Source organism: Oncorhynchus mykiss, chromosome 27, assembly GCF_013265735.2.
Source record: "Oncorhynchus mykiss isolate Arlee chromosome 27, USDA_OmykA_1.1, whole genome shotgun sequence".
Taxonomy (NCBI): domain Eukaryota; kingdom Metazoa; phylum Chordata; class Actinopteri; order Salmoniformes; family Salmonidae; genus Oncorhynchus; species Oncorhynchus mykiss.
The window spans coordinates 17,785,734-17,902,500 of record NC_048591.1 but is presented as its reverse complement, the minus strand read 5'-3'; the positions used below and the strand labels follow the sequence as shown (position 1 = coordinate 17,902,500).

At 43.7% G+C, this 116,767-nt stretch overlaps 4 protein-coding genes across 16 annotated transcripts; 3 read left to right on the top strand and 1 right to left on the bottom strand.

Annotated features, from left to right (window-relative positions):
• Nucleotides 1–20,027: 20,027 nt before the first annotated feature.
• Nucleotides 20,028–28,717, top strand: LOC110507670 (arfaptin-2). 9 transcript variants are annotated; one of them, XM_021587803.2, is made up of 11 exons: nt 20,028–20,273; nt 20,806–20,919; nt 21,067–21,099; nt 21,517–21,625; nt 22,072–22,167; nt 23,065–23,166; nt 23,744–23,859; nt 24,145–24,366; nt 24,587–24,744; nt 26,393–26,567; nt 26,668–28,717. In XM_021587803.2, the coding sequence occupies exons 2-11, from the start codon at nt 20,815–20,817 to the stop codon at nt 26,821–26,823; spliced, it is 1,272 nt and encodes a 423-aa protein (XP_021443478.1). In that variant the 5' UTR covers nt 20,028–20,273; nt 20,806–20,814; the 3' UTR covers nt 26,824–28,717. The 9 variants fall into 9 exon arrangements, with proteins under 9 accessions (XP_021443478.1, XP_021443480.1, XP_021443479.1 ...); XM_021587804.2 differs by having other exon boundaries at nt 20,030–20,273; nt 20,806–20,907; XM_021587805.2 differs by lacking the exon at nt 21,067–21,099 and having other exon boundaries at nt 20,029–20,273; nt 20,806–20,907.
• Nucleotides 28,718–33,146: 4,429 nt separating this feature from the next.
• On the top strand, nt 33,147–42,875 carry LOC110507669 (inverted formin-2). Of its 3 annotated transcripts, none has more exons than XM_036965362.1 (13): nt 33,147–33,733; nt 34,152–34,689; nt 36,653–36,714; nt 37,848–37,950; nt 38,223–38,308; nt 38,440–38,540; nt 38,643–38,713; nt 38,914–39,021; nt 39,112–39,182; nt 39,318–39,435; nt 39,835–39,999; nt 40,260–40,405; nt 40,589–42,875. In XM_036965362.1, exons 2-13 carry the CDS (start codon nt 34,240–34,242, stop codon nt 42,018–42,020), a joined length of 2,913 nt encoding a protein of 970 aa, XP_036821257.1. In that variant the 5' UTR covers nt 33,147–33,733; nt 34,152–34,239; the 3' UTR covers nt 42,021–42,875. The 3 variants fall into 3 exon arrangements, with proteins under 3 accessions (XP_036821257.1, XP_036821255.1, XP_036821256.1); XM_036965360.1 differs by having other exon boundaries at nt 34,062–34,689; XM_036965361.1 differs by having other exon boundaries at nt 33,147–33,738; nt 34,062–34,689.
• A 2,507-nt stretch (nt 42,876–45,382) lies between these two features.
• Nucleotides 45,383–88,139, top strand: LOC110507668 (tripartite motif-containing protein 3). 3 transcript variants are annotated; one of them, XM_021587798.2, is made up of 15 exons: nt 45,383–45,555; nt 72,902–73,080; nt 76,447–76,687; nt 77,181–77,332; nt 77,633–77,813; nt 78,152–78,322; nt 78,502–78,798; nt 80,515–80,779; nt 81,619–81,722; nt 82,769–82,936; nt 83,153–83,321; nt 83,869–83,928; nt 84,185–84,255; nt 85,707–85,847; nt 85,986–88,139. In XM_021587798.2, the coding sequence occupies exons 2-15, from the start codon at nt 72,935–72,937 to the stop codon at nt 86,136–86,138; spliced, it is 2,319 nt and encodes a 772-aa protein (XP_021443473.1). In that variant the 5' UTR covers nt 45,383–45,555; nt 72,902–72,934; the 3' UTR covers nt 86,139–88,139. The 3 variants fall into 3 exon arrangements, with proteins under 3 accessions (XP_021443473.1, XP_021443474.1, XP_036821425.1); XM_021587799.2 differs by lacking the exon at nt 45,383–45,555 and adding an exon at nt 65,659–66,097; XM_036965530.1 differs by lacking the exons at nt 45,383–45,555; nt 72,902–73,080 and adding an exon at nt 74,482–74,528.
• Nucleotides 88,006–116,226, bottom strand: LOC110507666 (complement C4-B). The gene is given in 41 exon segments (XM_036965529.1): nt 88,006–88,534; nt 89,490–89,631; nt 89,829–89,912; nt 90,000–90,092; nt 90,193–90,282; nt 90,472–90,574; nt 90,738–90,812; nt 92,257–92,344; nt 93,696–93,879; nt 94,004–94,097; nt 94,206–94,265; nt 94,345–94,500; nt 100,351–100,565; nt 103,810–103,978; nt 104,151–104,255; nt 105,476–105,708; nt 105,808–106,011; nt 106,243–106,326; nt 106,442–106,493; nt 106,958–107,161; nt 107,346–107,485; nt 107,716–107,786; nt 108,035–108,152; nt 108,391–108,597; nt 109,870–109,935; nt 110,094–110,226; nt 110,876–111,022; nt 111,217–111,411; nt 111,639–111,836; nt 111,973–112,149; nt 112,372–112,487; nt 112,611–112,737; nt 112,873–112,978; nt 113,062–113,149; nt 113,230–113,312; nt 113,392–113,477; nt 113,573–113,643; nt 113,716–113,798; nt 113,800–113,903; nt 113,997–114,192; nt 115,952–116,226. Coding segments are annotated over 41 exon segments (5,151 nt in total). The 5' UTR covers nt 116,014–116,226; the 3' UTR covers nt 88,006–88,392.
• Between the last annotated feature and the right edge of the window lie 541 nt (nt 116,227–116,767).

Here is a 116,767-nt window from a genome sequence, read left to right as displayed (position 1 = left end):
AACATGGTCCAAGCACACCAAGACAGTTGCGAAGAGGGCACGACAAAACCTATTCCCCCTCAAGAGACTGAAAATATTTGCCATGGGTCCTCAGATCCTCAAAATGTTCTACAGCTGCACCATTGAGAGCATCCTAACTGGTTGCATCACTGCCTGGTATGGCAACTGCTCAGCCTCGGACCGCAAGGCACTACAGAGGGTAGTGTGTACGGCCCAGTATATCACTGGGGCCAAGCTTCCTGCCATCCAGAGCCTCTATACCAGGCGGAGTCAGAGGAAGGCCCATAAAAATTGTCAAAGACTCCAGCCACCTTAGTCATAGACTGTTCTCTCTGCTATCGCATGGTAAGCAGGACCGTAGCGCCAAGTCTAGGTCCAAGAGGCTTCTTAACAGCTTCTACCCCCAAGTCATAAGACTCCTGAACATCTAATCAAATGGCTACCCAGACTATTTGCATTGCAACCCCCCTCTTTACGCCGCTGCTGCTCTCTGTTATTATCCATGCATAGTCACTTTAATAACTCTACCTACATGTACATATTACCTCAATTACCTCGACTAACCGGTGCCCCCTGACATTGGCTCTGTACCGGTACCTCCTGTATATAGTCTTGCTATTGTTATTTTACTACTGCTCTTTAATTATTTGTTACGTTTATTTCTTATTCTTATTCGTACTTTTTCAATTGCATTGTTGGTTAGGGACTTGTCAGTAAGCATTTCACTGTAAGGTCTACACCTGTGGTATTCAGCATTTCACTGTAAGGTCCACACCTGTGGTATTCGGCACGTGTGACTAATACGATTTGATTTGATACGACTGAACCTCTTTAGCTGTACTCTTGATCATTTAAAAATAACTCCTCTCCTGTCTGTGAGTTCTCTCAATATTCATCAAGGGGAGAGGGACTTAGGGCTTAGGGGGAGAGGAGGACTGGGGGTCTGGGCAAGAGGGGGACTAGGGGTTGGATGAGGCTTGAGATGGGGAGGGTTCCGGGCCTGGGAGAATATGGGGGACTGGATGGCCTGGTGCAGTCGAGGGGCTTATGGGGAGAGGGGGTCTGGGGGTGCGGATTGGGATGGGGCTTGGGATGTGGTTTAGGATGAGAGGGCCATGGCAGTAAATCACAGTGTGGTAAGGCCTGGACATGTGACAGGATCTACACTCTTAGAAAAATGGGTTCCAAAAGGGGTTTTCGGCTGTCCCCATAGGATAATCCTTTTTGGCTCCAGGTATAATTATTTTGGGTTCCATGTAGAACCCTCTGGGGAAGGGATTCTAAGAGTAACCCAATAGGGTTCTACCTGGAGCCAAAAAGGTTTCTCCTATAGGGGACTCTGTGTGAGGGGAGGTCTGGAGGCTTATAGGTGGTTCTGAGAGGGAAAAGGGTCCTAGATGTGTGACATGATTTGGTAATTAACTGGTTGGACTGATGCTTGGTCTTAATGTGACAGGGGGACTCCGGCTAGGGCCTGGGGTTTACTGGGAGAGGGGACTGGAGGCTGGGGGAGGGCAGGGAGGGATGGACTGGAAGGTGGGAATGGGACTGATAGAGAGACTACTTGGGTAGATAGGCCTGTGTCTTAATGTAAGTGTATGAGAGGGTCTGGTGGTTGGATGGGGCTGTATGGGTCTAAGTGTGAGAGAGTGTTTAAAGAGTTTATAGCTGAGGAGAAAAAAATAGCACTCTTTCCCCAAATAGCACCTAACCAAAGCTTCATGTCCACATCCTGGTTAAACTCTAACCCTCTATCACAACCCTTATCCTAACTTTAATCCTTACCATAGCTTCATGTCCACATTCTAGTTCAACCCAAACCTTTAATCACAATAACAGCACTAACCCTATCCTTAGCCTGAATCTTCTACAACCACAGCACTAACCCTATCCTTAGCCTGAATCTTCTGCAACCACAGCACTAACCCTATCCTTAGCCTGAATCTTCTACAACCACACAGCACTAACCCTATCCTTAGCCTGAATCTTCTACAACCACAGCACCAGCCCTATCCTTAGCCTGAATCTTCTACAACCACAGCACTAACCCTAACATTAGCCTGAATCTCCTACAACCACAGCACTAACCCTATCCTTAGCCTGAATCTTCTACAACCACAGCACTAACACTATCCTTAGCCTGAATCTTCTACAACAACAGCACTAACTCTAACCTTAGCCTGAATCTTCTACAACCACAACACTAACACTAACCTTAGCCTGAATCTTCTACAACCTCAGCAACAACCCTAACCTTAGCCTGAATCTTCTACAACCACAGCACTAACCCTAAACTTAGCCTGAATCTTCTACAACCACAGCACTAACCCTAACCTTAGCCTGAATCTCCTACAACCACAGCACTAACCCTATCCTTAGCCTGAATCTTCTACAACCACAGCACTAACACTAACCTTAGCCTGAATCTTCAACAACCACAGCACTAACCCTATCCTTAGCCTGAATCTCCTACAACCACAGCACTAACCCTAACCTTAGCCTGAATCTTCTACAACCACAGCACTAACACTAACCTTAGCCTGAATCTTCAACAACCACAGCACTAACCCTATCCTTAGCCTGAATCTTCAACAACCACAGCACTAACCCTATCCTTAGCCTGAATCTTCAACAACTACAGCACTAACCCTAACCTTAGCCTGAATCTTCTACAACCACAGCAATAACACTAACCTTAGCCTGGATCTTCTACAACCACAGCAATAACCCTATCCTTAGCCTGAATCTTCAACAACCACAGCACTAACACTAACCTTAGCCTGAATCTTCTACAACCACAGCAATAACCCTAACCTTAGCCTGAATCTTCTACAGCCACAGCACTAACCCTAACTTGAGCCTGAATTGTCTACAACCACCGCACTAACCCTAACCTTAGCCTGAATCTTCAACAACCACAGCACTAACACTAACCTTAGCCTGAATCTTCTACAACCACAGCAATAACCCTAACCTTAGCCTGAATCTTCTACAACCACAGCACTAACACTAACCTTAGCCTGAATCTTCTACAACCACAGCTATAACCCTAACCGTAGCCTGAATATTCTACAACCACAGCACTAACCCTAACCATAGCCTGAATATTCTACAGCCACAGCACTAACCCTAACCTTAGCCTGAATCTTCTACAACCACAGCACTAACCCTAACCTTAGCCTGAATATTCTACAGCCACAGCACTAACCCTATCCTTAGCCTGAATATTCTACAACCACAGCACTAACCCTAACCTTAGCCTGAATCTTCTACAACCACAGCACTAACACTAACCTTAGCCTGAATCTTCTACAACCCCAGCACTAACCCTAACCTTAGCCTGAATCTTCTACAACCACAGAAATAACCCTAACATTAGCCTGAATCTTCTACAACCACAGCAATAACCCTAACCTTAGCCTGAATATTCTACAACCACAGCACTAACCCTAACCTTAGCCTGAATCTTCTACAACCACAGAAATAACCCTAACCTCTACAACCACAGCACTAACCCTAACTTGAGCCTGAATCTTCTACAACCACAGCACTAACCCTGTCCTTAGCCTGAATCTTCTACAACCACAGCACTAACCCTAACCTTAGCCTGAATCTTCGACAACCACAGCACTAACCCTAACCTTAGCCTGAATCTTCTACAACAACAGCACTAACCCTAACCTTAGCCTGAATCTTCTACAACCACACAGCACTAACCCTAACCTTAGCCTGAATCTTCTACAACCACAGCAATAACCCTAACCTTAGCCTGAATATTCTACAACCACAGCACTAACCCTAACCTTAGCCTGAATCTTCTACAACCACAGCACTAACCCTAACCTTAGCCTGAATCTCCTACAACCACAGCACTAAACCTAACCTTAGCCTGAATCTTCTACAACCACAGCACTAACCCTATCCTTAGCCTGAATCTCCTACAACCACAGCACCAGCCCTATCCTTAGCCTGAATCTTCTACAACAACAGCACTAACCCTAACCTTAGCCTGAATCTTCTACAACCACACAGCACTAACCCTAACCTTAGCCTGAATATTCTACAACCACAGCACTAACCCTAACCTTAGCCTGAATCTTCTACAGCCACAGCACTAACCCTAACCTTAGTCTGAATCTTCTACAACCATAGCAATAACCCTATCCTTAGCCTGAATCTTCAACAACCACAGCACTAACACTAACCTTAGCCTGAATCTTCTACAACCACAGCAATAACCCTAACCTTAGCCTGAATCTTCTACAGCCACAGCACTAACCCTAACCTTAGCCTGAATCTTCTACAACCACAGCAATAACCCTAACCTTAGCCGGAATCTTCTACAACCGCAGCACTAACCCTAACTTTACCCTGAATCGTCATCAACCACAGCACTAACCCTAACATTAGCCTGAATCTTCTACAACCACAGCAATAACCCTAACCTTAGCCTGAATATTCTACAACCACAGCACTAACCCTAACCTTAGCCTGAATATTTTACAGCCACAGCACTAACCCTATCCTTAGCCTGAATCTTCTACAACCACAGCACTAACCCTAACCTTAGCCTGAATCTTCTACAACCACAGCACTAACCCTATCCTTAGCCTGAATATTCTACAGCCACAGCACTAACCCTATCCTTAGCCTGAATCTTCTACAACCACAGCACTAACCCTAACCTTAGCCTGAATCTTCTACAACCACAGCACTAACACTAACCTTAGCCTGGATCTTCTACAACCCCAGCACTAACCCTAACCTTAGCCTGAATATCCTACAACCACAGCATTAACCCTAACCTTAGCCTGAATATCCTACAACCACAGCATTAACCCTAACCTTAGCCTGAATATTCTACAGCCACAGCACTAACCCTAACCTTAGCCTGAATCTTCTACAACCACAGCACTAACCCTAACCTTAGCCTGAATATTCTACAGCCACAGCACTAACCCTAACCTTAGCCTGAATCTTCTACAACCACAGCAATAACCCTAACCTTAGCCTGAATCTTCTACAACCACAGCACTAACACTATCCTTAGCCTGAATCTTCTACAACAACAGCAATAACCCTAACCTTAGCCTGAATATTCTACAGCCACAGCACTAACCCTAACCTTAGCCTGAATATTCTACAACCACAGCACTAACCCTAACCTTAGCCTGGATCTTCTACAACCACAGCACTAACCCTAACCTTTGCCTGAATCTCCTACAACCACAGCACTAACCCTATCCTTAGCCTGAATCTTCAACAACCACAGCACTAACACTAACCTTAGCCTGAATCTCCTACAACCACAGCACTAACCCTAACCTTAGCCTGGATCTTCTACAACCACAGCACTAACCCTAACCTTTGCCTGAATCTCCTACAACCACAGCACTAACCCTATCCTTAGCCTGAATCTTCAACAACCACAGCACTAACACTAACCTTAGCCTGGATCTTCTACAACCACAGCAATAACCCTAACCTTAGCCTGAATCTTCTACAGCCACAGCACTAACACTAACCTTAGCCTGAATCTTCTACAACCACAGCACTAACCCTAACTTTACCCTGAATCTTCTACAACCACAGCAATAACCCTATCCTTAGCCTGAATCTTCAACAACCACAGTATTAACCCTAACCTTAGCCTGGATCTTCTACAACCACAGCACTAACCCTATCCTTAGCCTGAATCTTCTACAACCACAGCAATAACCCTATCCTTAGCCTGAATCTCCTACAACCACAGCACTAACCCTATCCTTAGCCTGAATCTTCAACAACCACAGCAATAACCCTATCCTTAGCCTGAATCTCCTACAACCACAGCACTAACCCTATCCTTAGCCTGAATCTTCAACAACCACAGCACTAACCCTAACCTTAGCCTGGATCTTCTACAACCACAGCAATAACCCTAACCTTAGCCTGAATCTTCTACAACCACAACACTAACCCTAACCTTAGCCTGAATCTTCTACAACCACAGCACTAACCCTAACCTTAGCCTGAATCTTCTACAACCACAGCACTAACCCTATCCTTAGCCTGAATCTTCAACAACCACAGCACTAACACTAACCTTAGCCTGGATCTTCTACAACCACAGCAATAACCCTAACCTTAGCCTGAATCTTCTACAGCCACAGCACTAACCCTAACCTTAGCCTGAATCTTCTACAACCACAGCACTAACCCTAACCTTAGCCTGAATCTTCTACAACCACAACACTAACCTTAACCTTAGCCTGAATCTTCTACAACCACAGAACTAACCATATCTTCATGTCTACATTATGGTTCAACCTTAATCCTTGCTTCAAAAGTAGTGCACTATACAGGGAATATAGAGTGCCATTTGGGACGTAAACGAAGAGGGAAATATTAATCAGCAAATGCTATGTCTGTTGGCTCTGTGGATGCTTCATCGCATCTGGCCTGCTGCAGTGATTTACAGGAACACCTGCAGGTGCTGTTCTGCTTCACTCTGCTCCTCACAACATTCTGGGGAAGAGGGAGAGAGGAGGAGAGAGAAGGCAGGCCCTCCATTCTGTGGCAGACAAAGGTTACATCCTAAGTGGCACCCTGTTCCCTATTTAGTGCACTACTTTTGACTAGAGCCCTATGGGACCTGGTCAAAAGTAATGCACTATATAGGGAATAGGGTGCTATTTGGGATGCAAACGAGAGAGGCAGTCCCCTTCTACAGTAAAGTGTGCCATATTTTTCCACATGATAAGGAAGTGAAAGAGGGAAAGGGAGGTCAGACACAGTGCTGGAGTCAACAGGCCCCTCTCTTCCTCTCTTTCCTCATCCCCCTCTCCTCCATGTAGATTTATGTGGGTATCTAAAGGGAGCAGAGGGGGTCTGAGGGGGACTCTGTCTGGGAACTGTGTCTGGGAACTGTGTCTGGGAACTGTGTCTGGGGACTGTGTCTGGGGACTGTGTCTGGGGACTGTGTCTGGGGACTGGGGTGCCTGGTCCAGGAGGATGTTATTCTAAACAGTATCTCAGGGAACTAGAGAAATAATGAACAGGACATCACATAGAAACAACTTCCTCTTTGGCTTTGTCCCAAATGGCACCCCATTTATTATTTACACAGTGCTCTACTTATGACCAGAACTCTATGGGCCCTGGTCAAAAGTAATGCACTATACTGGGAATAGGGTGCCATTTTGGATACAGTGTGAGTGTTTCAGCAGCACAGTATAAATGAGTCTGCTGATTGCAATCTACAAGGCAGTATATGTATAGTATACTGTGTGTTAGAGTAACATTACAGGAATCATCATCTCCCACAGGGTGCTCAGGGACTAGGGAGTGTGAATGTTGGGATTCCCCAGTAGAGTCATTAGCAGTGATGTAGTATTTAGGCTGCTGTTAAGAAGGGCAAGGCCACTGGTTAGGAGCCTACCTGATATCATCTCTCTGATATGACAGTTATTTCCTACTGTACACTATGCATCCAAAATGGCACCCTATTCCCTATATTGTACACTACTTTTGACCAAAGCTCATAGGGAATGAAGGGGAAAGGGTGCCATTAGAGACGCAGTGTATCACTGAATCTGTGGGCTCTCCATTGGAAAGTCTCCAAACTTGGTGTCAAAATAGCCACAAGTGTTAAGCACCAATGTACTCAACTGCAACACAACTCTACTTACCAAAACAGTGATGACTGAATTCCAAACTGCAATGTAAATGTTAATGTACAGTAGGACCATATTGTATGTTGTACATAAAAACATGTGATGTACAAAAGTTTTTACTTGCCTCTGAGAAGTTGTTAAAAAGAACATGAGAAAACCTACTCAGAGTTCTGCACATTCTATAAGAAATCAACTGGAAATCGACTGATTTATCCAAAATTCCCAGCTTGAATTGTTCAAAAAGTTTTGTTTTAATTCCATCAAATGAGATTCCAGGGTCTTTCATTTTTTGTTTCCCATTGGCAGTCCAAAGCTTCTATGGTTTAATCCACACTACTTTTATTGCATTCCTCAGTCCAAGCAACACTACTACAGTATCAGTGGCTCGCAGTAAACACATTGCCATTGCTTCACTTCATTGAGATCCGTCTGTCAAAATACTTAAATTAACAGCGAGGTTTAGGTCTGTATTTGAACTCAGGAGAGGTTTGAGTGGGTTGTTTGTTATCCTCCTGAGGCCAGTAGCAATGCACAGTACAGCTGGTTCAATATTACTACTGGTACAATCCCTCTGACAGCTACTGTCTAATTGTAAGACCTCTGTCATGTTCTCGATCTCGGTTCCCAAACCAACTGCATGTCATATTGCTCTCCTTAACCACCTTTTGAAACATGTATGTTCTCTGAGGAGCAGAACACCAGAAACAGAGCATATTTTTTTCCCAGACATTTCTATCAGAAGGATTTCAAGGAGAGTCTATCACTCCAGGTGGATCCTCATAGCTCAGATCTGTCTAAGGGGGTTCTGTCTAGTTTTCAATGAATATTCCACTGACAGTATTTCATAATAACTATCTTTCTTACAGGGATTTATGGAGAAGACAAAAAAAAAATACAATAATAGTCAAATGAATGTATTTTACCCAAATAGGATAGCATACACTCTAGCGTCCTTAGTTGGGCTAAATGAAACATGCATGGTCCTTAAAGACTACGTTTGTAGCTTACACAGCACTGTGAAATAAGAATATCTGGGGGATCAGAGAGTGAAAACAGTGATAAACTTAACGTTAGAAAACACATAAAACAACTACAAGATCTACCTCTGCTGCTGCTGCTACGTGCATGCAGGGCCCCTGTTCACAACCCTCTGTGTGCCAACCACTGGTAGCTAGCTAGAGCTCACAAAAAAAAAACAAATTAAAAAGGGTTTTAACGCTTCAGTGAAAATGCCAACAGGCCCCTTGTGGGATTTACGACATCTAAATTGCTCAGTGTGTTTACTTGCGGCCGGCTTCTGACTAGTCATGGATCTGATGGTCTATTGCTGCAGGTGAATTTAATGGGTGTATCAAGGGGGGAGGGGGGATGCTGGGGCAGCTGCTCTCCTACTGGTTGGTGAATTTCCTGGTTGGGTTTTATAGGCAGCAGGCTCGCACGGCATCCACAAGGTCAGACTGGTAGACTGACACAGAAAGCAGCCTGTAAACCACAGCAACACTCCTGTGAATGAGGAGGAACGGAGAGGAATTACATCATATACCCTATATAGTGCTCTAATTTTGCCCTGGTCAAAACTAGTGCACTACATAGGGAATAGGGTGCCATTAGGGACGCATATAAAGTCTATGTATCCATAAGCTATTTTTGTCCTCCTAAGAGAATGGGTTAATAAAACATACTAAATAAATGTAAAATAGTCTTTATGCCCATTCTCTTTGGACCCACTCTCCAGCTAAGGCCTTCTCTGAGGTCCCAAAGAGGCCTGAAAAGATTCTGATGGTAAGAAGGAAGAAAAAAAATAGACTGTGAAAAAGAGTGTGAAAGGCAGCACTCGGATTCCAACACTTTGGAGAGAGAAGATTTTTGCTTTTCATCCATATGATCTGTTTTCTGATTTTCTCACTTGTCAGGGAACTTAGAAAAGTGAAAACTCCCAGTTCCTCTTAACAGTTTTTTAATGGTTATGGGCCTACACTGGAAAGAAGAAACCTTGAGAGAGGAGAGGATGAAAGGGAGAGAGAGAGAGAGAGAGAGAGCGAGAGAGAGCGAGAGAGAGAGAGCAAGAGAGAGACAGAGAGAGAGAGAGAGGATAAACAAACTTGAGTAAATACTGTTTCATATTTTCTCCTCTGCCAAAAGCAATTTTATTGCAATCTAAATAAACCAAAACAAAAACACCATATATTCCTTAAGGATGAGGTCTAGATTAACGAGTGCCCCACGTTGATATGCAAAGTACTAATACATTGGGTAAAATATGTTAAAATCTGTTCCCCTATCCAGTTTCTACTGGAGAGGATAAACGATGATGACAGATCAGAAGTATTTCCGTTCTGTTGATGGCTTCTGTCCATATAGCTAAACTACTACCAATGGGAACAGCTGATGTATTTCATTGCTAAAAGGAATACTTGAGTAGTACATCTGCAATCTAAAACAAACATCTTAGCATATGTTAACAGCCTATCAATCTCTCAACACTTTGAGATAAACATATATATTAAGCTTGATATCTCGCTCTATACTCTATATATCAACTATACTCACTACTACTCAATCTATGCAGTGTGGTCTCATTGCTCTATTTTCAACCAGGTCAAGCTACAGGACTGTTTTGTAGCACAGATTGGAATATGTTCCGGGATTTATCCGGCAACATTGAGTGCATTGACGACGCCGTCCTCACAGTGACCGTACATACATACCCCAACCAGAAGTCATGGATTACAGGCAGCATCCAGTCTGAGCTAAGGGCAAGAGCTGCCACTTTCAAGAAGTGGGACACTATTCTGGATGCTTATAAGAAATCCCACTAAGACCTCCGACGAGCCATCAAACAGGAAAAGCAACAATACTATCTTATAAGATATAGATATAATAATCTTATAAGATCTAATCCTAGTACGCCAGCTCTGACGCTCGACAGATGTGGCATGGCTTGCAAACGATGAGCTGCACAGCAACACAAACCTACCAAACCTACCAAATGCCTTCTATGCTCGCTTTGAGGCAAGCAACACTGAACCATGCATGACAGCACCAGCTGTTCCGGATTACTGTGTGATCTCACTATCTGTAGCCGATGTGAGTAAGCTGCACAGCAACACAAACCTACCAAATGAGCCAAATGCCTTCTATGCTCGCTTTGAGGCAAGCAACACTGAACCATGCATGACAGCACCAGCTGTTCCGGATTACTGTGTGATCTCACTATCTGTAGCCGATGTGAGTAATACCTTTAAACAGGTTAACATTCGTAAGGTCGCGCACCAGATACCAGGATACGTACTCAGAGCATACGCTGACCAGCTGGCAAGCATCTTCACTGACATTTTCAGCCTGACCCGGTCTGTAATACCAACTTGTTTCAAGCAGATCACCATATAGTCCCGGTGCCCAAGAACGCCAAGGTAACCTGCCTAAATGACTATCGCCCTGTAGCACTCACATCTATGGCCATGAAATGCTTTGAAAGGCTGATCATGGTCCACATCAACACATCCCAGAAAACCTGGACCCACTGTAATTCGCATACCACCCCAACAGATCCACAGATGATGCAATCTCTATTGCGCTCCACACTGCCCTCACTGACCTGAACGAAAGGAATACCTACAGCATTTAACACCATAGTCCCCTCCAAGCTCATCATCAAGCTTGGGACCCTGGGACTAAACACCTCCTTCTGCAACTGGATCCTGGACTTCCTGACGGGCAGCCTATAGGGAGGAGGTCAGAGACATGGCAGTGTGGTGCCATGACAACAACCTCTCCCTCTATGTCAGCAAGACAAAGGAGCTGATCGTGGACAGCAGGAAACGGGCAGGCGAGCCCCCATCCACATCGATTGGGCTGTAGTGGAGCGGGTCGAGAGTCCACATCACCAAGGACTTTAGATGGTCCACACAGTTGTGAAGATGGCCCGACAGCTCCTCTTCCCCCATAGGATGCTGAAAAGATTTGGCATTGGCTCTCAGATCCTTAAAAAGTTCCACAGCTGCACCATTGAGAGCATATTGACTGGCTTGATCACCGCTTGGCACGGCAACTGCAAGGCACCCGACCACAAAGCGATACAGAGTGGGATGAGTACGGCAGAGTACATGCATTGGGTGGAGCTCCCTGCCATCCAGGACCTCTATACCAGAGGAAGGCCCCAAAAATTATCAGACTCCTGCCACCTAGCAACAAGGCTGATGAATAGCTAATTAAATGACTACCCGGACAATCTGCATTGACCTTTTTTTTTTAAAGTAACTCTCTTGCACTGACTCTATGCGCACACACTAGACTCTACACACACACTTGCATATACTTACAGTGACACCCCAACACACACATACTTATACTTTCATACCCACTATGTGTGCTGCTGCTACAGCTCAGTCTACTATCTATCCTGTTGCCTAGTCACTTTACCCCTACCTATGTGTACATAGCTACCTCAATTACGTCGTACCCCTGCACATTGACTCGGTACTGGTATAGCCATGTTATTTTTCCTCGTTATTTTGTTTCACTGTGTATTTCTTCCTTGCGTCTATTTCTATTTTAGATATTTTTATCTTTATCTTTAACTCTGCATTGTTGGAAAATGACCCATAATGAAGCATTTCACTGTTAGTCTACACCTGTTGTTTACAAAGCATGTGACAAACACAATTTGATTGATTGAGTGAGGTCAACCAGTCTTTGGTATTAAAGCAACCCAGCACAGCAGAAGCAAACTGAGTGCAATTTGCATGCCAGCCAGCAGTGGAGTGGACTGCAGCCCCAGAGGCAGATAGTGTGAAAATAGCAGCAGGCAGCAGCATGAGTATTTGATTTGATTTGATTTGAGTAAATGAAAGCGGTGTGGGCTCACTGCCGCTACACCCCTCTTCCTGTAATTGTTGTCCTGACTGGAACCTCAGGAATCCAGAGTGATTACTATGGAACGGAACGCTCTGCATCTTGTTGCCATGGCAACACCCACATCTTCTGTCCAGCAGCCTGGACCTCACCTCTCACACCAGTGATCCATTAGTTTAACCACTACCACAACCCTGAACCAGGTCAAGAATGGGTTGTGTTGCAGACATGAGTCGGGCTCCTTTTGGTCTAACCATCAACACGTTGTTTTTTCCCCATGGGAGACCCAGATTCAGGTTCCGTCGTGACAGTTGCGTCCCAAATGGTTCCCTTTTCCCTTTATAGTGCAGTACTTTTGACCTGGTCCCATATGGCTCTGGGTGCAATTCAAGATGCACACATGGTCAATGCAACTGTGGGCAATAGTTAACAAAGCATAAAGATCAAAGAAACCAAATGTACAGTCTACAGTAAGAATTTGCAGGCTAAAGTTTGAGGGAGTGTTGTCATTCTGTTCAGGTAGCAGGAAGTGGATGATTGAAAAGCTTTTGTATTGACTCTGCATGTCACGTCTGCCTTGCTCCATCCTCTCTTTCCTTCATCTGCTGTTTTCAAACCCTTGAGAAAACCACAAGGCTTTGATGGATATAAACGAAAATGAAAGAGAATAAATAATTGTCATTCATTCTATTCCTATCGTTGTCTTTTCAGGGTTTTTAAAGCTGGATGTCTACTACAGTCACGCAGAATATAGATCCATGATGATGATGTACTTCTCCCTCCCAGATACAACACTGATTAAACCACTGGGTGGAAAAACCCTTGACAGCTTGTTTGAAATGGCACATTATAGATACTATAAAAGGATCATCTCCATATGCTATATACTATAAACACCGTGCAGTGTTTGTAATTGTTTTCCCAGAGAATAATGACATAGCAGGCAAGACATCCACAGTGTGGTGTATTGCCATGTTTTTCTAAGGTTCTCCCTCCCTCGCTTGCTCTCTCTCTCTCTCTCTCTCTCTCTCTCTCTTCTCTCTTCTCTCTCTCTCTCTCTTCTCTCTCTCTTCTCTCTCTCCGGTGCTCTGATTGCTGCAGTAGGAACACACACTTTCTCTCTCTCTCTCTCTCTCTCTCTCTCTCTCTCTCTCTCTCTCTCTCTCTCTCTCTCTCTCTCTCTCTGGTGCTGATTGCTGCAGTAGGAACATAGAGGTCTGTGTCAGGACGGGTCACCTGCCAACATCTGGAAGCGCGCTTAATGACCATTAAAACACGAGACGAACCCTTCACTAAAATGTCAGGAGGTAGGAGGACAGGGGGGGGCGGTGGTCGAGGAAGTCTCACGCTCCCCTCACATGCACTCAGGCAGCGGCTCCGTCAGCTCTGTGACATTGGCCTTCGCCAGGGCTCCATACATGAAGCATTTAAATTTAATAGGACCTTGTTCTCTGTTAATGGCTGCCAGTGAAATTGCTTTTCTCCTGTGTGTGGCTTTTTGTGTACAAGGTTAGCCTCAGAGCCATAGAGCCTGATACTGTATTTACAATGGAGATCATTGAGGTGTTCTGACTGTTGACTTTTACATTGAGATTGTGTTCTCAGCCTGGCAATATATGCATTAGATAAATTCAACTAATAAATCATTTAACAACCAGGACTGTACATTATATTACTCATAATAACCACCATCATGCAATGTGATAAAAGGACAATTGGGACTATATCAACAATGGACTAATGAAACAAATACCAAAATATACTTTTGGGGTGGAGTTTTCCTTTAACACAGCAATTGCACTGAAACACACAGGATGAAATTAACATGATCATAACAGAAAGGCATTTTGCTCTGCAGTTCTGGGTTTTACAGTGACATGCCAGTACAGCTGAGCATTTCTAGTTTCCTCTGGTCTTGTGCAACTCAGGCCAGGAAGGTAGCTCCTGTCCTGATCTCCTCTCTTCCGCTTGGAGAAAGCAAAACAACTGGTTTATCAATTCAGAGCAGCGAGTCCTTGAGAAGACGACCGGCGAGCGCACCTCTTTGTGGACCGTGAATAATGCTGGAGGTCAAGGGTGAGGTTAGAGGATGTTGAGTCTGTCACTCTCTTCAAACACTAAGTAAAAACATTCTACATGCATTTTTCACTGGCTAACACGGACGGAACTACTGGCTCGCAGGCAGTCGAACCTTCCAAACTCTTCCAAACACTCAACACGTGAAATGGTTTTAACATCCAGGTTCAAAACAGCTAGAAAAGAGACATTGTTTCATAGGCTTTTATTTCAGACACTCCCCTCAGGCTCCTGGGTATCTGTTTGTAGGAGCATTGTATACTGTATACTGTAAATCAGGGGTGTCAGATGATCCGGCACAAGGGTGGTTTTTATTAAAAACAATATATATATAGAGTAATTCCTTGGGGGGAGAACAAACTCAAGATACTTTAAAATAACTAAAACCAAATCGAAACTGTGAAGAAATTATAATGGATCTACATTTATTCAATTTGATTGTCCAGCTCGCTAATAATCACTAAACAGTCAGGGAGCATCGAAGATTCCAAAATCGATGGATAGAGAACTATTTTTTGCTCATTTTGACAGCAAGGAAATATCACACATTTTCAGGGTGGCCCTCCGGACCTCGTTGAAGACCAAATGCGGCCCCCGGGGCAAAAAGATTTCGACACTCCTGCTGTAAATGCATAGGCCTACTTCTAACTATGCTCTACATATCGAAACACATGATTGCTGATGAGTAGTGTATTTATTAAATGTAAAGTCTATGGCGTCTCTAGGTCCTTTGCTTATCTGCTTCATGTTTTCTCCAATGATAAACATCCTGGACCTGGTATGTAAGGGTTTGTATTCTCTCTCAATCAGCATCTCAGTTTAAAGTCTCTGCTGGGTGTTTGCCTTGAAAGATGAGCTTCAGAGAGAGAGAATATGAACAAAGGAGACCTAGTTTTGAGTCCCAAATGGCACCCTATTCCCTTTATTGGATATTCCCCTATAGGTCCTGGTCAAAAGTAGTGCACTATATAGGGAATAGGTTGCCGTTTGGGCCGCATACCCAGCTTCTCTCCTCAATTGATATTAATGCATTTCAGTTCTGTAGCTTGTTGCTTTATGATGTTATAGAGATGATAAGAGGTCATGTTCCGGAGGAAGGCACCAGCACCAGCCAACTGTATCATCTACATTCATGAACAGACTGACTCACAGCGCAAAGCATGTATGTCCCAAATGGCACCCTATTCCCTATGTAGTGCACTTCTTTTGACCAGGTTGATGGGACTCCGGGCAATAGTAGTGCACTATGCATGGAATAGAGTGCCATTTGGGACGCACCCCTGATAAGTCTCACCGACTGGGACTGGGGTTTATTCTGGGGTCGTTGAGGTGCTCTTGTTTTGTGTACTTTTTTAGGGTCGCTCCGATTTCTCGTCTGCTTAAACAGAATATTTATATCTTCAGGTCATACTGTTAAGGGGATGTATCAACGATTTATCAAAGACAAGCGGATCTGTCCCTTGACAGCAACTAGGCACTTTCTCTATAGTACAGTCTTTTTTTACTATACTTCCAGCATAAACTCCCTTCTACTTGGTCTGTCCTAAATGGCACCTTGTTCCCTTTTGACAAGAGTCCTATGAGCCCTGGTCAAAATAAGTGCACTATATATGGAATAGGGTGCCATTTGGGATGCGTCCTTGCTTTCTTCTCTGTGATAAAAGTAGTTTGTCAAGGTTTTGACACGTTTTGAACAGCTTCTCTCCTGACAAAAAGGTAGTCTTCGAGACCACTAGAAGACAGATTATTCAGTCTTAACACCAGCAGCCATACAGCCATTTCCTGTTATGGGAAGTTCTTGAATTTCTACTGGAATATCTTTGGGTTGGCTAACCCTCAGTCTTGCGTGTGGTGTAGGGCCTGCAGTATTACAAAGCTCCTGACCTGTCCTGTGTCACTTAGTTGGTAGAGCATGGCACTTACGATGCCAATGCTAGGATTGTGAGTTTGATTCTCGCTGGGGACACACTTAAAAAAATATATGCTCATAAGACTGGATAAAAGCATCTGCTAAATGGTATATATTATTCAGATTCTTACACAGTTGAAAACTTGGTTACCTCCATGTACCTTTCCAAGTCGTGCAACGGTAGCCAGAGGCTTCTTCAAACCTCTCTGCTTCTTCTGTTCACATCTGTAAACTTCATGAACTAGAACATTCAACAATAGGCTATGCCAAAGATGGTTCTGTGGCTATACTCCAGTCCAGTCATGTAAACCTCACATCCGTGACGGTATCAGATTTAAAAAGACACATTTTCACTGTATTCCCCGTGCTTACAGTGACACCCTCTGGCAAAGTTTGGTACCTTACTTACTACATTATTATTATTTTAAAAATATGACAGAGAATGAGACAACATAGAGTTTAAAAAATAATAATGATAATTTAACCTTTACTTAACTAGGCAAGTCAGTTAAGAACAAATTCTTATTTACAATGACGGCCTACTAAAAGGCAAAAGGCCTCCTGCGGGGACGGGGGGCAGGGATTAACAATTGAAAATAAAATTAAAATATAGGACAAAACACACATCAAGAATTGACAAGAACATAAAACAAAAACAAAACAAAAACAGAAACATTAGTTATGACAGTATAAGATCATGTGACAATGACGCTTATTCCGAAAATAATTTGTTATAATTTTGGACTGTAGACAAGCTTTTCTTATTATTTTGTAATTTTAGAGACTCAATTAAAAACCTAAAGTCTATCAAAAACCCTTTAAAGCAGGGATGTTGATTTAAAAAAGTTGGTTTTGTGGATATAAGATTTACCAACCAACCAAAATCATAACATTAGTTACACATTTCAAAGAGTTCAGAGTACTGTTAAACAAGGATATAAACATCATTGCATTTAATATCAATAGAATGACAGGTTTTCCTTCATTTCTATCCAAAATCGAATCATGTACAAACAACTGTAAAACAAATGTGTCAGCATTTCAGGTTCATCATTGCAGAAGGTAAACTTGTTGTCAATGTCTGTAAACCTTGACACCATCGTGTTGTAGGGATAAATGTTGTGTAAAATCTATAGGTCCACCTCTCTAATCTTATTAGAAATACATTTAAAAGGACAAAGCCAAAAGGATTTCCATCTTGGTGTGATATTTATTTTGCTATAAAAGATATTATCTTATGTGTTTATTTGTACACTTGGGACTTTTGATATCAAAACCATTAATAAATAGATTAGGTTCTATTCGAAGTGTATCTTGAAAGCACATGACTTTTCATTAGCTGGGAAATACCAGAGGGAAAATCATTCACCACCAGGGTTGGGGAGTAACAAATTACATGTCATCCGTTACATGTAAGGGATTACAAAAATGGTAACTGTAATCTGTTACATTACCAGCAAAAATATTGCAATCAGATTACAGATACTTTTGAAAAACTAGATGATTACTTTGAGCATTACTTTTAAATGACGAAAGGAGGTTTGTGAAAAAAATATTTGACACTTCTCTGTTTCTCAATTACATTCAAATCAGCATTGAAAAAAGGCGCAAGTTTAAGTTTGTTCCACCTGTGCGAGTCTGAACACAAGTCAGAGACTTAAGACGCAGAGTAGGTGAACGAATGATCTCCGCATGTGTGGTTCACACCGTGAAGCATGGAGGAGGAGGTGTGATGGTGTGGGGGTGCTTTGCTGGTGACACTGTTGGTGGTTTATTTAAAGTTCAAGGCACACTTAACCAGCATGGCTACCACAGCATTCTGCAGCGATAAGCCACCCCATCTGGTTTGTGGAACTATCATTTGTTTTTCAGCAGGACATTGACCCAACACACCTCCAGGCTGTGTAAGGGCTATTTGACCAAGGAGAGTGATGGAGTGCTGCATCAGATGACCTGGCCTCCACAATCACCCAACCTCAACACAATTGAGATGGTTTGGGATGAGTTGGATCACAGAGTGAAGGAAGCAGCCAACAAGTGCTCAGCATATGTGGGAACTCCTTCGAGACTGTTGGAAAAGCATTCCTCGTGAAGCTGGTTGAGAGAATGCCAAGAGTGGGCAAAGCTGCCATCAAGGCAAAGGGTGTTTTTATATATATATTTTTGTATTATTTAACATTTATTTAACTAGACAAGTCAGTTAAGAACAAATTATTATTTACAATGACGGCTTACCCCCGCCAAACCCGGTACTTTGAATAATCTAAAATATATTTATATTTGTTTAACACTTTTTTGGTTACTACATGATTCCATATGTGTTATTTCATAGTTTTGATGTCTTTGCTAATATTCTACAATGTAGAAAATTGTAAAAATAAGAAAAACCCTTGGATGAGTAGGTGTGTCCAAACTTTTGACTGGTACTGTAGATATATAATTTTTAAGTCCAAAAATGGGTGTACTGTAGCAACTACAGATTGCCCCTTTAAGTCTATCCATAGTGTGTGAGTTTGAGCATGTGTCAATTAGGCCTATGGATTTAAAAATAATAATCAGCATGAATTAGATTGAGCAATAAAAGCCTCCCTTTTATTTCATAGGCTGGGACCCGCACTATGCAGCTGTTGCAAGAGCTCATTTTTCACTGGCTGTCCACTGGTTTCAAAAACAATGATTGATAGGCAGTCTAAACTTCTTGAATTGAACCATTATTGTGTTCAAATACACATTTAGATTTGTGAACATCCATCCACAACAACCACAATCCGTAAGGCGCAAATAGCTAAATGAGAGAGTAGCAGTGTGATTCACATCAATGCGCTATGTAGATATCAATAATAAGCGATATCCGTATCGACGTAGATACTGCTGTCATCCTTACCTCCAAGCTTTATTTAAATTGCATTATATTTGGATGCAGCAGTCGCACCATTGGAATACATAGCTTGGACTGTAGCCTACAAAAGCGTATTCCTGCTCTTTTTCCTCGATCCATCAAACACATTTGCTGTGTCATCATATTTGTCTCTGATTTATGGTCAGACTCGCTCACGTTGAACAAATTTAAAATAGCGAATGTTTTCAATGCTGATTTGAATGTCATTGAGAAAACAGAGACGTGTCAAACATTTTGTTTTCGCAAACATCCTTTCTGAATTTAAAAATAACCCTCGAAATAATAATTTCGTTTTTCAAAAGTATCTGTTATCTGATTACAATATTGTAGCTGGTAATGTAACAGATTACAGTTACAGTTTTTGTAATCCTTTACATGTAACGGATTACTCCCCAACCCTGCTGAGAACCATAAAGATGCTGGAGTTCAACCATTTAATCGTAAAACTATTATTCATATCCACAAAATCCAATAACTCAAAACCTCCTCCTGCCCTAGTTGCAGAGAGAACTTCATTTTTAAGGTGGTGATGTTTGTTTTTCCACACAAACCAAACAATCCAAATCACTAAATGGTTGAGGGCAGTAGGGAGTTGATGTCGTCAGCTGTTCGACGTGGCGACTTGACGTAGTTTTACGCGTAGCGCCAGAGGAAGGAAGGAGGGACTGGGCTTCAGGGATTTTATCTGCATACTGTGTCAGGTTCTACCGGGGGATGCTAACGGAATAACGACCACAGTCATGCGTTCATCAACATACGAAAAATAAACATTGCAACGGTGTCATTCCGTTCATAATAGTAATATTTGATGAAATACCGTGTGGAATAAGCAGCTATATTTTACATTTTGGGAGATTTGACTACTGCACCTACACAGCAGGTAACGTTAGCTAGCTAACTGTGATCATCATCATTTTCAGCAGCACCACCAGTTTAGCCAGCTGGCTAGGGACGCAAGGTTGGAGCTAGCTAGCTATGTGTTGTATTGCTGGGACTAACAAGCTAACTAGATACAATACGAATGATGATCACGAATAGCTAGCTATGGCTGCTATAATGTGTTGTGAAATGTGATTGCTTGTTGTGAGAGCAGGTTATCGTTGCTTTCAGCACTGTAACTGTACCAGTGGACAGATCAGCCAGCTGGCTAAGGAATATGGACACTGCATATTTACATATCACAGCTGGCTAAGGAATATTGACACTGCATATTTACATATCACAGCTGGCTAGGCTGGATATTATCCTGAATTAGGCAGATTTTACTCATATTTACATTGAAACCATTCCTATCATTAATGTGAAAAGCTCAGTGTGTGATGACTGTGCTCTCTCTTTCTTCATCACCTCTCTTTCTCCATCTCTCCATCTCCCATCTCTTTGTCTCTCTCCCAATGCTCTCTCTCCTGCAGACGACCACCATGGCAGACAGTTTTATGGGCAAGGCGGCTACCATGGAGATTCCTATCAACAGCAACGGAGAGACCCTGGCTGAGGATGACAGTTTGGAGCAGGTGGGTCATATGGTCTGTGTCCCATGGGAATAGGGTGCCATTTGGGATACAGTTACTATGTACAGTATTTATATGTATACTGTGTGTGGTGACCTCTCATTACATCAACTATTTGTTTGTGTATTTTATTGTACTGTATTATGTCTCACTTCTGTGCAGGCTGCAAAGATTCAGTGGACCTTAGATGAGAAGGTAGGGATATGCAGTAGAAGGGATGAGAGAGAGTGTGTCACGTCGTGGTTGGGGAACTGTAGATTTAGATGTAGTGTACGTGTTAACATGGACGACTTTCAGACTAACCACAATAAACCTTCATCAATAGGTTTACTCCTAATTGTTTTTCACTTAATCTACTGAACCATTTTCATGTGTGTGAGTGTCTGTGTACAACAAAGATTAGGCCTATATGGAAGGTCTTCGTCAGATTGACAATATACTCTACAGCAGCGTTACGCATTAGTCAGTCCCTCCAGGATTCGCATTTGTTTTTTGGCGCAGCAAAATCAAGTGTTTTTGGCCGCAAATATCATAAATCTCTGCAAAATCTGTGAGGTACTGATTAGAGTTAGGCTATATCTATTTCATTGATGTGTTGTGGCTTCACCTTAGGACCTGCAGCAGGTGATGGTGTCTGGTCCCAACCTGAATGAGACCAGCATCGTGTCTGGAGGCTACGGAGGACCTGCAGGGGGCATCATACCCACCTCCTCCATCAAAGGTACACACAGCTCTACTGCTTTCACTAGCTCCATTAAAGGTACAGACAGCTCTCTCTCGCTCCGTACTGCTCTCATTGCTTTGCATTACTGGAATGCCCACTTAATTATGTCCACTTAGGCCTTATTAAATCAATGAATTGCCTAGTCCCTTAAGCAATGTCTGTGCTGCTTGCTTGGTTTGTTAGCATTAAGAATGGTGAAGACTACATTTTCAACTGCCCCAATGTGGTTTGTCCTGATGGAATTAAATTCAGTTTTTTGTTTATTTTAGGAGGTTGCCTGCATGCTGTTCTGCATCAGTGACTCTATTTTGACCTAACTTTCTTTCTGATCTTTCAGGAGTCTATGAGTAGCAAACAGTCTCTCTACTGTATTGGCTATTTTGATTTTAAGATCAACTTCCTACTCTCTCTTACTGACTATCTTAACCAACCCTGTCCTCCAGGCCCTGCTATCCACTTCAACCCTCAGTATGTGGACAGGAGACGTCCCCCTGCCCTTAACTGTGCCCTTGTCCCTGGAGCCGAACCTCAGCCCACAGGTGGCTTTACACTGAGCTCAATTGTTTTTTGTGAAGTCACACAAAGTATCTGCGCATGTGTACAGGTTTGTTTCATGCTGTTCACAGCGTGGAGGCCAGGGCACCAAGACAGCGGAGAAGTTGAGCCTCTAGCTTCAACGCTCTTAGTTGTTGTGGAAATCGACCCTCTGTGCTGTTTACTCTCTGCATCTACGTCATATTGCTGAGTCTGCCTGTTTACAATTTCAAGGGTGTTTTCATTAGTTACTCTTTCATTCTGTGGGAGAATGAGCCCTGCCTGTAGCCTGGGTTGCTGTTTAACCCCAGACACTGTTGAAGTCCCTCACTTCAAGAACACGGTGTACCTGTTGTCTACAGATGTCATGGGAAAGAAGGGCATGCTGCTGTACTGTCTAATGCATACTGAATGCATGTCGGTGGATGTTAACTAAAAAACTGGATATGTTTACTAACCTGATTGACTTCATTGCAGAGCTGTTTGATTTACTGTGTTATGTTTGCGTGAATGTTTCTAATGATGACAACTGCATCCCGAATGGATAGGGCACTACTTTTGACCAGAGCCCTATGGCTCCCCCATAGGGAATAGGGTGCCATTTTGGATGCATACTATGTATGCAAATGTCACATGAAGTGGTTAACGAATGAAATATTGAGGTTCATTAAATCATGACATGTGCATAATTTCATACTCTACTGCTACTTATGTTCTCCACATGTTCATATTTAATATTTTTCTCCATCTGCTTTTTTATTCTGTTGTTTTTTTGACATGGAAAACCTGTGTGACTCACTATCACATCCTCTCTAACACCTTCACCAACCTTCATCTATTCTCTCCATCTCATATATCACATCTCTTCTCCCCATCCCCCCCCCCCCCCATGTCCATTCCAGACCTGCGAATGAAGTCCAGGGCACAGGGTGTAGGTCTGGTCCCCAGCCAGTCAGCAGCCAGCAGGATAGCCAACCAGAACCAGACTGACCAGCCATTCACAGGTACCAGAGAAGTAGGGTTGCAAAATTCCAGGTTCACCAAAATTCTAGATAGATTTCTAGGTTTTCTAGAAATCCTGGCCGGAAGATTTCCAGAATTGGAAGGTAAATTCTAGAATTACTATAAGCACTACATTTTGAATTCTGCAACCAGGGTTTCTGGAAAAAGTGGACATTTTACCTGGGAATGCTACTGGATCTTTCCAGCCCTACACTGGACCCATACAGCACCACCCTCCTTTACTCCACTTCACCTTGTTCACTCATTCATTTCATTCACTCTCAACCGATCACTCAATCACTGTCATACTATTTGTCTCGAAGACATACTTGGTACATGAAATGAATATTTCAGGTCTTTGCTTTGAGGAGTAGTGATGAGGAGAGTGCCCAAGGAAGCACTGATCTTTCTGTGTATCGCAGCGCTACTGACTGAAGCTGGTTTTGTGACGGCGGTCATAGTAAATGAGATGAAAGGTCCATCTTATTTACTATATACTTTATCAACTAGGTCTCAGCATCTAACCACTTTAAGGAATCCTCTAAGAGTGAGAAGGTTATTTATTATCCTTTGTGTCAGGGTCGGGGATGCACCACAGTAACAGCAACCAGAACATGTCAGTGGAGGAGGCTAATCGTGGTGTGGCTGTGGAGAAACTAGACAGCGTTAAGAAGTGGGGCATCAACACCTACAAGGTACAGAACAGAACCTTTCTCCTGGAGAAAATGTGTTGAAGCCATCCTTCATTGAATCCTCACTGTGTTCTATGGGTGTGATTGCGACAGCACTGGTATGATCAGTTGTCTTCATACAAGACTGGGAATAATTTCCTCCTTGGAAAGCAAGTAACTCTTCTATTCAGTTCTATTCTGATCACATCTCTCCATGTCGTCTTTATCCCAGTGTGCCAAGCAGATGTTCTCATCTCCTGTTCTCTCCTTTATCCTAATCACATCTCTTCCTCTCCATCTTTACACCAGTGTACCAAGCAGATGTTCTCTGAGCGGTTCGGCCGTGGTTCTCGGACGGTGGACCTGGAGCTGGAGGCCCAGATAGACGTGCTCAGGGACACCAAGAGGAAGTACGAGTCTGTCCTGAGACTGACCAGCGCCCTGACCAGCCACTTCTACAACCTGGTCCAGACCCAGCAGGCCCTGGGGGACACCTTCGCGGACCTCAGCCAGAAATCACCTGAACTACGGGTAAGAAAGACCTCTAACTCCTGACCCCTGACCTTAACCCGTAGACCTCAGCCCAGCCAGAAATCAGCTGCAGATGGCACACTGTGTGAAATTGGCCTCCAGAAATGTAGCCTGAAAATCCAGCCTGTCAGTTTCACTTTGGAATCCACGCTACCTTACTGACTGTTCCTCTAAACGAGATATTTATTGAGGTTGTAAACGCAAGTGTTTGTGTCCACAGGATGAGTTTGGCTACAACGCGGAGACCCAGAAGTTGTTGTGTAGGAATGGGGAGGCTCTTCTTGGAGCCATCAACTTTTTTGTGTCCAGCATCAATACACTGGTCAACAAGACAATGGAGGACACACTGATGACCATCAAACTGTACGAGGCTGCAAGGTAACAACGAAGATGGGGAAGGTTAAAAAGATGCAGGGCGGCCGCCCCACTGCATCGCAGTCCTAGCTGTGCCACTAGAGAATCTGAGTTTGAGTCCAGGCTCTGTCGCAACCGGCCGCGACCGGGAGACCCATGGGGCGGTGCACGATTGGCCCAGCGTCGCTCGGGTTAGGGGAGGGTTTGGCCGGCAGGGATATCCTTGTCCCATCGCACGTTAGCGACTCCTGTGGCGGGCCGGGCGTAAGGCACGCTGACACAGTCGCCAGGTGTACGGTGTTTCCTCCGACACATTGGTGCGGCTGGCTTCCGGGTCAAGTGGGCATTGTGTTAAGAAGCAGTGCGGCTTGGTTGGGTTGTGTTTCGGAGGACGCACGGCTCTCGTCCTTTGCCTCTCCCGAGTCCGTACAGGAGTTGTAGCGATGAGACAAGACTGTCACTACCAATTGGATACTACGAAATTGGGGAGAAAAAAGGGTAAAACATAATAAAAAATAAAGGTGCAGGGCCTGGAGATTCTGTAGTAGTTTCCTCCTTATAACAGTTTCAAATGATCATACTGACAAATTATGAGGTTTTACAGTCTTTTTTTACAGAGATCTGTGCTCCTTAACACCATGAAAATGTGGCCCTATATCTATGATTGCCAGAGACATTATATAGAGTGTGTTTGACATGACATCATAGTTCTGTGTGTCAGGCTGGAGTGTGATGTGTACCATGCATACCTGGAGGAGTTGAACCTGGGTTTGAGGGTTATACGTTGTTACAGGGTGTTATGTGGGTGTTTTATAGGATTGGGTGGTATACCGTATACTCTGAGGTATTTTTTTTTGTTGAATATTTCTAGCTACTTTTTAAGTACATACCTGCAGTCAACTTGTGCAATATGTTAGGAGATGAAACAGATCGTGTTCTTCATTTCACCTGTCAAATTATTTTACATTATGAAGCTGCAGTTACTTACTGCAGTTCCCCAGAACAGTTAAGCCAGTCACGTGTCGGTTTATAAATAGCACAACGGGAGACAGCAGGAGCTGGTGAGTTGATAGCGTTCTTTATCTATCGGAGAGTCTCTGTTATGCGGTGCACATGAGGTGATGAAGTTACACTTGAATGCAATTCACTATTAAATGTTTGCCATCAGTCATCGTATAACGGCTTTCTGCCGTGTTTGAGAAGTCAAAGAGCTCTGGATGGGTTGTCTGTACAGCTGCCGTTTGATCCCTGTGCTTCCTACTAGTGTTTTTCCCCTCCATTCTTCTCCCCTCTGCTCCATTTACACATGCTGCTCTTCCTTCAGAAAAGCATGCATCACAACTTTCGTAATTTGCACAATTTCTCTCGTTCACCTTTACTTGTAAATGTCCACACTCACTGAAAATGACATTCGGTAGCAACTAAGTATACTTGTATAACTTTATGAGCGGGATTTGCCTCTCTTCAATTAGTTTGTTTTTGCTCATTAGCATTTAGCTAACAGCATCTGTGTGATTTTTGTTTTTTTGTTTGTTTTGTTGTGTTTTTAGTTCCCCCCTGTGTACTATGCTGGTAATACCATAAACCCGGGATGGCAGAAGAACTAACGGTATGACTGGATACCGCCCAAGCCTATTTCTTTACGCTGCCTCTCCTCCCCTCTCTCTCCCAGGCTGGAGTTTGATGCGTACAGGGCCGACCTGGAGGAGTTGAGTCTGGGTCCTCGTGATGCTGCCACCATGGTGCGTATAGAGGTGTCCCAGCAGCAGTACCAGGTGCAGAGAGACAAGTACGAACGGCTGCGCTCAGACGTCACCATCAAACTCAAGTTCCTGGAAGAGAACAAGGTAGGTTAGTTAGTTATGGGTTAGTTAGTTAGTTAGTTATTTGGTTAGTTAGTTTACAATAATGCTACATCACACTCTCTCTCTTTTTCTGTGTGTGTAGGTGAAGGTGATGCACAAGCAGCTGCTGCTCTTCCATAATGCTATCTCAGCCTACTTCGCTGGGAACCAGCAGCAGTTGGAACAGACACTGAGACAGTTCAACGTCAAGTTAAAGCCCCCAGGGTCAGACAAGCCCTCCTGGCTGGAGGAGAGCTAGAGTGATCAGCTCCCAGTCTCCTGGGCTTGTATGTATCAAGCATCTCAGAGTACTAGTACTGATCTAGGATCAGTTTTGCCTTTTAGATAATTATGAATCAGATTATGTGGATAGGCAGGACTTGATCCTAGATCAGCACTCCTACTCTGAGATGCTTGATACATTTGGCCCCAGGTCTCAGTCAGGTCTCTGGTATATTAGGGACACAGATGGAGAGACACACTGGGGTTGGAAGAAACAAGAGGAATGGATGGATGAGTAGACGGAAGAACAGATATATGAAACCAACACAAACTGTATATACAAACCAGAGATGGGACAAGTAGAGACTAGTGATGATCATACTAAGGGGAAAAGAACGCAGTTCTTACATTTAGTTTTGCCAATACATTGCTCATTCGTTTATAGAATGTCTATTTTATGTTGATTTGTTGTGTTAATAATTATTCTCAACAGAGCGTCATTATGTTGTTGCTATGTAGCATAACTTTTAATTTATCATACTTTGACAAGTTATTCTAAGATTATAGTTTACACATAAATGTTATCATTATTTTCAAATAGTTTTCACTCTTTTGTAAAGCGTACTGTAAAGCATTCCAGAGGTCATCATTTGAAAGGTCAGTAAACTAGAAGATATTAAGAATAGGCTATGTATCTGGACCAGTTACATTGTTTGTACCTGGTGACGATTAGAGGTATATTTATTGATGAGCAAAGGGAGAAAGAAGCCTACAGTCTGTGGTATACTATTGATGACAGAAGTTATGGGATAAAGGGGCAATCTTGGATTTGTAAAAACAAAAAGCAGTCAACAATCAATGGCTATATATCATGAATTTAAAAGTCAAAAAATGAATTTGTACCAATCCCAGATTGCCCCTTTGTCTACCAATAATTTTGAGGACAGGAAATACAACTTTTGCATTTACAATAATCTCTCTCTGATTAATCCTGCATATAATTACACATGTATTGTCTTTAACATATCTAATATCTCAATAATCAAATAGAGTTAACATTTGTTCAGAAAAATACCTAGACTTGGGCCTCCCGAGTGGCACTGCATCGCAGTGCTTGAGGTGTCACTACAGACCCTGGTTCGTTCCCAGGCTGTGTCACAACCGGCCGTGACCAGGAGACCCATAGAGCGGCGCGCAATTGTCCTAACGTCGTCCGGGTTAAAGGAGGGTTTGGCCCAGCGTCGTCCGGGTTAGAGGAGGGTTTGGCCCAGCGTCGTCCGGGTTAGAGGAGGGTTTGGACCAGCGTCGTCCGGGTTAGAGGAGGGTTTGGCCCAGCGTCGTCCGGGTTAGAGGAGGGTTTGGCCGGCACGAATGTCTGTCTCATCTCTCATTAGCGACTCCTGTGGTGGACCGGGCGCAGTGCACGCTGACACGGTTGCCAGGTGCACAGTGTTTCCTCCGACACTTTGGTGCGGCTGGGTTCCGGGTTAAGTGGGCATTGGGTCAAGAAGCAGTGCGGCTTGGTTGGGTTGTGTTTCGGCAGACGCACGGCTCTCGATCCTTCGCCTCTCCCGAGTCCGTTGGGGAGTTGCAGCGATGAGACAAGATCGCAATTGGATGTCACGAAACTGATTCCATTTAAATGTATATGTTCTTGTTAGGTTTTTATTTTGTTTTCTCTCACATTTCCACATCAATGTTGTGTCTTGTTTTAAAACAGATATGGACCTGGTGTACAGTATATTAAATGGTGGTTTACAGTATATGGTTTGATATTTCCATAGAGACTTGATGTTTCCCCACAGAAGCTGTACAGTAATAACAATCCGTCCACTGAATATGTTGTTGTAGTCATCATCTGTATAAGTACTGTACCATATTGTGTTCATACATTACATGGCAATACAATCCAAAACATGTCTGAAAAGTGATTGGTTCTTCCATCTGTGATTGTCTTCTTTACTGTTAATCAGGCAACGGTCCAGGCGTGTGTCCCGAGTGGCACCTTATTGCCTAAGAAACACACTATGTTTAAGTAGTGCACTATATAGGGAATAGGCAAGTTCTGCCAACCCTGCTGTAAGGGTCAAGCTGAGTTTTATCTGATTTGCATTTGGTGAAGTCAGAGTGAGAGCTGATAACTGTCTGGTCTATTAAACAGCTTGTGAAGTTATAGATCTTTCATCGGTCTGTGGACAAACCTACTGTAACTCTTCCACCAGGTAGATGAGGACAGTAGACAATATTTGACACACAGAAAAACCCAAGATTCAAAATGTAAATGACGTTTTAATTGCAAGAATCCCAATCCAACCGCTACAATGGTCAATTTCCCTATAAATACGTAGTTTTTCATTATATTCATGCTCACTGTGATTCAGGAATGTTTCCTTTAGAAAACAAAAGTTTGGAGTATGTGACGTTCTTTGTCTGAACCTTGCTGTGTCTTGTGATTCACCTCTATGACATATTACTGTGTGACAGTGGATAGAGTGGTCTGATTAGCAAACGGTATGAGGACTCAATTGTTTGTCCCAAATGGCGCCCTATTCCCTACATAGAGCACTACTTTTGACCAGAGCCCTATAGGCCCTGTTCAAAAGTAGTGCACCAATGGAATAGTGTGCAATTTGGGATGTGCGCCATGTTTAATCACACAATATTGCTATTTAATCATGTCATACATGTCAACACCATGATCAGTGATGTGATGAATTCCACTGTCTTTATGTTGACATGTTTCACCTAAAAGTCTAGGGTGCCTGAAATGTAATATCCCAACAGGTGGTGGTCAGGCCCTGAACCCCTGAATGTGTTCAGTTAATGATACTGAAAATGTCGTATAAAAACTCTGTATTAACACAAACTAGAAAAGGACATTTCATATAAAAGAAAATGTGTGCTTGCTAGTCTTGAAGTATTATGGTTGGGAAATAGTAGCAGTAATGGTAGTGACTGCAGTAGTAATAGGGTTGTCATACGCTACGAGTTAGTTAAAGTGAGTTGTTTTGGGGTGGTTTGTACGTGTGGTGATATTATAGTGGCTTATAGTAGGCACTATAGAGCATAATGTCGCTGTCTGATGAAAGCCTCTCCAAAACAGAAACTTTTCAGGAAGTTGAAAAATAGCCATGTTTTCCCATTAACGAACATACAGTTATTAAACTTCAGAGGCTATTTGTAATACATTCTCTTAGTCCTAGAGGCATGAAATGTTCAGAGTACATTGAGGGGAGTTACAGCTTTCAAAAAACTTGGCAAAAATGGAGATGAGGTTTTCATCAGACAGCGACGATGGAGTAATATGGCACCATACTCTATCAAATGTGTTTGTTTGAACATTCTGAAAGTTCTGTGGCGGTTGTTCTGCCATTGAAATGAATGAGGATACAACAAGCTTTATAGTTTATACAATAGCCTATGAATGGTATCAAAAAGATGTGTTGAAGCAATCTAAGTTGAGTCTGACTGCACATGTCAATGTTGGCTTGGTGTTTGTAGCATAAACGGTTCAAGAGCAGCGCGGATCCAACATCGAAGGTTAAATGGCTGTATGAGCATTTGTGGTGGTGGTTATGGGTCTGTTATCGGAAATACAAAGCTTTGTTAGTGTGTTTGAAGCTTTTGGAGGTAGAAAGAAACGCTATGCTATTATGCTAGGTGGATACAGTGAAGCAGCTCAGGTGGAATGTATGGACAAAACAAATGTTTCTATTTGCATTACCAGTTTCACAGCTCCGGGCAAGAACACACTCTAGGCCAGGTATGGAGATCGCTTTAGTCAGGTTTCTCCACTCCACAATGTACAAATACAATGGAGTTGAGTGGTGATGAGTGTGGGAGGACTGCACTTCCGACTCATCGAGTTGCCTTCCTTGTACGTATGTTTGTCCTGTGTAAATGCAAGCTTTTATTTGGTTGCTGAAATCTGTCGTTTTTGATAAATGTAGCATTTTACGTGACCTCTGCCAAGGGAACCATTATTTGTTAACGGAGAAGGAGCAGCCTGTCATTGCACACCATATTTTTTTGTTTTTGGCAGGGACGCATAAAATGCCAAAACGATGGATTCCAAATATAACAATCAGGACAAGCACAGGTACACAGTAAGCCTTAAAGAATGGATATTAATAAAATGATGAAGTGGTAGTGCATGCTTAAAGTCGAAACTCTCACCTGGACTAGAGGGGAAATAACTATGTGAGAATGCTGTTCATAGACTACAGCTCAGCGTTCAACACCGTAGTCCCCTCCAAACGTATCACCAAGCTCGGGACCCTGTGACTGAACACCTCCCTCTGCAACTGGATCCTGGATTTCCTGACGGGTTGTCGCCAGGTGGTGAGGGAAGGCAACAACACCTCTGCCACGCTGACCCTCAACACGGGGGCCCCTCATAGATCTATGCTTAGTCCACTTCTGTACTCCCTGTTCACCTACGACAGTGTGGACACGCACGACTCCTACACCAACGTCAAGTTTGCTGACCAACAGCGATGACACAACCGACAGGGAGGTCAGAGACTTAGAAGTGTGTTTCCAGGATAAGAACCTCTCCCTCAACGTCAGTAAGACCAAGGAGCTGATTGTGGACTATAGGAGAAAGAGAGGAGAGCAAGCCCCCATACACATTGACGGGGCTGTAGTGGAGCGGTTTGAGTGCTTTAGTTCCTTGGCGTCCACATCACTAAGGACTTAACATGGTCCACACACTCGTTCAGCCCCTCTTCCCCCCTCAGGAGGCTTAAAAGTTTTGGCATGGGCCCTCGGATACTCCGAAAGTTCTACAGCTGCACCATTAAGAGCATCTTGACTGGCTGCATCACCCTCGGAATGGCGCACATACACAATCCATGTCTCAATTGTCTCAAGAAATATTGAGACAAAAATATTATTTAACCTGTCTCCTCCCCTTCATCTAAACTGAATGAAGTGCATTTAACATAGCTTTCACCTGGATTCAACTCGTCAGTTTATGTCATGGAAAGAGCAGGTGTTCCTAATGTTTGTACACTCAGTAGCTTAATTATTGTGTATTTTATTCCTGTTGTGTTACTATTTGTATTTTATATATATATATATATATATATATATATATATATTTAACTCTGCATTATTGGGAAGGGCTCTTAAGCAAGCATTTCAAAGTCTACAGCTTTGCATTTAGCACATGTAACAAATACAATTAGATTTGATTTGAACTTCCTACTCCATTGGAAAACAGTGGATTACGTGGCACAGTACTAGTCTGACAGACATCACATAAATTCCTACTTTTATCAAAAACTACCAATTTCAGAACCCAAAGAAAAAATTGCATTTACACAGGACAAACGTAGGTACAAGGAAAGTATTAACAAATTACATTTTTACATGTATCAGCTGACAGTGACAAGATGAAGTCGGAGGTGCACTCCGCCCACACTGGTTTCCACTCAACTCCATTGCAGCCTACTTGTACATCGCATATGACCAGTTTTACACTGTTTACATCTCACTGGATTATATCAAGTAAAACTTAATTCAGTAAGAACACTAGGCCTACTGTAAACTGACACATTTGGGTGGCCAGACACAGTGCAGATTTTACAGTACTGCTGTCAAAATGGAACATGGCACTGGCAGTTAGGGTTAACAGGGCATCTGGCTCAGTCATTAATGTATATATACACTAGATGACTAAGAGTGGGCACTGTGTTGAAGCCACCGTACCTCGATGGCTTCTGGCACTCCAATATTTTCGAAGGTATAGAAATGCATTTATTAATGTTTACATTAGTTTTTGCCACACACACAGACACCTTAATGCATGCTTTTAATTTATATTATATTAGCTAAACATATATATATATATATTTTAAGGAAATGTGAAATTAATGTAGGAGAATATAACACATTTCATCTGGTAAAAGATAAAACAAATAACACCCCCCCCCCCCCCTCCCATCTTCTTTCAAATGCAAGAGAAGTGCCACAATTTAGATTCTGGCCACTAGATGGCAGCAGTGTATGTGCAACGTTTTAGACTGATCCAAATGTGCCTAATTGATTTAAGTACATAACTGTGCACTCTCCTCAAACAATAGCATGGTATTCTTTAACTGTCATAGCTACTGTAAATTGGAGTTAGATTAACAAGAATTTAAGCTTTCTGCCCATATGTCTATGTCCTGGGAAATGTTCTTGTTGCTTACACGTTAGCTCAACCGTCCTGTGTGTTTAAAAAAAAAAATGTTTACCTTTATTTAACTAGGTAAGTCAGTTAAGAACACAGAGAACAGATTTACCGCTTCTTAGACAATGAGAATGACAGACCTATAACACACATTTCTACGTGAATTTGGTGGGGTCGCCCAAAAAGTGACATAGTGCAGCTTTTATTGAAAAACTGTATAATTTCGATCATTCCTATGGAGGACTGCTCCTACATGGAAGTGCCAATATGGCCGACCGGTCTCTCAATGGCCAAAATGTTGTACCAGCAATTCAGGGTTTATATACATCTTTAGGCACGTAAAGTTGCGACATACTTTTACGTCTCCTCTAACACCTCGGTCGTCACTAGTTAACACAGCCACAAAGTCATAATTATCGCTAAACCCCGCCCATTTCTACAATTGATCTTCTTCAAATCTGATTTTAAACCTTAATCCTAACCTGAACTACACTGCTAAACGTATTCCTAACCCTAACCGTAAATGAAGACCAAAAAGCATCTTATATATGTTTTGGAAATGTTGACTATGTGGCTGTGAAACCTGACCTTGTGGCTGAGTTATCTAGTGGAAACCTGACAGCACTGGTAGCAGACCAACTCAATTCACACGTCCGATGTTGAAGTTTGAAGAGGAAGGCGGCGGACTAATAACTCATGGATTCAATTGAATTGTAGTTTTTGGTGTTTCAAAATTGTTTTCACTCTTGGTGGAACGTTGCATATCGAGCAGGTAAGGTAGGCTACAGAATCCTCTTCCCTTACTTTGAATGTTATAACATATTAGTAGCTTAAAGAGAAAACCTGATCAAAATAGGTAGCTTACTGTATTCAGTTTTTCTGGTGAATGTATTGTTTTGATTTGTAAATTCATACACGTATTTTATCATTAGGCTGCTTTCAATGTCTTTCGAATTAAGCATTTGTTGATACGTTGTCTCATTTGAGCACTTCAGCAACAATTGTCATGAGGCTTGTTCGGTGCCTGGCAATACAGTAAGTTCTGCTGCATGCCTACCATTCTCTGTTAAAAGTTCACCAATACCATTATTTCTTTACAGGAGGGATCAATCAAGGAAAAGGATTATATCACCCTCTTCAATAACTGATTTTAAACACTAATCAAAGAACATTTCCGTGACACCTTGCAGGTACAAAATGGAGGTAATGATGAAGCAATAATGATGAGACCATGATCAGTTCCTGATCCTTGGTCCATCTAATTCTTTTCCACTAAAGATGGAATCAGCAGTCACTCCACCACCTCCTCCTCCACCACCACCACCTCCCCTCGCCCCCCCACCTCCTCCTCCTCCACCACCACCTCCCCTTGCCCCCCCACCTCCTCCCCCTGGTCCCCCACCTCCCCCTGGTCCCCCACCTCCCCCTGGCCCCCCTCCCCCTGGCCCCCCTCCTCCCCCTGACATGGACTTTGGGCTATCTAGAGGCCTCCAGCGCAGCGGCTCCAAGATGCGTAACTTCAACTGGGATGCGATCCCCAAACACGTGGTGGTGGGCAAACACAACATCTGGACGGAAGAGAAGACCCTGGGAGAGTATGAGCTGGACACTCAGAGGATTGAGGAGCTGTTCAGTCACAGCCGACATCAGGGACAGGGACAGGTGCAGAAGGCTCTGAACAGACAGAGTCTCAGAGGCAAGCCAACCAACGGTCAGGGCACAGAAGTGGTGAGTTGACCTAACCTACTGTACCAGGAAGCACTTCTCTAGTTTTATACTGGCAGCTGGAGTTGAATAGGATAAGTCAAGAGGTACCACCACATCAGCTATTTTGCTCCTCGATCAGATACAGTATAGAAGTCTGCAAGGCATACATATCCAATCTGGTCCCAGCCAAGGCCTCTCCAATGTCATGCAAATTCTGTCATTATTTTCTTGCTCATGATTTCTCACCTGAGAGTTTGTTTTGAGCAGCTCTACTTTCTGGGGGTAGACGAGAGACCGAAACAGTGTATTGAATATGAACATTTGTTCTGTTTATGACCAGAGATATTGGATATGTTGACATGTGTTCTTTAGACCCTAATTGATTTTGTTAGGGAGTGTGTGTAGTGTAGTTGTGGTGTACATCATATCATCACATGTGTTGTTTTCCTACAGCCTTTCTGTTGTAACAGGCTCGGTCATGTAGTCATAGTGGCCAGGGTTAGGGTTACGGTTAAGGTGGCTCGGTGGAGGTTGGGAAATATATCAATTCCAGCAGCCCATGACTCTTGTTTATCTCCATGATGATACTGTTTTTTGGTCTGGGCCCTGGTCAAAAGTAGTGCACTCTTAAGGGAATAGGGTGCCATTTGGGAAGCTGTCTCTCTATTGGTGTGGCTCCATCATGATTCTATGTGCGCCTCACTGGGATCAAACTCAAGTACATCAGGAAGCAACGATGTATTAGTGAAAATGTTGAGTTCAAAACAAACCAATCAGTATGAGCAACAGTTGGAGACGATTCTACCCTAATCTTTTTTTATATAATTCATTATCATGCTGTGATTGGAAGGCTGTGTTTCCTTTCTGTCCACATACCTATGAAGTCTATAACATCATCTGAATGCCAGCCGCCAGAGTGCTTGATTTAACTATACTCTCAGAGAATAGATTGATAATAAATATTTGCCCTCTACAAGAAGCATTAGTTCACCAGCAGAGGCTATCTAATCAGATTTATAGATAAGCACTAGTTCCCCATGCAAAACTACTGTGAATAAGCAACACAATTGGACTAAATGAATGACCATCATTTTACTATGAAACCATTTCCCTTTTTCATGTGTGATATTGTGTGACTTATTGGAACTATGACATGTTCCTCTTAATACTCCTCTGCTTAACAAACATAGGATGTTTATGGAGTGGGGTTTCATTTAGGAATGCTTTGATGTATAAACTGAAGGGTGGAGTCAATATAGCCTAACTATTCTTCATCAGTTTACCCAGGGAGAGTCAATTAAGCACTAATATTTGCTAATTGTTTCCATACAGTTGATACTTTTATGTATTGCCTAATGCTACCTCTATAACAAAGAACTGGGCTGTGGGTTCAGTTAAGATACAGTACTTCCCTTTCTGTAGGTGTCGGTTGGGATTTTACAGAACTGTTGTGAATCATTGTCCTGGTTTACAATGCTATTGTCATATTGACAAAGCTATTTCTGATCCTCTACTTGTTGTTTGCTAGTGAAACCACCCTGCTATCACATTTAGGCTACCTTGGCAGTACAATAAAGGTCAAATGTGGAGCTATTGAAACTGACCTTTAGTCTCTTACCTGTCCTTGTTCCTAACTCAGTATAGAGGAGCAAGACTTAGGAATGTCAGTATGTTGACAGCTGTTGCAATGGCTTATCATGGGCTCTCAAAAACAAGTCAATCAAACCAGTAAAACCTTAACCGTCAGAATCAGTTGTTTTTGGGGGAATGAGGATGTATTTGTGATAAAGAAGAAGACTGTGTTTAAGGAAAACGCTAAGCACCTGATAAACTCAACGCCTGTTATTGACCTACTGATATCTTCACGTGTGTGTCTGTGTGAATGTGTGTGTTCTGGAATGATCGACTGATGTTGGTGCGTTTGTGTGTTCTATTTTTACTGACTAACTCATGTCTTCATGGCTATGTGTCCCACCACCACCAGGTCTCCATTCTGAACTCCAAGAGGAGCATGAACGTTGGGATCTTCCTGAAACAGTTCAAGAGGTGTGTCAGAGAGAGGCAAAGATATCCTGAATTCCAAATGGCACCCAATTCTCTAATTGTGCACTACTTTTGACCAGAGTCTGATCTAAAGTAGTGCACTAAATAGGGAATAGGGTGCCATTTGGGACGTAATATAAACTGGAAGTGTGCTAAAGGTGTGGAGCTGTGGGTTTGTCAGAGCCACGTGTTTCAGGATAAAGATCACACAGTGGTTGAGTCTCAAATTGCACTGTCTTGCTATAGTGCACTCCTTTTGACCACATCGGGCTCTGGTCAAAGGTAGTCCATTATATAGGAAATAGGGTGTAATTTGGGACAGCAAGGCTTGGTAGTCCTGAGGCTAGGCTGCTTGACATTCCCAGCTCTGTGTTTCTGAGGTACAGCAGCCTGTCCCAACAGGTCGACTCGACATGATAACTACTGCAGGAACAGTGCAAACAGGTCATTCCACAGATTAACTCTTGAAACATGGCATTAATGTGTTTCTAAATGGTTTTCTCTGTAGGCCCACAGTATTACTGTGTTATATATTACAAAATTACTACATGCCATGGGCTACAGTGTCTAATTTTCTGAAGATTCTCGCAGTACAGAAAACTCAAAAAGCAATAAGTATAAAGCAATAAGACATAGAAGTATTATTATCCAAATGTTTTGTCATTACATTTATTTTTCATGTCCATGTATGGATGCACTTTTCAATTTTCTGTTAAATGTATTTTTGTGTCAAGGTTTTTGTCCTTGTGCTTCTGAGGAAAGAAAACATTGTTCCAGTTCAGCTGTAGTAGGTGTATACACTATGTGTAGCAGGTAAGGGCTTGTCTATGGTTGGTTAGGTGGAAAAATGCCGTAAGAGGGTGTTCAACCAATGAGGTAAGAAGGAGCCTTGCTTACCAGGCTTAAAGAAACATGGCAACGAGGAAATGAGCAACACCTTTAGAGACCCAACCCTAGAACATGAGTAATTCAGGAAAATAACCACATTGTGTAGTTGGAGATGAATGAATCACAGCTATTCTCCTTGACTAGTCCCCTAGGAGATTGAAAGAATATTGAATGAATCAGTCGATGAAGTTTCCAAAGTCACGTTGGTTTTAATACAGTAACTGATCAGTGTCTGTGTCTCTCCCCAGGCCAGTGGGAGACATGATCAACGACATCAGTTCAGGAAACGGCCTGAAATTTGGGACAGGTAAACTGAAGGAGCTGTGTAAGCTTCTGCCAGAGAAAGAAGAGGTACAGTACTTCACACAGCCTTTCCCAGTAGACAAGCATAGATCAGGCCGCTGTCGCTTTGGCACCTGTGTTCTGCATAGGGCAAACTCCAGTTCGACCACCATTGTGGGAGCTGAGGCTTGCCGCCAGCTTGCCGCCATTGTTGATGCTAACTACCACAGTGAACTGATCATATTTAGCTTGAGAGACGGTTATAACAGTGTGCTCCCAAGTTACAACCCTTACCGTAATGCTGTGTCTTCCTAAGATTGTTCCCTGTTGCGTGTGTGCAGGTGAAGCAGCTAGTTGGGTTCAAAGGGGACCAGTCAGGTCTTCCTGAAGCAGACCTGTTTATGATGCTACTTATCAAGGTTCCCAGGTGAGTGAGTGTGTGTGTGTTGAACCATCTACAAACGTCTATTCACAGTTTTGTACAATTTTGTGTTTTCTGTGTCTTGAATGCCAGTTGTGTTCCAGAATGTGAATCATTATTCGTGCCCTTTCTTTTAGTTATGAGGAGCGCCTCAACAGTTTGGTTCTCAAAGAAGAGTTTTTCCCATTCATGGATGAAATGAAACGATCCATCGCCACCATGATCACAGCTGGAAAAGGTGACCTGCATGTGACCTGCATGTGATCGGGATCGTAATAAGGTAAATATGTATCTGTACTAAGCTCAACTGTCTCATTTGTCTGTCTGTCTGTCTCTCCAGAGCTGTTAGAGTGTGACGACCTACACTCTGTGATCCGCCTGGTGCTGAAGACTGGAAACTACATGAACGCTGTGAGTGGGGGGAAAAATGATATCATAGATGATATTATATACTGTATACCTTTATCTATGGTGTAAACTAAGTTGTTGGCATCCGACGCTTTGAGTAAGCCCAAGAAAAATAAGAACTCATTCTACAAGTTTTGAATAATCCTCAGGTTAATTTGTCAGCCTATCTGACTGTCTCTCACTTGTCCTCTGTGTGTCCATAGGGTGGCTATGCTGGCAGTGCCATTGGCTTCAGAATGGCATCGCTACTGAAACTAGTGGACACAAGGGCCAACAAACCAGGCATGAACCTCATGCACTATGTAGTCATGGTAATTATAACCCTTATTTGAAGCTCATCCTTTATCTAGAATCTTGTTTGTCTCCGATGCAGTAGTTGTTCATGTGTATGTCGATTGTAGCAAGCTCAGAAGGTTGATGTGGCCATGCTGAAGTTCCCAGACAAACTCACACACATCGCCGATGCTGCAAGGTACAGATACACAATGTCTTACGCACTTCAACAAAATTTGTAATATTGCTGTTTGCCCCACAATAAGGCATTCTATTGTAGTGATTGTGCTTTTCTGTATTGAGTGATTGATATTGGTGTTCTGCCCCCCTGTAGGATCCATAAGGAGGACATAGAGAGTGAGTTTCAGAGAGAGGTGAAGAAAGTAAAGGAGGCGAAGGAGGAGGTGCAGAAACAGGAGGAGCTACGGGCTCAGATGGAGAACTTTCTCAAGGTGAGGTAGCCTGCCTGTGTATTCTCTATGCCTTCAGATCTTCTATCGCTACCTTCCCCTATACTGTATACCTATGTCATGTTTCCAGGGCCACAGGTTTTGCCTGACCACTTAACCTGAACAGGAAAAACTCTGGGCCCTTTTTATAGCCTTAATAATCTTTGGTGGTGAATCTACATCTCTAGGGCCAGTGATGAGGTTGTTGATGTTTGTGGTCCCCTGTAGTTTCAGAAATGTAGTCCGAGACCCTAATGGCACCCTTTACCTTTTTACGTATAGTGCACTACTTTTGACAAGGGCCCATAGGGGTTTATTCAAAAGTACTGCACTATATGGGGAATAGGGTGCCATTTGGGACACAGCCTTAGTTATTTCTGTTCTGTGTGTGGTCCCCTGTAGGAAGCAGAGTGTCGTCTGGCTGAGACTGAGCTCTCTCTGCAGTCGCTGGGTTCAGTCAGTGACTCAGTGGCTGAGTACTTCTGTGAAGACCCCAGCAAGTTCAGACTGGAGGAATGCTGCTCCATCTTCAGCTCTTTCTGTGCAAAGTTCCTGAGGGCCATCCAGGTAAAAAACGGTTTAGAAAGTAGTCTACATGCTCCTTTTACATACTATTATTTATGCTCTCTGTATTACGGACTTTCATCTTGGCCCCCTTGGGAGCATAGCTTTCCATGTCACTCTTTTCTGTGTGAGGACTTTTGGCTGGCTTTTGTCTTCATTGAGTTACTCTTTTCTCTTTAGCCTTCCCTGCTTTTTTGTTGGACTGTTGCACACTGTCTCTGGCGTGTGTTATTGTGTTATTGTGTTATTGTATCTGTGTGTAGGAGAACCGTGATCGTGAGGTGGCGGAGGTGAAGAGGAGAACCAGAGACAGACTGCTGAGTGATGCTGCTAAACGCCGTTCCACCGCCACCTGCTCCATACAGGACAAGGATCTGGAGGGTGTGGCCCTGGAGTCCGTACTACAGAAGTTAGACATACTTTAATGAACATCACTCTTTTGAACCTGTCTTTTGGAAATATAATCTGTTATCTAGCGATTTTCCTTTTGTATTGTATTTTTGTGTTTTTCATTTATTCTGTAAAAGTGTTGTGACATTCGTGTTTACTTTGAATGTTTACTTTGAATAAAGTTTGATTTGATTTGATTTAGGTTCCTGACTAGTCATGGGTCCCAAAGGAGAAAAGGCAAGGGCACACCTTCCTGCACCAGTAGCAGCCTATCGAAGGCCCCCATTCAAGTAAACCTCCCCTCGGCAGAACAGGGAAACCAAGGTTCTGTTAAGGCCACAGAGGTGTGTAAGGAGAATGAGTGGAACTCTGCCAGAGACCTGACTGGGACCTCTCAGAGCGACCAGAAGGACCAGTCCCACAGCAAAAATAACTGGAAAGAGAACATGGTTCCAAATCCAGAGGAGACACAGCAAAACCCTAAGAAACCAGAGCAGAACCACAGAGGTTCTTGTTCTGGTTCTACACAGCCAACCAGGAGAACCGGTAGCAGCAGCTCCTCCTCTTGCTCCTCCACAGGTAGACCCATCTCAGTGATGAAGGACAAGGAGGAAGAGGAGGAGGAGGGAAATGAGGAAGAAGCCCAGACGTTGCGTGAAGTGTCCAGGAAGGTTCTGAGGTATCAGAGCAGCCGTGGTAGTCTTTCGTCTGGAGAGTACGGCCTGGAGCAGCAGAAGGCTCCTAATGCCACCGATAATACTAACACCTCCACAAGATCACCCAACGCTACGACCACTAATGCTACATCCTCCACCATCTCCACCATCACCTCCACCTCCCCTCACCAGAAGACCTTCCAAGAGGACAGACAGCGGCTGCTGGGAGATGCATGTAGAGGCAGCGAGAGTCTGGCTAGATACCTCCTCAACCCTCACCTCTCCCCCAAGGGAATACTCACCCGCAGACACACCTTCACCCTCCTCCCTAAAGCCCCTCCTACTGAGGAAGAGGAGGAGGATGATCTGTTCATTTTTCCTACTACTCCTACTCTGGGGGTCATAGGGAGGATGAAGTCAGTAGACACTGGTCTGATGTCCCCAAAACACAAAGCCTCTGGAGGACCTAACCTCACCAAACTCCCTGGCCACTCTGAGAAGTCTTGTGTCCGAGACCTGGTGTCTAAGAGTCCCTTGTCAAAACACAACGTCTTGACAACAAGTCTCAACATCCCCAGGGACTCTGAAAACAGAGGCTTGGTGGTACCCACCACCCCTCGCCACTGTGAGACATCTGGTGTCCAGCAGGACACGGTGTCCAACAGCTTGTCAGCAGCAGAGAGACCTACACATGTAGAGCTAAGAGAGCTGAATCAAGACAAGAGCTCCTCTATAGTCAAGACAAAACCTCCCCCCTTACACCTAGAGCTCAACCACAACCAGGATGAGGAGATAAAGGAGTTTTCTCCCACCCCTCTCCAGACACTCGTCTCCCAGAAACCCAAGCAGGCTGACCCTCCTCAGAGCCCCAAACACAATATGGATAACCCTTCTAAGAGCCCGAAGCCCAAACCTTCAGAGACCAATGGATTCATGTCTTTCTTTAAACGCCTGAGAGAGAAGAGCAGGCCAATGTGAGGAATCTGGTGTCCAAGACCAGGTGTCCAAGAGTGTTAGCAGAGAGACCTACACACATAGAGCTGAACCAGGAGAAATGGACAAAGGAGTCTGTCCTGGACAAGCCCTGAGCCCAAACCAGATGGCTATGGATTCATGTCTTTCTTTGAACAACTGGGAAAGAAGAGCAAGCTTTGCTAACAACAAGGATATAGACTCTAGAGGTGCCCTAGACTCGTGATTCATCTATTTATTCAGATTCAGACTACTCAGACAGATGTTACATTGCCCTATGGACTATTGAATATATTTATATCCATCCATTGATTTTATAAAGGCTTAATTCAAGGGAACTGTTGAAGTGGATTTTTAGTGGTAAATAATGATCAGTTGAGACTTGGAGAATGTGTCCAAAAGACAAATGTAACTTTATTCCACTAGGTGGCAGAGTGAGACAACAACGCCACATGTAGTGTGCTGTAGGCCACCAACAAATCACTGTTTATTCATTCTACCACCTCATATTCCCCCACAGAAGAGCATGACACTTACTGTAATATGTTTACCAATGTCTTTAATAATAGTGATATATTTACATCAGTATTCTTCTGACTAAATAAAACCACTGTTGATCTTTACCTTGGAAAATACTGGAACTATCTTTGCCATATCCAGTACTATTAAATTATATTTGCCGGAAGATATACTTACAGAGCTGTAGAAATGACATTAAATTACAGGCGAGGGCCTGTAAAGAGAAATACACAGTATTAAGATCAAATCATTTCATAGACAAACCTGTTAAATAATAAAAGTGTTTTGCATTACATTTATCACGTCATTTCAAATTTGTATTAAAGTGCTCCTCTTCTTAAAGTGCTCCTCTTCTTTTACTCATTTCATATGTATACAGTGTATTCTATTCTACTGTATTTTGCCAATGCCACTCCGACATTGCTCGTCCTAATATTTATATATTTCTTAATTCCATTATTTTACTTTTAGATTTGTGTGTGTTGTTGTGAATTGTTAGATACTACCGCACTGTTGGAGCTAGGAACACAAGCATTTTGCTACACCCGCAATAACTGCTAAATATGTGTATGGGACCAATAACATTTAATTTGATTTGATTTGACAAACAACCAAACATTATTGTATTGCTCTTATTGGGGTCAGTGTTACAAAGACAGCCAGTCTCTTAGCCAGGCTGAATGGCAGGCAGCTCCATGGTGGGGAGGACGTCACTAATCCCAAACCAAGTTGTTGAGGTCTCAGTCTCAGAAATGAAGAGAGCCAGGCCATGGGCCCTTGTCAAAAGTACTATATAGGGAATAGGGTGCCATTTGGGATGCAGCCCAAGCTACCAGCACCTGGTGGCATAGCACAATGGAGGGAGAGAGCCATGGACCCAGCAAGTACTCCCCAAACTGCTTCAGTGTGTGGCCCCCAGCATCCCAGCCTCCACCTGCCTCCCCAAGGATGTACCCCCTGCACTCCAGCCAGCCTACCGCTCTGCCAGTCCCAGGGACCACCCTGCCTCTCCTGGCAGCCAGGGCCTCAGCATGAAGCCCCAGAATGTACACCATGCATCCCCCTCTGCACCATGTGCCCCCCTGCCCACTCATGCACCCCAGTCTGCCATTCTACCAGGCATAGGGGCCCCCTGCCTACCCCCAGCTAGGTCAGGCAGGCCTGATCCCAGGGGGTGGGTGAGGGATTAACTTGTTGTGTTGCAGAGATCTCTGGGAGAGAGGAGTGAACGTGGCACTGTTTGTGACTTGAGTCGTGATGTATTATTTTGATAAACCTTTGTGATGGTCCTCATGAAAAAACACCAAACGATACCAAAAACCACTATATTAAATCTTTAGCTTTCCAGAAAGACATTATATATTGAAAGCTGTCCTCCTGCTCTAAATCCTGTGCTTGATAAGCATACAAATAGACAGACAGATGCGTGGATAAGAGCTTCCATTATGTAAAATTATCAGAGACAGTTATTGCTTGAACATTATATGCTTGCATTCTAAATGGGATCATATTTCCTATATAGTGTACTACTTTTGACCAGAGGTAGTACACTATATAGGAAATAGGGTGCCATTTGGGACACAGATGTTATGTATGTGTAGCGGTAGTCTGTCTCTGTTATCTACTGTACAGTCTGGTTTCTGCTATCTGCGGCTGCTGTTGAGTCTGCCTGTCTGTCTGGCTGCCATCTGGGCTGGATGCAGTCTCCATAGCAACCCCATCTCTTACAATGCAACCCTGACAGGGCCGTCTATGCCCACCCCCACCCCTCCTCCACCCCCTCCAACCCTGTGTCAGCATAAACACAACACCTCCTATTACCACCATGTACATTATCTCCCTCCTCTCTCTCTTTCTATCTCCTCCACCTAGATGCACCAGTTTTCTAAACCCATTAATGAAGAACTTTATGGCTGTGGAGGAGAACAAAATAATCGTGAGGATCACAAAGCCTTTGTTGTTGAAACACTGGAGACGATCCTGGTCTGAGTCCCAAATGGCACTCTTTCCCTTAATAGGGTATCACTGTATAGTGAGTTACAGTACTTACCCTATGGGCCCTAGTCAGACGTAGTGCACCATATAGGGAACAGGATGCCATTTGGGATGCCACCTCTGGTCTTATTGGGTGTGTATATTACAGTGTGTGGATTGAGGTATTTTTAAACACCTCTTCTGAAAGCATCGCCTTGCATGTTCCACTGCACCCCACAAGTACCCCCATCCCTACCCCCAAACCCTAGCACCACCCTGTCCTCTTGCCTTTCACCCTTCAGGATACAGAAGTCCCAGCTGGTCTGCTCTACTGTTTTCACATCCCTCCATCACTCCCTCCACTTCTCTTCTCATCCTGTACTAACTTTGCATAAAGATAAGCCATTTCTACTGTGGGTTTATCCAACCCCTAGATCTATTATTTGGAATCTTGTTTGGAATCCTAGTCCGAGTTCTTTTCTATAAAAATCACCCCTCATCAGTTGCTCAATGGGTAGGCTACATTTATTAATGGTAAATACAGTTATTAGGGCTTGGCCATTGTCTTCTCTACAGCTTCTCTATGTGTTCCTTATGTCTTAAATAGCATCCTGATTCAGACCAGAGGAAGCAGTGAAAAGCGACCTTTGTCCTTTTATGGGCAGGGGGCGTGGTTAAAAGAGGTCACACCCTATTGCAGTAGACAGTCTGTATCCCTCCATCACATTCTGAGGATGCTCTACATCATTTATATCTCATTTACATACGATATATATCATTGGACAACTAAACTCCTCCCACTGCTCTCTAGCCAATCCTCAAACAGTCTTTGTATGGGTCCCGCCTCTCCCCCCCTTCCTTTCTCTTCTCCTTCGTCTCCGGTCTCTCTCTCCTTCTCTTCCCAAACACAGCAGACCCTGCCCTTTTATTCCTTTCTCACCGTTCTCTCTGTGGAGTCTGTTTTAACAAAGTAGGACTTAGACAATGGACAGCTCTCTGTGTGGACTTGGATGCTGACACTTCTCTCTAAGGCTGCCTGGAAATTCATGTGAGTACAATCCTCCCATTCAGCCTCTCTCTCTCGCTGTCTGTCTTTCTGGGCTTTCTCCCCAGCCAACCGTAGTGCAGTGCAGTGCCATGTCCAGGATTTTTCGCTACATATGGATGCAAGGAAGCGTTTGAATAATTGATTACAGTATCTCGTCTGGCATCTGCCTCAGTTCAATGAATCTCAGAACAGGAACAGCAGTGGTTACTGACCACTAGGCTTCTCCGGCTCTTCTATTCATAACAGGGACACACACACACACACACACACACACACACACACTTCACCATTTTGGGTCCTGGCTGCTTGCTCTTCTTGGTGGCAGGTGGGCATCAATACTGCAGTCTATGGGCAGGGCTTGTGGCTGGAAGAGGTTACAGTATTTTGGAGAATTTATCATATATGTGAACCCTTTAGGGTTCCATGTAGAACCCCCTTACACAGAGGGTTCTACATGGAACCCTAAAGGGTTCTTCTATGGGGACAGCCCAATAACCCTTTTTTCTAAGGGTGTATGTTAGGTAATGTTATGTTTCAGTGTTATGTAATATAATAATGTTATGTTTCAGTGTTAGGTAATAATGTTATGTTGTGTTTTGGTGTTATGTAAGGTAATGATGTTTTGTTGTTTCAGTGTTAGGTAATGTTAGGTAATGGTACTGTAAGCTCATACTGTCAGACAGGAACATGCGAATCAGCAGGTTAGATCTATGTTCAAGTCATTCTATGGCTCATCATTTGGCATTGTATTGTCACAGGGTTGGATGTCTAGGTACCTCCCCTATCCTGCATCCAACATTATAGATGTCCAGTAGTGTTCTACAATGTTGATTGCCTTTCTTAGTGAGATGTGTTTAAGTTTGTTGCAGTGCTGGGTTATGTTGGGTTGTAGAAGACTACTTTGGATGCCGTGAATGTTTGACTACTGGGTAGACTGTGTTTGATGCTGTTCCTACTGCCTAAGGGTTGCATGTCTGACTGAGGGTTGCAGTCAGGTCTTATTAACGGTGGGAGCTGACTACAGCGAACAGCGGTTCCCAGATCTGTTAATATATTACAGTGTGCACTATTAGGGCACTGAACACAGCTAACAACTGATCTCAGGTCAGTGTGTAGGGGAGCTGCCCACAGCCCTGGTCTTGCTCAGAGTAAGCAGCCCTGCATGCGTAAGATCAGACAGACATCAGCAGCCATGACACAGGCTGTTCGCTGTAGTCAGCGCCCACCGTTAATAAGACCTGACTGCAACCTTCAGTCAGACATGCAACCCTTAGGCATGGTCTGAAGCTAAGCATGGTCTGCTGTCACTACTACTACTACTACTACACTATTAATATTACACTATTACTGTAGTTTTATAATGTAATGCTGTGTACTAATACATAATTGTGCTGTGCTGTATTAATAATGTCATTAGTATGAGTCTTTGCTGTAATTCCATGCTGCTTTATGGGAGATTAATAGACAATAGTGCATTGTGACTGTGAATGCTGTGGGTTTGTAGAATAGAGAGAGAGAGAGAGTCTGGAATCTTGTTTGGAATCCTAGTTCAACCCCCGTCCCCCCCAGTGGCCCCCATCATTCTTAAATGGAAGAAGTTTGGAACCACCAAGACTCTTCCTAGAGCTGGTCGCCCGGCCAAACTGAGCAATCAGGGGAGAAGGGCCTTGGTCAGGGAGGTGACCAAGAAATGATAGAGTTCCTCTGTGGAGATGGGAGAACATTCCAGAAGGACAACCATCTCTGCAGCACTCCACCAATCAGGCCTTTATGGTAGTGTAGCCAGACGGAAGCCACTCTTCAGTAAAAGGCACATGACAGCCCGCTTGGAGTTTGCCAAAAGGCGCCTAAGGACGCTCAGACCATGAGAAACAAGATTCTCTGGTCTGATGAAACCAAGATTGATCCCTTTGGCCTAAATGCCAAGCGTCACATCTGGAGGAAACCTGGCAAAATCCCTATGGTGAAGCATGGTGGCAATATCGGAATCGGCCCGATGTCTAGTTTAACGCCGATGTCAAAGCTGACGTGCGTACCTATTTAATGTAGGTAGATGACGTGCGTACCTATATATATCCTTCTGTTCACCTGATTTAGAATTCCTCACAATCAAATGTAGACCGCATTATCTACCAAGAGAATTCTCTTCGATTATAATCACAGCCGTATATATCCCCCCCCCAAGCAGACACATCGATGGCTCTGAATTAACTTTATTTGACTCTTTGCAAACTGGAAACCATTTATCCGGAGGCTGCATTCATTGTAGCTGGGGATTTTAACAAAGCTAATCTGAAAACAAGACTCCCTAAATTTTATCAGCATATCGATTGCGCAACCAGGGGTGGAAAGATCTTGGATCATTGTTACTCTAACTTCCGCGACGCATATAAGGCCCTGCCCCGCCCCCCTTTCGGAAAAGCTGACCACGACTCCATTTTGTTGATCCCTGCCTACAGACAGAAACTAAAACAAGAGGCTCCCACGCTGAGGTCTGTCCAACGCTGGTCCGACCAAGCTGACTCCACACTCCAAGACTGCTTCCATCACGTGGACTGGGACATGTTTCGTATTGCGTCAGACAACAACATTGACGAATACGCTGATTCGGTGTGCGAGTTCATTAGAACATGTGTTGAAGATGTCGTTCCCATAGCAACGATTAAAACATTCCCTAACCAGAAACCGTGGATTGATGGCAGCATTCGCGTGAAACTGAAAGCGCGAACCACTGCTTTTAATCAGGGCAAGGTGTCTGGTAACATGACCGAATACAAACAGTGCAGCTATTCCCTCCGCAAGGCTATCAAACAAGCTAAGCGTCAGTACAGAGACAAAGTAGAATCTCAATTCAACGGCTCAGACACAAGAGTCATGTGGCAGGGTCTACAATCAATCACGGACTACAGGAAGAAATCCAGCCCAGTCACGGACCAGGATGTCCTGCTCCCAGGCAGACTAAATAACTTTTTTGCCCGCTTTGAGGACAATACAGTGCCACTGACACGGCCTGCAACGAAAACATGCGGTCTCTCCTTCACTGCAGCCGAGGTGAGTAAGACATTTAAACGTGTTAACCGTCGCAAGGCTGCAGGCCCAGACGGCATCCCCAGCCGTGCCCTCAGAGCATGCGCAGACCAGCTGGCCGGTGTGTTTACGGACAAATTCAATCAATCCCTATACCAGTCTGCTGTTCCCACATGCTTCAAGAGGGCCACCATTGTTCCTGTTCCCAAGAAAGCTAAGGTAACTGAGCTAAACGACTACCGCCCCGTAGCACTCACTTCCGTCATCATGAAGTGCTTTGAGAGACTAGTCAAGGACCATATCACCTCCACCCTACCTGACACCCTAGACCCACTCCAATTTGCTTACCGCCCAAATAGGTCCACAGACGATGCAATCTCAACCACACTGCACACTGCCCTAACCCATCTGGACAAGAGGAATACCTATGTGAGAATGCTGTTCATCGACTACAGCTCGGCATTCAACACCATAGTACCCTCCAAGCTCGTCATCAAGCTCGAGACCCTGGGTCTCGACCCCGCCCTGTGCAACTGGGTACTGGACTTCCTGTTGGGCCGCCCCCAGGTGGTGAGGGTAGGCAACAACATCTCCTCCCCGCTGATCCTCAACACTGGGGCCCCACAAGGGTGCGTTCTGAGCCCTCTCCTGTACTCCCTGTTCACCCACGACTGCGTGGCCACGCACGCCTCCAACTCAATCATCAAGTTTGCGGACGACACAACAGTGGTAGGCTTGATTACCAACAACGACGAGACGGCCTACAGGGAGGAGGTGAGGGCCCTCGGAGTGTGGTGTCAGGAAAATAACCTCACACTCAACGTCAACAAAACTAAGGAGATGATTGTGGACTTCAGGAAACAGCAGAGGGAACACCTCCCTATCCACATCGATGGAACAGTAGTGGAGAGGGTAGCAAGTTTTAAGTTCCTCAGCATACGCATCACAGACAAACTGAATTGGTCCACTCACACAGACAGCATTGTGAAGAAGGCGCAGCAGCGCCTCTTCAACCTCAGGAGGCTGAAGAAATTCGGCTTGTCACCAAAAGTACTCACAAACTTCTACAGATGCACAATCGAGAGCATCCTGTCGGGCTGTATCACCGCCTGGTACGGCAACTGCTCTGCCCTCAACCGTAAGGCTCTCCAGAGGGTAGTGAGGTCTGCACAACGCATCACCGGGGGCAAACTACCTGCCCTCCAGGACACCTACACCACCCGATGTCACAGGAAGGCCATAAAGATCATCAAGGACATCAACCACCCGAGCCACTGCCTGTTCACCCCGCTATCATCCAGAAGGCGAGGTCAGTACAGGTGCATCAAAGCTGGGACCGAGAGACTGAAAAACAGCTTCTATCTCAAGGCCATCAGACTGTTAAACAGCCACCACTAACATTGAGTGGCTGCTGCCAACACACTGACACTGACTCAACTCCAGCCACTTTAATAATGGAAATTGATGGGAAATGATGTAAATATATCACTAGCCACTTTAAACAATGCTACCTTATATAATGTTACTTACCCTACATTATTCTTCTCATATGCATACGTATATACTGTACTCTATATGATCGACTCTATTCTTATGTAATACATGTATCACTAGCCACTTTAACTATGCCACTTTGTTTACATACTCATCTCATATGTATATACTGTACTCGATACCATCTACTGTATCTTGCCTATGCTGCTCTGTACCATCACTCATTCATATATCCTTATGTACATATTCTTTATCCCCTTACACTGTGTACAAGACAGTAGTTTTGGAATTGTTAGTTAGATTACTTGTTATTACTGCATTGTCGGAACTAGAAGCACAAGCATTTCGCTACACTCGCATTAACATCTGCTAACCATGGGTATGTGACAAATAAAATTTGATTTGAAATTTGATTTGATTTGGATGACGTGCGTACCTATATAACGTAGGTAGATGACGTGCGTACCTATAGTAGGTAGATGACGTGCGTACCTATATAATGTAGGTAGATGACGTGCGTACCTATATAACGTAGGTAGATGACGTGCGTACCTATATAACGTAGGTAGATGACGTGCGTACCTATATAACGTAGGTAGATGACGTGCGTACCTATATAATGTAGGTAGATGACGTGCGTACCTATATAATGTAGGTAGATGACGTGCATACCTATATAACGTAGGTAGATGACATGCGTACCTATATAACGTAGGTAGATGCCACGAAAAATACAGTGCTACACAGAACAAAAGCAGAAAAATGCTAAGAGCACACTTCCAACAACTAAACAAGTTCAAGTCCAGCAGTCATCTGAGAGAGTAAGAGAATTTCAGCGAGACAACTCAAAGGCGAAATCCATTAACTCCAAGATAATGGAATTAATTGCCCTCTCATACGGCTGCTGCCATTTCAATGACATTTAAGGACATGTTTGAAACTTGGAAACATTAACACACTCCTAGCGCCATTTGAACAACTGACTGGAGAAATAAACTAATCAACTGCGCCTGCAGCAGACGTGATACCCTCTGTCATAGCATTGAAACGCCTGCTCAACAAAACTGACGACAGACCGTGGGGTTAAAACTTGCAAAGCACTCGAGGCTGTGAACAAGTGAATCGGTGGAATTCTCTCTGAGCCGCTTTACTGTGTCGCCACCATGCTCGATGCTAGGTACAATAACCGCTACTTCGATGCAGACAAGAAACAGGGTTTACGTGAAATGTTACAGACACAGCTGGACAAGATGGAAACAGACACAGTGACAGTGCGCACCGAGGAAGAGAGGCCACGGACAGACAGAGCTGAAACTTCACTGCTTGACATGTATGATGAAATCCTGGTTGAGACTGAACAAATGAACGAACCAACACAGCAAGTAAGTGAAATAAATATATATTGATTATGTTTTACTGGTAATGGGGACATATGTAAATGCCAACAAAATAACATTTTGTGTGTCTGTTTCAACTATTTAACTGTACTAGAGTGCTTAAAATTCCGCTAAAATTGTATTGGGTTTTTTGCAAGGAAAATATCGGATATCGGTATTGGCCAAAAGTGTCATATCGGTGCATCCCTAAATTTTACCACTACAAACTGGGAAGAATAGCATTGTTCCCCTTGTCAGCTGTGTTCATTTTACTGTGAAGTGAGTTGATTGGTTTACAATACACTAAAACATATGGTTTGACTTGATGTGATTTGTTGGAATGTTATTAGATTGAGTCTTAAACACTCTGAGGGCAGCCAGTAGGACTCATTCTTCCTAACTGTATTTGACCCTTACCACTATTAGTATCAACACATCACAGTCCTCTTTCTCTAGTCTCCAAACAGGAAGGCACAGGCATAACGTTCCCATTAATGAGATGTAACAATAGTTTTCTGATGTAGGTTTGTGATCATCCACAGTAGAATAGTCCTGCAATGCATAACATTATGAATGGCAGTTCTCAGAATCAGTATCTACAGTGGTTCAGCATTGGTCTGATTGGGTGAGTCTCAGTGAAAAGCAGCATTTAACCTCGTCATCTGACCACCTTGGAGCGATTTTGCGCCTATGTTGGCCATGCATTCAGCATTGGTGTAGTCTTAGAAATCCCAGACCTAGGGCAACAGTTTTATGTATGTCAGAACATTGTTAATGTGGGAGGCAACCAGTATGCCTAGGGAAACTAGCATTGGTCTGATTGGGTGAGTCTCAGTGAAAAGCAGCATTTAATAGGCTGTTTCCGAGAGAGTGATTTTAATTTCCTGTAGCGTCATAGCTGGCTGGTTAGTGAGGTACTTTGTGCTCCTCCTGACCCCTGGCTCTGAGATAATGGACTATGTTCGCATCCCAAAAGGTACCGTATCCACTACATAGTGCAATTATTTTGAGTAGAGCCCTGGTCAATAGTAGTGCACTATGGAATTAGATGCCATTTTGGACACAGACATGGCCTTTATTAGCGTTCTGAATTCATATAGACAGAGACACTGAGCACCAGGTTCACTATCTATCTGTCTATGACTGTGCCTGTGTTGTATACCAGAATGTTTCTTTGTGTATGGAGAGGAGAGATGAGTCTTTTCCATTTGAATGTGTTGAGGCTGATTTGCATCTAGCCTCTTTTATCCCACATGAATCAATAAACTCGAGTCAGGACTACAGTGTGGGCTATTTCAAATGGCACCCTATTCACTATGTATTAAACTACCTGTGGCCAGAGCTATACAACATATTGTTTATCATTTGAGACAAAGTGGGCCTCCTATGGGCCCTGGTCAAAAGTAGTCCACTATATAGGGAATAGGGTGTCATTTGGGATGCTGACAGGGCCTATGTGAGTGACAGTAGTTAGCAGCAGATTGCAGCCTGGCTTGACAGGAGTGTGTGTTTGTGGGGGCCTTTTTGAGATCTGCAGTGCAAGGTATGTGTGTTTATGGATGCTTGCGGTGTGTGTGCAGGCGGTAGCCTCTTTTTAATATGCCACATACATAGGTGTATGTATCCTAATGAGCTGCTATTGTGCTGAGTACTGTGTTTTGATGCTGAGTAGGATAGCATATTTTGGGAATATTCAGAGGTGGAAACTTTCTGTGGGAATTAACGGAAATAGATGCAAATGAATATGAATACCATTTTAAAATGTAGATGTTTTTTGCATTGGATATATTTACCATATCATATGGAGACAGAAACATAAACCTTTTACCTTATCATAAGTAGACATAATTGCAAATGATTAAATTCTTCCAATAGAAATAAAAAAAAAACTATTTAGTTACAAATTGAACTTTAATTAAATTAGTTGACTCTTCACATCGGATGATTTTACTGAACAACAAAAGAAAGGGAACATTGAATGATTCCCCAAAAATGTTTTCAACATACATAAAATTATAGTCTAGAAACTAAAGCTTTGGTTGTCTTCCTCTCAGGCTTCCATGTCTTCTCCCTGGACCTCCTCAATGTCCTCCTCTAGAACATCAGACTCTGAGGCCTCATCTTCACTGTTACTTTCCAACATTGTTGAGGATGGCTCATTGTCAGGCTCAAAAGCCTCAAATTTGCCCAGATGGCCACCAATTTTTCAACCCTTGTATTGGTCAGCCTGTTGCGTGCTTTGGTGTGTGTGTTCCCAAACAAGGACCAGTTGCGCTCTGAGGTGGCTGATGTTGGTGGAACTTGGAAGATGATGGAGGAAACAGTGGAAAGAGCCTCAGATCCACAAAGCCCCTTCCACCAGGTGGCTGATGAGATATGTTGGCATGACTGCCATATTGCATCTCCATCCCAAAGCCCTTGCTTGGAAGTGTACTTCGCCAGACTGCCAAGAACCTTGCCCTCATCCACGCCAAGGTGGCGAGACACAGTAGTGATTACATCATAGGCCTTGTTGATCTCTGCACCAGACAGGATGCTCTTGCCAGCATACTTGGGGTCCAACATGTATGCTGCGGCGTGTATGGGCTTCAGGCAGAAGTCTTCACGCTTTTTGATGTATTTCAGAACTGCAGTTTCCTCTACTTGGAGCAACAGTGAAGTGGGCAGGGCAGTACAGATTTCTTCTCTTGCATCTGCAAGCAGAGTCTGAACATCAGACAGGATGGCATTGTCTCCCTTAATCAGTGCAATGGCTACAGCTATAGGTTTCAGGCTGCTTACCACCCTCTCCCACAAATACATCATCCAGGAGGATCCTCTTGATGGGGCTATCCATATCGGCAGACTGTGATATGGCCATTTCTTGGAGAGACTCCTTCCCCTCCAGGAGACTGTCAAACATGATGACAACAACACCCCAACAGGTGTTGCTGTACAGCTTCAATGTGGTGCTCTTATTCTTCTCACTTTTCTTGGTGAGGTAGATTGCTGCTTAACTTGATGACCCTTCACATACCTAACCATTTCCTTGGCTCTCTTGTAGTGAATCCATTGTTTTCAGTGCCATGATGTCCTTGAGGAGCAGATTCAGCGCATGAGCTGCACTGGCAATGGGTGTGATGTGAGGGTAGGACTCTTTAGACCAAGCATTGTATGTCACCAGTGCAAATACCTTCTGTGGTCCAAGGTCATTGACTGCCTTCAGCTCATCTGCAATGTAGAGAATGGTGTGTCTGTTGTCTCTTGTCTGTGCTGTTGTAGAATACTGGTTGAGGGGTGGAGATGATATAGTTAATTATTCCTTGCCCATGAACATTCGACAACCCATTAGAGCTGATTGCAATACAGTCTGCTTTCTCTATGATTTGCTTGACCTTCACTTGATCTCTGCATCCAGCAAATTAGTAGATAAAGCATGTCTGGTTGGAGGGGTGTATGTTGGGCGAAGAACATTCAGAAATCTCTTCCAATACACTTTGCCTGTGAGCATCAGAAGTGAACGAGTTGCATATATATATATATATATATATATATATATATATATATATATATATATATTTTGTAATAAGGACAATTACAGCAATACTGAATGAACACTTTTTTTTTATTTTAACTAAATATAATACATAAATAAAAATCAATTTAGTCTCAAATAAATAATTAAACGTGCAATTTGGTTTAAATAATGCAAAAACACAGTGGTGGAGAAGAAAGTAAAAGTGCAATATGTACCATTTAAAAAAAGCTAACGTTTAAATTCCTTGCTCAGAACATGAGAAAAGTTTTAGGTTGTAGTTATTATAGGACTATTTCTCTCTTTTGTATTTGTATTTCATATATCTTTGACAATTGGATGTTCTTATAGGCACTATAGTATTGCCAGCCTAATCCTGGGAGTTGATAGGCTTGAAGTCATAAACAGCGCTGTGCTTCAAGCATTGTGAAGAGCTGCTGGCAAACGCAGGAAAGTACTGTTTGAATGAATGCTTACGAGCCTGCTGCTGCCTACCACCGCTCAGTCAGACTGCTCTATCAAATCAAAGACTTAATTCTAATTTAATAAACTCACAGAAATATGAGCCTTAGGTCATTAATATGGTCAAAACAATAATTTTGAAAACAAAACGTTTATTCTTTCAGTGAAATACAGAACCGTTCCATATTTTATCGAATGGGTGGCATCCATAAGTCTAAATGTTGCTGTTACATTGCACAACCTTAAATTATGACATAACATTGATGTAAAATTCTGGCAAATTAATTACTGTCTTTGTTAGGAAGAAATGGTCTTCACACAGTTTGCAACGAGCTAGATGACCCAAACGGCTGCATATACCCTGACTCTGCTTGCACTGAAAGCAAGAGAAGTGGCGCAATTTCCCAAGTTAATATTGCCAGCTAACATGAATTTCTTTTAACTAAATATGCAGGTTTAAAAAAATATACTTGTGTATTGATTTTAAGAAAGGCATTGATGTTCATGGTTAGGTACATTGATGCAACGAAAGTGATTTTTTTTCCGCGAAGGCGCTTGTTAAATCATCACCCATTTGGCGAAGTAGGCTGTGATTCGATGATAAATTAACAGGCACCGCATTGATTATTTGCAGGACAAGCTAGTTAAACTAGTAATATCATAAACCATGTGTAGTTAACAAGTGATTATGTTAAGACTGATTGTTTTTATAAGACAAGTTTAATGCTAGCTAGCAACTTACCTTGGCTCCTTGCTGCACTCTCGTAACAGGTGGTCAGCCTGCCACACAGTCTCCTCGTGGAGTGAAATGTAATCGGCATCCAAAAATGCAGATTCTTATGAAAACTTGAAATCGGCCCTAATTAATTGGCCATGCCGATGTCAACCTCTAGTTGCTTGTGAGCGCTGAGGGAACTTTATGCACTTGGCCAGAATATTCTGCATCTTTGTTGCATTCTTCACATATGATTTGGCATAGTATTTGCAAATGTACACAGCCTTCCTTCAATTTTGGCCACTAAATGACAGCAGTGTGTGTGCAAAGTTTGATTGATCCAGTGAAGCATTGCAATACTGGACAATATTTTGTATCAAATGTGCCGAATTGGTCAATTGATACATTTTCAAGTACATGACTATAGAGAACATATTACGTATTACCATATCATTTTTGTAAGTTTACACTCTCCCAGGAATGTCATACATGATGGATCATTAGCTTGTACACTAACTTTTACACATCTAGATGGCCGGGCAGAGTGGGTGGGGAGCCAGAGACAGCAGGGATTCAAACTGTAGAACCCAGTTCCTAAATTTGAATCTAAAAAGGAATTTTATCAAACAAAACTGTGCTACATTTTATCTCTGGGACCCTCAGGATGACAAATCAGAGCAAGATCTAAGTACATTATTTACCTTCAGAGGTGAATGTATCAAATCAGTTGCGGTGATAGAATTGTTTTGTTGTTGTGCACTCTCCTCAAACAATAGAATGGTATTTTTCACTGTAGTAGCTACTGTAAATTCTGCCCATATAAGACATGTCTATATCCTGGAAAGTTTGCTGTTACTTATAACGTCATGCTATTCACATTCGCGCACGTTAGCTCAACCGTCCTGGTATAGGGACACCAATCCCGTAGAGGTTAAAGTACAAACAATCTCTTTTTTTTAATACATTTAAAAAAAATAATTATCTCACTAAACAGGAATGGCTGGTGTATCCTTGTCTCTTAGCTTTAATAAGACTCAATTCCTCTTTTATTGTCATTTCTTCACCATAACTGGAGAGAGGACACTGGCTTTTGGAGTTTTATCTCTAAAAAGTATTTCAGTAAAATGCTATAGTCATACACATTTTTGAAGTGCAAAAATAAAAGTCCCAGATTGTTTTGGTAAAGCTCTTATTCCAGGTCTGTGTCCGTTGCACTTACAGTATAGTGCACTACTTTTGACCAGGGCTTTTGGGCTCTGGTCAAAGTAGTGCATTATATAGGGAATAGGGTGCCATTGGGGACTCCGCTTTGGTGCTGTGCCGGTCTGCTACAGTATGTCTGCTGTATGAATGATGATCAATGGGTCGACTGAGAGCCAAGGCCTTTTCTCTACGGTGAAATATGAATGGCCACCATGCTTGAGTTACTCTTGGCTATCAGCTGTACCTTCCAATGACTCTTTAACATGAGCATCCATGTACTTTAAACTTGGGGTCAGCTGTGTTGACGTATTTTCAGCCTCTACATTGGACTATAGAACAGTCCTCCAGCTCTGTAAACTAGGGCCGATTTTAAATAATACGGGAATCCAAATACTCAATTAGTGTTCAGCCATGCATGACCCAAGTACTGTAGAATATGGTCTTGCATATGTGTTCCCTGTGTATTTCCTGTAGCCTGTACAATACACCAATTCTGTCCACTAATGTGACTGATGACCATATGTTGGATATTCTATATGCTTGATGTGCTCTCTATGTATCCCCATTCCACAACCTTGACCTGGGTCAGGGTACGACCCCAAGGCACTGGGTGGGGAGTGGAGAGTTCAAATGTATGGCTAGTTGTTTTGGCTTTTTACAGTATATCGCTTTTCAGGAGACAGACAAAGTTAGTTTAAAAGATTGTGGTTAAGGTGAAATATCTGTGTCTTGCCAAATTGATGCATTGTTGTTTTTTTTTTTACAAATGAGGGGGGTGTCCTGATTTCTACCATAACTTGTACATGGTTAGCTATCTCTACTCTTTAGCAAATGTAGCCCACCTACTGTTATTCAAGTCTCTCTGCTGTCATTCTTCCTTTTGATGACACCGACATATCACTCCCAGTGACAAATAGGAGAAACCGACGGCCTTGCTGTCTTTCTTACAGTGTTGTGATCTAGATTACTGGATGATGACATGCCCACAGCAACAGATGTAGCTGGAAACATAAACCAGCGTCTATATTTAAACACACTTAGAGAGAGCACTGTAGACCTACAGTACACATCCCACATTAGGTCACTCAGACTGTCATCTGCAGCCCACCTCCCAGCTGACTGCTCTGTCAGACCTATGATGTACAGACAGTATAGAAACTATACAGTATCTTTACTGTATGGCTACGTAGTGCGCTGGGGCTTTGGTAGAATGTAGTGCATGAGATGGGGAATGTGGTGTTATTTGAGCCCCACACCAGGAGTTGTGACTCCCCTAGAGGAAAGAGAGAGAGAGACTAAGTGGAGTCTTCTGCTCTGTGAAAATGTCTGTCTACGGATAACATAATTTGCTATGCATTAGTCAGGCAAACAGCAGTAGGCCTATATTCACTTCTTCATCCTGAAATATTTACACAGTGGTGAGTCACTCGGATGATGAAAAAACTAAATGTAATATCACAAATGGACATTTTTGCCATCAGGGTAGATCTTCCTAACCCTGTGGTTACAGGGCAGTGGTGGTGTGCGTTAGGGCTGATGTGAATGCACAGATAGAAATTAAACTAGCCTATGGCTAGTACTTTTAAGACCGGGCTAGTAGAACATTTGCAAAATTAGCCTGCCAGGGAGATTTTGTCTTTTCAAATATCACATATTTTGGACACGCATATGCTACCTGTGCTAGTGAAAATCACTTTCTACTGGCAAAGCTGGTCAGTCCCCAAAATCCTTCAATTCCATCCCTGTACGTGTTGTGGAGTAAATCCCTGCAGGCAGATTAAACAGAATGGATGTTTTGTGTGAATCTAAGGCTGCAGCTTGAGGTAGCAGATTAAACAACGTCCTGCAGAGGACGGTCTGATGATGACGGGACATTAGAGAGGAATGAGAATCCAACCAGACAACTAGTATTCACAACGCCTTCTAAATGTTGCAGCATTTAGAATAGGGATTTTACTGTATATATTTACAGGAGGTTAGTAACATCTTATAGGTTATTCACACACCAACTCAGTGGCCCTGTGGTTTCCGTCCTGTGATAGGAAGGTTGGGAGTTTGGTCCCGGGTCGAGTTACCAAAGACTCTAAAAATGCATCTCTGCATTAAGGAGATGGGTTGGAGGTAAGGCCCTGTCTCTAGACTAGCTTTCTATCCAAGGGGTGGTACTTGTACAGTACATGCTTCACGCTACAGAAACAGCAGTTGGGCTCCTGCCCATTGGGCCAGTCTGGCTTGGACAAGATGCTAAAGCCTTTACCAATGCCCATGTCCTGGCCAGCTAGGGTGTGGATGTGGGGCCTCTATGGTGCAGCTTTAATTTACTGTAGATGAGAGGTGACTAGACGTGTTAGTTACTGAGCGTCTGGGATTGTGTCAGTGGAGTCTGAGAGGCTGCGATCCAGACGGTGGACATAGCCCAGCACTGCAGGAGTCCGTTAAGCCACTTAGTGGAGAAAGAGAGAGAGAGTGGGTGAGATACCATACATAGAAAGTATGTCTGGGTCTCAAAAATCATTTGGGGCTCCCCTCCCGCTCCAAAGCATAACTAGAACCCCTCACACACAAATCTATACTGACATCATGCTGACATTAAGGGAAGTATGACAGGGTTCTTAAGTGAGAATTACTGTAGACATGCATCACTCCTCACTGGATCAATCAGAATTAAGAATCAGATCTGACTGTGGTTATTATCTGATATGGTACTGTGTCCCTAATGGCTCCCTATTCCCTTCATAGTGCAATGCATGACAGGGAATAGGGCGCCATAGGGCGCCATCATAGAAGAACAAAATCACTTTCTGTTGTTTTTCCTTTTCTTTCCATGTATCATCTGTCAATCACATGTTGGTATTTTTATTATATGAGTGAGGGTTACACACTGTACAGTGTTTGAAAAACCCCTTTCATGCTGAAACGGATTCACCTTTCTGTGTGAGGTTACAATTCTGTGTAAACCTTGGCTTAAGAATCTCCTTTTCACACCCACCGTTATATCTGCCATTCAACCCTTCTCCACGGACTTGTCAGAGTGCATTAGTGCACAAAGCTGCTGTCTGGTGAACACACTGTTTTTTAAAGACAGATCCTCTTTCTGTGGCGAAGCGAGTGGGAGGAACTGGGAGGGGGCTGCCGGGTGAGTGTATGTGGAGGGAGGGGAGGTGAGGGGAGGGGAGGACTGCCGCAGGACTAGCGTTTCGACTAGTGAACATACAGAGAGATGGAGGAGGGAAGGCTGCTGCAGGTTTAGTGTAGCAACTAGCCAGCACACACACAGAGCAAAGAGGGAGAGAGAGGAGGGAAGGCTGCTGCAGGCTTAGTGTAGCAACTAGCCAGCACACACACAGAGCAAAGAGGGAGAGAGAGGAGGGAAGGCTGCTGCAGGCTTAGTGTATCAACTAGCCAGCACACACACAGAGCGAGGAGGGAAGGCTGCTGCAGGCTTAGTGTAGCAACTAGCCAGCACACACACAGAGCAAAGAGGGAGAGAGAGGAGGGAAGGCTGCTGCAGGCTTAGTGTATCAACTAGCCAGCACACACACAGAGCGAGGAGGGAAGGCTGCTGCAGGCTTAGTGTAGCAACTAGCCAGCACACACAGAGCAAAGAGGGAGAGAGAGGGGAGGAGCCTGAAGCGTTTGTCTTGGCATGCTCCCTTTTGATGTCACCGTTCAGCTGCTATCATTCAGCTGCTGAGAAGAGAGGGAGAGGGCTACAGAGGGAGAGAGGGAGGGGGCTATGGCACGAGAGAGGCAGAGGGAGGAAGGGAGAGAGGGGGTGTGGGGGAAGAGGGAAAGGGATCTGCAGAGATTCTGTCACAGGGTCTTGTAATCACTGGGCAGGAAAAAACAATGGACCCTATAGCCTAGCCTGCTGCTTCTTCTGCTGCTGGCTGAGAACAACTCCAACTGTATGGTTGTGTACCAAATGCACCCTATTCCCTACATAGTGCACTACTTTTGACAAAAGTGGTTATTATCTAATATGGTTTGTGTCCCTAATGGCTCCCTATTCCCTCTATAGTGCTAGGCAAGTTGCTGAGATCCGACTGCTACTGTTTCTGCTGCTGGGATGGTTTAGATGGGAGAGGGAGGGAGGGAGAGCTCAGTGCTCTCATTGTATATGTGCTGAAAGCAGAAGGAATGTGATTGTTTTGAGCTGCTCCCTGCAGCAGAGACAGATGCCTCTGGATGCGCTGCCTATTGGTCTGAGGGAGACTACAGTAGGCTAGCTCACCCTACACCCTATCTCTCTGTATAAAAGCGAGCTCCCTGTGTATTTCTGTGTCTAGAGCTAGTTCATCTACTACTCTCCAAGAGTGTATAGGCTAGAGGTTGACCGATTATGATTTTTCAACACCGATACCGATTATTGGAGGACCACAAAAAGACTATACCGAATAATCGACCGATTTCTAAATGTGTATAGAAGCTAGCTCCCTGCTTCTCTCTCTCTCCCTCTCTCTGTGTATAGAAGCTAGCTCCCTGCTTCTCTCTCTCTCGCCCTCTCTCTGTGTATAGAAGCTAGCTCCCTGCTTCTCTCTCTCTCTGTGTATAGAAGCTAGCTCCCTGCTTCTCTCTCTGTGTGTATAGAAGCTTGCTCCCTGCTTCTCTCTCTCTGTGTATAGAAGCTAGCTCCCTGCTTCTCTCTCTCTCCCTCTCTCTGTGTATAGAAGCTAGCTCCCTGCTTCTCTCTCTCTCGCCCTCTCTCTGTGTATAGAAGCTAGCTCCCTGCTTCTCTCTCTCTCTGTGTATAGAAGCTAGCTCCCTGCTTCTCTCTCTCTCTGTGTATAGAAGCTAGCTCCCTGCTTCTCTCTCTCTCTCGCCCTCTCTCTGTGTATAGAAGCTAGCTCCCTGCTTCTCTCTCTCTCTCTGTGTATAGAAGCTAGCTCCCTGCTTCTCTCTCTGTGTGTATAGAAGCTTGCTCCCTGCTTCTCTCTCTCTCTGTGTGTATAGAAGCTAGCTCCCTGCTTCTCTCTCTCTCTGTGTATAGAAGCTAGCTCCCTGCTTCTCTCTCTGTGTGTATAGAAGCTAGCTCCCTGCTTCTCTCTCTCTCTCTGTGTATAGAATCTTGCTCCCTGCTTCTCTCTCTGTGTATAGAAGCTTGCTCCCTGCTTCTCTCTCTCTCTCTCTCTCTGTGTATAGAAGCTTGCTCCCTACTTCTCTCTCTCTCTCTCTCTCTCGCCCTCTCTCTGTGTATAGAAGCTAGCTCCCTGCTTCTCTCTCTCTCTGTGTATAGAAGCTAGCTCCCTGCTTCTCTCTCTGTGTGTATAGAAGCTAGCTCCCTGCTTCTCTCTCTCTCTCTCTCTGTGTATAGAAGCTTGCTCCCTGCTTCTCTCTCTGTGTATAGAAGCTTGCTCCCTGCTTCTCTCTCTCTCTCTCTCTCTCTCTCTCTCTGTGTATAGAAGCTTGCTCCCTGTTTCTCTCCCTCTCTTTGTGCATAGAAGCTAGCTCCCTGCTTCTCTCTCTCTCTCTGTGTGTATAGAAGCTTGCTCCCTGTTTCTCTCTCTCTCTCTCTGTGTATAGAAGCTTGCTCCCTGCTTCTCTCTCTCTCTCTCTCTCTCTCTCTGTGTATAGAAGCTTGCTCCCTGTTTCTCTCCCTCTCTTTGTGCATAGAAGCTAGCTCCCTGCTTCTCTCTCTCTCTCTGTGTATAGAAGCTTGCTCCCTGTTTCTCTCTCTCTCCCTCTCTTTGTGTATAGAAGCTTGCTCCCTGATTCTCTCTCTCTCTCTGTGTATATAAAAGCTAGCTTCCTGCTTCGTTCTGTGTGTATAGATGCTAACTCCCTCTCTCTTTCTCTGTGTGTGTATATAGAGGTCGACCGATTATGATTTTTCAACGCCAATACTGATTATTGGAGGACCAAAAAAGCCGATACTGATTAATCAGGCAATTTAAAAAATAAAAGTTTTGTATTTGTAATAATGACAATTGCAACAATACTGAATGAACAGTTATTTTAACTTAATATAATACATCAATAAAATCTATTTAGCCTCAAATAAATAATGAAACATGTTCAATTTGGTTTAAATAATGCAAAAACAGTGTTGGAGAAGAAAGTAAAAGTGCAATATGTGCCATGTAAGAAAGCTAACGTTTAAGTCCCTTGCTCAGAACATGAGAACATATGAAAGCTGGTGGTTCCTTTTAACATGAGTCTTCAATATTCCCAGGTAAGAAGTTTTAGGTTGTAGTTATTATAGGAATTATAGGACTATTTCTCTCTATACGATTTGTATTTCATATACCTTTGACTATTGGATGTTCTTATAGGCACTTTAGTATTGCCAGTGTAACAGTATAGCTTCCGTCCCTCTCCTCGCTCTTACCTGGGCTCGAACCAGGAACACATCGACAACAGCCACCCTCAAAGCAGCGTTACCCATCGCTCCACAAAAGCTGCAGCCCTTGCAGAGCAAGGGGAACAACTACTCCAAGTCTCAGAGCGTTTGAAACGCTATTAGCGCGCACCCCGCTAACTAGCAAGCCATTTCACATCGGTTACACAGCCATTTTCCAGCCAAAGAGAGGAGTCACAAAAAGCAGAAAGAGAGAGAAAATGAATCACTAACCTTTGATCTTCATCAGATGACACTCATAGGACTTCATGTTACACAATACATGTACGTTTTGTTCGATAAAGTTCATATTTATATCCAAAAATCTCAGTTTACATTGGCGCGTTATGTTCAGTAATGTTTTGCTTCCAAAACATCCGGTGATTTTGCAGAGAGCCACATCAATTTACAGAAATACTCATAATAAACATTGATAAAAGATACAAGTGTTATGCATGGAATTATAGATAAACTTCTCCTTAATGCAACCGCTGTGTCCAATTTCATAAAAGCTTTACGGAAAAAGCACACCATGCAATAATATGAGTACAGCGCTCAGGCACCAAAACAAGCCATACAGATACCCGCCATGTTGTGGAGTCAACACAAGTCAGAAATAGCATTATAAATATTCACTTACCTTTGATGATCTTCATCAGAATGCACTCCCAGGAATCCCAGTTCCACAATAAATGTTTGTTTTGTTCGATAAAGTCCATAATTTATGTCCTTTTTGTTTGCACGTTTACTTCACAAATCCAAATTCATGAGGCGCGAGCACCAGACGAAAAGTCAAAAAGTTCCGTTACAGTTCGTAGAAACATGTCAAACAATGTATAGAATCAATCTTTAGGATGTTTTTAACATAAATCTTCAAAAATGTTCCAACTGGACAATTCCTTTGTCTTTAGAAATGCAATGGAACGCAGGTCGCTCTCATGGCCACGCGCGTGACCAGCTCATGGCCTTCTGCCAGACACCTGATTGAAACAGCTCTCAAGCCTGAAACAAGGTTCTAAAGACTGTTGACATCTAGTGGAAGCCGTAGCAAGTGCAATCGGACCAAATGTACACTATCTTGGATAGGCAAAGAGTTACAAACTAGAGGTCGACCGATTAATCGTAATGGCCGATTTAATTAGGGCCGATTTTCAAGTTTTCATAACAATCGGAAATTGTTTTTTAATAAGATAAATTTAATGCTAGCTAGCAACTTACCTTGGCTTACTGCATTCGCGTAACAGGCAGTCTCCTTCGTGGAGTGCAATGTAAGGTAGGTGGTTAGAGCGTTGGACTAGTTAATTGTAAGGTTGCAAGATTGAATCCCCGAGCTGACAAGGTAAAAATCTGTCGTTCTGCCCCTGAACAGGCAGTTAACCCACCGTTCCTAGGCCGTCATTGAAAATAAGAATGTGTTATTAATTGACTTGCCTAGTTAAATAAAGAAAAAAGAAAAAACAATCGGCCAAATTGGTGTCTAAAAATACAGATTTCCAATTGTTATGAAAACTTGAAATCGGCCATTCCGATGAATTGGTCGACCTCTAGTATAGAAGCTAGCTCCCTCTTTCTCTGTGTGTGTGTGTGTGTGTATAGAAGCTAGCTCCCTGCTTCTCTCTCTCTCTGTGTATAGAAGCTATATCCCTACCACCATACTACTGTTATGTACCTACTACTGCTCCCAGACAGACAGATGGACAGACAGGCATGCAGAGAGAGACAGACAGACAGACAGATATACAGACAGGCATGCAGAGAGAGAGAGACAGACAGACAGATATACAGACAGGCATGCAGAGAGAGAGAGAGAGACAGATATACAGACAGGTGGTCCTCTCAGAGCTACTGTTATTCAGCTCTCTAGGCCAGCTGGAAGTCAGGCAGGAGGAGGTACAGGGGAAGGAACCAGGGAGGAATTTGGGGAGTGACATTTTAAGGCTTCCTCTTTTTACTCCTTCCTCTTTCAGCACCAGAACAACACAACAGAGAAAGGAGCTAACTGCCTGGAGAGCTACACAGAGAAGAGCTCTTTGCTTTGTCTACTGTGCCAAGCGACTAATCTCACAGTCTGGTGTGTAAATAAATAACCACCAGAGAGAGAAAATGACAGCCAGGAGGGAGAACAGAAAGATGGGGTAAAGAAGGAGGGAATCACAGCATTCATTGTGGTCTGTTTGTGAGCAGAGCAGGAGAGCTTTAAGAAAGCCCCAAGGCCCAGCGGTCTGCGGGTCCTCTGCTCCAACAGAACAGAACAGAACTGGACAGAGCAGAGAAGTCAGACTGAGAGATCAGTTGAATTGACTTGTCTCTGCGGAGAGATTACTGACCGAGCCTCAGTCAAGCCCAGCACATGAAAGATGAGTCCAGACTACAGTCCTACACTACAGGCTGTGGTGGTGGTGAAGATGTGAAAGGTGAGTGGACGTTTCTCTCTAAGGGAAGACTTGCGTTAGCTCAGCAGACTAACACAGTCTTGTATTCACGTTCATTCTCTGGATTAGTTGCATCAGGGCAGTGGTGGTAAAGATGTGACGGGTGAGCCACTGGACATTTCTGTAGAAACAAGGTTGAAGCATAGAGATTAGCGATTGTATAATTCATTAGAGTGGAAATTGGCGTCTTAGCAACCTGACTAAAAATGCAGGTCTATGACATCATCCACTCTAGTGAATTGTAGGATGTCTATGTGTGTATGTTTCTCACATATCAGGGAGTTCCCCCCTGTCCCTGTATTCCATTCCCTGGATTAGTTTCTATCTAGGTCACTCACAGGCATGGCCTGAAACTGTATAGCATAATATTACCTGTCCTTACATGTCCTTTTTTAACACAACATTTTCTCCAAAATTGGCTGTTTGTGATACAGTATTTCCTGCACTCAGTGAATACGTTATTTTAGACAGTGTGGCCATTGTTCTCTTATCACGCCTGATTTAAGGCCCACAGATTTAAGGCCAGTTTGTTCTTTTGTAGCATACCGCTTTCTATCCCTGCTAACCTTCCATGTTGTATCACCCAGTAATGCTGAGTCCCAAATGACACTCTATTCCCTATATAGTGCACTACTCGTGACTGGAGCCCTATGGGCCTTGGTCAAAATGAGTGCACTGTATATGGAATGGGGTGCCATTTGAGATGCAGACTATGAATACCTGCTTTGAGATCTTTGCAACACAAATATAATTTCAAAAGTCATTTCAACCTGCTCGTTTTAAACATGATCTATACATAATCCTAGGTGTTACTGACAAAAATGGATTTGTGTTCGTACTTTGCAGAGCAGACAACCATCACTACATAACAGGTTGTCGTATAAGAGAGTACAGACTTAGAAAAAAAGGTTCCAAAAGCGTTCTTCAGCTGTCCCCATAGGAGAACAGTTTTGGTTCCAGGTGGAACCCTTTTCGGTTCTAGGTAAAGAGAAAGGGCTGCAGAAAGGGTGCGACATGGAAGGGGAATGAAGGGTTCTACTTGCATCTAAAAAGGGTCCTCTTATGGGGACAGCTGAAGAACTCTTCGAGTGGCACCTTTTTTTCCTAAGAGTGTAGTGAGTCATAAAAGGACTGGCTATTTCATTTTAAAGTAGAATGTCCTTTCTTTTTTTAATCAATGCTGTCTGAGACTAGGACCTAAACGGGGATGACTGCTTATGACTGCTTCTGCATAAGGACATACTTATTACCAAGCCTAATATAGAAGAATAATAAAATAAATGTAGAAGAATAAGACAAGCTTTTACATATGAAGCTAAAATAAAGCGTCAAGGTTATGGAACGGTTGCAGCAAGTGGGCGGATGTGTTGGGGTAGGCGTGTGGCTTGTGGGAACACTGGGCTGTATCAATGGGCTGATATGTGGTATACTATTACTGTACAGTAGCACTGGGTCTGATATGTGGTATACTATTACTGTACAGTAGCACTGGGTCTGATATGTGGTATAATAGTACTGTACAGTAGCACTGGGTCTGATATGTGGTATACTATTACTGTACAGTAGCACTGGGTCTGATATGTGGTATAATAGTACTGTACAGTAGCAATGGGTCTGATATGTGGTATAATAGTACTGTACAGTAGCACTGGGTCTGATATGTGGTATACTATTACTGTACAGTAGCACTGGGTCTGATATGTGGTATAATAGTACTGTACAGTAGCAATGGGTCTGATATGTGGTATAATAGTACTGTACAGTAGCACTGGGTCTGATATGTGGTATAATAGTACTGTACAGTAGCACTGGGTCTGATATGTGGTATACTATTACTGTACAGTAGCACTGGGTCTGATATGTGGTATAATAGTACTGTACAGTAGCAATGGGTCTGATATGTGGTATAATAGTACTGTACAGTAGCACTGGGTCTGATTAAGCTGTGGGTAGGACTGTGGGTAGGACTGTGGGTGGTTGTACTAGTGTGGTGTAGCAGTGGTCTGATACTAGTAGACCTTCGTCTCTCATCTCCACAGCGTCTATAATAAGGCCTGTCTGTATCAGGACATCAGAGTGGCATGTGGCTGGTGTCACAGTGATCTGCTCCAGGCCATGCTGTGGTTGTGGCTCAGGCTCTGCTCTGTCCTGCTGTGACAATACAATAGGCCTACCCCATAATGTCTTTATGACCTGGCTCTCAGAAGACAAAGACCATACAGCATCTATCAAGTAGTCAACCCAAAACATGTTTTTATATATATATATATATATATATATATATATATATATATATATATATATATGCTAATATGGTATATTTACAGATTGTGAGAGAAACTGCTGCTTGATTCGTGAATGTGAATTGACCATGTTAGAGCAGTATGTCTATGTACAGTTGTCACTAATAGTTACCACTTCATGGTAGTATGTTGTTGGTGATGTAGGGGTTAATCTGTGTTGTACAGCATGTCATCATCATGGCATCTCCACACTGTTAATCTGTGTTCATATAGACAGTACAGCATGGCCTCTCTACACTGTTAATCTGTGTTCATATAGACAGTACAGCATGGCATCTCTACACTGTTAATCTGTGTTCATATAGACAGTACAGCATGGCATCTCTACACTGTTAATCTGTGATCATATAGACAGTACAGCATGGCATCTCTACACTGTTAATCTGTGTTCATATAGACAGTACAGCATGGCATCTCTACACTGTTAATCTGTGATCATATAGACAGTACAGCATGGCATCTCTACACTGTTAATCTGTGTTCATATAGACAGTACAGCATGGCATCTCTACACTGTTAATCTGTGATCATATAGACAGTACAGCATGGCATCTCTACACTGTTAATCTGTGTTCATATAGACAGTACAGCATGGCATCTCTACACTGTTAATCTGTGTTCATATAGACAGTACAGCATGGCATATCTACACTGTTAATCTGTGTTCATATAGACAGTACAGCATGGCATCTCTACACTGTTAATCTGTGTTCATATAGACAGTACAGCATGGCATCTCTACACTGTTAATCTGTGTTCATATAGACAGTACAGCATGGCATCTCCACACTGTTAATCTGTGTTCATATAGACAGTACTGCATGGCATCTCTACACTGTTAATCTGTGTTCATATAGACAGTACAGCATGGCATCTCTACACTGTTAATCTGTGTTCATATAGACAGTAATCTGGAGTTGACCCACTGATAAAAATCATTGTAATGCCAGCTCTGGCTTTATGTGCAGATATCCTATCAACATCATTACTGTCTCTAGGCCTACTTCAAACCGCTGATTTGTCATTTTACTATATCCTAAAAACGTAATATATAAATCAGAGAAACAAATCCCAAAAATGTGTTGATGGGTTGCGTCCGAAATAGTACCATATTCCTTACATAGGGCAATAGAACCTGATCAAAAGTAGTGCACTATAAAGGAAATAGGGTACCATTTTGGGCTCAGCCATGTTCTCTTGTTACCTCTGACAGCGATCATCAGTCCAGACTTCTATGTCTGTGGGTTTGAGTGAAATGGTTCATTTCCTCACACTGGGTGATGAATGTATGACTGCTGCTGGTGGTGTAGATAATTAGATTGCCTTTGAGCTGAGCCCTCTGGCCCTGTGGCCCTCTCTGGCCCTGTGGCCCTCTGGCCCTCTCTGGGCCTCTGGGCCTCTCTGGGCCTCTGGCCCTCTCTGGCCCTCTCTGGCCCTCTGGCCCTCTGTCCCTCTCTGGCCTCTGGCCCTCTCTGGCCCTGTAATCGTAATCACATGGATCCATTTGTCTCCCCAGTCATTAAGTCATGAAGCAGTTCAGTAATATTACCTTAGTTATTGCCTCAGTCCCCCTGAAGGAGCTAGAGTCTGTTAGTGAAGACAAAGAGACTGCCTGGGTTATACCAGAGAGGAAGAGGTGACGCGAGAGGGATAATCTGTCTTCCCCAGCAGTTGCCGTTTTTGTGTGTGTGTGTGTGTGTAGGGGGAGGGGGGATTGCACACCAAGCGAGGATTTTTTGTTGCGTGTGGGTTATTTGATCGATTAGAAGTTTCATAATGATTACGTTATGAGTGTACGGAAATAATATGGACACGTGGCATCCTGGCAACTTTGAGAAAAAAGTAGAAAGTGTTACTGTATATCGAAGTTGTGCCTGATCATCACTAGTTACCACAGTCACAAAGTCTCAAATCAAATTTTATTGGTCACATACACATATATAGCAGATGTTATTGTGGGTTTAGTGAAATGCTTGTGTTCCTAGCTTCAACAGTGCAGTAGTATCTAACAGCTCACAACGATACACACTAATATAAAAGTAAAATAATGGAATTAAGAAATATATAAATATTAGATTGAGCAATGTTGGAGTGTCATAGACTAGAATACAGTAGAATAGAATACAGTATGTGTTCTGTTATTAAAGTGATTCCAAGTCTCTATGTATATAGGGCAGCAGCCTCTAAGGTGCAGGGTTGCGTAACCGGGTGGAAGCCGGCTAGTGATGGCTATTTAACAATCTGATGGCCTTGAAATTGAGATTGAAAAACAGCTTCTATCTCTCAAATCCAGTTTTGATGCACCTGTACTGACCTCACCTTCTGGATGATAACGGGGTGAACAGGTAGTGGCTCGGGTGGTTGTTGTCATTGATGATCTTTTTGGCCTTTCTGTGACACCGGGTGCTGTAGGTGTCCTGGAGGGCAGGTAGTTTGCCCCCGGTGATGCGTTGGTCAGATCGCACCACCCCCTGGAGAACCCTGTGGTTGTGGGCGGCGTGGTTGCCGTACCAGGCGGTGATACAGCTTGACATCTGTAAAAGTTTGTGGGTTTTAGGGGCCAAGCCAAATTTCTTCAGCCTCCTGAGGTTGAAGAGGCGCTGTTCCACCTTCTTCATCCTGTCAGTGATGTGTACGCCGAGGAACTTGAAGCTTTCCACCTTCTTCACCCTGTCAGTGATGTGTACGCCAAGGAACTTGAAGCTTTCCACCTTCTTCAATTGTCAGTGATGTGTACGCCGAGGAACTTGAAGCTTTCCACCTTCTTCACCCTGTCAGTGATCTGTACGCCGAGGAACTTGAAGCTTTCCACCTTCTTCACTTGTCAGTGATGTGTACGCCGAGGAACTTGAAGCTTTCCACCTTCTTCACCCTGTCAGTGATGTGTACGCCGAGGAACTTGAAGCTTTCCACCTTCTTCACTTGTCAGTGATGTGTACGCCGAGGAACTTGAAGCTTTCCACCTTCTTCATCCTGTCAGTGATGTGTACGCCGAGGAATTTGAAGCTTTCCACCTTCTTCACTTGTCAGTGATGTGTACGCCGAGGAACTTGAAGCTTTCCACCTTCTTCACCCTGTCAGTGATGTGTACGCCGAGGAACTTGAAGCTTTTCACCTTCTCCACTGCGGTCCCTTCGATGTGGTTAGGGACGTGCTCCCTCTGCTGTTTCCTGAAGTTCACAATCAGCTCCTTTGTTTTGTTTACGTTGAGGGAGAGGTCATTTACTTGCCACCACTCCACCAGGGCCCTCACCTCCTCCCTGTAGGCTGTCTCATCATTGTTGATAATCAAGCCTACCACTGTTGTGTCGTCTGCAAACTTGATGATTGAGTTGGAGGCATGCATTGCAACGTAGTCATCGGTGAACAGGGAGTACAGGAGGGGGCTGAGCACGCACCCTTGTGGGGCCCCTGTTTTGAGGATCAGCGAAGTGGAGGTGTTGTTTCCTACCTTCACCACATGGGGGGCGACCCGTTAGGAAGTCCAGGACCCAGTTGCACAGGGCTGGGTTCAGACCCAGGGCCCAGAGCTTAAGGATGAGCTTGGAGGGCACTATGGTGTTGAATGCTGAGCTAAAGTCAATGAGCAGCGTTTTTACGTAGGAATTCCTCTTGTCCAGATGGGATAGGACAGTGTGCAGTGTGATGGCGATTGCATCGTCTGTGGACCTATTGGGGCGGTAAGTAAATTGCAGTGGGTCTAGAGTGTCAGGTAGGGTAGAGGTGATATGATCCTTAACTAGTCTCTCAAAGCACATGATGATAGAAGTTAGTGCTACTGAGCGATAAGTCATTTAGTTCAATTACCTTTACCCACCCTCCTATTTCTACAATTTATCTTCTTAAAATGTGATTTTAAACCTAACCACACTGCTAACCTTATGCCTATCCATACCCTTAAAATTACATTTAAATCAAGAGCAAATGTTTATTTTCAGGAATACGATATAGACAATTTTGACTTTGTGGCTGGGGTAACCGTTCTGCATGTTCACACACGTATATGCCCTGTCAATGGCTAGAATAGTCCCACCTGATCTTGCCTCCTCCCTACTGCCTTCCTGCCATTTGTTAACATTTATTTACATTGTAAGAGTGGCCAATAGAGAATCTGGTCAATATAATGGATCGATCATCTGTGTTTATAGGGATATGGTTGGATAAACTAGGAGAGTACCCTTGACTTTATCTCCTAATGATGATGATGATACTGTTTCTGGTCATCAAGTAATTATTCTATACAATGACATCTTACTCCTGTAAAGCCTTGAACAGATTGTGATCCTGTCCTCCCTTCGTATGGTCAGGTGGGGCCTCCTCTTTCTCCATAGTTACACTATGATTTTCTATTAATTCACACCAATCCAATGCTTCGACAATCTATGAAGAAAAGTAAGCATGGATACCCTCCAGGGAAAAGAGTCGGTATTCGTAATGCAGCTTGTTTAACAGTGTTCTCACCTGCTCATCTCTCTTTCTTCAGGTGAAAAGGTGCTTGTGCTCCTTCTCCCTGTGAATGTCTGTCGCCATGGCGAAGCGTGAGACGGGCAGCACCAGCCCAGTGGTTCGGCAGATAGACAAACAGTTCCTGGTCTGCAGCATCTGTCTGGACCACTACCACAACCCTAAAGTCCTGCCCTGCCTACACACCTTCTGTGAGAAGTAAGTCTCTACCATACACCCACACCTAACCACTACCACAACCCTAAAGTCCTGCCCTGCCTACACACCTTCTGTGAGAAGTAAGTCTCTACCATACACCATACACCCACACCTAACCACTACCACAACCCTAAAGTCCTGCCCTGCCTACACACCTTCTGTGAGAAGTAAGTCTCTACCATACAACCACACCTAACCACTAACACAACCCTAAAGTCCTGCCCTGCCTACACACCTTCTGTGAGAAGTAAGTCTCTACCATACACCCACACCTAACCACTACCACAACCCTGAAGTCCTGCCCTGCCTACACACCTTCTGTGAGAAGTAAGTCTCTACCATACACCATACACCCACACCTAACCACTACCACAACCCCGAAGTCCTGCCCTGCCTACACACCTTCTGTGAGAAGTAAGTCTCTACCATACACCCACACCTAACCACTACCACAACCCTGAAGTCCTGCCCTGCTTACACACCTTCTGTGAGAAGTAAGTCTCTACCATACACCCACACCTAACCACTACCACAACCCTGAAGTCCTGCCCTGCCTACACACCTTCTGTGAGAAGTAAGTCTCTACCATACACCCTACACCTAACCACTACCACAACCCTGAAGTCCTGCCCTGCCTACACACCTTCTGTGAGAAGTAAGTCTCTACCATACACCATACACCTAACCACTACCACAACCCTGAAGTTCTGCCCTGCCTACACACCTTCTGTGAGACGTAAATCTATACCATACACCCACACCTAACCACTACCACAACCCTGAAGTCCTGCCCTGCCTACACACCTTCTGTGAGAAGTAAGTCTCTACCATACACCCTACACCTAACCACTACCACAACCCTGAAGTCCTGCCCTGCCTACACACCTTCTGTGAGAAGTAAGTCTCTACCATACACCCACACCTAACCACTACCACAACCCTAAAGTCCTGCCCTGCTACACACCTTCTGTGAGAAGTAGGTCTCTACCATACACCTAACCACTACCACAACCCTAAAGTCCTGCCCTGCCTACACACCTTCTGTGAGAAGTAAGTCTCTACCATACACCCACACCTAACCACTACCACAACCCTAAAGTCCTGCCCTGCTACACACCTTCTGTGAGAAGTAAGTCTCTACCATACACCCACGTAACCACTACCACAACCCTGAAGTCCTGCCCTGCCTACACACCTTCTGTGAGAAGTAAGTCTCTACCATACACCCACACCTAACCACTACCACAAACCTAAAGTCCTGCCCTGCCTACACACCTTCTGTGAGAAGTAAGTCTCTACCATACACCCACACCTAACCACTACCACAACCCTAAAGTCCTGCCCTGCCTACACACCTTCTGTGAGAAGTAAGTCTCTACCATACACCATACACCTAACCACTACCACAACCCTAAAGTCCTGCCCTGCCTACACACCTTCTGTGAGAAGTAAGTCTCTACCATACACCATACACCAGGGATCATCAAGTAAATTCAGCCGCAGGCCGATTTGTTCTTGAGCAGATGATCAGGGGGCCGGAACATAATGACAAATAATCTGTAGACTGCTGATTGACCGCTAGAAGCCCAAACAGATATAATATTTGACTAAAACATCATAATTTCAAAACTTGCTTACATTTGTATATGATCACATATATCTCTATCATGCGTGGGAATACTTTGGAACAGATGTCCAAAATTAAAATCACTTGGAGCTGATTTGCTGGTGTTTTTACAGTCTTTTATGTCCAACAATTACATTATTTTTTTTTATTTGATTTTTGGCTCGTGGGGGGGGCAAATACAATCACAGCCAGTTGGGGAACCCTACCCTACACCCTAACCACTACCGCAACACTGAAATCCTGCTCTGACTACACACCTTCTGTGAGAAGAGATTTGAACCCTACCTCTCCCTAACCTTAACTACTGGCACAATCCCAAGGTTCTGCTGGGGTCTGGTAGATCCTGCTGTGTGTAGGAGGAAATTAACTCAAATGAATGGTCTTTGCAAAACTACTTTACCAGATGTATTTCTCACTTATTTTAATCTAAGGAAAATGTATTTCCTGCCCTGCAATAGTGAGTTGTTGAACTAGGTCAGGGCATGAGGTCATGTTTGCGAGAGAGGGTAAGTTCTTGCGGCATAAAGTCATGAGAGTCATGTGTTATGGCATTAAGTTATTAGAGTCATGTGTTATGGCATTAAGTTATTAGAGTCATGTGTTATGGCATTAAGTCATGAAAGTTATGTATGTGTTATGGCATTAAGTCATGAAAGTCATGTATGTGTTATGGCATTAAGTCATGAGAGTCATGTATGTGTTATGGCATAAAGTCATGAGAGTCATGTGTTATGGCATAAAGTCATGAGAGTCATGTATGTGTTATGGCATAAAGTCATGAGAGTCATGTGTTATGGCATAAAGTCATGTGTTATGGCATTAAGTCATGAGAGTCCTGTGTTATGGCATTAAGTCATGAGAGTCATGTGTTATGGCATAAAGTCATGAGAGTCATGTATGTGTTATGGCATAAAGTCATGAGAGTCATGTATGTGTTATGGCATTAAGTCATGAGAGTCATGTGTTATGGCATTAAGTCATGATAGTCATGTGTTATGGCATAGAGTCATGTGTTATGGCATAGTCATGAGAGTCATGTGTTATGGCATAGAGTCATGTATGTGTTATGGCATAAAGTCATGAGAGTCATGTATGTGTTATGGCATAAAGTCATGAGAGTCATGTATGTGTTATGGCATAAAGTCATGAGAGTCATGTACAGTATGTGTATGCCAGAGATTTCCTTATCAGCTTGGCTTCCCAGTGACTTAAGGTGACAGGCAGTCTCCCCAGGCCTGGTGGAGGGAGAGCAGGGTGCATTCTCCTGAGGGTGCCAGGCTACTTCTGCTTCACCCATCCCACCACATATTCACATGAAGAGGGGTCACAAGCACCTTTCAGCTAGAGATGGAGAGCATGAGAGAGATGGAGGAAGAGAAAGGAGAACACAGAGGAACAGTGAGCATTCTCCTGATGGTGGCACAGTCCTCAGTGGAGCTGCCAGCTAGCAGCTCTTTCCACCCCTGCTACTCTCACTTGACAGGAATGCTCTCATCAGCACTCTCTGCTCTCCATATTGCCAGACACAGCTCACTGACATCTGCTCTGTCCTCTGCCCTGTCTGTTCTGTTCACATCATCTTCTGGAGAGGGCTGCAGCAATGTTGTAACCTCCTTGACTTGACCCTTTGTATTGGTGCCAATTGGTGAAAGGGTTGACATTTGTCTAAATGTGATGAGCACCATTAACTTGACATGGTTTATAACAAGCCATCCCTGTTGTTCTCCTGTCTTTTCCAGATGCCTACAGAACTACATCCCCCCTCAGTCCCTGACACTATCGTGTCCCGTGTGTCGTCAGACGTCCATCCTGCCAGAGAAGGGCGTGGCCGCGCTGCAGAACAACTTCTTCATAACCAACCTGATGGAGGTGCTGCAGAGGGACCCAGAGTGTTCTCCTCCAGAGGCCTGCAGTGTGCTGGAGTCAGTCAGTGCTGCTGCCGCCTGCCAGCCGCTCTCCTGCCCCAACCACGAGGGCAAGGTAGGCTTCTATTATCCCTCTGCTGCCCCAACAAAGTGGGAAAGGTCTGGCATCTAATTGATGACACATTGGCGTCGCTGACTGTTAGTGAACACAACTGATTTTAGATCAGTACCTGTATCCACAAAACATTTCAGAGCTGGAGGGCTGATCTAGAATCTGTCCATATAATCTGATTCATTATGATCTAAAAGGCCAAACTGATCCTAGGTCATCACTCCTACTATGAGACGCTTAGTCGATATGCGCCATGGACTAGCTAAATCAGTACGTATCTGAGTTGAAGGAAGAATGTCTGAGGGCCGACCTTGCCAGTTTTTTATTGAAGTGAGCGTATTGTTCACAATTGTGGATTCACACCAATTACAAGCCCCTAAACATTGAGTAAATGTATCCATGTTTGACCTTGTCACTGTATGAACCTGCCTGGTCTGTAGTGAGTCATCATGTGTGTTGAGCTGTGCTGTGTGTTGCTCCCCTCCACCCCCTGCAGGTGATGGAGTTCTACTGCGAGTCGTGTGAGACTGCCATGTGTTTGGAGTGTACTGAAGGAGAGCACAGGGAACATGTGACTGTCCCTCTGAGAGATGTCTTGGAGCAACAGAAAGGAGCCCTGAAGACCCAGCTGGATGCCATACGCAACAGGTACTGGATGGTAAACCGGTCTATACTGCTCTGACTGTAATGATGGACGGTTTTAGGGTTGTTAAAGCCCTATTCTGAGTTCATTGACCACTGTGTGTGTACACACTGGATAAGTCTGGTAAGTGCAATGACAAAGTACCAGAGTGCAGTTTTCCAGTCTCTACGTTTCAGTTTCTAATGGAGGACTGAAGATCGATGGAAATTGCACACACATTTAGTCAGTTCCTCTATTCATGCCCGTTGGTTACTTGATCTGACTGTGAAGTTGTGACAGTATACTGTTTCCTCTTCCTGTCCCAGGCTGCCCCAGCTGAGGGCTGCTATAGAGCTGGTAGGGGAGATCTCCAAGCAGCTGACTGACAGGAAGAACGAGGCGGTGACAGAGATCAGCAGTACCTTTGAGGAACTAGAGAGGGCGCTACACCTCAGAAAGACCACCCTCATCACTGACCTGGAGAACATCTGCTGCACCAAGCAGAAGGTACCTGCAACCGGATTAGGTCTGCTGTTCCAAATGACACCCTATTTCCTATTTAGTGCACTACTTTTGACCAGGACCTGATCAAAGGTAGGGCACTGTATAAGGAATAGGGGGTCATTTGGGACACATTGATGGTCTGTCTCTCTCTTGCTTCTGTGAATGACTATCTCTCGACTCTCTTTCTCTCACGGTCTTACCTCTTTTTCTCCCTTTCTCTTCACTCTGTTTCTGACTACCTACCTACCATTCTCTCTCTCTTTCCTCTCCTCCCTGTCTTCAACTATCCCTCCTTCCTCTCCTCCCTCTCTTAGCATCTCTCCTCTTCTCTCTGTCTGTAGGTGCTCCAGGCCCAGCTCTCCTCTCTCCTGCAGGGTAAGGACAACATCCAGAGCTGCAGTAGTTTTACGGAACAGGCTCTGAGCCATGGCAGTGCTACAGAGGTTCTGCTGGTCCAGAAACAGATGGGAGAGAGGGTCAGCGCCCTGGCCCGACACACCTACCCAGAACAGGTTTGTGGACACGTTTGTTTGTTTGTTTCACATATATACATAGCCTATATCATCATTGTATATGTCCCAAATGGGCCCCGGTCAAATGTAGTGCACTATATAGGGAATAGGTTGCCATTCGGGACGAAGCCATAGGGATGCTGGTTAAACCTAACAAGCCTTCCCTTGCCCCCTCCCAGCCCCATGAGAACAGCCATCTTGACTGCCAGGTGGAGACAGAGGGTCTTCGTCGTTCCATCCAGAATCTGGGTGTGCTCATCACCACAGGAGCCGTAGGCCACACCTCCGTCGCCACGGGAGAGGGACTACGCCACGCCCTGGTTAGCCAGCACACCACCGTCACCGTGACGACCAAGGACAAGGACAGTGAGCTGGTGAAGACGGGCAACGCGGCGCTGCGGGCCGAGATAGTGTCGATGGACGGGGCGGTAACCACGGAGACAGAGGTGGTGGATAATAAGAATGGAACGTATGAGGTGAGGATAATTGTACTTTGTATGACATCTAACTTGCAATATATGTATTGTGTTAATGTATGTAACGTACAGTTGAAGTCGGAAGTTTACATACACTTAGGTTGGAGTCATTAACTTATTTTTCAACCACTCCACAAATGTCTAGTTTTGGCAAGTCATTTAGGACATCTACTTTCTGCATGACACAAGTCATTTTTCCAACAATTGTTTACAGACAGATTATTTCATTTATAATTCACTGTATCACAACAAAAAAAAATTAAAAATGATGTCATGGCTTTAGAAGCTTCTGATAGACTAATTGACATCATTTGAGTCAATTGGAGGTGTACCTGTGGATGTATTTCAAGGCCTACCTTCAAACTCAGTGCGTATTTGCTTGACATCATGGGAAAATCAAAATAAATCAGCCAAGACCTCAGAAAAACAATTGTAGACCTCCACAAGTCTGGTTCATCCTTGGGAGCAATTTCCAAATGCCTGAAAGTACCACGTTAATCTGTACAAACAATAGTACGCAAGTATAAACACCATGGGACCACACAGTCGTCATACATTTCAGGAAGGAGGGCAAAAGTTAAAAGTGCACATCGATCCCAGAACAACAGCAAAGGACCTTGTGAAGATGCTGGAGGAAACAGGTACAGAAGTATCTATATCCACAGTAAAACAAGTCCTATATCGAAATAACCTGAAACGCCACTCAGCAAGGAAGAAGCCACTGCTCCAAAATCACCATAACAAAGCCAGACTACGGTTTGCAACTGCACATGGGGACAAAGATTGTACTTTTTGGAGAAATATCCTCTGGTCTGATGAAACAAAAATAGAACTGTTTGGTCATAATGACCATCGTTATGTTTGGAGGAAAAAGGGGGATGCTTGCGAGCCGAAGAACACCATCCCAACCGTGAAGCACGGGGTGGCAGCATCATGTTGTGGAGGTGCTTTGCTGCAGGAGGGACTGGTGCACTTCACAAAATAGATGTCATCATGAGGAAGGACAATTATGTGGATATATTGAATCTCAAGACATCATTCAGGAAGTTAAAGCTTGGTCGCAAATGGGTCCTCCAAATGGACAATGACCCCAAGCATACTTCCAAAGTTGTGGCAAAATGGCTTAAGGACAACAAAGTCAAGGTATTGCAGTGGCCATCACAAAGCCCTGACCTCAATCCCATAGAACATTTGTGGGCAGAACTGAAAAAGCGTGTGTGAGCAAGGAGGCCTACAAACCTGACTCAGTTACACCAGCTCTGTCAGGAGGAATGGGCCAAAATTCACCCAAATTATTGTGGGAAGCTTGTGGAAGACTACCTGAAACGTTTAACCCAAGTTAAACAATTTAAAGGCAATGCTACAAAATACTAATTGAGTGTATGTAAACTTCTGACCCACTGGGAATGTGATGAAGGAAATAAAAGCTGAAATAAATCATTCTCTCTACTATTATTCTGACATTTCACATTCTTAAAATAAAGTGGTGATCGTAACTGACCTAAAACAGGGATTTTTACTAGGATTAAATGTCAGGAATTGTGAAAAATTGAGTTTAAATGTATTTGGCTAAGGTGTATGTAAACTTCCGACTTCAACTGTATGTATTGTGTCAATTGTTTAATGTACAGTGTTTACTTTGTATACAGCAGGACTGTCTAGGACTATATTCCCCTGGAGGTGCCTGATAAGGTTCTGTTCCATAATATTCTGCAGGTGGGCTATACCATGCGCTCTGAGGGGGAGTTCTCCTTCTCTCTCCTCCTGTACGACCAGCCGGTGAGGGGCAGTCCGTTCCGGCTGCGTGCGGTCAAGCCCTCGGACGTCCTGCAGTCTCCAGACGATGTGAAGAGGAGGGTGAAGAGTCCTAGTGGGACAGGGGGCCACATCAGACAGAAGGCTGTGAGGAGACCCTCCAGTATGTACAGCACCACCAAGAAGAAGGAGAACCCCATCGAGGATGAACTCATCTACAGAGTCGGTAGGTGCAGATCATAGGGACGTGTAATCCCTGTTTTAATATTAGTCTAACTGTGGTACAGATGCTCATATTAACTTTTTAGTCATTTAGGTGATTATCTTTTGACTTAAAAGAAGTGGATTTAACTAAAGTCGGTAAGACAATAACAAGTCATATTGCAAGTAAACACATTTTAAAAACAGCTTTCTTTGCTACGCTCTTTGATAATGAGTTAAAAAACAGGCCATGGGGAAAGAAGGGAATACAACACATTGGTTCAATGCTCCTATCATTTTTTTTAAAGCACTATTACTGATGAATACATTCACATTTGACTTGTTATTTTACTCTTGTATCCAGAGGCAGTGCATGCAACTGAAGTTGGTACAGTAAGACTAAAGTAAGACCACCACATATCACGATCAAGTTGGATAATAGCTCTCTTAGTTATCTCAAAGTGCAGGCTGCAGGGTACAGACAATGCTGTGGGAAATACTCACACTTTGTTTCACTGCTCCCAGCAATCTTACTGATGAAGATCTTTTGAGGTCTCTGTGATAACTCGTGACTCTGCTATTTAGCCCTTGGGCCCATGGACACAGACTGTGTTCTTATTTTATGTGTGATGGTTTGACTCAGTCTTCTTACTGGATGAGGGATGATTTGACTCAGTCTTACTGGATGTGTGATGATTTGACTCAGTCTTCTTACTGGATGTGTGATGATTTGACTCAGTCTTCTTACTGGATGTGTGATGATTTGACTCAGTCTTCTTACTGGATGTGTGATGATTTGACTCAGTCTTCTTACTGGATGTGTGATGATTTGACTCAGTCTTACTGGATGTGTGTATTTGACAGGAACCAGAGGGAGAGATAAAGCAGAGTTTACAAACCTCCAGGGAATCTCCACCTCCAACAACGGACGTATCGTAGTGGCTGACAGCAACAACCAGTGTATACAGGTGAGACTACAACCAGTGTATACAGGTGAGACTACAGCCATACAACTAGTGTATACAGGTGAGACTACAGCCATACAACCAGTGCATACAGGTGAGACTACAGCCATACAACCAGTGCATACAGGTGAGACTACAGCCATACAACCAGTGTATACAGGTGAGACTACAGCCATACAACCAGTGTATACAGGTGAGACTACAACCAGTGTATACAGGTGAGACTACAACCAGTGTATACAGGTGAGACTACAACCAGTGTATACAGGTGAGACTACAACCAGTGTATACAGGTGAGACTACAACCAGTGTATACAGGTGAGACTACAGCCATACAACCAGTGTATACAGGTGAGACTACAGCCATACAACCAGTGCATACAGGTGAGACTACAGCCATACAACCAGTGCATACAGGTGAGACTACAGCCATACAACCAGTGTATACAGGTGAGACTACAGCCATACAACCAGTGTATACAGGTGAGACTACAGCCATACAACTAGTGTATACAGGTGAGACTACAGCCATACAACCAGTGCATACAGGTGAGACTACAGCCATACAACCAGTGCATACAGGTGAGACTACAGCCATACAACCAGTGTATACAGGTGAGACTACAGCCATACAACCAGTGTATACAGGTGAGACTACAGCCATACAACCAGTGCATACAGGTGAGACTACAGCCATACAACTAGTGTATACAGGTGAGACTACAGCCATACAACCAGTGCATACAGGTGAGACTACAGCCATACAACCAGTGTATACAGGTGAGACTACAGCAATACAACCAGTGATAGAAAGGTAACCATGTGTATAAGTGACAGTGTGCAGAGTGGAATGAGTGTAAACATGAATGGATGCAAAGCAGAAAATGTATTAAGTTAAGTCTAAACTTTCAATCATAGTATCACAGGTCAAACACATATTTCAGGGCAAATCTCAAATGCCACATTGTTCCTTAATGTCCCTTTTAGAAAAAGATTATCTCAAATCCAAATCTGTTTCTGAGTGTTGTTGTTGCGCTATTCTTATCCAGGTGTTCTCAAACGATGGGGCATTCAAGCTGAGGTTTGGGGTCAGGGGTCGGTCGCCGGGGCAACTGCAGCGCCCCACTGGGGTCACAGTGGATATGAACGGTGACATCATCGTGGCCGACTACGACAACCGCTGGGTCAGCATCTTCTCCTCCGACGGAAAGTTCAAGGTGAGAGGTCATCAGGTCACTCTAGGAGACTGGTCTTAAGAAAGACCTTGAGCTGAAACCTCAACATTAAACAGTCTCTACTATATCCCCTCTCCTTGTATGTTCTATACATAACGATGCACTGAGCTTTCCCATAGCTGCTCCTCAGATCAGACTCCTCACATCTCTCCCTGTCCATCCCTCTGACCTTCCGTTTTCTCCCTCGCTCCCTGACAGAGTAAGATCGGTGCGGGTCGTCTGATGGGCCCTAAGGGCGTGGCGGTGGACAGGAACGGACACATCATCACCGTGGACAACAAGGCCTGCTGCGTGTTCATCTTCCAGGCCAATGGGAAGCTGGTCACCAAGTTTGGAGCCAGGGGGACGTCAGACAGACAGTTCACAGGTAGGGGAGACACTCCTTGATCCTTGATCTGTCTGTGGGTTTGCAGTTTTGGAACAATTCCTGTGCAAGTATTTGACATGTACAGTATACTGTATTTGCACCAGGTCTGGGCACAGCTAGCACTGAGCAACGACACAAACCAATGTACTATACATTATATGCACTGAGCAATGACACAAACCAATGTACTATACATTATATGCACTGAGCAACGACACAAACCAATGTACTATACATTATATGCACTGAGCAACGACACAAACCAATGTACTATACATTATATGCACTGAGCAACGACACAAACCAATGTACTATACATTATATGCACTGAGCTTTCCCATAGCTGTCTCTTTGATTTGCACCTCAGACATTTTGCAGGTACTTGGGGGAAAATCTTGTATTCTCCTTGTTTTCACTCTTTGGTCAATGTGATTCTCTTCCATTTCTATACTCTTCCAATGATATGGCTCCACTAGCTACATGGAGAAACCTGTCACTCATTTCAATCTCATCTCTGACTTTGACCTTTTTATTGTTTATTTTTTAGAAAAAAGTGGTACAAACATTTCACTGGAACCAAAGCTGAGTAAATCTGGCCCTGCGTTCAGTAAGTATTGATGTATTCTATAGCAGTCTCTTCATGATACAACTGCCCATTGCCATGTCTTACGTTGTACATTGCTTGGTGTTTCCCTTTGTGGCTAGTGTTTCCACAGTCCTGTTGTGTACAATGTCCTAAAATAGTCTGGAACTTCCTCTACTGCACTGTTATGTTGATGACTCATCTTCTCTCCGCCTCCTCTCTTCCCTCTCCCTATCGCTTCCTCTCTCCCTCCCTTCCTCCCTCCCCTACCTTACCCTAGGTCCCCACTTTGTGGCGATCAACAACAAAAATGAGATTGTGGTAACAGACTTCCACAATCATTCGGTGAAGGTACATCTCACTATTCTCTCTTTCTGTGTGTGTGTGTTACTGTAGTCGTATCAGGTTGGTTTAAACTGCTTTGACTTCAGGCCTTGAGTGTTCTGTTGTGGCAGCTTTGTGTCACTCCCTCACTGCCATCCTGTAGTTACTGTACGTCACTGTGCCACAGGAAAATGTCCCACTTCCACTGTTGGCTATCTGATGTCAGTTTGAATCATTTCAAATGAAAGGAGTAGAAATCCACAAACTCTGTTATAGTCAATGTTGGATGTGCGTAGTAGACTACCTCTGAACTGTTTAGGTTAGGGTTAGGGTTGTGGTTTAAGGTTGTGCTTGAGGCTAGGGTTAGTGGATGTGGACATGACGCTAGGGATTTGGACATGAAGCTAGGGATGTGGACGAGGTTAGAGTTAGGATTGAACATGGATTTGGACATGAGCTAGGGTTGAGGTTAGAGTTGAACCTGGCTGTGGACTGTCGTGGAATAATCAGAATTTGTTGGTAACATATGTAAGATGTTTTATTTTCATCATATGTTTGTAAATTACTTCTCATCAAGAATGTTATTTTTGTATAATACTGTGGCAGGGTTGCAGTTATCTGTTCTATGTCAAGACTAAGTTGCATGGTCCGCAGAGAGGGGAGAGGTCAAGGGGTCATCATGTGTAAACATATCTTTTGCTCCACTGTGTTTGTGTGCCGGTTCACTCCCTACTTTTCCCATCGGGGAAAGGAGGATGGCAGTGTCTGGAATCATTCTATCCTCTCCGTGAGTTTGTCCAGGATTGGTTGTATTTAGAGTTGGTTGTATCTAAATGACAATTTGATATATGCCTGTTGATATGGAGGATTGGTTTATGGTTCTGAGTTTGAGAAAGGAGACAAAGCTGAACGATGAATTATGCCGATGCTGTCTTATCCTGTGTGTCTTTGCTATAAAGGACCTCATTTGAAATGTAGAAGGGGCTCTCAGAGAATTCATGGTTAGACACTGAATTGCCTGAGAGTCACAGGATTGTGATAGAGCTGATATAATTAAAGATGGACTTTGATAACTAACTCTGACTTGTGTGTGGTTTGCTCTCAGGATTTGGTAAAAAGAGGAAATTTCCACGACAGGACATGAGCTAGGGTTGAGGTTAGAGTTGAATCTGCCTGTGGACATGAGCTCGGGTTGAGGTTAGAGTTAGGGTTGAACCTGCCTGTGGACATGAGCTAGGGTTGAGGTTAGAGTTAGGGTTGATCCTGCCTGTGGACATGAGCTAGGGTTGAGGTTGGAGTTAGGGTTGAACCTGCCTGTGGACATGAGCTAGGGTTGAGGTTGGAGTTAGGGTTGAACCTGCCTGTGGACATGAGCTAGGGTTGAGGTTGGAGTTAGGGTTGAACCTGCCTGTGGACATGAGCTAGGGTTGAGGTTCGGACACACTACTTCTGAACAGTTTGAATTCCTTCCCTAATAGGTGTACAGTGCAGACGGGGAGTTCCTGTTTAAGTTTGGTTCCCATGGCGAGGGGAACGGACAGTTCAACGCCCCGACGGGCGTTGCTGTGGACGCCAACGGGAACATCATTGTTGCCGACTGGGGGAACAGCAGAATACAGGTCAGTTATTGATGATCTTGATGACAAGATCAACAAGCAGCCTGTCATTATTTTTTGTTTGCCCTTTTGCGTTAGATCAAAAGTAATGTAACTTATGAGTACAGCTGACCCTGACCCTGACCTTGTATTATCTTGCAGGTGTTTGATAGTTCCGGGTCGTTCCTATCCTACATCAACACCACAGCAGACCCTCTCTATGGTCCACAGGGCCTGTCTCTCACCTCTGATGGACACGTGGCTGTGGCTGATTCTGGCAACCACTGCTTCAAGGTTTACCGCTACTTGCAGTAGCCATTGCTTTAGGGACGGTCTGTTGCAGGCCTACCACTACCAGGGTACGTCCCAAATGGCCCCCTATTCCCTTCATAGTGCACTACTTATTACAATAAACCCACAGGGCTCTGGTCAAAAGTAGTGCACTATGTAGGGAATAAGTTGCCATTTGGGATGTGCCCCAGATCCAGGCCAGACAGACAAACCAACCACAGCCTGACTTGGGTCCCAAAAATAGGTCAAATACTTGAAAGTATTTGAGATGTGCTTGATTTATCTATTTATTTGAGTTTGCACTTTTGGGACTGTTTCAGGCAAACGAAATCAAGTGCAGCACTTGAAGTATTGGAAAGCATTTGATCTAATGTATGTATTTTTGCCCCCAGGTCAGAGCACATGTGCTATCACTGAGCAACGACACAAACCAATGTACTATACATAATATACAGGTGCAATGATCTTTCCCATAGCTGTCCCTTTGATTTCCACATCATCCAGTTAGTGTTCTCTGAACCCCCCCAACATCATGAAGTAACCATATAACCCCCGTTTACTCCTCCATGTGGTGTGTTATGGAGTTTACTTTGTCCCAAATGGCACCCTATTCCTTATGTAGTGCACTACTTTTGACCAGTGCACTATGTAGGGAATAGGGTGCCATTTGGGATGCATCCTATGTGTGTAGAGTCTATTTACCTCTTTGTTCGGTCATTGATGTAAAACTGAGGTATGAAGTGTGTATATACTGTAACTGATATGAGACCTACACGACGTTCAGATCAGTGATAGATTGACGTATAATAGAGCCATGTTGTGAAGGAGCTGGTCCCAATGCATGAAGTTGTATCTTTACCTTGTCAGCTCAGACAGGATGACATAACAGTGGAGTTTATGAACTCATCAGTTGTTTCTTCTCCATAAGTGCAATGAACGATGTGCTTACAGTGAAACCAACCAACGCAAAAGCTTTTCGAACAATTTATTTCTCAGTTATCTAAGAACAAACTGACTTAATCTAAAGCCATCTCACATATAAAAAGTCATCATCTGTGCATTGATTTGCTGTATGTACTGGGTATGCATAACTATGCAGCTTTATCTGTGCATTGATTTTAAAACATATCTTTTGGTTATTCCGAGAACAGCAGTCTAGCATTCCAGCGTTTCTAACTAAGTATGGCAGCTGTCCTAAAGTGCTTTTTAAAACAGGAGTTCAGCCGGAGAAGAGATGTCATGATTATGGCATATGTGAGCAGCACAATTATAATAAGTACAAAAATGAAAAATGGAATTGCTAATTTATTTTATACACTAGCTCAGCATTTACAAATTATTTTTCTAATTTGTTTTATTTGTATTTTTTTGAAATTCACACCTTTGTCATTTGTCTCAATATACAGAAAAAAAACCTAACCACTTGAGGGGACTTTTCAGAGTCGAACAAACAGTGCAGATTTAGAATTTGTAAGATTTGATGTGACAAAAGTTGGAGTACATATTGAAAACCAGTACCCATGATTATATTACTTAGTGTTATTGAACATGCAAAACTACATTAGATTTGACTAACTTATGGTTTTCAATCTTAAATAAACACAGTCAACAGAATTACCGTTTATATAGTTGGTCTTCAGAAGCTGAAACCACAGTGTGAATGTTTCACAACTTCAGTGTGTGTTAAAGGACTAGAGCTATGTTTCATTGCCTTATCACAGTTCATTACCAGGTTATAGCATTTCATTACCGGGTTATAAAAGTTCATTACCAACTTATAACTATTGTCCTGAGGGAAACATTAGCATTTGACGAGCTACAGTGGAACACCCCCTGGTTTTCATCACTGTAACAACACAACAGAGTCCCTCTGACGTCATGCAGCCAGACAGATTGTAGCCAATCACAGGCTATTTTATTAAGGAGTATTAGGCACATCACAGTCTAACTTTGTTTCAACAATATGTCTCTCAATCTTCTTTCTCTGTGAATATGCACGGGTAATAAAAGCACATGGTTTATGGAGATACTGAGTGTGCTTTCTGCTTTCCTCTATACAAAAACATATATCCTTCTCTGAATCACAGTCTCTCTCTGTTGATTCCCAGGACTGTTATCCTAGGTCAGGTGACATTCAGGAGGCACAACTTTCTGAAACGTTTCAGATAGAAATGTATTGCATAGAGCCAACATATTTCCCTATTCTCAATGGCAGAAAAACATGTCTGTTCTATATAATTTATTTATATCTGGACGTTCACTGAAGGGAAGCCGTGGTTTAGATTGAACACTGGTTGAGCTCGTAATATACCATGAAGTCCTTGAGCATGTTGCAGGCTTTACGGTTCTTAGTAGCTTTACACTTCCTCTCCTCTGGAATCTCTTCCAACCACATCTTATTATCCAGGACATAGACAGGCCTATGGAAGACAGCATTTAGTTATACAGGCCTGGGTAGGATAACAGTTATAGGGACCTGAGGTGGACAACATTTAGTTATAGGGGCCTGAGGTGGACAACATTTAGTTATAGGGGCCTGAGGTGGACAACATTTAGTTATAGGGGCCTGGGTATGACAACATTTAGTTATAGGGGCCTGAGGTGGGCAACATTTGGTTATAGGGGACTGGGGTGGACAACATTTAATTATAGGGGCCTGGGGTGGACAACATTTGGTTATAGGGGCGTGAGGTGGACAACATTGGAGTCTCTCACTCAAACTGCACTGGAATAGTCAGTCTCCTATTCTACACTGTACATATACTTTACATTTCCCAAAAGAGAAATCACAATCTATGGCCCAAATAGTTTATTTTTTACAGAATCTCAATTCAAAGATATCCTCTCTGCTGTCTTTCTTACCTGGTGATTCCATGTATTATATCAACACCGTCTTACTATATATTGACACACATAGTTAGTTGAAAAGGAAGTCTGTGTCCCAAATGGCACCCTATCAGTGGAAGCTGCTGAGGGGAGGACGGCTCATAATAATGGCTGGAAAGAAACCATATGTTTGATACCATTCCATTAATTCCGCTCCAGCCATTACCACGAGACCGTCCTCCCAATTAAGGTGCCACCAACTTCCTGTGCACCCTATTCCATAAATAGTTCACTCCTTTTGACCCTGGCTGTGACCCCACTCTTCGAGGGTGTCTCAGGGGGAGTTGAGATATGCAAGAAACTAATTTCCAAACAAATTTCTTACACACACGTGTACATGTGAAAGATCACAAATATAATAACACCTCAACTAATTTATTATTTTTATAACATGGTGCACTACTTTGACCAGAGCCCTATGAACCCTGGTTAAAAGTAGTGCACTATATAGGGAATAGGGTGCCATTTGGAACACATCCCATCACTTACTTCCCACTGTGGTCAGTGGTGTGAGAGATGGTTCCATCTCTCCCCATGATCAGGTAGTTACTGTCAGTCTTCATGTCAAACTCATCACAGGCTTTACGCTTGATCATGTCTCTCACTGCTCCAGTCTGCATCACGTCTTTACCTGGCATAGCAGAGAACCAGCACAAGAATAATGTAAAGGAAATTATACTTCCAAGAGAATGTGTGCGTGCCAAATGGCACTCTTTTCTCTATAAAGTGTACTACTTTTGACCAGGGCCCTTCCAAAGTAGTGCACCATAGGAAATAGGGTGCCATTTGGGACGCACATTGTAAGGACCTGTAGAGCAGAGCACTCACCTGTCTGTAGGATTTTGGTCAGTATTGTGGTATAATGTTTAAAAACTCCGTCGTCGGATGAGTTGACAATCTTGACGATGTAAACTGTCAGAAGGACAACAGGATGGTGTTAGTACCGGCTACAGCACATTAGATTTATTTTGACTATTTGGGTTAGAGGTATAAACTCACCATAATTCGCAACAGGAAAGAAACAAGCAAAGGTTCTGCGAGTCTCTTTCTCCATTTGTTTACTGTAAGTGACTCTCTTCTTTGGGCAGTCACCTGAGACAAAGCAAATAAAAATACATACACAACATAACTGATATTGTGAACTAAATATATATTCTGTCCAGACAATACAAGCTGTATGGAGTGCACATACCCTCTGCACAGGAGCACACATTGTCCTGACAGATCTTGGAGATCATGTTGCTCTTCTGCGGTGCGCTGTAGAACACAGTGCATCTCCTCTCTGTCGGGACATAGTTCAGCATTAGTCACTCAGACGATGGCTGTGTCCCATACGGCATCCTATTCTCTTTATTGTACACTACATTTGACCAGGGCCTAAACCCTCACCAGGCTGCACCCGCCCCATGGACCTTCCAGATACCTTACAACAATAGACATAACATACCCTAAACTAAAGATGGTGGTATACCTGGGTTGTAGTAGTCATAGACCACAGCAGCAGCGGGCTGCACCAGGCCCATGGGACTGATCTGTTTGGCCCGGAACGCTACACACTGGGGTTCCTCTGTGATCTGGAATACATAGCGACAATACAACGTCAGAGGCAAGAGAGGACAGCATTGGCGAGAACACGAGGTCTCAAGATATAACTTTTGTGATTCAATTTATATGAGTGGTACAGTAGTCATAGCTGATACTCATTGACGTCATGGCTTTGGATACAAGAGGTCTTACCTTAGCGAAGTAGAGGAACACTTTATTTGGGGCGACGTCATAATGGTCAATGTACTTCTCAGTACCCTTCACATTCTAGAGGAGAGGAAAATAAAAAAGATGTCAAATTCCATAGTCTGACTGACAACATGTCACTAGACAGGTTTCCATTGGCCTAGGTTGTCGCGCCCGATATGTTTAATGGAAACAGCAGATATGAGAAATGTTCTAAAGATGGAAAACATATTTATCTGTTCGACAGGGGTGGATTTCTTTTGTCAAACTTTCTTTATTGCGACAAATGATGATGGAAACTGTGTTTTTAGAAGAAATGACATTTGCCAAATCATTTTGATGGTGCACGGGACATGTGATTTCACCGTGTAAATGTAAAGCTATTTGTATACAAATATTCTTTCTTTGCAGGACAAGGAGGGTCCTGACTTTCAAGAATGCCTGAATTGCTTTTCCGATTGGCTGGCAAGTTTCACCATCCAATTATGTCAGATCTACAGGAGTGCAAGGTTCACCATGTCACGGACCGTGGCGATACGTTGGAACAGGAGAATTATTAGAATATGGCAAATATTTCTTCATTATTGCATTATATCCATACTGGCTTTCGCAGGCTACCTGAGACATGAAACAGAGAGGTGGGAGGGCAGACAGGCTACCTGAGACATGAAACAGAGAGGTGGGAGGGCTACCTGAGACATGCAACAGAGAGGTGGGAGGGCAGACAGGCTACCTGAGACATGAAACAGAGGAGGTGGGAGGGCAGACGGGCTACCTGAGACATGAAACAGAGAGGTGGGAGGACAGACAGGCTACCTGAGACATGAAACAGAGGAGGTGGGAGGGCAGACGGGCTACCTGAGACATGACAGATAGGTGGGAGGGCAGACAGGCTACCTGAGACATGACAGATAGGTGGGAGGGCAGACAGGCTACCTGAGACATGACAGATAGGTGGGAGGGCAGACAGGCTATTGCCATATTTATTATTGTGCAATTTGCCTAAATGGGTAATAGAAACACTTCAACCACTACATTTAATTAGTTTAGCTGTGGCGTCATTAAGTCACGCTGTTTTAGCTTCACAATAAATGCACCCTAGCAGGCAATTGTCTGATATATTTTATTGTTAGTTAAGTTAATGGAAACAGCTAGTGTGAATGGCTAAAATGTGTTTTCTTCCCGGAACCAATTCTGCCATTTCAAAGGAGGGTCGCGATAACTGTGGTATATGGTTGTTTTTTCCTTTTGGAATCAATCCATAATGTTGAAGATCCGCACTACAGCGCCACTGAAATGTAAAGGCAATTTCCAATTGAGCAGTCAAATGCAGCATTTACCATGAATGCAGTCTCAGTGAACACGGAAACATGGACTTTAAATTTAAATTGTGCTGTAGTGCGGATCTTCAGCACTACGGATTGAATCGAGCCCATAGATGAAAGCACTGACTGTGGATAAAAGTGCCTGCTAAATAACAAAAAAAAAAGAATGTAAATCAATGTCAAATGTAGGCCTACTGTACCTCCTCCAGATCCTGCATGTTAGGTTTGAGTCCACTGAGAAGGGAGATGTCCACGATGACCATGCCTGTAGAATTACCACTGGTCAGTCTGTAGGAGAGGAGAGGAGAGATAGAACCATGTCTCCACTCATCCCACCCCATGCATGCACACACACACACACACACACACACACACACACAATATACAGTGGGGCAAAAAAGTATTTAGTCAGCCACCAATTGTGCAAGTTCTCCCACTTAAAAAGATGAGAGAGGCCTTTAATTTTCATCATAGGTACACTTCAACTATGACAGACAAAATGAGAAGAAAAAAAAAATCCAGAAAATCACATTGTAGGATTTTTTATGAATTTATTTGCAAATTATGGTGGAAAATAAGTATTTGGTCACCTACAAACAAGCAAGATTTCTGGCTCTCACAGACCTGTAACTTCTTCTTTAAGAGGCTCCTCTGTCCTCCACTCGTTACCTGTATTAATGGCACCTGTTTGAACTTGTTATCAGTATAAAAGACACCTGTCCACAACCTCAAACAGTCACACTCCAAACTCCACTATGGCCAAGACCAAAGAGCTGTCAAAGGACACCAGAAACAAAATTGTAGACCTGCACCAAGCTGGGAAGACTGAATCTGCAATAGGTAAGCAGCTTGGTTTGAAGAAATCAATTGTGGGAGCAATTATTAGGAAATGGAAGACATACAAGACCACTGATAATCTCCCTCGATCTGGGGCTCCACGCAAGATCTCACCCCGTGAGGTCAAAATGATCACAAGAACGGTGAGCAAAAATCCCAGAACCAGAACCTAGTGAATGACTTGCAGAGAGCTGGGACCAAACTAACAAAGCCTACCATCAGCAAGGGCATTGAAGATGAAACGTGGCTGGGTCTTTCAGCATGACAATAATCCCAAACACACCGCCCGGGCAACGAAGGAGTGGCTTCGTAAGAAGCATTTCAAGGTCCTGGAGTGGCCTAGCCAGTCTCCAGATCTCAACACCATAGAAAATCTTTGGAGGGAGTTGAAAGTCCGTGTTGCCCAGCAACAGCCCCAAAACATCACTGCTCTAGAGGAGATCTGCATGGAGGAATGGGCCAAAATACCAGCAACAGTGTGTGAAAACCTTGTGAAGACTTACAGAAAACGTTTGACCTCTGTCATTGCCAACAAAGGGTATATAACAAAGTATTGAGATAAACTTTTATTATTGACCAAATACTTATTTTCCACCATAATTTGCAAATAAATTCATTAAAAATCCTACAATGTGATTTTCTGGAATTTTTTTTCTCATTTTGTCTGTAATAGTTTAAGTGTACCTATGATGACAATTACAGGCCTCTCATCTTTTTAAGTGGGAGAACTTGCGCACTTGGTGGCTGACTAAATATTTTTTTGCCCCACTGTATACGCACAGACACACATCGCTGTACTCACCCCACACACACAGTGTAGACTAGGGACTTCTCCCTCTCCTCATCCTCCTGTGGGGCATGTCTCTTCCTGCGTGTGCGCAGGTCAAACCATTCTACCCTGCTCATAGGCTCATCACTAGGGTTCCCGTCCCCTTCAGACTCATAGTTATAATAGTCGTCTAGCTCAGGACCATCGTCCGCGGTCTCTGTAACATTGCACATTATTCACCGTTACACATTTATACTGACAATGAATAGTGGTTTATACTTTCAAGCAGCACTCCAGCAAATGTGTTTCGTGTTTATAGATGCATTCTGACTGAAACTTACTTCTGTACTTAACCTCTCCCTCCACCGAGACTTTGAGACTGTAGAAATCACAGAACAAGTCCTTCTTCTCCAGAGTTCTGTAGGTCTGGACCACCTGATGACATATAACACGCACTGTGGACACTTCCACAGATTCAGACAGCCTTACAATGTTAGAATCATCATCACTTACTTTTCAAATTCATTTACTGAATTTACTTACGGATAAGGTCCCGTTTCCCTTCCCTATTGTGTTAATAGTGATCGGGCTTCCTGGGTTCACCTGACCAGACAACAGAGATGTAAAACAGCATTTGAGAAAGGAAATCAGAGTACTGCTGGAATTCTAAACTCAATCTCACCTGGAAGGCTGATAGGGTCAGGGCATTATGTTTCGTAAGATGAACTCCCTGCTTTCGGCCATTTTGGTGACACATCTCAACATTAAGATCCAAGTCTTCAACATCATTTTCCAGGATGCTGTACTTAGCTAGAGCCTCAAGAGCTACAACTGTATCCTGTTGGAAAGAGGGAGAGAGATAGAAAGTGGAATCTGTGGAAAGAACTGAAAACTGCTGTTCACAAATGCTCTCCATCCAACCTCACTGAGCTCGAGCTGTTTTGCAAGGAGGAATGGGAACAAATTTCAGTCTCTCGATGTGCAAAACTGATAGAGACATACCCCAAGCGACTTACAGCTGTAATCGCAGCAAAAGGTGGCGCTACAAAGTATTAACTTAAGGGGGCTGAATAATCTTGCACGCCCAATTTTTCCGTTTTTGATTTGTTAAAAAAGTTTGAAATATCCAATAAATGTCGTTCCACTTCATGATTGTGTCCCACTTGTTGTTGATTCTTCACAAAAAAATACAGTTTTATATCTTTATGTTTGAAGCCTGAAATGTGGCAAAAGGTCGCAAAGTTCAAGGGGGCCGAATACTTTCGCAAGGCACTGTACCTTGGCCTAAACATCAGCGCCACAGGTAACTTCCACAAAGCTGTGAACGATCTGAGAGACAAGGCAAGAAGGGCATTCTATGCCATTCAACATACAAATTAGGATCTGGCTAAAGTTAAAGAATTAGGAGGGGGCAAAGAGAGAGAGAAAAAGAGAATAGTATAACTAGGGCCTGGAGTTTTTCCAAGTCACTTCAGGTGGTCAGTGATAACTCCTAGCTCCAGATCATAATGCCCTGATGGTCTACTGGTGTCTTGTCCTACAGTACCTACCCGTCTGTCTACTGGTGGCTTGACTTACAGTACCTACCCGTCTGTCTACTGGTGGCTTGTCCTACAGTACCTACCCGCCTGTCTACTGGTGGCGTGTCCTACAGTACCTACCCGTCTATCTACTGGTGGCTTGTTCTACAGTACCTACCCGTCTGTCTACTGGTGGCTTGTTCTACAGTACCTACCCGTCTGTCTACTGGTGGCTTGTCCCACAGTACCTACCCGTCTGTCTACTGGTGGCTTGTCCTACAGTACCTACCCGTCTGTCTACTGGTGGCTTGTCCTACAGTACATACCCGTCTGTCTACTGGTGGCTTGTCCTACAGTACATACCCGTCTGTCTACTGGTGGCTTGTCCTACAGTACCTACCCGTCTGTCTACTGGTGGCTTGTCCTACAGTACCTACCCGTCTGTCTACTGGTGGCTTGTTCTACAGTACCTACCCGTCTGTCTACTGGTGGCTTGTCCTACAGTACCTACCCGTCTGTCTACTGGTGGCTACAGTACCTACCCATCTGTCTACTGGTGGCTTGTTCTACAGTACCTACCCGTCTGTCTACTGGTGGCTTGTCCCACAGTACCTACCCGTCTGTCTACTGGTGGCTTGTTCTACAGTACCTACCCGTCTGTCTACTGGTGGCTTGTCCTACAGTACCTACCCGTCTGTCTACTGGTGGCTAGTCCTACAGTACCTACCCATCTGTCTACTGGTGGCTACAGTACCTACCCATCGTCTACTGGTGGCTTGTCCTACAGTACCTATCCGTCTGTCTACTGGTGGCTTGTCCTACAGTACCTACCCGTCTGTCTACTGGTGGCTTGTCCTACAGTACCTACCCATCTGTCTACTGGTGGCTTGTCCTAAAGAACTTACTCATCTGTCTACTGGTGGCTACAGTACCTACCCATCTGTCTACTGGTGGCTACAGTACCTACCCATCTGTCTACTGGTGGCTTGTCCTACAGTACCTACCCATCTGTCTACTGGTGGCTAGAGTACCTACCCATCTGTCTACTGGTGGCTTGTCCTACAGTACCTACCCGTCTGTCTACTGGTGGCTTGTCCTACAGTACCTACCCGTCTGTCTACTGGTGGCTTGTCCTACAGTACATACCCGTCTGTCTACTGGTGGCTTGTCCTACAGTACCTACCCGTCTGTCTACTGGTGGCTTGTCCTACAGTACCTACCCGTCTGTCTACTAGTGGCTTGTCCTACAGTACCTACCCGTCTGTCTACTGGTGGCTTGTTCTACAGTACCTACCCGTCTGTCTACTGGTGGCTTGTCCTACAGTACCTACCCGTCTGTCTACTGGTGGCTACAGTACCTACCCATCTGTCTACTGGTGGCTTGTTCTACAGTACCTACCCGTCTGTCTACTGGTGGCTTGTCCCACAGTACCTACCCGTCTGTCTACTGGTGGCTTGTTCTACAGTACCTACCCGTCTGTCTACTGGTGGCTTGTCCTGAAGTACCTACCCGTCTGTCTACTGGTGGCTTGTCCTACAGTACCTACCCATCTGTCTACTGGTGGCTACAGTACCTACCCATCGTCTACTGGTGGCTTGTCCTACAGTACCTACCCATATGTCTACTGGTGGCTTGTCCTACAGTACCTATCCGTCTGTCTACTGGTGGCTTGTCCTACAGTACCTACCCGTCTGTCTACTGGTGGCTTGTCCTACAGTACCTACCCATCTGTCTACTGGTGGCTTGTCCTAAAGTACTTACTCATCTGTCTACTGGTGGCTACAGTACCTACCCATCTGTCTACTGGTGGCTACAGTACCTACCCATCTGTCTACTGGTGGCTTGTCCTACAGTACCTACCCATCTGTCTACTGGTGGCTAGAGTACCTACCCATCTGTCTACTGGTGGCTTGTCCTACAGTACCTACCCATCTGTCTACTGGTGGCTTGTCCTACAGTGCCTACCCGTCTCTCTACTGGTGGCTTGTCCTACAGTACCTACCCGTCTGTCAGCTGGTGGCTTGTCCTACAGTACCTACCCGTCTGTCTACTGGTGGCTTGTCCTAAAGTACCTACCCATCTGTCTACTGGTGGCTTGTCCTAAAGTACCTACCCATCTGTCTACTGGTGGCTTGTCCTACAGTACCTACCCATCTGTCTACTGGTGGCTTGTCCTGAAGTACCTACCCATCTGTCTACTGGTGGCTACAGCACCTACCCATCTGTCTACTGGTGGCTACAGTACCTACCCATCTGTCTACTGGTGGCTTGTCCTACAGTACCTACCCATCTGTCTACTGGTGGCTTGTCCTACAGTACCTACCCATCTGTCTACTGGTGGCTTGTCCTACAGTACCTACCCATCTGTCTACTGGTGGCTTGTCCTACAGTACCTACCCATATGTCTACTGGTGGCTACAGTACCTACCCATCTGTCTACTGGTGGCTTGTCCTACAGTACCTACCCGTCTGTCTACTGGTGGCTTGTCCTACAGTACCTACCCGTCTGTCTACTGGTGGCTTATCCTACAGTACCTACCCGTCTGTCTACTGGTGGCTACAGTACCTACCCGTCTGTCTGCTGGTGGCTTGTCCTACAGTACCTACCCATCTGTCTACTGGCGGCTACAGACCTACCCGTCTGTCTACTGGTGGCTTGTCCTACAGTACCTACCCGTCTGTCTACTAGTGGCTTGTCCTACAGTACCTATCCGTCTGTCTACTGGTGGCTTGTCCTACAGTACCTACCCGTCTGTCTACTGATGGCTTGTCCTACAGTACCTACCCATCTGTCTACTGGTGGCTTGTCCTAAAGTACTTACTCATCTGTCTACTGGTGGCTACAGTACCTACCCATCTGTCTACTGGTGGCTACAGTACCTACCCATCTGTCTACTGGTGGCTTGTCCTACAGTACCTACCCATCTGTCTACTGGTGGCTAGATTACCTACCCATCTGTCTACTGGTGGCTTGTCCTACAGTACCTACCCGTCTGTCTACTGGTGGCTTGTCCTACAGTACCTACCCGTCTGTCTACTGGTGGCTTGTCCTACAGTACCTACCCGTCTGTCTACTGGTGGCTTGTTCTACAGTATCTACCCGTCTGTCTACTGGTGGCTTGTCCTACAGTACCTACCCGTCTGTCTACTGGTGGCTACAGTACCTACCCATCTGTCTACTGGTGGCTTGTTCTACAGTACCTACCCGTCTGTCTACTGGTGGCTTGTCCCACAGTACCTACTCGTCTGTCTACTGGTGGCTTGTTCTACAGTACCTACCCGTCTGTCTACTGGTGGCTTGTCCTACAGTACCTACCCGTCTGTCTACTGGTGGCTTGTCCTACAGTACCTACCCATCTGTCTACTGGTGGCTACAGTACCTACCCATCGTCTACTGGTGGCTTGTCCTACAGTACCTACCCATCTGTCTACTGGTGGCTTGTCCTACAGTACCTATCCGTCTGTCTACTGGTGGCTTGTCCTACAGTACCTACCCGTCTGTCTACTGGTGGCTTGTCCTACAGTACCTACCCATCTGTCTACTGGTGGCTTGTCCTAAAGTACTTACTCATCTGTCTACTGGTGGCTACAGTACCTACCCATCTGTCTACTGGTGGCTACAGTACCTACCCATCTGTCTACTGGTGGCTTGTCCTACAGTACCTACCCATCTGTCTACTGGTGGCTAGAGTACCTACCCATCTGTCTACTGGTGGCTTGTCCTACAGTACCTACCCGTCTGTCTACTGGTGGCTTGTCCTACAGTGCCTACCCGTCTCTCTACTGGTGGCTTGTCCTACAGTACCTACCCGTCTGTCAGCTGGTGGCTTGTCCTACAGTACCTACCCGTCTGTCTACTGGTGGCTTGTCCTAAAGTACCTACCCATCTGTCTACTGGTGGCTTGTCCTAAAGTACCTACCCATCTGTCTACTGGTGGCTTGTCCTGAAGTACCTACCCATCTGTCTACTGGTGGCTACAGCACCTACCCATCTGTCTACTGGTGGCTACAGTACCTACCCATCTGTCTACTGGTGGCTTGTCCTACAGTACCTACCCATCTGTCTACTGGTGGCTTGTCCTACAGTACCTACCCGTCTGTCTACTGGTGGCTTGTCCTACAGTACCTACCCATCTGTCTACTGGTGGCTTGTCCTACAGTACCTACCCATATGTCTACTGGTGGCTACAGTACCTACCCATCTGTCTACTGGTGGCTTGTCCTACAGTACCTACCCGTCTGTCTACTGGTGGCTTGTCCTACAGTACCTACCCGTCTGTCTACTGGTGGCTTATCCTACAGTACCTACCCGTCTGTCTACTGGTGGCTACAGTACCTACCCGTCTGTCTGCTGGTGGCTTGTCCTACAGTACCTACCCATCTGTCTACTGGCGGCTACAGACCTACCCGTCTGTCTACTGGTGGCTTGTCCTACAGTACCTACCCGTCTGTCTACTAGTGGCTTGTCCTACAGTACCTACCCATCTGTCTACTGGTGGCTACAGTACCTACCCATCTGTCTACTGGTGGCTACAGTACCTATCCGTCTGTCTACTGGTGGCTTGTCCTACAGTACCTACCCGTCTGTCTACTGGTGGCTACAGTACCTACCCGTCTGTCTACTGGTGGCTTGTCCTACAGTACCTACCCATCTGTCTACTGGTGGCTACAGTACCTACCCGTCTGTCTACTGGTGGCTTGTCCTACAGTACCTACCCGTCTGTCTACTGGTGGCTACAGTACATACCCGTCTGTCTACTGGTGGCTTGTCCTACAGTACCTACCCGTCTGTCTACTGGTGGCTTGTCCTACAGTACCTACCCGTCTGTCTACTGGTGGCTACAGTACCTACCCATCTGTCTACTGGTGGCTTGTCCTACAGTACCTACCCATCTGTCTACTGGTGGCTACAGTACCTACCCATCTGTCTACTGGTGGCTACAGTACCTACCCGTCTGTCTACTGGTGGCTTATCCTACAGTACCTACCCGTCTGTCTACTGGTGGCTTGTCCTACAGTACCTACCCGTCTGTCTGCTGGTGGCTACAGTACCTACCCATCTGTCTACTGGTGGCTTGTCCTACAGTACCTACCCGTCTGTCTACTGGTGGCTTGTCCTACAGTACCTACCCATCTGTCTACTGGTGGCTTGTCCTAAAGTACCTACCTGTGTAGAGCGGAACCCTCCTCCATACTGCCTCTGCTCAGTGAGCCAGCGGGCAATGTGCGTCGCATACGTCACGTCTTCCTCCGCCACCGTCTGGAGCAGGGCGTAGGCCGTGGTCTCCACAGAGATGGCCTTTGCCTGGGGAACCCGATTGGCCCTCTTCTCCCCACTCAGCCTTAGAGCATCACTGGCCTCCCAGTGACATGTAGCTTCCTCTACAGGAGAGAGATAGCACCTTTTATCTAAGATTGTATCTAGACGGTCCCCATAGGATAACTTTTTGAATAACTTTTTGGGGTTGCAAGTAGAACCTTTTTTTGTTTCCAGTTAGAACCTTTTTTGTTCCAGGTAGAACCCTTTTGGGTAAGGTGGCAAAAAGAACCACCATTGGGACAGCGCACAGATTATTTCTGTGAGCGCTGGTGTGCCATCCTGAACAAATGCTCTATTGATTTAATTACATTAATTGTTGACCAGTTGAAAAAGTATTTTATTGAAATGGGATAACACAATTGAAGAGAAACGCACAGCTCTGCAAGGAGCTGGTCCCAGAACCCGCGGGACTGAATGTCTTTAATTTATCAAGCAAGATATTGAGCCCTGCCCATGTCTCCTTACTTAATAAAGGGTTATATTTTGTGCTATATTTTGATGTTAAGGTAGACACGTTTAAGTTTTTTAGAAACATCCATTTAAGGGAATACTTTAGCTTCTCTAATCGTAATATTTCTACTGAACCAGTAGTTTACTCACCTGCACATACTCCGACTCCTTTTAGACGTAAGAGTTATTTTATACCTCCAGCCAATCGCAATCATTCTATCGAGACATCGCAAACTCGACCAGCAGTATGATCTCTATTATTGAATCTCTCGATCCTTTCCCTGATAATACGTTGTTAGTTACTTTTGATGTTGAGTCGTTATACACAAATATTCCACACGAGGGCGGTATTGAAGCTCTGTAAAATGTTATTCTGCAACGTGACCCTAATGAACTACCTTCCAGTGCATGCATTATAACATTGGCTGAAATACTACTCACACAACTATTTCATGTTTCTAAATGACTTCTTTATTCAGACGAAGGGTACTGCTATGGGATCCCCCATGGTTCCTAACTATGCTAATGTGTATGTGGGCTACATGGAGAAACAGTCCATTTTCAATCCTCTCAAAAATATTTTCTTGCCTAACATTATTATGTGGAAACGGTATATTGATGATATTTTTGTAATATGGAGGGGTGATGCAAAACAGCTCCAGGCGTTCCATGCTTTTCTTAAATTCTGAGCATCTGAGATTTACTATACAATCTGACACATTTCAAATAAATGTCCTTGATCTTCTGATCTTGTGTGAAGATAAAGTTCTATACACTGATCTTTACAGGAAACCTATTGATCGTAACAGTTTGTTGAGGGCTGATAGTTGTCACCCGCTTCCCTTGGAAAAAAGTTTGCCCTACAGCCAATTCTGTCGAATCAAAAGAATTAGCAAATAATATGAAATAATATGCAAAGAAAAGTCAAGGAGAAGATGTACAAAAATGGTCAGACTAATACTGCCATTGAGAAAATTTAAAACAAAACGCGACATGATCTTTTTCAAGGTCAATCTCACAAAAATAAGCATTCTTGCGTTCTAACTACCCGCTATTCAAAGTGCTCTAAACAAATTAAGGGAATCTTCCACAAACATTGGCACATTCTAAGATCCGATGACAGTATCGGTAACGTTATTGTGTTTTCGGACCATCCTGTGGTCGTGTTCTCTCGGGGCAGAAATCTCAGAGACCAATTGGTACACTCTGATTTACCACCCCAAGATATTCCTGAACAACCTCTATTTGCGCCCCTACTGGATGGAAATTACAAGTGTAATGGCTGGGAAACAGATCCCATTCAAAGGTGTTATCACGTGCTCCGCTAAGGCAGTTATTTATCTTATAACTTGTCCTTGTGGTAAAAAGGATGTGGGTTAACAAAGCGCGAATTAAAAGTACGTACCTCAGAGCATCGTAGCACCATTAGGTGCAAAAACTTGACTTACCCAGTTCCGGTCTACTTTTTGGAAGCAAACCACTCGATTTCATCCCTATGTTATATTGGCACCGAACATGTCACTCTCCCTAGGAGAGGGGGTGACCTCGACAATTTATTGTTAAAACAAGAGGCTGCCTGGATCTTTAATTTAAAGACCCTTGCTCACTTCGGTCTCAACGTAGACGTTGATCTGAAGTCATTATTGTGATTGTTCTGATGTAAATGTCTGTAGGCCTATGTAGCCAAATTGTATCTATGATCGTATGCTATCCATTCATGTTTTTGGTATGTTATTTTAATATATGAGAATTAACCAACGATATCAGGCCACACCCGGCCATGATTACAGACACCTGTGTGTGTCCTTTGACACTATATAAACTAGTCACCCGCAGTGTTCGTCATTATACCCTGATGAAGACGAGCTGTCTGTCGAGATGTTGGATATGAGGTTATTGAAGTATTGCATCTGAGCTCCTAGAGTGTGCGGCTCCCCTTTAATTGTTCAAGTGTTCTACTTCGCGAGCCAGCACCTCGCCAAAATAGATGTGGGTTTCTTTCGCTTCTAGAACCCTTTTGGGTTCCAATTCGAACCTTTTCTAAGAGTGTACAGTAACTTTAAAGAGCGAGTAAGTTCTCCTTTTGAAAACGGCATATGTGCCATCGATGAGTCAAACATGTATTCTAGTGTCAAAATTGACCTGAATTTATAAATAGGATAATTTGGTCAGTGTTGTTCGAAACGGTCATTTGCGAGATGATAGGAAGAAAATGTTATGTCATGGAAAGCAGGGTACCGAAACAGTTTATTGGGTTTGGTCAAACATGCCCACAGCTGGCCTAACCCAAGTAATCAATTCGGAGTGCAGCTTCTCGCGACACGATCGTAATGCCCATGGTCAATTTGGTTTGACATTCGATATCCCTATGGGATTAGAATGTCAATGGCTCAACACAAACAAGACACCCACATTAAACCACCACCCCAAGACACGGCCGCTGTATTTCCTAATGACCAAGACGGAAAACAAGGCCAAATCAGGAAGTTCAGCCCCCACTTTAACAGCGGCATACTTTTGCAGGGGAGACAATCAGTAATCTGTCGCCCTCGGCTGTTTAAATATTGTCATTGTGTATATCTGCGTACTTCACTCAATATTCATACAGCCAAGGAAATCGTTGTCTACGCAGAAAACCATATGTAGACTTTCTCCAGCCACTACCTGTAATACTTTACAGGAGCTATTTATCAAATCAGGTTTATGTCCAAAAGGAATTAATTAACAGTATTTATGTAAACACTTGTGGTAGACGAATATAGCCCTCTGATCTAGAGGACTACTGAAGTAATATGACAATTAGCTAACCCATAGTCCCTCTTATCCAGATGACTAGTAAAGTTACAAGGTACTGACCGTTGTCGCAGTGTGCCAAAGCCCTGAGTTTGGTCTGAGCCGTGGAAGCAGCATCTCCACCAGGGGACGTTAGAGAGAGGGCATAGGAGGTGATGGATACAGCGAAGGGCCTCTCAAGGGAGTCCAGCTTCGACCCCAGGTAGACCTTAGCCTGCTCCATAGCATACCTCTAACATGGAAATGGTGGGTAGATTTAGCATTATAATTAGCAATATGCATGAGCTTCATTCTGGTGTATACTGTTGCAAAACCTATTTGCCCATTTAGGATAATTCCACAACTTTTAGTCAGGTTAAGTCAGTGATGTTAAGGTTAAGTCCATGACTTGAATGATGTATTACCACTTCTGAGTCTTGTCCTTCAGTGTACAGCGGCACAGCGTGGTGCATGGCTATCAGAACGAACGCTGTCAGGGACACCTCTCCCTCAAACCCTCCCACTCCACCCTGATGGGAATAGAGAGATAGCAGACAGGTAAAGACACAGTAATGTATTGTATGTTATGGTAGTGTACCTGCATGGTCCGGTCATGGAGAACATTTGGGTCATACATAGAGGTTAGAGGCGTGGGATTGCTACCGGAAATTTGCCAGTTCGAATCCCTGACGGGCTGAAAAAAATTGGACGAGACGACTAGAGGGTTGTTAGGTGACAAATCCTAGAAAGATGACATCTCCAGCTGCTGTGCCCTTGAGCAAGGCACTTAACCAATAAACTGCTCACCATGCGGCGCACTGTGGCTGCCCACTGCTCCAGCTACTCCAACCGAATGTGTTTTTGTGTATGTGTGTCTATATTGAAGTGATTGGGTACAGCAGAAAACACATTTTCACACAGATGAATACAGAGCCCCAGGACAATTAGACCCAACCAAATCATGAGAAAACAAAAAGATAATTACTTGACACATTGGAAAGAATTTACAAAAAAACAGAGCAAACTAGAATGCTATTTGGCCCTACACAGAGAGTACACAGCGGCAGAATACCTGACCACTGTGACTGACCCAAAATTAAGGAAAGCTTTGACTATGTACAGACTCAGTGAGCATAGCCTTGCTATTGAGAAAGGCCGCCGTAGGCAGACATGGCTCTCGAGAAGACAGGCTATGTGCTCACTGCCCACAAAATGAGGTGGAAACTGAGCTGCACTTCCTAACCTCCTGCCCAATGTATGACCATATTAGAGAGACATATTTCCCTCAGATTACACAGATCCACAAAGAATTCGAAAACAAATCCAATTTTGATAAACTCCCATATCTACTGGGTGAAATTCCACAGTGTGCCATCACAGCAGCAAGATTTGTCACCTGTTGCCACGAGAAAAGGGCAACCAGTGAAGAACAAACACCATTGTAAATACAACCCATATTTATGCCAATTTATTTTCCATTGTATACCTTAACCATTTGTACATTGTTAAAACACTGTATATATATATATATATATATATATATATATATATATATAATATGACATTTGTAATGTCTTTATTGTTTTGAAATGTCTGTATGTGTAATGTTTACTGTTCATTTGTATTATTTATTTCACTTTATATATTTACTTTATATATTATCTACCTCACTTGCTTTGGCAATGTTAACACATGTTTCCCATGCCAATAAAGCCCTTGAATTGAATTGAATTGAATAAAGTATTCTTACCTGCATGGTGCGGTCATAGAGTGGGTTAGGGTCAGTGAAGCCTCCACTGGACAGCTGTTTAGACACCAGGTAGGAGATGGACTGTTGGATGTAGGAGTCCTCCACTGAAATCACGTCCCTGCACTGGGACAACTCCTTGGCTATAAAGGCTGTCAACCAAACACTGCTTGGGGTTGACAGGAAAGCTCCATAGGATCCGTCTGTCTTCTTGAAGGTCAGGATTCTGCCGTATCCTTGGAAAGAGAAAGAATCAATTCATTTCAACTGTTTGATTCCCACAAGGGTAGATGTCTCAAAGTGATTAACTTAAGATGTCCCCGGTGTCCCCTCACCAGCCTGTATCATGGCCTGAGCTTCGTCTCTGCGTTCAGCCTTCAGGTCGATCCACTGTCCCGTGGTGTCCAGGTATCTCATGGCGTGGATGGCTGGAGACATGGTGACCATTGTCTGCTCCGCACACCCCATGGGTAGGGAGATGAGCCGGTCCACTCCATCCAGGTTCAGACAGTTCTCCACGGACTCTCCCATCACGCCACCTACATGGGGGGTACATGGGCACAGAGCTTATACATGGGACCAGGAGGTTTCCCCCTTATAGTAGTTAACTAGACCTGGAGATTGGTCAGGGAAGACTCCTAGTCTGAAATAATATCTCCTGGAACAATATATATATATTTTTAAATGTAAACATTCAGTACTACAGACCCCACATGAACAGAAAGTCTGTCTAAAAGTGTGGGTAGAGCGAGTCTGTGGACCCTACTTACCTTTGACACTGATGTAGGCGTCAGATTCCAGTCCAGGTACAGCACTAGGAGGAGGTGGGATTTTAAGTTCGATTGACTTGGCAGCTGTGCAACATAGATAAGAAGTCGAGAACCTGTTTTAACTCAATGTCTGATTTGGCTTGTTTGCATCAATGTCCCTTTAACTACCGAGGTCTGATGTTCTGATAAACAACATTACCATTCCCATCAATGTTGTATTCATGTTGTATTGAGACCAGTTCCCCTTCCCCCTGTATAACAGAACAAAAGGTGAGAGTCTCATTCAGAATGGTTATACAGACTTATACAGATGTAGGATCTGAATTTGAGCCAGTTCGCTACAGCAGGAAAATAATCCTTTGAATAAATTTGAATTATGACATTTTTGTAAGGGTTGCTCATTTTTTTACATAAGGGAAAATCAAGTCTGAAATGTCAAACTGGAAATTACAAACTCCAGACCCTTTTAAACCTCAAAAACACTACACGTTTTAAATGTCATGCCTGCAACAGGGTGATCAAATTAATTTTGTAAAATGGGAGAAAAATGGTAAAAAGAGATTAAAATCCACATGTTGCCAGTTGTGTTCAGCACAATAAAGAAGTGAGAACAACATGTAGCCTAATGTACTATAGAGACATAGAGTAGAACTACTGCGTATTAGAAGGAGAAAAGTGATAGAAGTTGAAACATTTGTCAGTGGTGTGTTCATACCGTGACTTTGAGGTCCTTCTTGATCTGGTCGCGAGCGGTCTTAGTGTAGGCCTCTACCTGGATAGGGATGTTTCCTATGACCAGAGGAACCACGGTGAAGTAGACAGGGACAGCAGACTTACCAGGTACTGTCACCACCTCCTTGTCCCCTCTGTCTCCCCCTGCACTGCACAGACCCTCCACCCACGCCAGCTCTACTGTCACCTTCACAGAGAGAAACACATACAGTAGACATGGCAGTAGATGTAAGTATAGTCAAAATGTCTATCAAAGGAATCTACAGATGATAATGTCTGCAACTGCTGTTTATTTGAATAAATGGCTGTTGGGGGCATTTTGGATTTGAATATATTGTTTTGACATATACTGTTTTAAGAAAACAAGTTACCTCCATACTGTCGGTTCTGTAGTTGTACACAACAGCTTTCACCTGCAGCTGTTCGTTTCTCTTCACAGAATAGGGCAGTCTGAGCGAGACAAAGAAGTCCTGGAACACCACCAGAGGCTTGGGCTCAGCTATACAAAACCCTGAAGGGAAAGCCATCACTAACATTAACCACTTGATGAATGTCCTCTGAAAGTCTAATGGCGTAATGATAACCTGAGCGCCAGTCTCTTTGTGTTATCATGACAACTTCTTGTCACTCGTTGTCATGGTTGGCTTGACAATCAATGTCAAACTGAGTTGGCAAGAGCACAAACAGATTTGGGACCAGGATAATGTAATGGTCTTAGGTTAGAAAGAAGAGTTGATCTGCCTTTTGTTTTAGAGATTCCCACTGCTTGAACCTCCCAGGTAGTGATGGAGTCAGGGACAGCAATACTGTGTCTGAAAATAATAACATACAACATGATTTAACTACTAGTTACACTACAGTATATTGGCTTCCAGGTTTGACCCAGTCTGTTCACATGGTCAGGGAAAACTCTGGGCCCCAGTCATGACAGTCCTGGCTTGTGTCCCAAATGGCACCTTATTCCCTAGTCTACTAGTCAAAAGTACTGCACTATATAGGGAATAGAGTGTCGTTTGGGACGTGGCCCTGAAGTCCACGATGTTGCAGATTACCAGGTTACCTTACGAGACCAGAGGGCTCCACATCAACGATGTCCCACATCCAGGTCTGAGGGAAGTAAGAGCGCAGGTGGACAGACACCTCATCTATGGCCTCCTCCTCATCCATATCATCGTCCACTAGACAGGAGGACAGGGAAGAGGACAGGGAGATGTGCATATTCTCAGAAAACATTCAAAAATGTTCAGCTTAATCAATGCAAAATATGTGCATATACTGTAGTACAACTAGTCTGCAAAAATACAAAAGTATTGATTTATCTAATACTGAATGCGCCACAATAATCTGGAGATTGTAAGATTCTTCTTAGATATTATTGTCCAACTACTAATGTAATAATATAATAATATAGTGTACTTCTAGCCAGGCTATATGTCTTCCTGGTCTTCTTGATGTTGTTCCTCAGCTTGGTGGCATCTCTGCAGCACTTGAGGAAGGCAGTGCGACAGGAAATAGACTTGTGGGTGGTTTTAGCATGACGACTCTCACAGGACAGACCCAGGCTGTTAAACCTGGCCCCATCCTGACAACACCTCTTCTCCATATTATCTGGGTACCTGTTGACTGCAGACAAGAACTCTGTGTCTAACTAATACATTATATACATGTCATTTGCTAAGGAACGTTTTTGCTGAAACATATCTGAACAATTGTCTAGGAAGGATTATTGAAAGATATTCTTTGGAGTGCTGTCCGTCTTACATAACTAATAATAGTTGATACTCTCACCATAAGAGTAAAACTAGCATGCTCAGAGGATGGAGGGAGAATAGAAGTCCCACCAAACAGGGAACAGTCCCAGAACATTAGCTAAGATTCCCATTAAGTTCTAGATAGGGTTTGATCTAGCATTAGGATTAAACAAAATACAAAAAGTTAAATATCCTTGGAATGTTCTCCTAAAGTTCACTAAAATGTTTTACATGGTATCCAAGACTATGACTGATGATCTAGGATCACTTTTGCCTCTAAGAAAAGGCTAAATGTATATTGGGTGAACATCAATGGAATATTATGTTGAACCTAAAACAAATATGCTATGAACGTCATAAAAACGGACCTATTTGGAAATTGTGGAACATTGTGCAACATTGTGGGAATGTTCTGTGCAACCTTTGTGAATATCATAAGAATATTTTTGCAACATCCCAGACAACATCCAAGACTTAATTCATATGTTCTGTCAACATTCTTACAACATTAAGGGAATGTCCTGTGCAACCTAACTTAGACATTGTATGAATATCATCATAACTGAGCATATCCCTTGTAATGTACCCACCAGGTTACAACAAATGTTCTGGGAACCTTTAAAGAACTCAGAAAGGCTGTTCTGTCAACATTCTTGCAACATCAAAACAATGTTTTGTGCACCCTGATACAAACATTATCTGAATGTCAGCACAACTGCACAGTTGCCATATCCCCACAATGTTCCCAGAACTTAATGAAACATTCTGGGAACCTTTAAAGAACAGACAAAATGTGGTCTGGGAACAGCTTGTACATTAGTTGAATGTTTTTTTTGCCCCTTAAAATAAACATTGTAGGATCGTCCGCACAACTGGATCGTTTTTGTGTTTTGGAAAGATATCTTTTGTGATGCCCCCACAATGTTCCAACCTAAAGAAACATTCTGGGAACCTTTAAAGAACATATGAAATGTGTTATAGGAATGATCTTGTATCATCAGGCAAATGTTTTATACAAACGTTCTATAATCATCAGCAAGACTGGACACTTTTGTGTTATGAGAACATTTGCTGCGACCTAAAGAAAATTCTGGGAACTTTCACAGAACCAATTTTGGTTTGCTGGGGTTACTGCTACACCTACTGATATCAGAGAAAGCCTGGTGATGGTTCAAGGCTCTCTTCTCTCTTCTGGTGTTACAGGAGTAATCTGATCAGAGGACAAAAGAAAAATCATTTTACAATATTGTGTGGAATAAATTCCATCAACAACAGCAGCAGCAGTGATGTGCTTTTACCAACCAGGATCCGTACATGTACTATTCATTCAACATTATAATGAGTTAAATGTCTGAATGTAAACCGTACCATTTCTCACGTGATTCTCTGTATCCACCCAGTTGGTTATAAAGGTGAGCCCAGCGTCCTGTAACACAGACTGGGAGTTCCTGCCCCCTCCCATAGAACACGCCAGGTCATAGGAGTTCATGTAGGCAAACATCTAAGGAAGAAGATTACTTTATTGATCCATTTACTACATGAACAACAGATATTTGTCTTTTGCATATCCCATTCTCCCTGGTAGACAAACACATCCTGTCCTGTACATTCAGTAGATACATATAACAGTACATACTGTCCTGTACATACAGTAGATAAACACAGTACATACACGGGGAGATACATTCTCAGGTATACTGTATCTTCACAGACAAACCTGCTCTCTGTGATACAGTACATTAGCTCAGTGTTTTCCAAACGCGATCCAGAGGACACCAAGGGGTGCACATTTTGGTTTTTGCCTTAGGACTACACAGCTGATTCAAATGATCAACTCATCATCACGCTTTGGTTATTTGAATCAGCTGTGTAGTGCTGGGGCAAAAAACAGAACGTACACCCCTTTGGGCCTCCAGGAATTAGCTTAGGAAATGCTCTATTAGCTGATACCAGGTCATAGCCTTGTGAAGCTGTCAACATACACCTGAGACTGAGCCAAAATCCAGACTAATAATGTTATGTTACTTTATCATTTCATCTTTATTTAACCCGGAAGTCACATTGAAATTTAAATATCACCAGCAGGCACACATACTGTATGTAGCTATTCATTCAACCTGGTAAGTGTGTGACAGACAGAGGTTCTGTACCTTCTGAGGAGTGAGTTTGTTGTTCTTGTTGAGGATGTAAACAGCTGTGTCTACAGCAGCCAGAGCTACCTTGTCTCCCTGGTCTGTACGGACCACCACAGTCACCAAGTCAGCTGGTTTATGCTCTTTAAATGGAAGGATCTCGATCTGAAAACAGAGCAACACAGACACTGTCACAGTCTGCCTCCATGCAAAACTACATCACTTTGATTGATCTTTATTAGTCAAGTTAAAATCATAAAATGTGCCTTCTTGATGCACAGCACTGACAACAGGAGAATACCATAACTGGCTAAGTGTAGTAAGAGTAGAAGTAGAGAAACAAGCGGTGACTATAGAACCTGTCCTTTGCAGATATCTTTGACATCGGCCCATACAGAGTCAGCCACTATGGTAGTCTTCTCTGGTGCCTGTGTGAAGTAGTAGGCCACCAGTCTGAAGGAAGGGACTAGGTCAAGACTGTAGGGCAGACTGAAGGTGGTCAGCTCAGTCCTCTGGACCCTGTTCATCTGGACCACTCTGCCCTTACTCAGGACCTGACACAGAATGGAAACAGAGGAAATAACACATTATTACTCTTCACTACAGATTTTGAAAATGTAAATTTCTCAACCCCAAAGTGCCTATATTGATGTTGGTTACAGCTATGACAGCTATGTAGTGTATGGAAACGTGAAGCTATGCACAGATAAAGTATGTTGCAGAAGTGGTAAATGGTTATCTCCATCCATTATTAGAATGGACTGATACTCCAATATGTTACCATATAGTAGATGTAGGCTGGTCGTGGGGTGCCTGGAGGGGTGATGTCTCTGAGAGTGACCGCCATGGTTCCTCCAGGCTCCAGGGTGACATGTTCTATCTCTACACTCAGGTAGCTGTTCCCCTCAGACTGGACTGCTGACACTGTCATTTTGGCATCACTCACTACTACCTCTTTATCCTCTCCCTCAGCAAACATCTGGAGAGACAAGAACATACAGTGCAAAGTTACAGTACGTCAATATTACCTCCCATGGAAATTAGAGCCACATAGAACACTTGACATAACTACAGTGTTGATTGAAAGTTGAAAGTTCTCTGTGTCTGTCCTGTACCTTGATATCCATAGACGTGGCCAGTTTGGGCACTTCGAAGGTGAGAACAGCCTCACCCTTAGAGTTACCGGATCCCTCCATCTTAGACTCCTGTGTGCCTCCTACAGAGGTCACTGACACTGAAGCCCTCATACGGAGGTCAGGGGCTGGGGATCCATCTGGGTGGGTGGTAGTGGCCTGAGAAGGAAACATGCAGCATATGCCCAGAAGACTATGTCTATAGATACAGTCATATTCTTAATGGTAAGGCCAATACAATTGATAACACCGATAACTATTGTACGTCTCATTTGGAAAAGGGATTTGTTCATCTCAATATGATGTCCTGAATGAATACAATTATATTTTACTCTGTGGCGTTAAAGTTTGTCTTAGAGTGCAGAAATGACCACACAGTACCAGAATAGAGAACTTTCCTCCAGGTGTGAAGTATTTCTTAGTCTTAGACATGTCAAGGATGTATGGAGACGTCACTATCTTTACTGAAGTGCTCTCAGCTTCTTCTAAATCTCCGCCTGAGAGAGCGAGAGACAAAGACAGACAGAGTGACAGTTACTGTCATACAGCACAATATCCAAGAGAAAATACCTGAATCCGCTGGCATGGTCATGTTTTATCTGACTGAATGAAGGACTTACTTGCTGTTTCTAAAACTGTAACAGCTATGTACAGATTGTATCCCTCCATGTGTTGGATGTTTTGCTTTTCTGCTTTCCCACGTAGGTCTTCAGTTGGCAGGGTAATGCTGGCGACACCGTCTTGAATCTACATTACACCAGAAAAAAGTCAATGGAACTGGCCTGGATACAAAACAATAACTCTACAATCAGAAAATGTTTAATTTCAAATTTAATTTGACATTTTTTAATGTACATTTTTAAGATGATAAAGTGAACTCACAGAAGTCTTGTTTTCTAGGCCAGGTAGATGTATTATTTTGCCTTCTCTGTCTATTAGTCCAAATCTAACATAAGCTATGCCATTGACACCTTTGCCATAGGTGTACCTGCAATCAACACACATTTACTTGACATGCTATGAACAATTCACAAAACAGTCCATAAATACAATCTGCTTCAACAATCTCACCTTACAGAGACGCTGAATTGAAAGGATTCTTCTGTCACTAAATAATATGGCTTCAAAGCTGTTATCGTCACCTCAAAAGTAGGAAGAACTGAAAGAAATAGAGGTGAGCTTCACTTTGTTGTTGTTGGGCCGTATCATAGAGTCACGCAACCTATTTTTGATACTCACCATATTCCCTGACCTCAAACTCCACTGAAGAGTTGGACATGGGATGGTTGATAAAAGTGGCAACAATCTTCCAATGGCCAGCCCTGAAACATATTGACAGAGTAGTGGTCGGTGCTACTCATGTCCTGTGTTCCATAGATTTTATGTCAACATCCTACTTACGTCTCAACGTCAGGGATCATTATGTTCCTCTGAAGGAGTTTACTGGAGTGTAGAGCCTGGTTGTACACCAACAGGCCTTTGGAGTTCTGCAGAGAGACAGTGAACGTTAGTTAGAGAACAGAGATTCAATATAACACAATAATACAACTTTAACATACAGATAGATGTCTTGCAAACGTACAAATATCTTGACATTGATGCTTTCCTCGACAGGCAGCAGATAGTTGTCTAACGTGAAGACCCTGAAATTGACTGGAAAAGGACAAATTGGGATTATAACTAAAATCAGATATAATAGTCAACATTTTTTATTTGAGACTTTACCATTCTCTCCTGGATTGTAGATTGGTTTGTCTGTCTGGATGAAGACATAACCCTTTTTTGTTGACAAAAGGATCGTTTTTTTTTTTTTTTAAGAGGTCATTACTCTCTGCGGCCAGTTGGATATATGGCACAATTGTCTTTGTTTTTCCTATGTTTTTGATTGCCTCTTCGTACAGGCTAGGAACGACCTGTAAAACATGATAATAGAGGCAGAATCATATAAATGCACATTCCAGTAGTTCCATAGGGTATGAAAGGAGGTTAGCCTTCTGCATACTTACGCTCATTTTCACCACCTCCTGATAGCCATTGGCTTCATTGAGAGTTACATGCTTTTTTACAGACAGAACTTTATTATTGTCAGTTTGGTACAGAAAGTATAGTGTAATCTGTGTAGGCTTGATAGCTCCCTGGAGCTGTACTGTCACTGTCTCCTCTACTCCCAGGTGGACTATGTTGGGAGCAGTGATGAGACATCTGCAAACACACACAAACACAAACAAACACACACACGAACACAAACACAAACAAACACACACACGAACATACACAAACACACACACAAACACAAACAAACACACACACGAACACAAACAAACACACACACGAACACAAACAAACACACACCCGAACACAAACAAACACACACACGAACACAAACAAACACACACACAAACATGCAGGATTAAGTAGGTGGGAGGATAATTTCATAAAAATAGTGAAACAGACAAAAAAATTATATAATACTTTACTAAATATATTCACATCACAAAATAATTGTTTAAAATACACTGTTTGCAATGAAGGTCAGCAGTAGCCTCAACAGCACTCTGTAGGGTAGCACCATGGTGTAGCCAGAGGACAGCTAGCCAGAGGACAGCTTGCCAGAGGACAGCTAGCCAGAGGACAGCCAGCCAGAGGACAGCTAGCCAGAGAACAGCTAGCTAGAGGACAGCTAGCCAGAGGTGGAAAAAGAACCCAATTGTCATACTTGAGTAAAAGTATAGATACCTTAATAGAAAGCTAGTCAGGTGAAAGTCACCCAGCAAAAAACTACTTGAGTAAAAGTCTAAAAGTATTTGGTTCTAAATATAGTTATGTATCAAAACTAAATGTAATTGGTAAAATATACTTAAGTATCAAAAGTAAAAGTAAAAGTATAAATCAATTCAAATTCTTTGTATTAAGCAAAGCAGACACCACTGCAGATAGCTTCTGTCCTCCTCTGGATACACTGTATCACATTTAGGTAAGACCCAGATGAGACCCAGAAGAGTTTATTACAACCACGGGGGCAGGCAAACGACAGGTCAAGGCAGGCGGTGGTCAGTAATCCAGGAAGGGTGTAATGGGTCCATAACGGCAGGCAGTCTCAGGGTCAGGGCAGGAAGGGGTCAGTAATCCAGGAAGAGTGTAATGGGTCCAGAACGGCAGGCAGTCTCAGGGTCAGGGCAGGTAGGGGTCAGTAATCCAGAACGTGGGGTAAACTACAAAACGGCAGGCTGTCTCAGGGTCAGGGCAGACAGAACGGTCAAAACCGGGAAGGACTAGAAAACAGGAGCAGGGAAACAGGCAGGAGCAGGGAAACAGGCAGGAGCAGGGAAACTGGCAGGAGCAGGGAAACAGGCATGAGCAGGGAAACTGGCAGGAGCAGGGAAACTGGCAGGAGCAGGGAAACTGGCAGGAGCAGGGAAACAGGCAGGAGCAGGGAAACTGGCAGGAGCAGGGAAACTGGCAGGAGCAGGGAAACTGGCAGGAGCAGGGAAACTGGCAGGAGCAGGGAAACAGGCAGGAGCAGGGAAACTGGCAGGAGCAGGGAAACAAAGGCTGGCAGGTTTTACGAACAAAACAAACTGGCAACAGACAAACCGAGTGTGCAACTACGTTGTAAAATTACATTCATAGACTAGGTTACAGAAACCTCATGCTGGGTATAGGGAAAATTAGAGTATCATGCAGTAACCTAAATCTATCGATGTTACATTGATTTGGGGGAATGGAATGTGAATGACAGTCATCCAATTTGCTGTAATAGAAATAAGGCCATGCTCATCCCCCAAAATATTGTCCTCCCTCATCCTAAAAGTCATCAACCGCCACTGACACACACACACACCACACACACACACACACACACACACACGCTGTAGTAATATTTGAGAACATGACAGAAAATTACCAATGATGCAAGTAAAATATATCTACAAAGAATTAGCATGGATAGAACATAACTCACATTGGGTTCTGCTCACTAACTGCAGTCAGTGCAGCCATGATCAGAAGCAGTGTGTTCCTCATCTTTCTGCTTTACCGTCTGATCTGTATCATGCCACTGGAACAAAAGTCTTCTTTTCTTGTCTCAACCCCAAAATATTTAACAAAATACTGTAGAAGTTATCTGTAAAGCAGCTATGTCTGTAATGTTCCAGTTTGTGAGTGCAGCTGCAGCTCACAGAGAACAGGGTGCAGGATCTCAAATTGCACCCTATTCCTTACATAGTGCACTACTTTTAACCAGGGCCCATAGGGAATAGGGTGCCATTTGGGATGCACACAGCATCAACACCTCCTCTAGCCCACCTAACTCTCCTCCTCTCAGCTTCTCTGACTCTAGTCTTGGCATTGGAGAAGGAACGTTATGAAATAAATCACGTGTTTTCCCAGAAACAAGATTTTGCCTGTGTCCCAAATGGATTCCTATTCCCTACATAGTAAACTATGTTTGATCAGAGCCCTATGGGCCCTGGTCTGAAGTAGTGTGATATACAGGGGCTCTGGTCAAAAGTAGTGCACTATGTAGGGAATAAGGTTCCATTTGGGAAGTAGCCTTTCCCAAAAAGCCCAAATACATACACAACATCTGTTTTTCAGACAAGACAGCAGTCTGATTTTCTTCAAAACACTTTATTTGCAGACCACTTTGTGCTTTAGGTCTATGTTACAAATACTTACAGCACATATGCCTTTAACATTGACAATTCCCAAAACATCCAAACGGTATATTTATTTGCAATACATATGTGTGTATATATACAGTACCAGTCAAAAGTTT

What these genes read in the sequence shown, in the direction of transcription:
- LOC110507668 (XM_021587798.2), top strand. Translation starts at nt 72,935, where the DNA reads ATGTCTGTCGCCATGGCGAAGCGTGAGACGGGCAGCACCAGCCCAGTG. An exon ending in TCTGCTGCACCAAGCAGAAG is followed by an intron (nt 77,814 to 78,151) that starts GTACCTGCAACC and finishes CTCTGTCTGTAG; the next exon opens with GTGCTCCAGGCCCAGCTCTC. An exon ending in ATAAGAATGGAACGTATGAG is followed by an intron (nt 78,799 to 80,514) that starts GTGAGGATAATT and finishes AATATTCTGCAG; the next exon opens with GTGGGCTATACCATGCGCTC.
- LOC110507669 (XM_036965362.1), top strand. Translation starts at nt 34,240, where the DNA reads ATGGAATCAGCAGTCACTCCACCACCTCCTCCTCCACCACCACCACCT. An exon ending in TTCCTGAAACAGTTCAAGAG is followed by an intron (nt 36,715 to 37,847) that starts GTGTGTCAGAGA and finishes GTCTCTCCCCAG; the next exon opens with GCCAGTGGGAGACATGATCA. An exon ending in AGTTCCTGAGGGCCATCCAG is followed by an intron (nt 40,000 to 40,259) that starts GTAAAAAACGGT and finishes ATCTGTGTGTAG; the next exon opens with GAGAACCGTGATCGTGAGGT.
- LOC110507670 (XM_021587803.2), top strand. Translation starts at nt 20,815, where the DNA reads ATGGCAGACAGTTTTATGGGCAAGGCGGCTACCATGGAGATTCCTATC. An exon ending in AGTGGACCTTAGATGAGAAG is followed by an intron (nt 21,100 to 21,516) that starts GTAGGGATATGC and finishes GCTTCACCTTAG; the next exon opens with GACCTGCAGCAGGTGATGGT. An exon ending in AGAAATCACCTGAACTACGG is followed by an intron (nt 24,367 to 24,586) that starts GTAAGAAAGACC and finishes TTGTGTCCACAG; the next exon opens with GATGAGTTTGGCTACAACGC.